The 144,179-nt window shown below is 41.8% G+C and overlaps 1 protein-coding gene across 3 annotated transcripts; it reads left to right on the top strand.

Moving 5' to 3' along the window:
- Positions 1-78,301: 78,301 nt before the first annotated feature.
- Positions 78,302-137,556, top strand: WDR11 (WD repeat domain 11). 3 transcript variants are annotated; one of them, XM_070364021.1, is made up of 29 exons: positions 78,302-78,459; positions 79,457-79,568; positions 84,912-85,065; positions 86,005-86,178; positions 88,557-88,743; positions 91,344-91,509; positions 91,917-92,028; positions 94,458-94,653; positions 94,946-95,046; positions 98,301-98,477; positions 101,458-101,542; positions 110,167-110,273; positions 112,694-112,769; positions 115,589-115,697; positions 118,870-118,994; positions 119,709-119,856; positions 123,801-123,907; positions 124,325-124,439; positions 124,811-124,982; positions 127,599-127,707; positions 129,044-129,106; positions 130,245-130,310; positions 131,064-131,241; positions 131,848-131,943; positions 132,549-132,714; positions 133,472-133,569; positions 134,012-134,157; positions 134,911-134,991; positions 136,613-137,556. In XM_070364021.1, the coding sequence occupies exons 1-29, from the start codon at positions 78,374-78,376 to the stop codon at positions 136,764-136,766; spliced, it is 3,666 nt and encodes a 1,221-aa protein (XP_070220122.1). In that variant the 5' UTR covers positions 78,302-78,373; the 3' UTR covers positions 136,767-137,556. The 3 variants fall into 3 exon arrangements, with proteins under 3 accessions (XP_070220122.1, XP_070220121.1, XP_070220123.1); XM_070364020.1 differs by having other exon boundaries at positions 94,943-95,046; XM_070364022.1 differs by lacking the exons at positions 79,457-79,568; positions 84,912-85,065 and having other exon boundaries at positions 78,303-78,459; positions 94,943-95,046.
- The last annotated feature ends 6,623 nt before the right edge of the window (positions 137,557-144,179 follow it).

Genomic DNA, 144,179 nt, shown 5'->3' with positions numbered 1-144,179 from the left:
AAGCCCACGAACTGGGGGCTGAGAGAGTCTTCCTTTTCTCCTCCCTCCTGACCTCTGTGTCGCTTGGCCTCTTCTTTGATTTCAGAGGTTACTACCTCAGTGTCTTCAAGGAAATCCCACCCTGTACTTTAGCTCATTCAAAGTCAGTTTCTGATATTTGCCACCAAATATCTTAACAAAACTGTGAGAGGCCCAGGAAAATGATAAACACACACTCTCTCCTGATGCTCTTATATGATAGAGTAAGTTAATTAAGTGCTGGTTGATCCCAGGAAATCAGTTTAAAAAACAAATGATCAATTTATGCAGGTACCCATCATAAGCTGAAATGCTTATTAAAAGGTGATCTCTTTTCTTGAGGTAAAGAGTTTGAAAGCTCTTAAATGCAGCTACTAGAAAATATACTTTTTATGCTTTCAAACAATATACATGTGTGTGTATATACATATGTACATTGGACGTGAGTTTGAGCAAACCCTGGGAGATAGTGAAGGACAGGGAAGCCCGGTGTGCTGCAGTCCATGGGGTCACAAAGAGTTGGATACAGCTTAGTAACTGAACAGCAACTGTTGGGACACATACACACAGACCCATTCATTGAATTGTCAATTGTGGAAAAATTGAAGAAATTTTAAAATAAAAGTTTGCATATCAGATCAGATCAGATCAGTCGCTCAGTCGTGTCCGACTCTTTGCGACCCCATGAATCGCAGCACGCCAGGCCTCCCTGTCCATCACCAACTCCTGGAGTTCACCCAGACTCACGTCCATTGAGTCAGTGATGCCATCCAGCCATCTCATCCTCTGTCGTCCCCTTCTCCTCCTGCCCCCAATCCCTCCCAGCATCAGAGTCTTTTCCAATGAGTCAACTCTTCGCGTGAAGTGGCCAAAGTACTGGAGTTTCAGCTTCAGCATCATTCCTTCCAAAGAAATCCCAGGGCTGATCTTCAGAATGGACTGGTTGGATCTCCTTGCAGTCCAAGGGACTCTCAAGAGTCTTCTCCAAAACCGCAGTTCAAAAGCATCAATTCTTCGGCACTCAGCCTTCTTCACAGTCCAACTCTCACATCCATACATGACCACTGAAAAAACCATAGCCTTGACTAGATGAACCTTTGTTGGCAAAGTAATGTCTCTGCTTTTGAATATGCTATCTAGGTTGGACATAACTTTCCTTCCAAGGAGTAAACGTCTTTTAATTTCATGGCTGCAGTCACCATCTGTAGTGATTTTGGAGCCCAGAAAAATACAGTCTGACACTGTTTCCACTGTTTCCCCATCTATTTCCCATGATCTTCATTTTCTGAATGTTGAGCTTTAAGCCAACTTTTTCACTCTCCACTTTCACTTTCATCAAGAGGCCCTTTAGTTCCTCTTCACTTTCTGCCATAAGGGTGGTGTCATCTGCATATATGAGGTTATTGATACTTCTCCCGGCAATCTTGATTCCAGCTTGTGTTTCTTCCAGTCCAGCGTTTCTCATGATGTACTCTGCATATAAGTTAAATAAACAGGGTGACAATATACAACCTTGACAAACTCCTTTTCCTATTTGGAACCAGTCTGTTGTTCCATGTCCAGTTCTAACTGTTGCTTCCTGACCTGCATACAAATTTCTCAAGAGGCAGATCAGGTGTTCTGGTGTTCCCATCTCTTTCAGAATTTTCCACAGTTTATTGCTGTCAATTATGAAATACTATTTAGCAGCCGTAGAACATTTGGAATCGTGTAACAATCATGTGCCAGACATTGTGCCAGAGAATCTTATCTCTTTTTTTTCACATCCTACCCACTCTTTGTAATTATTATTCCTGTTTAAATATGAGAAACTCTGTGTATGTACGTGTGTGTATGTGTGTGCGTGTCCAAACCGTTAAACCCAACCAAAGTTTGCAGTGTGGACTGAGCATAAAAAAATGAGGAAAACTGTAATGGTTACTATAAAGCATTCACAACACTTACAGAGCAAATGCATGCAGGAAAAGGAAAGCTTACTTTGGAGAAATCTATTTAGATTCATGAAGCCAATGTAAACATGAAAAAGATTTTAAACATTTCCGCCATATTTGGCAAAAATGGGTAAAAGAGAGAAAGTCCTTTAATACACTTGCATTATACTTGCTACTCTCTCAGGCAGGCAGGAAGTAACATGGCATCATGGAAAACAAGAATTCTCAGGCAGCTCTGATGTGGATGTGATTTGCATTGTTTGAGGAGGTATGCGCTTGTCAACAACTCCCCAGCTGTGCTGTCAACAGGCAGGTCTTTTGTAAAAATATTAAGTGTGTACTTATCTCCCCTAAGACATGATTAGACACTATGTTTTATATGCCCAAATGGAAATGAGTAGGGACAGGCTAGGGGCTCCCTCAGTTATTAAATTGACATTTCTGAGCCACCTTTTAAAATTAAAATTTTTTTTATTTCACAAGTAATCCATGTTCATTAGAAAAATGTGAATTTATAACTAACAAAAAATGACAACAAAAATCTTCCATTGATATCTGGATGAATTTTCTTCCATACTTTTCTGCATAGCTATATACACAAATTTAAACATTTTACAAAAATGAGGTTACGCTGTTCTCTGACTTCTTCTTCAACAATATATTGTCAGTGTTTTCATCGCTGGGAAATAATTCCCCATGAATCTCTCACGTTCCTGCTCATCTTGGGAACAGGGGCACCTTGCTCTTTTGTCCCAGATAATTTTTTCAAGGACATTTATACATCAAACAACCTTGGAGGACAGAGATAGTGTCTCTCCTCAGAGCAAAGATCAGGTTTGCTTACAACCTTGGAGGATAGAGGTGGTTCCTCTCCCTGGAGCAAAGAGCAGGGGTTTCCTAAGCTCAGAATTGTCCTCGGAAAATGCAGCCCACCGTTGCTGGCAGTGCAGGCATCACCTCTGCTCTTTATGCCACCCTTTGGGAATTAGGGCTCAGGAAGTTGGCAGGAAAGCAAATCCTGATATTCTGGCTATTGATACTGCTATGAGTAATAAAGTCCCTTGTCTCTGACCCAGGGGTATATATCTTCTGCCTACAACCCTTGAAAGATGGAGACTTGTTAATTTACAAGGGGAGAAAAATCTTGGCTCCTCACAGTTCTTGACAGTCATGTTGCTAAGCCAATGCTCAAGATCATCACATTTGATAGTTGCATTTTAATGGAGGCACAGGTTATCTTGGACTTCCCTGGTGGCTCAGTGATAAAGAATATACCTGTCAATGCAGGAGATGTGGGTTTGATCCCTGGTCTGAGAAGATCCCCTGGAGAAGGAAATGGCAACCCACTCCAGTATTCTTGCCAGGGAAATCCCATGGATAGAGGAGCTTGATGGGGGACAGTCTATGGGGTCACAAAAGAGTCGGACACGATGACACGATTTAGCAACTAAACAACAACATGGTGTCTTAACCCAAGGGGCGCTCGTGGTAAAGAACCCACCTTCCAATGCAGAAGGTGTAGGAGACGCAGGTTCGATCCCTGGGTCGGGAAGATCCTTCTCCCCTGGAGAAGGGAATGGCAACCCACTCCAGTATTCTTGCTTGGAGAATCCCATGGACAGAGGAGCCTGGCAGGCTACAGTCAATAGGGTTGCAAAGAGTCAGACATGACTGAAGCAACTTAGTACACACACACATCTTAATCTAGCTCCCTATTTTGCTATTCCTCTTCTACAGAGGGCAGCAGAACTTTTCTCTTATGGTTAAGAGTAACTGTCAGTCCCTAACTTCTCCCCAGAACTGTATAGGGCTCATAGGAGTTGGAGGTAGTGGACAATAAACTGGAAATAAACTTCCCAGGTTTGCTGCTATGATGACCCCTTCTTCTCCCACCCACCGCATCACCCCCTGCCACTAGCTGTGCGGCAGCATACCGCACCTGGGGGCTCTGCAGAGACGACGTGGCATAGAGATCTGGCACTCAGGGCTTTGGGTTTGGGCAGATGTGGTTATGAGTCTCAACTGCTCTTCTGCGGCAGCTTTGGTAACCTTGGGCAAGTGACTTTGCCTGTCAGAGCCCCCACGTTCTCAGGAACAAATGGGGATAATAAGGAGGAGTGTACCATCAGCTGATGAGATGAAATTAATGAAGCAGCATATGTAAAGAGCTTATTAACATGTGGCACGTAGCAGGAAATCATTATAGCCACTCTTATTATTGTTATTAAAGCTGTGATCCACAACTACACACAGCTAATACCAGGCAGGCTGTGCTGACTTCTACGATGGAAGTATAAAAGCAGCTATTATTATTGGGCAGGCTTCTTGCTTGGGGGCCCCAGCTGGTACTCACATCTCCTCCAGCATTTAGAAGGCAATTGCTGTGACAAAGAGCAGTAATCCTGAGAACCTTATTTTCATGCCCCCAAATCCTCTTAAAAATATACAGTTGTCCTATATCTCTGGCAATAAACCTTAAAGATAAATGAGCTAAAGCTATGGACCAAAGAATGAGAACTCTGTCTCCAAGTGTAACCTGTCCAGGGATGATGCCAGACTCCTGGATCTAAGCCCTAAGCTCACACAGAGATGACTAGTTATTAGGTAATGGCCATGGACAGACCCACTGATGATAACATTCCATAAAGCCACAGTCCTGGTACATTCACGAATCATTTTCCTCTGATCTTCAGAAGCCAGTGCTGCTTCAAATTCAGAGATTGTACTCCAGGCATCATATTGATTTTGCTCCCTTCCACCTCACTCACATACCCTAAAACTGTAAGATTAATTGAACTGCTAAGATGAATAGAGTTATATACACCAGCTAATTTTCCAATGGTCAGCATGACCTTTTGTAAAAATGTCTGTTCAGCATTTCAAAGGGTATGTTTTCCAGCCTCTCACAATGAAATACACATCAGGATGCGAAGCTTTACAACGATTTTCTTTTGTGCTGACAAACTGAGAAGTATGAGACGTTCATTTGCCCCAGAGTCAGAAAAAGTACAGCCGATTACGAAGTCTGAAAATATCAGAATTGACTTATAACGGCAAATGGTCATGCCTTTGTAATTCCACTTAACTGGTTACTCAGCTATTTTAAAAAGGCATTATTAACTTGTTAGAGAATCTCAAAGGGAATCTCTTTCATTAAGCAACTAAATAGTTAGGCTTTGGAGTATTTAAAAAGATTACAGGCAGATGAAATACAGTGCTACAGAGGGACCCTGAAATGCATCTAGAACTCAATAGACAGAAATAAAGATTTATAAAATTCCTTTCTCATATTGTATTATTTTTCCTAATTGTTATTATTTTTCCAATGTAAGATAGTCACTTCACAAATATATATATATGTAAAATTTTATCTATATCCATATATATTGATTATATATTTTTATAGATTTTAATAGTCACACACAGACACACACACATTATATATAAAACAGATAAGCTTAAAAAAGAAAATGACCCATTTCAATAAATAACCACTATTAATCTTGCCTTAAACTTTCAGGAGGTTTATATATCTATATAGCCTGGTAGCTAAGAGCATAGGGGTCCAGAGTAAGAGCTCATCACTTACAGATTCTGTGATCTGGAGAATTCACTTAAACTTTGATTCAATTTTCTCACCTATATAATTGGGATTAAAAACAGTATCTTCCTTGCAGTATTCTAGGAAGATCAAATGAGATAACATGAGTAAAATCTTAAATTAGTGCCTGGTACCTTGTAAGTGTTCAGTAAATATTAGCTGTTTACATCCTAAACACAATATACAATTAAAGTGAGACTTTGTTTTATATACTGTTTTATAGCCTGCTTTTTATTTAATAGTGTGTTGTACATATTTTTGTGCATAAATGCGTGCATACCACTTCATCTTACTTAATTGCTGTATAATATTCCATCACTGAGTTTTTGATAAATTATTAGGTAGGACTGAGCGTGGTGGCACTACCTGCCAAGCTCCAGGTGAGTCTGAGTGATGTCTTTCTACATTTCTGTGCATTGATGCAATTAATTGTATTTTAAAATTGTTATACAGAAATTAGTGGAAACAATCTAAATGTCTATTGACAGATGAATGGATAAAGAAGATGTGGTACATACATACAAGAAAAACTACTCAACCATAAAAAAGAAAAAGAATGCCATTTGCAGCACAATGGATGGATCTAGAGATTATCATACTAAGTGAAGTAAGTCAGGCAGAGAAAGACAAGTACCATATGATATCGTTTATATGTGGAATCTACAATGCAACACAAATGAACTTACAGACTAAGCAGAAACAGACTCACAGATATAGAGAAGAGACTTGTGGTTGCCCAGGGAAAGAGGGGTTTGGAGACGGATGGATTGGGAGTTTGGGATTAGAAGGTGCAAACTATTACGTATAGGCTGGATAAACAAGGTCCTACCGTACAGCACAGGGAACCATAGTTGGTATGTTGTGATAAACCCTAATGGAAAAGAATGTGAAAAAGAATATATATATTTATATTTATATATCTTAATCACTTAGCTCTCCAGCAGAAATTAACAAAATATTATAAATCAACCACCTGCCAGGCTCCTCTGTCCATGGAATTCTCCAGGCAAGAATACTGGAGTGGGTTGCCATTTCCTGCTCCAGGGGATCTTCCTGACCCAGGGATTGAACCTGTGTCTCTTGAGTCTCCTGCATTGGCGCGGATTCTTTACCACTAGTGCCACCTGGGAAGCTCTATAAATCAACTAAATCTCAATAAAATAAATTTTTGAAAAAATTAGTAGAAATGAAAAACTAAAGGTCTGATTATTAATGGTAAGAATTATTGATCTTATAAGTGTGTTGCACTTGAGACAAAGAGAAAGCAATATATATATGATTTTGAAAAGCATGTATAAAATGGAAGAAAAATAATTGCCTATATTTTTTCATGCCTGAAGTGCAGGGCTAAGTAGAAATTTCCTACTTTATCTCTCAGCAAAGAGAAGCCTGCTTCCAAAATATATTATTTATTTTCAGGTCTCACTCATTTGACTAATGGCCAAATGGAAAGTCCTGACTGTAAGCATCTCTTGACAGCTTTAGGAAGAAACATGAGTAAGTGCAGATGGCCAGGCTCATAAGAGACAGATGGAAAGTCAAAGCTGTGTGGAATTCTGCAGACTTTCCTGGCCCCCAGATTCTATAGCTCTGAATATTTCAGTGACCCCCAAATCTCTCTTATTAACAAGCACCAAAGGTCTGCTCCCTGAGCACTGACAGACTGGGCACACAGTAGGGGGCTTGGTGTGCAATCAGGGAAGAGATACAGACTGAGTTTGGGAAGAGACCCCTCATGGAGCCAATAACATGGTCTTGGATGGAAATAGTTTTTGCTTTCATTCTGTGGTGGAGTGCAGGGAGGAAGTGTGAAAAAAGCTCTACAGAACAAGACCGAAAAAAAAAAAAAAAAAAACAAGACCGAAACCCCTACTGTGGGTCTAGCATGCCTAGCACTTAGTGAGTGATATTTGAACATTGGGCTGATGAATGAATGGACTCCGTTTTGTCAAGTAAAGGAATCAGAAGAATATCACTTATTGCTTTAATACATCTCTTCTGGTTGTTTAGTTATAAAGTTGCCCTGGCTCTTCTCTATAATCTTTTCACTCAGTCTTTACTCTGATTTAGAAGAAAGGAGATGAAGGCAACTAATATTTGGGGGCAAGGCTGTAGCAAATGGTGATGTGAAAACTGTGTAAGTGACACCCTTGGCATTGCACAGTGTACAACCTGTGCAGCTGTACAGAACGGACCTGGCTGTTCAGTGCCTCCTAGGTTTGCAGTATATAGCATTGTATCATCACGTAATATTATAACAAATCTCCTTAAGATCTCTGTGAGGTGAGAATCACCCCTATTTTGCAATTAAAAAATATTGGTTTAGAAAATTTGGAGAGTGTCCCAAGATGGTGCAATTAGATGGAAAGAGGTCATGGGACAAGAACGGGAATTCTAATCTGAGTTTGACTCAGCTCAGCTCCCCACTGAGCTCTTTCAGTCATCCCAAAGAGTTTGGAGATGAATATATTTGAACACAAACTGACCATCCCCTGCCATTACAAAACATATGCAATACACAAGAGTCCTGCATTTCTGCTTTCAATAATGCTTTTTGTGCCTCATTCGAGTGCCAGAGCTGGGCTCTTCTGGAGTTTAGGACAGAATCATGGCTTGGCAGGAGACTGAGTTCTTAAAAAAAAAAAAAAATTATATCTTTTTGGCTGTGCTGGGTCCTCGCTGCTGCATGCGGGCTTTCTCTAGTTGCCGCGAGCGGGGCTACGCTCTAGTTGCGGTGAATGGGCTTCTCATTGCGGTGGCTTCCCCTCTTGCCTAGCATAGGTTCTAGAGCGTGGGCTCATTAGCTGTGACGCATGCACTCACTTGCCCCACAGCATGTGGGATCTTCCCAGACCAGGGATTCAACTGTGCCTTGCATTGCAAGGTGGATTCTTAACCACTGGACCACCTGGGAAGTCCGAGCCCGAGTTCTTCAATGTGGAATTTGTGCACTAAATCATGCGCCCTTGTTTGAATTTCATTTCCTGGGTTAGCTCCAAAATCTTTTCCTTCCTTGCTGGGTCTCTTCATCTTTCAGTGAGAGGCCTGGGAGTCCCTGTATTACTTGGTGCTCAGTGTCCTACACAGTTGGGGCTGAAATTCTAAAACTGAGCTAGTACAGCTTCAGAACAGAAAAGGAGAGTCTGATCAAAGAACAAGACTCCATGAGAATCTTTAAGACATGGTACAGAGCTGGAAGGAATTGGCAGAGGAGCCAGCTGCCAGCCCACCCTGCTCTCTTGCAGAAAGACATGTTCAGGATTGAGAAGGTTGCTCATGGGTGCCATCTGCAAGGTCCAGGCTGGGGCTGGAGCAATGAAGCACCCTCCTTCCAGCCCTGGGCCTTAGAAACCTGAGCTAGGAGACTCAGACCCAGAGAAAGCTTCTCAAGACAGAGGCACAGGAGTGGGTCGTCATTACTTCCGAGGCCCCCTGTTTGTCTCTTTCAAGAATGCCTTTCCCCTTGGAGAGGCCCCACCTCAAGATGTGGTCCTCTGTCTCCTGCCGATCTGCGTGATGGTTTTGTCCTCAGCACCTTCTCCAGCAGGGTACTCCCAAGCTATTTATAGTCCCTGAGGCTCCAGACTTTCTCTGATGGTGCTTCTAGCATCTCGTCTTGGAGGTTTTATCCTTTCCTGCCTTCTGCATTTCCTGCTCTGGAACTGCTATTCTCCTCGCTGGGGAACCTTCTTACCTCATCTACCGGGAGAAGGCTTAGCACTTAGGGCTGGAGGCCTGGCATGGAATAAGAGGCCGAGCAGTGGAGATGGGAAGCCCTGGGCGGGTGGTGGGAGGCCCCAGGATGCTTTAGACGAGGAGGAAGAGGAGGAGGGAAGGAGGAGGTGTTGTCCTTCTCAGGAACGACAAGAAAATCACAATGATAATAGTAAAACTTGTATTAGTACTGGACGTAAAAGTTGTTCCATTGGATGTAGAGGAGGTCATCTGTGATGTCCAGGGAGTAATTCAGTAAAGTAATTCAGAAATCCAAGACAGAACAAAAGAAGCTGGGGAGTGAGTGAGTAGTGAAAAGGCAGATGCAGCGGGTATAAATCCCTATTTTCAAACGTTGACCACGCTGCTGAGAATTCTAAGATTCTATTCCATCCCCACGGTGTCACTGGTTGCAGCGGGTACTTTCAATTAGTCCCACACTCAGACCTGACACTGGGAAAAAGCTGAAGCTCTTGGACTTTGGCAGTCTGAACAACCCGCAGGTCACTCGGCCTACAGCTGGGATGGATTTTGGAACACCAGCTGGAGCCATTGGAATCACTCTGCTGCACTGTAGTATTTTCAATAAACCTTGGACACCCCCCCCCAAAAAAAACACCTCATTATTCTAAGCTCAGGTGTTTTTGCGTGTGTGCGCGTGTGCATGCTAAGTCGCTTCAGTTGAGTCTGATTCTTTGCGACCCTATGGACTATAGCCCATCAGGCTCCTCTGTCCATGGGATTCTCCAGGCAAGAATACTGGAGTGGGCTGCCATGCCCCCCTCCCAAGGATCCTCCCCACCCCTGGATCGAACCCATGTCTCTTATGTCTCCTGCATTGGCAGGAGGGCCCTTTATCACTAGCACCACCTGAGAAGCTCTCAGGTATGGTTTAAAGGGGCTTATTAGGAGTAAGACTCTCCTCTCACCCTTAACACTCAGGAAATCTAAGAATTTTAGCTCTGTGCCAGGAACTGGGCGCAAAGATCAAATTCTTATCCAAGGAACTAAAACACACTTTTTTGGGGGGGGAGGTCAGAAACCAGGTTGAATTAACATGCTTAAGAGAATATATTCTGTGCATAAATTCTCTCCCTACTGTTGTAAAATGAAATGAGGAAATATATCTATCAATGCAAGAGTTAGAGGAGAAAGACTTGGCACATAGTGCCTCATCCTTAACCTCTATATTTCCTACACACACACATCTTCTTGCACAAACAATAACTGCTAATATACTCTATTCAAGATGGACCACTTTCTACCTTCTTGTACTGTTTCATACTATCCAAGAGTCTTGACTAGACCTTGACTTGTCTCATCCCATAGTTTTCTATTTTCTTTCCAACATATCTTTTCATTGCTCTGTGTTCAGTAAAACTGACTTGTGGTAGAGTTGGAAAAGAGTTACTCTTGGGATGAAGGTGCTCTAATCACCAGTATCCACAGGACATTTTCCTGAGATCCACAAGCGGTGAGACAAAGGCCTGGGGAGGTGAATAGTGTGTGAAGACTCCTGACATGTGTCACTTCATGGAGGTAAAATTGGCTAAGCTGTTAACACTTGGCAGCTTCTCTGTGATCACAGATGTTCTGTGTCCGCCTCTAGAGTCTTCAGCCTAGAAGTCTCTAGAGTCTTCAACCTCTATACACATCCCAACAACTCACTGCTTGCTGCCCTCTTTTTCCTCTTGTTTCAGCCTCCACCCAAGGCTAATTAATAGCCCAGTGTCCTGTTTTAACCTTACTTGTAACAATCATTAGCGAGGTGTGTTCTGTTACTGTCATTACAAACTACTCTTATGCATTGCTATCAATAGTTATACACATCCCCAAATATTTGCCAACCATCTACTGTGTTCCTGGTATTGGGATGGCCACAGGGACAGAGAAATAAATGAGATCAATAGATTATCCCAGCAATCAGAGAACTATTGATTGATTCTGGAAATGAAACTTAACACATAAGAATAGAAAGACTGCTGAATGCTGCATGTGACTTTGGGGGAAGTTCACACAGGGAGCTATGAGGATGTAGAGAAGAGGGAGCCCTCTGAATACAGGCTTGAGGCAGGAGACCAGAAAAGTTAAAACTGCTTCCTTAAGGTCATATGTCAGTGTCCTGGGGTTGCTGTAACAAATCACCACCAACTGCTTGGCTTAATGCAACAAAAATTTATTCTCTGACAGCTGAGGAGGTCAGAAGTCTGAAATCAAGGTGTCAGCAGGGCTGTGCTCCCTCTGAAGCCTCTAGAGAAGGATCCTCCCTGGCCTCTTCATAGCTCTTGGTGATAGCCAGCAATCCTTGGCTTGCATCGCTCCAATCTTTGCCTCCATCATCACATGGCCTTTATCTCTGTGTGTGTCCCTGACTCCAAATCTCCCTCTCCTTATAAGGACACCAGCCTGGATTTAGGGCCAACTTCAATCTTGCATGATCTCATCTTATCTTGATTATATCTGTAAAGACCCTGTTTTCTAATAAATCTGATTCAAAGGTACCAGGGGTTAAGGCATAAACATTATCTTTCCCAGAGGAGGATACAGTTGAACCTGCAAGAGGTCAAAAAGTCAACTAGTGCAGAGCCACAGTTGTTATCAAAGATTTGGGGCTGGACTTGTGGCTCAGACAGTAAGGAATCTGCCTGCAATGCAGGAGACCGGAGTTTGATCCCTGGGTCGGAAAGATTCCCTGGAGAAAGCAATGGCTACCCACTCCAGTATTCTTGCCTGAAGAATTCCATGGACAGAGGAGCCTGGTGGGCACAGTCCATGGGGTCACAAAGAGTTGGACACGACTGAGTGACTAACACTTTCATAGTCAGAGTCTTTCACAAGAACAAAAATGGACCACTACCAACAATGTGACTGTTAAAATATTAATCTTGGGACTTCCCTAGTGATCCACTAGTTAAGACTCTGGATTTCCACTGCAGGGGGTGAGTATTCAAACCCTGGTGGGAGCTAAGATACTGCAGCTGCACGACATGGCATGCAAAAATTAATCCCATCTCCCTTGCCCCTTAGACTATCGCTCTCTTAGTTTAACATTTTGATGGAGTAAAACTTTACTCAACCGAGCACTTGTAACATGCTTAGTTATAATGCTGTTTAGGCTGATGCGAAGAGCCAACTCATTGGAAAAGCCCCTGCTGATGGGAAAGATTGAGGGTGGGAGGAGAAGGGGGCAGCAGAGGATGACGTGGTTGGATGGCATCACTGACTCAATGGATGTGAGTTTGAGCAAACTCTGGTAGAAGGTGAAGGACAGGGAAGCCTGGTGTGTGCAGTCCATGGGGTCGCAGAGAGTCGGACACAACTGGGCGGCTGAACAGCAACCACAAGGGGCTCTAGGCGCATGCGCTGCCCGAGCTGTCACCTTACATCTGGCTAACTAGCCCTCAGTGTCCAATGGGCAGTGCAGTCACCTCAACCTGGCAAGCCCCTGGCCATTCCTTTTCTTTCCAGGCTCTTTCTTTGTCTCACCACGGTGATCACCTACCATCCTTTCTCACCTAGGTGTCCTGGTTGCAAATCCCAGATGTGTAAGTTGAGTTCTCAGGGTCTGAGCATCACCCAAGGCTCCATTCTGCAGAGGAGGTGGCAGGCACTTAGCATTGGGAAGCTTAGACTCCTTTTGATTTTTCAGACCAGAGCTTTTAGAGAACAAAGGAGCCGACCTGGTTAATTCTAATGTGCTTTTATGCGGCCCGCCCCACCTCCACCAAAGCAAGTTTTCCATCTTTTTATTCATCTTGCCAAAGACTCCCAGGCACTCTGTCAGTAGTGACGGAGGTAGGCAGAAACAGGGCAGAGAAGGAAGCTAACCGATCCTGCCACACATTTAAAATTCTTAAGCTTTGGTAGATAATGACCTGGGGCTTCCCAGAAGGTGCAGTGGTAAAGAATCCTTCTGCCAACGCAAGAGATGCAAGAACAAGATTCCCTGGAGAAGGAAATGGCAACCCACTCCAGTCTTCTTGCCTGGAAAATTCCATGGACAGAGGAGCCTGGCGGGGTCCAGGCGGGTTGCAAAGAGTCAGACATGACTGAACACAGCACAGCACAGATAATGAACTAAAGTTATAGAAGTATTTAAACATTCCTCCATCTGAGAGAGAGCTTAAAGAGCCTTCTCTGAACTACGCAGAGGGGGGTGAGGAAAAAGATGTTCTGATTTAATTCTTACATTATAATGATAGCAGTATCCTGTGTGTGTCATTATTTTTCCATTACCTTAATGCCTCAGTTAATGAAGACTTTCAAAGCCCACTCACGCCACTACGGGAGCTGAACAGTTAGATTCCATCTCGGTCCCTGTGGATACAGACGCAGCCTCTCTGCACACGTAGCTGTCTTATGCACACGTAGATGGCCTCATCAGTGCTACCATCCATTGAGCTGCAGAGGCCAGCCTCAGGGTGAAAAGCCACTTCCATTTCACCCACGTGGGCACCTCACCCCCTTTCCTTTCCATTGGTATTATCACTGCAGAGGCAGCCTGTTTGGAAGGTCCCTGCTGTGCTGATGATGGCAGGTTGGCAGCTCCGAGGTACCACAGGCACTCAGGGGCACTGGACAGTTCTTACAGGACACAGACCACGGAGACAATACCTTCCTTTGTGTGAGAGGACACATAAGTTTTAACGTGTGGGGATTTTCAGATTTTATCTTTCTCCTGCCTGCGTGCATGCTCAGCTGCTTCAGTCATGTCTGACTCTGTGACCCCATGGACTGTAGCCTGCCAGGCTCCTCTGTCCCTGGGATTATCCAGGCAGTAATCTAGAGTGGGTTGCCATGCCCTCCTCCAGGGGATCTTCCAGACCCAGGGATCGAATGTGCATCTGCTGTATTGCAGGCAGATTTTTTTTTTTTTTTTCACTGCTGAGCCACAAGGGAAGCTCCATCTTTCTCCAGCCTATAACAATTTCAGAATTGCCCATATGGCTTTGTCTGTCCTCACCCCTCTTGCTGACTTCTAAGAGGAGAAAGGGCAAAATCTATGCAAAGCCTTCTGAGAAAGGAGATCAGACAGGACAGAGCCCTCGGATAGCTTCACGGGAAAGGAAGAGGCGTGACTGGTCAAATGGATCAGGACAGGGGGACAAGCACGTGGACGTACAGACAGGATGGCATGGATGGGGGCAGGGAAAGGGCTCATTGGCGTAGGAGGGTGAGAAAGCCCTGAGCATTCGGGGGTGGCAGAGGTGAGCAGGAAGCAAGAGCAGTTGGAAAAAGGTGTGGACTTCGCCCTTGGAGCCCCAGGAGTGCTTGTTTTTCATTGCGCTGTGCGCATGCTCAGTTGTGTCCGACTCTGCGACCCCATGGACTGTAACCCCCCAGGCTTTTTGTCCATGGGACTTTCCAGGAAAGAATACTGGAGTGGGTTGCCATTTCCTTCTCCAGGGAATCTTCCCAACCCAGGGATCGAACCTGTGTTTCCTGCAAGTCTCCTGCATTGCAGGTGGACTTTTCACCACTGTGCCACTGGGGAAAGGCCTAAACAAACTCAAATCTCTTCTAAGGTTGCAGTATCTTCCTCTGAAACTGGTCCACATGGGCCCCAGTTTTGTGAGCAGAACATCTTGTTTGCCGGGTGTTCGGTGCTCACCTATCATCCCGCACTGGCACTAATTAGAAGGGGTGAGAACATAAAATTACAGGCTTTCAGAGGATGAAGGCCCATTAGAGATAATCTGGTCTAGCCTCCCACTGAGTTCAGGACACCTCCTACTGCCTCCTCACCTCACCTCTGCTGCAAAGATTCCAAGAACGAGGACCTCAGGTCTGGTTGAGAACCCCCCTAACAATTGTAAAGGCTATGCCTCGGGGTCCAAAGACATGGCCCCCGAACATTCATTGAGTGTTCAAGTCTTGCTCCCTGAGTCTCAGGTTCCTCTTCTGGAAAAAGGTCACAGCAGTCCCGGGCTCTGAGAGTCTGTGAAAGGACGGAATGACATGACGGAACTGTGTGTGCTTCAGAAGGAACAACGCAGACTCGAGTCATCAGTGCAGACTTGAGACCCCGTGCGCTTGGATTGAGTCGACATGCTGACCGAGGATCCACTCGGTTCAGTGTAGGGGAAAGAGGCCTAGTGCTGAAACACCAATATGATCAGTGATCCCATAGGGTTTGGGTTTTAAAATGAGTCCTGCTGACATGCTAATACCCAACTATGTTAATTGATTTGGGGAAAGCATTTTCAAAAGTCTATGTATACCAGGTGGAGAGAGAACCTTGGGAACCCAACACAATTCCAATCAAAATCATTCCATTTATAGATAATCAACAAGGGCCTACTGGATAGCGCAGGGAACTCGACTCAATATTCTATAATAAGCTACATGGGAAAAGAATCTGAAACAGAATGGATATATGTATATGTATAACGGAACCACTTTGCTGCACATCTGAAACTAACACAACCTTGTAAATCAACTATACTCCAACATAAAATAAAAATTAAATTTTAAAAGTCATTCCACTTATAGTACCTTTTAGTAGCTTTACATACTTCACATATTCTTTTATTTAATGATCCTGGCATCTAAATAAGAATATATCATAGAAATTAGAGGTCTTGGAAAACCTGACAGTAAAAATAGAAAAAAAAAAAAAAATTACAAGAAAAACATCCCAAATAATTACTAAGAGTGATATAACTAAAGGTGAGTTTATTTTTCTTGTTTCTGCATATTAAAATTTTCCACAGTGAGGTTATAATATATTGGTGATAAACAATTTTGTTTTGAGAATCCTCAGGACAATTTAAGTACTAGATTTGTGTAAGCTTTTATGGTAATTTTTCACCTTCACTGCTTTAGCGTCTTCAGCTTCAAAGCAATGGAATTCAAATATGTGCTATAGAGGACCTTTCTTAGAACAACCCCATTACTCTAGAAAGTGACATTTTCACTTACAAGCCATAGCGTGTCACCCATTCCAAACAGCTTTTACCTTCCCAGCCAGATGACTTTCCATACAAAAATCACATATTTTGTTAACAACTATATGCATCTTGCTTCAGAAATAATAAACAAAAGAGTGACAGCTAGATATTTTGAGTATCGAAAATTTGGGACAAATAGAAGAGCTCTCAAACTGTGACTCTGGCCGTGAGCAGGTGGGTATTATTATCCAGTGCATTTATGCCTGGTCTATGGAGTGAAAATTGGCACCTTTCAGATGAGTTAGCATCCTTTGAGCCCATCCCCTTTCTGGTGGGTAATGACGAGTACTTTTCTGTCCCAAGGTAGCTTTGGTGACTTGAGCCTGACTGAACAGTCCAGTAAGCCATTATGCAGACTGAGATGTAGATTCCATGCCCTGAAATGCCTTGTCATTTGCATACTTCAGAAATATCAAGCATCTCACATGCAAAAATGAAAAAATAAAAATAATGGTGGATGTTACTGGGTCTAATTTTCAAATATAATTTATATAAAATAGAACATTCACTATACACTTCAGAAACTTAAAGAAAATCTCTATTAATTCTTAAGGTGTTGAGTTTTTGTTGGGTTTTCTTTCAAACATCTTCTGACCCGTGTGATATTAACTCTTCTCCACGTTAAGCTGGATTCCTTGCCTAATGGCAAAAGGAACTGGAAAGAGATGCTAGGGTTTCTCATCACTGTGGTTACCAATTTGCCAAAGTATTTAAATTAGTAGCAGATCCCAGGTCCAAATCCTCTGATTCAACAAAAGGATAAAAGTATTTATATTCTACCACTAGCTATGGATGCTATTTTGTTGCTTCCTTGAAACTGAAGCTAATTCTTGTACATATATATAAAGCACATCTGACATGGAATTTTCATACCTGTGCACACAGAGATGTGCTGCATGATTTAATACATATTGTCCCTAATGAGAGGATAGGAGGAAAGATAGGTAAGCATTTGCAAGCACTTTCTTCTTAGACCATATTGAGGCCAAGGGGCAAAAATATGATGCCATCACTCAGACCTCACCAATGACAGTGTCCAGTCCATTGCTGTTTGTCACTTCTACAGACACCACCCCCTACTGTATTTCCTTTCTTGTGGGGGCTGGATCAATGATAAATTGACACTAAATATGTCAGAAAGTCACTTTTAAGCCGCTCTTGATCTGCTGGCAGTCATAGAACCTAATTTGGTCTAGAGACATTCTTGTCGTTGCTGTTCAGTTGCTTAGTCCTCTCTGACTCTTTACCACCCCATGGACTGCAGCATGCCTGCCTTCCCTGTCCGTCACCACCTCCTGGAGCTTGCTCAAACTCATGTCCATTGAGTCAGTGATGCCATCCAACCATCTCATCCTCTGTCTCCCCCTTCTTCTCCTGCCCTCAGTCTTTCTCAGCATCAGGGTCTTTTCCAATGAGTCAGCTCTTCACATCAGGTGGCCAAAGAATTAGAGCTTCAGCTTCAGTCCTTCCAATAAATATTCAGGATTGATTTCCTTTAGGATTGACTGGTTTGATCTCCATGCAGTCTAAGGGACTCTCAAGAGTCTTCTACAACAACAAGGTTCAAAAGCATCAATTTTTTTGGCACTCAGCCTTCTTTTTGGTCCAAATCTCATCCTTGTGGCTCAGCTGGTAAAGAATCCGCCTGCAATGTGGGAGACCTGGGTTTGTTCCCTGGGTTGGGAAGATCCCCTGGAGAAGGTTACCCACTCCATTATTCTGGCCTGGAGAATTCCATGGACTGTATACTCCATGGGGTCGCAATGAATTGGGCATGACTGAGGGACTTTGAGTTTCACTCACATCCATACATGACTACTGGAAAAACCACAGCTTTGACTATATGGACCTTTGCTGGCAAGGTAATGTCTCTACTTTTTAATGTGCTGTCTAGGTTGGACATAGTTTTTCCTCCAAGGAGCAAGTGTCTTTTCATTTCATGGCTGCAGTCACCATCTGCAGGGATTTTGGAGCCCAAGAAGATAAAATCTCTCACTGTTTCCAGTTTCCCCATCTATTTGCCATGAAGTGATGGGATCAGATGGTATCTGCCTTACGGCAGAAAGTGGAGAAGAACTAAAGAACCTCTTGACGAAAGTGAAAGAGGAGAGTGAAAAAGTTGGCTTAAAGTGCAACATTCAGAAAACTAAGATCATGGCGTCCAGTCCCATCACTTCATGGGAAATAGATGGGGAAACAGTGGAAAAAGTGGCTGACTTTATTTTTCTGGGCTCCAAAATCACTGCAGATGGTGATTGCAGCCATGAAATTAAAAGACGCTTGCTCCTTGGAAGGAAAATTATGACCAACCTAGAGAGCATATTAAAAAGCAGAGATATTACTTTGCAAACAAAGGTCCATCTAGTCAAGGCTATGGTTTTTCCAGTGGTCATGTATGGATGTGAGAGTTGGACTATAAAGAAAGCTGAGCGCCAAAGAATTGATGCTTTTGGACTGTGGTGTTGGAGAAGACTCTTGAGAGTCCCTTGGACTGCAAGGAGATCCAACCAGTCCATCCTAAAGGAGATCAGTCCTAGGTGTTCATTGGAGGGAATGATGTTGAAGCTGAAACTCCAATACTTTGGCCACCTGATGCAAAGAGCTGACTCATTTGAAAAGACCCTGATGCTGGGAAATATTGAGGGCAGGAGGAGAAGTGGACGACAGAGGATGAGATGGTTGGATGGCATCACTGACACAATGGACATGGGTTTGGGTGGACTCCAGGAGTTGGTAATGGACAGGGAGGCCTGGCATACTGTGGTTCATGGGGTCGCAAAGAGTCGAACACAATTGAGCGACTGAGCTGAACTGAACTGATGGGATTTGATGCCATGATCTTTGTTTTTTGAAAATTAAGTTTTAAGCCAGCTTTTTCACTCTCCTCTTTCGCCTTCATCAAGAGGCTTTTTAGTTCCTCTTTGCTTTCTGCCATAAGGGTAGTGTCATCTGCATATCTGAGGTTACTGATATTTCCCCCAGCAATCTTGATTGCAGCTTGAGCTTCATCCAGCCTGGCATTTTGTATGATGTACTCTGCATATAAGTTAAATAAGCAGGGTGACAATATACAGCCTTGGCATACTACTTTCCCAATTTTGAACCAGTCTGTTGTTGAACCAGTCCAGAGACTTTAGAGGAAATATACTAAGAGTCTCTTTAGAAAGATTTCCCTCCCTGAGAGATATAGGATGAAGCTTCACCCTACTCTTACTTTTGGACTTAGAAAAGAACAGGGACACCAACTAAGTGTCCAGATACCACTGAGTTGCTGGGCCAGCCTCCCAACTCCCACAAATCAGCTCCTTCTGGATTTCTTATTATGGGAGGAAAAAAACCTTTACTATATAAACTGTGTCTAGTCTGTTTTCAGGAGGTCTATTCCTTGCAATCAAAAGCATCATCCTAGGGACCCTCCCAGCTCCCTCTCTTGCTCTGGTCTTCCTGTTTCTCACCCTCGGTCCTAATGTAATCTCCAGCACACACAAACAGACTGCCAAAAAAAATGATAAAAAGTTGACTTGTTCTCCATCTCCTCAAATTCACTGCTCCCAGTGACCTGTCAAAGTACATGAGGGCCAGAATTCAAATTCCCTTAGGAGCCCCCAGGGGTCGGGTAAGGGGATGAACAGAGAAAGGATGTCTTAACCACATCAGTGAGGCTTCAGGGCAGAGCTAGAAGAACTGGCAGGAAGAGCTGTGTTGACGACTCTGCATTGCTGCCTAGGAGGCTGCACCTGGTCCCTTGAAGGAGCTGTAAGGCTCCAGAGCTGCCCCCGGACCCTCAGCAGGACATGTGTCGTGAGCTGGGAATGCAGCCCCTCTAGCCGCAGAGGTGGCCTCTGCAGAGTATGGCTGAGTTGTCTGAACCCTGAGACTTGGTAGCAGAGAGAAGTGCCAACTGCTGTTCACAGAGGTCTTCCTGGGATGGTGGGGGCCACTGTGGGGAGCGAGCCGCGCAGCGGGGAGAAGGAGGTCTGCAGTCTTTGCTTTGATAAATGATGCCCTGTGGGGCCCCGCTGTAACACTGCACAGGCTCCACGCAGGACCCAGCAAAGAAGAACTGCTGAGTTGCCAGCTGGAGAACCCCATGGCTTTAATGTCCCCAGCTCTCCACACTCCCCTTTCATGATTCGTCCCAACATCGACATCTGTGCATAAGGAAAGGAATGTGTTTCTCTGCTTTATTCACCCCTTACTGTGGAAGCAAAATAGCTTTCTCTCACTGGGGGACCAGGAGAGAGTGAAGCCCTAAAAATCTAGAGCTGGTCCAAATGTAAAGGACCACGATTCCCATCCAGCCTTCAGATTGGCAAGCAGCTCAGGCTGCCCGGGCAAAGCTGTTTCCCCTGCATTGATCAGCGGGTGGACATTGGTCCTGCAAATCACCAACTGGCTTCTATTGCCCAGAAGTAAAACTCTTCAGATCGTGGGCATCAGAGCAGGATGCTTAATTTGTGAATATTGGAAATCATTAAGTTTTCTGAAAGGCTTGGAACAGCTTGTGGACATTAGCGAATTATAGCATCTCTAATTCTTTTTGCTTAAGTGTATCTACCTGGCATGGAATGAAGTGGAAATTTGGCAAGAGATAATCACGTTGATTATCCTCAGTGATAAATGCAAAGAAATAGAGGAAAACAACAGACTGGGAAAGACTAGAGATCTCTTCAAGAAAATTAGAGATACCAAGGGAACATTTCATGCAAAGATGGGCTCGATAAAGGACAGAAATGGTATGGACCTAACAGAAGCAGAAGATATCAAGAAGATGTGGCAAGAATACACAGAAAAACTGTACAAAAAAGATCTTCATGACCCAGATAATCACGATGGTGTGATCACTCACCTAGAGCCAGACATCCTGGAATGTGAAGTCAAGTGGGCCTTAGAAAGCATCACTACGAACAAAGCTAGTGGAGGTGATGGAATTCCAGTGGAGCTATTTCAAATCCTGAAAGATGATGCTATGAAAGTGCTGCACTCAATATGCCAGCAAATTTGGAAAACTCAGCAGTGGCCACAGGACTGGAAAAGGTCCGTTTTCATTCCAATCCCAAAGAAAGGCAATGCCAAAGAATGCTCAAACTACCGCACAATTGCACTCATCTCACACGCTAGTAAAATCATGCTCAAAATTCTCCAAGCCAGGCTTCAGCAATATGTGCATGTGAACTTCCTGATGTTCAAACTGGTTTTAAAAAAGGCAGAGGAACTAGAGATCAAAATGCCAACATCCACTGGATCATGGAAAAAGCAAGAGAGTTCCAGAAAAACATCTATTTCTGCTTTATTGACTATACCAAAGCCTTTGACTGTGTGGATTACAAGAAACTGTGGAAAATTCTGAAAGAGATGGGAATACCAGACCACCTGATCTGCCTCTTGAGAATTCTGTATGCAGGTCAGGAAGCAACAGTTAGAACTGGACATGGAACAAAAGACTGGTTCCAAATAGGAAAAGGAGTATGTCAAGGCTGTATATTGTCACCCTGCTTATTTAACGTATATGCAGAGTACATCATGAGAAACACTGGACTGGAAGAAACATAAGCTGGAATCAAGATTGCCGGGAGAAATCTCAATAACGTCAGATATGCAGATGACACCACCCTTATGGCAGAAAGTGAAGAGGAACTAAAAAGCCTCTTGATGAAAGTGAAAGTGGAGAGTGAAAAAGTTGGCTTAAAGCTCAACACTCAGAAAACCAAGATCATGGCATCTGGTCCCATCAGTTCATGGGAAATAGATGGGGAAACAGTGGAAACAGTGTCAGACTTTATTTTTTCGGGCTCCAAAATCACTGCAGATGGTGACTGCAGCCATAAAATTAAAAGACGCTTACTCCTTGGAAGAAAAGTTATGTCCAACCTAGATAGCATATTCAAAAGCAGAGACATTACTTTGCCAACAAAGATCTGTCTAGTCAAGGCTATGGTTTTTTCTGTGGTCATGTGTGGATGTGAGAGTTGGACTGTGAAGAAGGCTGAGTGCCAAAGAATTGATGCTTTTGAACTGTGGTGTTGGAGAAGACTCTTGAGAGTCCCTTGGACTGCAAGGAGATCCAACCAGTCCATTCTGAAGGAGATCAGGCCTGGGATTTCTTTGGAAGGAATGATGCTAAAGCTGAAACTCCAGTACTTTGGCCACCTCATGTGAAGAGTTGACTCATTGGAAAAGACTCTGATGCTGGGAGGGATTGGGGGCAAGAGGAGAAGGGGACGACAGAGGATGAGGTGGCTGGATGGCATCACTGACTCGATGGACATGAGTCTGGGTGAACTCCGGGAGTTGGTGATGGACAGGGAGGCCTGGCGTGTTGAGATTCATGGGGTCGCAAAGAGTCGGACACGACTGAGCGACTGAACTGAACTGAATCACGTTGATCACAAACTGGTTGATTTCACTGCCTTGTCTATTGATGTTGCTAACATCAAATGATGGCTAAGTTTCCACAGAGCAGTGCCCTTCGAAAGAGCACAGTACTAAAGCCACATCACTGAGTGTACCAGACACTAATATGGTAGCATTTAACCCTCATTACTTCATGCAGCAGATATTTATTATCTGTGTGGCTTTGGATGAGTTTCTTAATCCCTCCAAAGTGGTCCTAGTCCAGAGGCGTGGGTTTGAGATCACCATTCTGTTCTGTTATTCTTGAACCTGCCTTGGGAAACTCTATCTTTCACCTACCCATCCCTACACAATCCCTCCCAAAACATGTGACCTTTATGGAAGTGGCTGATTGATAAACTCATTTTTTTTCCTGGGGACTTGAGAGGACAAGTGCAAACAGATTAAAAGTCAGGAAGTTCATGGAAGCTGGAGATCCTGAAAGGGCACCAGCAAGGATGCAATATCAAAGCATCCACCTAGCTCAGCCCCAGGGCCCAACACCCATACTGTGGTTCCCACCACTCCCCCCGCCTCGCTACTGCAAGTCAGACTGAATTATGTTTGCCAAGAAAGGGAGTTCCTAATTAAATATCCCAACATTTTAGTGTGTGTGTATTCAGTGATGCTATGGCATAAAATAATTTATATAATATAAATGAGAAGAAAGGGAATATCATTACTTTTATGAACACAGCAATTCTTTATGGCTATCCTATTACTGGGCAGATTTATGCTTTAAGGTCTAATCTATACTTTATAACTCAATAAAGTCATGTAAATTAAGCCTATATCACAAAGATGTTTTTGCTGATACCAATTCTCAAGGCTGGCCATAAATCAGATTCTAGTTAATGGGACACTTAAAATCTATGTCAGAGACATTCCCAGAAAGGAAAATTGATAGAAGAATAAAATAATCAATGGTGAATACTTTTCATAGGTAAATCAAAATATCCAAAGACCTAAGGTTCACCATTTGGCCCTCATTGGGGCAACCTTTTCAAGCTACCAAAGAACTTGACAGCATTTTCAAAATAATCTTGGAATCAAATCTCACTTTCTGGGTTTTCTAAGCTCTTAAGAGTGTCTGTGTGTGTGTGTGTGTCTGTGTGTACATGTGTGTTGGTGAAGATAAAGCGAACAGGCTATTATGGCAGAAAATTATTTTTAATGAATTTAATTTTCATTCTTCTGCTGCCTTGAAGAAAATAGTCATGTAAATTAAACATTCTGAAAGCCCAAGTACCTTAAAAACAAAGCAAAGCAAAAAAAAGAAAAAGAAAAAAAACCTCTAAAAGATCCTGCAAGACTAAATTTTGTGTGTGTTAGTTGCTCAGCTGCGTCCGACTCTTTGCGACCCCATGGACTATAGCCCACCAGGCTCCTCTGTCCATGGAATTCTCCAGGCAAGAATACTAAAGTGGGTTGCCGTTCCCTTCTCCAGGGGATCTTCCCGATCCAGGGATCGAACCCGGTCTCCCGCATTGCAAATAGATCCTTTACTGTCTGAGCCACCAGGGAAGGCTAAATTTTAGTAACTCAATAATTTTGCACAGCTCTTCTGCATTTGAACACCACAAGTGAATGATTCATTATAAGATTTCCCAGGTTGTCAGCAATGTAAAAGTTGAAAGAACGTGTTCATAACGCACATGTGCACCCCAAACTTTTTTTTTAAAGGTCACTTTATTCTGCCTTTCTTTTTGGTTGAATATCATCAGAATGATTTTCTTTTATTTAATTTAAGATAAAAGACTTGAAAATTCCATGTACTAAGCAGGGGAATGATCTGCCTTAAATCATTAGTAATTACAAAGAGTACAAATATTTCATTATGCAAGATTGGCTATAAATTCATTTTTTAGCCCATCCATTAATGAGATATATTGGCTGCAGATAATAGCGGCTGTGTTCAACAAATGATTCATATTTAAAAACTCATTTTCGCTTCTCAGAAGCACTTTAGTACTGAGTGGTTTGTTTATGCTGGAAATAGTTGCTGGTTTGTTTCTATGAATGCTTCAGACAGACTCACTAGGCTGAGCAGGCATATTGAACCATGTGTTATGTGCACTTAAAGGAGTCCAGATTTTCCTGCCAAGGCAATAAATTAAAAAAAGTCACTGGAACCTCTTTTTGCTCTGTATCAATAGAAGCAGAATGGAAAACAGAACTCAGTAATTATGAGCTGACTGTATATACCCACCCACCCTCCAATTCATTTGCTGAAGCCCTAACTTCCAGGACCTCAGCACTGTATTGGGAGATAGGGTCCTTAAAGAAGTTATTAAACTAAAATGAGGCCATTACCATGGGCTCTGGTCCAATCCTACTGATGTTTTTATGAGAAGAGATTAGGATATGGACACACACATACACAAGAAAGACCACAGTGAGAAGGCAGCCATACACAAGTCAGAGAGACCTCAGGAGAAATAAACCTGCCAACATCTTGATCTTAAATTTCCAGCCTCCAGAACTATGAGAAAATAAATTTCTGTGGTTTAGGTCACCCAGTTTGTGGTATTTTATTCTTCTTCTTGGCAAACTAAAACATCAAATAGATCTAGAGTTAAGCTGATGACCCTCAAAACATGGCAAAAATGTCAGTGTCAGCTAAGTCCCCATCCCCCTAATGGAGAGCCATCTTCTGTGAGTAATGATTTCACCAAGAACATTCCTTAATGTTTTTGAGAGATGATATGGGACCCATATGTAACTTATTAAACACTTGATGAATAATGATGGCAGTAGTCATCACCAGCCCTTATTGGGAGTTTATTATGGCCCACACTCTGTACTGCACGCCCCATATGCCATCACCACAATCATACTAGGGCTTCCCTGGTGGCTCAGATGGTAAAGAAACCACCTGCACGGATTCATATTGAAATATGGCAAAACCAATACAATATTGTAAAGTTAAAAAAATAAAATAAAATAAAAATAAATATACACTTGAAATTAAAAAAAAAAAAGAAACCACCTGCAATGCAGAAGAGCTGGGTTCAGTTCCTGGGTTGGAAAGATCCCCTGGAGAAGGGCATGTCAACCCACTTCAGTATTCTTGCCTGGAGAATTCCATAGACAGAGAAGCCTGGCAGGCTACACCCCATGGGGTCACAAAGAGTCAGACACGATTACATTAATCAGATTTTGTTGTTATTGTGATTCCAGTTTTATAGACAAAGACTCTGTCTTACTCATGGTTCCACAACCAGAAGCCCAGACTTAGACCTAGGTAGTTCATCTCAGGAGTTTATGTTCTTAGTTTCTAAGTTATAGTCACTGGTAATGTCAGTGACCTTAAAATATAAGAGTCTGAAAATGAAGTGACACCCACATTTTTTCCTCCAAATGAGTTTCTGTAATGATGGGAAAACCCATTCTCTTCTGAGCAGGACCTTACTTCTCCTATCCATACCACCTCTTCCAGGAAGACTTCTAAGCCCACCCCAGCCCTAAGGAATTCATTGTGCTTCATTTCTATATTGTTTATTGTCTATCTCACAATTTTGGTTATATTTTCATGAGCACTTGTCATATTTTACTGACTTTTATTCAAGACACATGTGTGACACATTTTGGCTATTAGGCTATTAGGTAACAGGCACCCACAGTGACCTTTAGTTCTTCCTACAAGACAGTGTGGAGTGACAAGTTCATTTGTCTGAGAATGACCACAGTAGCTCACTTGGAGTTGGCTAGATAAAGAGCCAGAGAAGGCAATGGCACCCCACTCCAGTACTCTTGCCTGGAAAATCCCATGGACAGAGGAGCCTGGTAGGCTGCAGTCCATGGGGTTGCTGAGAGTCAGACATGACTGAGTGACTTCCCTTTCACTTTTCACTTTCATGCATTGGAGAAGGAAATGGCAACCCACTCCAGTGTTCTTGCCTGGAGAATCCCAGGGATGGGGGAGCCTGGTGGGCTGTTGTCTACAGGGTCACACAGAGTCGGACACGACTGAAGCTACTTAGCAGCAGCAGCAGCAGATAAAGAGCCAGCTGGACCCAGAACTTCCTCCCCACTTTTCTGGGGGAAGGATTCTGGGCAGCCTACAAAGAGCTGGTATCTCAAAACAGGGTGCCTGGTCCTCACCCATGAGCTTGTCCTTCACTGGCAAGGCTGCTCTCATATGGTTCTATTCGAAGGGAGCCACCTTGCATGTCAGTTGGGCAAATCACTTATCTTGTGTATGCCAATTAGGTTGGCTGCCTATAGTTTTGCACCAAGAAACTTACAAGCCTAACCTGGAATCTATGGATAAAAAGTATCCAGAATCATATGGAAGCACTTTTTAGGCCTTCATTCCAGATTGATTGAAAAATAACTCTTGGGGGATGAGATGCTGGAATTGTTGTTTTAAAAGCAGCCCAGTGACTCTAACATATAGGCAGGAGACTAGCTGAAGAACAGGAGAGAAACACACCCACTCCCCTCCCCATGGGGGTAACACCTGGGTGAATCCACTGATTCTGTGAATCACTGGGCCTTAGAGTGTTTGTCAACAATGTCAGTTCCCATCCGCCTTCTTTCAACACCCCGCTCAATGCTCTACTAGACTTGAAAGAGGGCTCAGCAAATCATGACATGACACTTGGAACATGTCAGCCCAAGTGAAAGGTAAGGACTCCACCACCAGGGACCAACAGAGGGTCCCCTGGAGTAGACTGGCCAACTTGCCCTAGTTTTAAAACTGAAAGTGAAACCGAATCTGACCTCTGTACCCTGACACAGAAATTAAATCTTGGGTGTAGTAGAAGAGAATAGCTTTATTGCTTTGCCACACAGAGGGGGCCACAGTGGACTAATGCCCCCAAAACCATGTGTCCCAACCTGGAGTGGGTAGTGAAGAGTTTTAAAGAGGGTGTGATCAGCTCAATGACGTTCTTCTCATTGGTGGTGAGATAGGTAAGAGTCAGCATCATCAACCTTCTGGTTCCCTCTGGTCTGGAGAACCAGGCATTGCTTGTGGGCAGCTCACAGTTAACGTCTCCCACCTGTTGGGGGTTTCAGTATCTGTAAATCAGCTCAAAGATATTGTTATGTGTGTCCCTTGAGGGCCAACGAGGACCCTGCCCTGAGGCTGCACTATTGTCTCTTGACTGCTCCTCCCTCGTCTTAGCTCCCTTGGTTCTTCTTCAGTCGCTTGGTCATGTCTGACTCTTTGCAACCCCATGGACTGCAGCATGTCAGTCTTGCCTGTCCTTTGCCACCTCCCAGAGCTTGCTCAAACTCATGTCCATTGAGTCAGTGATGCCATCCAGCCATCTCGTCCTCTGTTGTCCACTTCTCCTCCTGCCTTCAGTCTTTCCCAGCATCAGGGTCTTTCCTAACATCAGAACCTTTTCTAGCATCCCTTCCCTTCCAGAATTAGCAACTGTTTGAACCTGCCCTTTGGATCCCAGGGAAGGTCATGGAGGCTGAATGAAGCCTATTTCCTGTAACTAAGAAATGGGGGGCGAACAGAAAGGCTTTTGTGCCCAGGAGTCCCAAAGGGGCCCGCTTGGTTTTAAAAGTCCCATGTCCATTCAACCTCAGGGACACCAGATGCTGGTCACTCTGCTGGTGGGGTGGTTGTGGTGGGTAGGGTGGACAGACGAGGTTTTGCAGAATCTATACCTGCCTACCTAGAGCACTGAGATTCAATTTGAACTTCTCCCTGCAGGCAGTCAGAGCTGGGAGGGGGCTGTTCCCTTTCTAGTTGACACCTCACTGTGACCTTGAGTGTCCACCAGAGAGGAAGATGCCTCATGCTTCCAGCAGCCGGAGTGGTTAGACATTTCAGCACCAGTTACAACAGGTAACAAGCCCAGGGAAAACCCTACTGAGTTCTGAATACTAAATTTAACTTGTACATGACACTGCCCAATTACAGGTGCATCTCCCATCTGGCCACGAGGTCTGGTTTTGCTGTGTTTCAACGAGCTGCTTTCATCGGGGTCACCCAAGCCTCTTCTGACCTCCCCCTTCATGGGGGCATGCCTCTAAATGCCAGTTTTCAGACAAGATCAGCTGTTTTTTCCCACAGGCAAGAATTTCAAAAGAGAATTTGACCAACTATAGAAAGACATAGCTGGGATAACTTGGGAAATTTGAATATATAGACAGACTATAAGTTGACATTCACTTTGTTAGCTTTGATTATGGTGGTATGGTTAGATAGGAAAGTGTCCTTATTTTTAGAGGTATATACTGAAGTATTTAAGGGTAATACATCATATTGTCTGTAGTGCATTTCACAATAATTCAGCAAAAATTGATAAAGAAAATATAAAGGCAAAAGTATTCCAAATCATAGCAACTGGGGCCTTGTGTATAGAAGAAATGGCCACCTATGAGCTGAGATGATGATTAATAATCTTGGATCATGAAGAAATGGTTCATGTTTGCCCTACTTACTATTGCAGGATAGGAAAGTGTGTGATTTTTAATTTTTCAAATCTTCTGTTCAAAAATGGGCTTAAACATCAAAGATTTTACAATTTTCAAAATCCAAAGATAGAGAAAGCCTGGCATATTGCACAGTATACATTTGAGGGAACAAGCCATCAGGCAGGGAGCTGGGACCCTAACACCACCCTTCACTAGCTGCGTGACCTTGAACAGATCATAGAAACACGTGGAGACTCAGGCTTCTCCTCCACGAAATGGGGCTAATAATGCTTTCCTCACAAGGCTGTGATGGGGAGCATACCCAATACTAGGGATAAAGAGCTTGCCTGGTTCACGTTAGACAATCAACAAATAGTCTCTTATGGGGAAGGAGGAAGGATATTTAATTCATTTTTCAGCATATAAAAAAAAAATCTTAAAAAAGAGTCCCCCAGAGAGATCTGATTACCAAGTTTAGTACTAAACTTTCCTGCCAATGGGTGAATGCACTGATACATTGGACTAATAGTTATGGAAACCCAAAGTCATCCTGGGAACTGTGTCTTAAGAAATAGCCCTAAGACATTATTTTATAAAAGTGATTTTTAAAGGAAAATGGATATAAGCAGGTTTGCATTTTTAGTTAGTCCAACCTGTATTTACATACAAAGGAAATTAACATTGAAATTCATGGTTCTCCCATCCCTAATCCTTAGCTTAATAAAATGGCTCCATTTTTCAAATGGAAACTATGGGCCAAGCATCAGTAGATGTGATTCATTTTCATCTTCAGCACAACCTAATGAAATAGACATTATTGTCAAATTATTTCCCCATGTAACAGAAGTAATGGATGTCAGAGGTGAAGTCTCATGCCAGGAGGTTGTAGCTGGAAAGATAATACAGCCTTGACAAGAGAGTCGGACACGACTGAGCAACTGGACTGAACTGAACTGCAACCTTGCCATGACCTAACTCGAGCACCATCCTGGCTCCATTGCCTACAAGCCATAGAACAGAAAGATGGACTAAGTGCTCCTGGTCCAGTGTCTTCCAGGTAACATGAGCATGATGATGCAGACAAGTCCATCGGATCCTCAGGATTAAATGAGGTAATGTGCAAAGCATTTAGAACAGCTTGGGCACATAATCAATGCTGTGTGACATAGGTTATCTTATGTAATAGGTTCAGGCTGGCCGGCTGGTCTTTTATACCTCCTCACTAGTAGATAAACTCGGCTGGTGTCACCTATCATCGCTCACCTGATGACACTATCAAGAGAGGGTGGAGATGGGCTTCTGGCCCCAAAGACCATTTCTCAGCCCCAGCACACCCTCAGACTGACTTCACTGAAGCCTTCTCTGCATACCAGGTGGTCAAGACCCATTGTGTTCTTTCTGTTGTCCTTTAGAAGTGCTGTCTATGGCTATAAGGATATCAAATCCATAAAGCTGGTCAGGGAAGGCATTCAAAATGGCTGTGTATAACGAGGGAATTTCTGTGGATGAGAATATCTTGAAAGATAGAGTTCTAGTCAGAAACTCCTGAGGAAAAGTTTGGTTTGGTTCCATCGCTCAGTCATGTCTGACTCTTTGCAAACCCATGGACTGCAGCATGTCAGGCCTCCCCGTCCATCATCAACTCCCAGAGCTTACTCAAACTCATGTCCATTGAGTCAGTGATGCCATCCAACCATCTCATCCTCTGTCATCCCCTTCTCCTCCCGCCTTCTATCTTTCCCAACATCAGGGTCTTTTCTAATGAGGATAAAGCAAGTTATAAACCTCTCACATCATAGATGCATAAATAAATATCAATTCCCTCCCACAGACCTTCAAATCTTGCCACGATGGGTGGACTTCAGTTGGTCTAGGGTTGGAGTGTTTTTTAAAAAATGTTTTTGCACTTGTCCCCAGCACAAGGATTTCAGACAGGGTTTGAATGTGGGGTGTGAGGGCGGTTGTGCATTGCAATGTCACAAAACACAGAGGAAATGACTCAAAGAACAACAAAAGAGAATGGTTCCTAAAGTCAAAAAAGCAGTTTCTACAAACCACAAGTGTAAGAACAAAGAGTGTGTTCATTTATTCATTCACTTGTTCACCTGTTCATTCAATAAAGGCTCATGGGCTTCTACATTGCACCAAACTGTGAGCAGGGTTGGAAAGTAGATGGATGAGCAAGATTGGGCCCTTGCCCTTGGGGAAGTGATGGAGTGGACCAGTGATCGTGCTTGCCCTTGAGTGGGTACCACCTCCATTTCCTGGACCTGCTTGCAGTCCCAGGTGGACGGAGGCATCCCACCCACAAGCTGGCAGTTTTATCCTCCTTGGAGTTGGGGAGCCAGTGTGAGACCTTCGTAACTGTAGAGACTGTCACCCCACTTACACCCTCACTCTTGATTCTCTGTAGCACTCCCCCTCGGTTCCTTCTTGATGGAAAGCACTCTGGGGAATTGCAAAGCTGGCCACTCCTAGCAATTATCACTTGTATTTTCTCTCTCCCTCCTTTTCTCCCTCTAAAGAATGAATTATATGTCTATGTGAAAGTGAAGTCGCTCAGTCGTGTCCGACTCTTTGCAACCCTGTGGACTGTAGTGTACCAGGCTCCTCCATCCATGGGATTCTCTAGGCAAGAATAGTGGCTGCTGCTGCTGCTAAGTCGCTGCAGTCATGCCCGACCCTGTGCAACTAGTGGAGTGGGTTACAATTTCCTTCTCCAGGGGATCTTCCTGACCCAGGGATCAAACCCCGATCTCCCGCATTGCAGGCAGACATTTTAACCTCTGAGCCACCAGGGAAACCCCAAATATGTCCATGAAGTGAAGTGAAGTCACTCAGTCGTGTCTGACTCTTTGCGACCCCATGGACTGTAGCCTGCCAGGCTCCTCTGTCCATGGGATTTTCCAGGCAAGAATACTGGAGTGGGTTTCCCTGTCTTCTCCAGGGGATCTTCCCAACCCAGGGATCGAACCCGGGTCTCCCACATTGTAGGCAGATGCTTTTACCGTCTGAGCCACCAGGGAAGTCTCTATATGTCCATCAGTTCAGTTCAGTTCAGTTCAATTCAGTCACTCAGTCGTGTCCTACTCTTTGCGACCCCACGAATCACAGCATGCCAGGCCTCCAGACACACATAATTAAAGAAAGAAAATGAAATCTAATGTATCCTCAACCCATCATGTTCATGCTTATTTACTCTCTGGACTCATCCCTTGCTGTTAATAAATACTCTTATTGATTGTATCTTATACCATGAAGGAGAGGGTAAGAAATACTAGTTGCAATTGGTAAGAGAAAGAGGTACCCTTTTACCGAGCTTGAAATGCAATCACCTGATAAGCATTCATTGTGCACCTGCTGTGTGCCCTGACTTGGTGCTGGAAAAGACCTGGATCAGAGAGAGGAAGTCCTCTTGTCCTGCTGGCCAAGTGTCTGGTCAGCAGCCCCAGAGAAAAGGATGTATTAGCACTGAATCCAAACAAGCCTCCAGCACTCACCCTCTTCATCTTTCCTGAACCGAATCAGCCCCTTGATTCATCCCACCTCCTGCTTTCTAATCAGTCCCTGATCCAAAGCAGAACATCGTGACACAACTGTGTCAACATGGCTGGGTTTTTGTTTGTTTGTTTGTTTTGGGGGAGGGGATGTTTTGAGACACAGTTACATCAGTGATCCTGGCCAAGTGTAAAATCAGCATTTTGCACAGTAAACGTTTCCAAACTTTGTGTCTTCTCCATTCCTCCATCCTCAGCCCCTTTCATTAGGGCATAGTTTATTCTTTCTTTTTTCTCTCCTGAATTGTCTAAACTGGAGCCTGTTACCTTATCTAGGAGTGGTGTTTTCTAAAACTCTATTCTAATGGAATTAGTCTCCATGGATATGTTCCCTGCCTTGGAGAGTCATTATAAAGTAAGTTAATGCTATTAAAAATAATTTATGTATGTTTCTCTGTCCTGATAGGATGGTTGGAAATTTGTTTGAGGTTTCCTTCTGGAATTTGGAGAGTCAGCTCATTTTGAAGACACTGAAGGGTGAGTTGTATGCTGAGATGGAGTGAGGGTCGAGTCTGGCTATTCCTGTCTGGTTGGAGGGGTAGGTCAGGATGATTTTTACTTTAGGAATTCCGAATTTGTAGGAATGGTGGAAATCTCTGGCACTTCCTGAGATGTGGCCCTGTTCAAGTCCTTAGCTTCTCAGTTTTCTTATCTGTAAAACGGTCATGACAGTACCTTCATGAAGATGAAGCCCAAGATTTCTAAACACTAATGAAGGGTCTAAAAAGAAACTGGACTGAACTTAGCTCAGTCTTGCCTCACCTGGGTTATGAGGTATCCCATCAGTGAGATCACATGAGGCGGCACAACTTAGAAACAGAATGTCCCTGGTATAGGGAAATTTCAAGGGTCCCTTGTGCGGGCCAGAGAGTTCATCTGCAGCCCTGCAGGTGGGATCGAGGTTCCCACTGTCAGTCACTTTATGAAGAAGCTGGTCCAAGAAATGAACACTCAGGAGAGGAGACTTAGATACTACTGAAAAAGGGAAATGAAAACCAGCTTTTCCTCTCTGTCAATCCAGGGAGCATCAGGTGTGTCCACGTGGTCGGGGGGCCAGGAAATGCCCTGCAGTAGCAGGCTGGGTGACGAGTCATTCTCTGTGCTACATTTCTCTTTCATGTCCCCCCAGCCTTCAGTGAGGTCTCCTGTCCCGTTTAACGGGAGAGTCTAGTTGTGACGGAGAACAGGAAATAGTTTTCCACAATAACAAAGCTGGAGCAGAATAGAAAAAAGTAAATACAAAGTATAATTATCATCACACAGTCCATTCTGAAGGAGATCAGCCCTGGGATTTCTTTGGAAGGAATGATGCTAAAGTTGAAACTCCAGTACTTTGGCCACCTCATGTGAAGAGTTGACTCATTGGAAAAGACTCTGATGCTGGGAGGGATTGGGGGCAGGAGGAAGAGGGGACGATAGAAGATGAGATGGCTGGATGGCATCACTGACTCGATGGACGTGAGTCTGAGTGAACTCCGGGAGTTGGTGATGGACAGGGAGGCCTGGCGTGCTGAGATTCATGGGGTCGCAAAGAGTCGGACACGACTGAGCGACTGAACTGAACTGGACTGAATGACTATCTAAGAATATTTATATAAAATTAATATATTAATTTTTGTATTTTTCTAATTCTGTGTAGAGAAAAATTTTAATTCAGTGGAGCAGCTTGAAAAATTAGCACACATTGGTGACAGATAAGAATGAGTGCAGGTCCATAAGGTCATTTAACTGTTAACGATTGTTTAATTTCAAGGCACTTATTGTTGAGTGGAATAATTGCTTTGTTCTCCATTCTTTGTCTTTTCGTCTCAATTCTCATGACAAGTGCTTCCATGAGCATCATCAAACTCTGTCGGCAGAGCCTCTGGGATGTTACAAGATGACGGTGTTTGTTCAGAGAGAGCACTAAACAGTTATGATCCTCTTATTTCATTCAAATTATGCCATTATTGCGAGATGGAGCACCAGCAACCCAAACTGTCTCTGCAGTCTCATATTTCCACTGTTTAAGAAACAGCTGTCAAAGGGATATGGGTGAACTGAGCAACTGCCAAATTAGGGGGGAATTATAATTTTAATCAATCATTTGCCTAAATTCATGAAAGCTAATATTTGGCTTATCATTATCCAGACATAATACCAGGGCTTCCCTGGTAGTTCAGCTGGTAAAGAATCTGCCTGCAACACAGGAGAGCTCTCCCCGTTCGATTCCTGGGTCAGGAAGATCTCCTGGAGAAGGGATAGGTACAAAACATTCCAGTATTCTTCGGCTTCCCCCTGCAATGCGGGAGACCTGGGTTTGATCCCTGGGTTGGGAAGATCCTCTGGAGTAGGGAATGGCTACCCACCCCAGTACTCTTGCCTGGAGAATCCCGTGGACAGAGGAGCCTGGTGGGCTACTCCACTGTCTCCCAGAGTATGCTCAAACTCATGCCCATTGAGTTGGTGATGCTATCTAACCATCTCATCCTCTGCCGCCCTCTTCCCCCACTTGCCTTCAATCTTTCCCAACATCAGGGTTTTTTTTTTCCAATGGACTGGTTCATTGAATTGGTTCACCAATGTGTGCATCACGTGGCCAAAGTATTGGGGCTTCAGCTTCAGCATCAGTCCTTCCAATGAATATTTAGTTCTGATTTCCTTTAGGATTGACTGGTTTGGTTTCCTTGCTGTTCAAGGGACTCTCAAGAGTCTTCTCCAGCACCACAGTCCAAAGGCATCAATTCTTCAGCTCTCAGCCTTTTTTATAGTCCAACTCTCACATCCATACATGACTACTAGAAAAACCATAGCTTTGATTATACAGATCTTTGTTGGTGAAGTAATATCTCTGCTTTTTAATACACTGTCTAGGTTTGTCATAGCAAGCGTCTTTTAATTTCATATCTGCAGTCACCATCTGCAGTGATTTGGGAACCCAAGAAAATAAAATCTATCACTCTTTCCGCTTTTTTCCCTTCTATTTGCCATGAAGTGATGGGACTGGATACCATGATCTTCATTTTTTGAATGTTGAGTTTTAAGCCAGCTTTTTCACTCTCCTCTTTCACCTTCATCAAGAGGCTAGTTAGTTCCTCTTCACTTTCTGCTATTATAGTGGTATCATCTACATACCTGTGGTTGTTATTTCTCCCACCAATCTTAAGATGAGTCAAAGTAAATTTCAAGGCAAAGACTGTAAGCAGAGATACAGAGAGCATTTTGTAGTAATAAAAAAGGTCAATTCATCAAGATATATATAACAGTATAAAATGTATATGGTCTTTGAAATCAGCGCAAATATATACGGACTTCAAAATTTATGAGGGTCAAAAAGTAGCAGTGTTAAAGAGAGAAATAGATACAGCTGGAGATTTTAACATCTCTCTTGCAGTAGCTGACAAGGTAGTCCAAAAAATTCAGTGAGGATATGGAAGATTTTACTAACACTATCAACAAACTTGACTTAATTGGCATGTACTGAGCAATGGAGGAATACACATTCGTTTTTCAAGAACACGTGGAACACATACTAAGAGAGACCATATCCTCAGGCACAATGTATGTCTCAATACACTTCAAAATATCAAAGTCTTTAAAAACCACATTTTAAAATCCCAACGAATTAAATTATAAATATCTAGATATCTAGAAAGTCTCCAAATACTTGGAGATTAAACCACACACCTCTAAATGACATATAGGTCAAAGAAGAAGCATAAGCAATAAGAACACATTTGCACTGAAAGTTGATTATAAAAATGCAACGTATCAAAAATTCAACAATTCCACTCAAGTGTTGACTTTAAATGCATAGCTTTTAATCTCAGATCATTGATTTGAAATCTTTCTTATTTCTGAACTTAAGTTTCCAGATGTCCTGGAAACATTTTCCAGGACTAGAAAAATGTGGGTGAATTAAACCCAGATACATAGAAAGGAGGAAAGAAATAAAGATAAGAGCAGAAATTGAAGAAATTTTTAAAAAATAGACAAATGATACAAAAATTAACAAGGAAAATAGTCGATTATTTGGAAAACATTGGTAACATTATCATTTAGTTAAACTTAGTAACATTATCACTGGTCTTATCAGCTGAGGGTTAATCAGAGAATCTGAGCCAATCTTTAATCATATAGAATATGGGATGTAGGAATTTGACCTTATGCAACTGGAAGAACTGGCTAAACCATCCTTGAGGAGCAATGTTTCAGTGACTGAAGACTACAGGGACTTCCATCAGGAATGAAAAGAAGACATGAAGTAAAAGAACCCAGAACTAACAAGGAGGCTCGTCTAGAACGCAGGAGCACCACCTGCATTCGTCTTCACTGTTGCTGAGCATCCAACTTCAGTGTCTCAAGTGACCAACCGCTGCTGCGCTTGCCTTGGAGCTGCGTAAGTACCTGGACCAGGATTCAATGATGCTGAAGTGGAGATGCAGCAGGAGCCGAAGGACCAGTGGGCTGCTGTCCTTACTCCAGGTGAGCTGGCCGAGAAGCAACAAGGAGCAGGAGCTGAGCAGTGCCTGCCTGCCCGTGAACTGGGTGTTTCCTTATGCCTTCCAACTATATGAATTTCTCTTGGGCACAGCCATGACCCAGGAAAAAAAACTGGGAAACATCGTTTTGCCTGAACAGCCTGGCACAGTCCATACCCTCACCGATTGAGAAAACAAAGAGAGAAAACACAAATTGCGGATATCAACACTGAGAGAGGGGACATGTAAATTTTATAGACACTTATAAAAAGAAGCTCAGCCTTATTTGTTGTTTACCCTCAGCGTTTCCTAGTTGTGTGTGCTCCCTGGAGAAAGGTTTACATCAAAAAAGAAAATCACATCAAATTATCTTATTCATTTTCTTGGTGAATAAAACAGTTCAATGCATTAAAGCAAAAACATATACAACAGATGAATGAGAGGATCAGGATTTATTTTGCATAAGAATTCTTCAGGGGGCAGATTATGGACCTGTTTTGTGGAAGATCATTGTTTCATTAACAAGCTCAGGGACAAGAACAATGAAAGTTAAAACCATTAACTGCTGCTTATTAAAGATCTGTGAGAGTGTAGACAGCATTTCTGAAATGAAAACTGATATGTCCTTAATACCTTCAAGAATTGCATGCAGCCTTTGTTGTCGTTTAGTCGCTAAGCTGTGTCCAGCTTTATTGCGACCCCATGGACTCTAGACCACCAGGCTCCTCTGTCCATGGGATTTCCCAAGCAAGAATACTGGAGTGTGTTGCCAGTCCCTTTTCCAGAGAATCTCCCCAACCCAGAGATTAAACCCACGTTTCCTGCATTGGTAGGTGGGTTCTTTACCACCAGGCCACCAGAGAAGTCAGCATACAAACTTAGGATCCATTTATTGCCCCAAAGGATCATCTCTGTACATGCCCCAGCTTCTTTGTTTCCTTATAACACAGGTTGTTTCCCTTTCCTAGTCAGGAATACATTACTTAACATTTTTCACTATGTAGAAGTTTTTGTGAATAGTAATCATGAGAAAGAAGCTCATGATTTAAGTTTCTGCTTTCTCTGTGCATCCCGAGAGAACAAAGGCTACAGAGAATGGCTTTCCCAGAAATATAGTGGGTCATCTTTAGAATATTATTTGTTGTACAACTTAGCATGTGCTGGAAGGTCATAATGAGAAGGGTAACCAAGACTTGGTCAATGACCTGCCACTCAAAACTCCCGTTTGCCTCTATCTCTACAGCCAGAGTGGAAATGTATCTGATCAATTAATTCATGCTGGGTTATGGAGGTGCCTTCTCAGAGTCTTTACCTTTTTCAAAAATTACCTGGAAAAATCAACTGTGATACCAGTTTGGGATGGAAAGATTTCAAGCACTGGGGAGGCTGGGTTGGCAGAGATTTCGGGGCTGTAGGGAGAATTTTCAGACTTGAATCCTTACTGTTTCCCTCCAGACTTCCTTCACCGTTTAGTGAGTCTCTTGAGCGTCAACTCTCTCTCACTGCTGCTGCTGCTGCTAAGTCGCTTTAGTCGTGTCCAACTCTGTGCAATCCCATAGACGGCAGCCCACCAGGCTCCGCTGTCCCTGGGATTCTCCAGGCAAGAACACTGGAGTGGGTTGCCATTTCCTTCTCCAATGCATGAAAGTGAAAAGTGAAAGTGAAGTCGCTCAGTCGTGTCTGACTCTTAGCGACTCCATGGACTGCAGCCTACCAGGCTCCTCCATCCATGGGATTTTCCAGGCAAGAGTGCTGGAGTGGGGTGCCATCGCCTTCTCCGAACTCTCTCATAGGCCAGGGTTAATGTCAGACTTGACTGGAAATTTGATATCATTGGCTCTCTGATTAACTGTTTTTTTTTTTTTTGGGGGGGGGGGCGAAGGGCATAATTTCTAAAAAAACCCTTGTTTCTGACCTCAGGTAGACCTGGAATGCTAGTTACTAGCGTGATGGTGTTGGCTGCCACCTTCCACATCTTCTGGAAGTGGCCAGAAGAACTTAGAATGTGGCTTTGTTCATACAGGAAGTACCCAAAACATCTCCAGAGGAAAGAGCTTCCCTGTAGTCACTGAGGTGTCCAGTCATCATCCAGAGAAGAATGTTTATCACAGATCAGAAGATGCCTGAAAGGACCTTAAAGAAAAATGGTTGCGCAAACACTCTATTGAGTATGCAGCCAGAATGATTTGATGAGATTTCTCTTCCTCCTAGAATTAATTACAATTTTAAAGGCTGGCAGCTGGATTTTATGTTGCAACTTTCTTCAATTAAATCTACATTTTTTTTGGTCTTACTTCATGTCATCCCACTAATTGGTTTCAACATCTACGTGTGCCACCACGATCGTGTCTTTAAAAAAATTAAAAAGCTATTCTGCTAAAAGAAAATTAAAAATGCAAATGGATCTTATTTCATATTGTCTCCTCATTTTCTCTGGAGATGAGTACCAGAAGGGGCGGGGAGGGGGGGCGGGCGGGGGGAATCATTAGTCAGCAAAATCCAGCAATGCCCACAACAGAATTAGATTTTAGCAGTGTGATGGAGAGCATTATCAAGCTGGGATGCTTCCAGTGCCCTGGCTTCCTTTTTATTCAGCCAGTGCATGTTGAGCACCAGACTCTGTTCTAGACACTTCTAAATCTAAGCAGGGTCAGTACAGTGTCCGTAAGAGCAGTTCCCAACTTCCCGAAGATGGAAGAACCACTATTCACATTCAAGACTCTGTACTTCTGCTGACTTTTCCCAGACAGTTAAAATCATGGCAACATCAAGTGAGCAACCATTTACTCTACCACCTTCTTTATGTTTTGAAAATAATAGTAAGTCAGGGAAAAGCATCGGAAGCAACATAAACAAAGCGTGCTCTTACTAAGCATCATTACAAAAAACTCTCTGGGATAAGAACAGACTGGGTTAGGTGGCTCTGAAGACCAAGTTGGCACGGAAGTGCCTTGGATTTCTCTCTTTCTCTTTTTTTTTTTTGCCAATTGCTGATATTATAAAGGCTTATAAGCCCACTGTGTACAGAAGAATGCAGTCAATGGCTTTTAAACAAGAAAGGGATCTGAAATGGCTGAGTCCAGCTGGTTGTCCCTGGTGGCTCAGACAGCAAAGAATCTACCTGTAATGCAAGAGACATGGGTTCGATACCTGAGTCAGGAAACTCCTCTGGAGAAGGGAATGGCTACCCACTCAAGCATCCTTGCCTAGAGAATTTCATGGACAGAGGAGCCTGGAGGGCTACAGTCCACCGGGTCCTGAAGAGTCAGTTACCACTGAATCTCTTACACTTTCACTTCAGAGGCTCGAAGGGGATGCCTCTAGGCCACTAGGGGGAGCAGTGAAGGGTGGTTCCGGAGGTGGAGACACTGCAAAGTACCCGTTCAAACTCCCGCCTCAACCAGTGGGGTCTCCTTTCATTTGTCTTATGGGTCACTCTCCTCTGGGAGATGCTCTACATGGAGAAGATGACCTAACTTTGAAAGTAATTGAAAACCAGCAGCCTGCTGCCTGCTCCAGCATGCTAGAGACTCTTGCCGATGAAGTATTCTCTTTGGGACCAAAATACTTTGAAATAGCAAACATTTTGATGAATGACAAAGTTAAGGCCCAGACTGTGGTCGACACTGTTGGATTGGTTTCTTGTGTTCCAGGTCTGGCATCCTTTCTTAGCTCTGGAGGGTTAGTGCAGAGGCAAAGTTCCCCAGCGGTAGAAGGACAGTCTCTCCTTGCCCGTGGTTCTTCAACCCCCTCTCATGTGAGGAAGCCAAGCTGGCGTAACGCACCCTGAGATGCTTCCAGACACTCAAGTCCACATTTCCACGCAGCTCTGCATAATGTAAGCTAAGCTTAGCTTACTTAAAAATAGACACTCTATGGTTGGATAACATGCTGCTTTTATTACCGCCATAAACCAGGATTCAGTGGATGGAGCGCTTAACTGTTATTCTTCTTGCTCGTTCTTTTTCTCAAACCATGAAACAGTCAAGGCTGCTTTCAGGGAAGTTAATAACAATGTGTATCTAATGGGTATTGCAAAATGTTTGCTTTATGGTGATGGATAAAGCTATTTTGAAACAATTCCTGCATAACCACGATTCTTGGTATCTTCCCGGGTGGAGCCTAGAAGTGAAATGAAGCCACCTAGCCCTCCAACAGAAGCATGAGCTACACAGAAATTAGAAACCAAGCTGCCCTTTATTGACTATCTAGCCTAAGTCAGAACTTCTGTAAATGGCATCTGCTATGCTCATTTTACAGATAGGAAACTGAGGCTCAGTCAAGCTATATACAAGGTGCTGAACGTTCAAATCAAGAATGGCCTGACCTAATCTCTTCCCGAGCTACAGCTCAGTTTGCACACCTCCAGTGATGGGGAACTCACTGCCTTGCCTGCAATGTAGCCCATGTGCTGAACAGAACAGATAAATAAGAAGCACTTTCTGTTGAAATGAACTGCTTTATTCTCCCTTTCCTATTTATGCCTTTTTACCCAGAGACTTCCCTTCATTTTTCCTAATAGTAAGTGACGGTTCCATTTCAAATTATAAAGGAGAATCGGTAGAATGATCAAAGTTGCAGAGCAATCCTATTGATGTGAATCAAACACTTTTATTATGCAACCGAAGTGCCATCCCTAGCTTGTTTTCTCAATTCCTGGTCCTAAGATCTCTAACAGGAACATCACTGGAAGAAAACATGGTCTATAGCTAAGATGGATGAAACTGCAATTTGTATTGATTTTGGTAAGACAACCAGTTAATTACATCTTTAATTACCTGGTCCCAAGGGTTATGCTTGAATTAACTAGATTTTGGGTTTTCTCTCCTCTGAGATACTCTCTCAACTGATTTCTATTGATTTTACAAGGATCAATAGATAAATGTGCATCTATAAGTAAAAAAATGCTTCTTTAGGTTAGAGGATTCAATAATTTAAGAGAATAAGGCATTTTCACTGCCAGTATCATTGACAGCAGTGGTCCTCAACTAAGGATGACTTTGTCCCAGAGAATATTTGGCAATGCCTAGAAACATTTTGGGGGCTTCCCAGGTGGCTCAGTGAATAACAAATATGCCTGCAATGCATGAGACGCAGGAGATGTGGCTTCAACCCCTGGGTCTGGAAAATCAGAGGAGGGCATGGCAGCCCACTCCAATATTCTTTCCTGGAGAATCCCCAAGGACAGAGGAGTCTGGTAGGCTACAGTCCATAGGGTCGCAAAGAATCAGACAAGACTACAGCAACTGAGCACACACACCACAGAGACATTTTTGCTTGTCACAACTTGGGTGGGGGTCGGGGGGCGGTGCTATTGGCATCTCTGGGTAGAGACCAGGGATGCTGTTAAACATCCTACAGTGCTCAGGACAGCCTCCCCCTGTCCCCCACAGGAAGATTTACCTCTACACAGAAACCCCAATCTACAAAAATACCCAAAGAATTCAAATAATAAAGGGGGAAATACAATATTGTAAAGTTTAAAAATAAAATAAAATTTAAAAAAATAAAAATAAAGGGGGAAATGGTTATTGATGCCACAGTAGAGAAAATAACTTAGAATTATAACTTAACTTTGTGTGTGTATGTGTGTGTGTGCTCAGTCATGTCCAACTTTTTGCAAACCCCATGGACTCAAGCCCAGCAGACTCCTCTGTCCATGGAATTCTCCAGGCAAGAATACTGGAGTGGGTTGCTATGTCCTCTTCCAGGGGATCTTCCCGACCCAGGGATCAAACTCCAATCTCCAGCATCTCCTGCATTGGCAGGTGGATTCTTTACCACTGTGCTGCCTGGGAAGCCCATAATTTAACATTGGTGCACACCATAATATCAAGAATCAATTGAAATGAATGATAATGCATCATAATTTAAAGATCGCAACTTGAACAGCATCATTCCTTGCCCTCCTTTTTCAATTTTAGAAATTGTTGAACAACCAATCACACCATATTTCTGGTAGGCAGACAGCTTAATCCTCAGATGTCATGAAGATAAATAGAAAAACAAGTTTAGGGATAAGATGGAGTCTTGGAATTCATACGACAACAATGAAAAGAACCTTGACTTGTAAACCTAAAGACAAGTGAAGGAGCCGCCCACTACCGATGTACTTTGGCAGGTCATTTAAGCCTCAGGCTTCTGTTTCCCCAGCCTGAAAATGAAAATAATGAAAGAACATCGGAAATAAGACATTTAAGTGGTTTTATAAAATAAAACAGGCCAGTCCCTGATAAGTATAAAGTTCTATCTGTGGAAGGTTTTACAAGGAGATTTATTATTACAAGTGAAAACAGACACTTCAAACAATTGAAAGCAATTGCCCAATAATGTTTAAATTCTTAATAACAAGCCCTAAAATAGTTATGTCTCAGTCAATTCAATCCAAGATTTAGTCATTTTTTTCAAATCAAACACAATTATGTGAATTAAATGCTTTTAATAATATCCTAAATTTAGGTTCAGCGTTGCACCTGGAGCTTTCTCTATTACCAACAGAATAGCATTGCCTTGAGAAGCAGAAATGGTTGAATGAGTTCTGAAATGAGACTAGAAAGAATGAAAATAGTCATGAGGGGACTAGAAAAACATAAGAAACAGTCTTTCAATTAAGTAAAACCAAACAGAAGAAAAGAATCATATAGGTCAAAATCTAGGGTAGAGAGTACTCTTTCTTTATGGTTTCCTGACATTAGACATTTTTATGTTTCAAAGGGACAGCAACATGCCTTTACTAGATTGAAGCCTGTATTGAATAATTAGAGTAGACACAGAAGGACAGTTAAAAAATAAAAGACAAGCACAATGTCCTAAAGAATACCTTTGATAAATAATTTGATTTGTTGTTGTTTTTTTTTGAATTGTATGGAAACAAGATCACCTAGAACTTTACATTCCTCTGTAAAACTATGTTAAAAAAAATTATGTGTGTGTGTGTGTATGTTTTAAGAGCAAAGGACCACTATGAATTTGTAAGGGGATTGGCACCCCACTCCAGTACTCTTGCCTGAAAAATCCCATGGACGGAGGAGCCTGGTAGGCTGCAGTCCGTGGGATCGCTAAGAGTGAGACACGACTGAGAGACTTCACTTTCACTTTTCACTTTCATGCATTGGAGAAGGAAATGGCAACCCACTCCAGTGTTCTTGCCTGGAGAATCCCAGGGATAGGGGAGCCTGGTGGGCTGCTGTCTCTGGGGTCGCACAGAGTAGGACATGACTGAAGCGACTTAGCAGCAGCAGCACTTGAAGAATTGAATACAGTGCTGGTCCAAGGTTGATTTTTTTTTTTTTTTTTTTTTATTGAATAAAATGAAATTCAGGGGGAAATGACACCAAAGTAATCTCAAAGCACAAATTAGATTTACTCACTTCCCTCATTACAACAAGCTCAAAAGCCAGCACAGGCTCCCCTCAAAGCAAAAGTCCATCCCTTGCCCACCCCAGCCTAACCCCACTCACTTCCTATTTTCCAATGCTCTAGAGCTGCTCTTATACAAAACTCCTTCACGTGGTCCTGTGATTTTCTCCCTCTTGATGGCTGCCCTATATCTTTCCTCTACATGCCCAGCAAGGCCTGTTGCTGTAAGCATCTCGAAACACCACTTGTTGAAGCCACTGGCTGAACCCCAGGCTGGACAACAGCCAACTGCCCCAGCTGCCAACCTGCCTGAGTCCCCTCTCAGACATGGACTCACTCACAGGGAGCCCAGGCTCTGGGCCACCCACATGCTGCCATGCAGTGTCTTCCACCAAAGCTAAACATAACACTTTACCATATATGTTTGGCCTCCAAACTCTCTCAGAAACAAAACATGTCAGATACAGCTAAATCTCAGCTGCACGGCTCATTCCACAACAGCCCCCTGCCATGATTCCTTAAAGATACCCACCATTCTAAAGCTGATACGGATCATTGCCATTAACAAATTTTACCATTCCTGCAATAGCATATACACATCTATTTTTCATGTTTTTAAGCATTTAGACAAATACTTAGTACAACACTATTCCTTCAGTGCTATTTGCTTTTTTTTTTCATTCAACATCATGTCAGAAATGCGCCCACTTTGATTCCATGTCTTAACAGATCTAGCTCAAGCTTCCATTTAACCAACAGACCTTCTTTATCAGTTCCTCTACCGTTGGGTGGCTTCCACTTATATCCTATGAAATAACAGAGCTGCGGTGACCACCATGTACACATCAGTCGTGTGCACATGTGAGTTTCTCTTGAGGACAATGTATGAGAGGTGCCATATTGTTCTCTGGAGTGGTCACTTCACCAGTCAGCATGCCCACTAGCTTTGGGACAGAGCCCCCATTTCTGCACGCCTTTGCCAACACTTGGTTGGAACAGGCTTATTAATTATCCTAAACTGATGTGTGTCACGGTATCGCCTTGCTGTTTCATGCGTAAATTTGATCACTCATGTGAGAGAGTGAGAATATATTTTTGTATATTTATTGACCATGAAGGTTTCCTCCTTCGGGAAAACTTGTCTTTTCGTGTTATTTTTCCCATATTCCTACTGGGTTTGTCTTTTTAAATAAAAATTCTTTATGTATTCAAAACTGACATTTTATCATTACTTGGATTGCAAAATTCATTCTTATTTTTACATGATTTTTCCTGCCTCTTGGCATGAGAGTTAATTTTTTTAATTAGACAATTTGATCAAACTTTTTCTTTGTGACTTATGCTTTTTCTATCATTAAAAAAATCAGTCCCTTCTCCACTGTCAAAGTGATATTTGGCTGTGCTTTCTTCCCTGATGAAGAATGGTAAAGAATCTGCCTGCAATGTAGGAGACCTTGGTTTGATTCCTGGATTGGGAAGATCCCCTGGAGAAGGGATAAGCTACCCATTCCAGTATTCTTGGGTTTCCTTTGTGGCTCAGCTGGTAAAGAATCCACCTGCAACTTGGGAAATTTGGGTTCCATCCCTGGGTTGGGAAGATCCCCTGGAGAAGGGATAGGCTACCCACTCTAGTATTCTGGCCTGGAGAATTCCATGGACTCTGAGCGACTTTCATTTTCTCCCAAAAGTTTTATAGTTTTGTTTTTGACTTGAATATCTTTTACACAATGGAATTTAACTTTAATATGGTAAGAAATAATGAATTGATGTTATTACTCATGGTGGTTTAGTCGCTAAGTCATGTCCAACTCTTGCAACCCCGTAGGTTGTAGCCTGCCACGCTCCTCTGTCCATGGGACTATCCAGGCAAGAATACTGGAGTGGGTTACCATTTCTTTCTCCAGAGGATCTTCCTGACCCAGAGATCAAACCCAGGTCTCCTGCATTGCACACAGATTCTTTATTGACTTAACTATGATGGAAGCTCAATGTTGTTACTATCTTCTTCCAAAATAAAGACTTCACATTATTCCAGAATCACTGTGTATGGCTCTCAGCATAACCAACACTATCTTGGGCCATTAGAGTTTCTCCTGTCCTTCAACTGACCCTACCCAGGATTTTACTGTGAATTAAATCACTTCTCTATCATCAAGGCTTTGTAGTTAATAGATACTGTTTAATAATCATTGGGACCAGGTTGCCTTTATGCTCTGTTAGTCCCCAAACAATGATGAAAACTTTTGCTGATCTATTCCAGGCAACCATGAGACTAGTTACCATTTATAAATCTTAGGAATGCACTTCCTGTTTCTGAGCCCCTACTACCATAGCCGAGGATAATGGTAAAAATTATCCCAGTGATTCCTCAGCAGTTCAGAGTGCAGCTGTTAGTGATTCCAAACAGCCAACTACCCCATCCCACCCTGTAAGGTGCCCTCTAAAAAACTGACCCATTGACTATGGAGCTGCCTGCCTTGCTTTTCAGTCTCAAGATGCTGTCTCAGTTCAGTGGACGCTTTTCCTCCGTCTGTCGTCCAACACACTAGCTGTTTGGGCTACTCTGTCCCTACCAATTTTAAAGCCACTGTGTCATATACCAGGTCGAACCCATATGCAGTTCTGTTTCCAGGCTGCTCACAGGTTCACTGGTCTTTGTATACACCCCCAGTCCAATGCTGCGCCCTTTTATTCACTGAGCCTGCTTTCCTATCAAATAAGACAAGATATATTCCCCCGACTTTCTTCTTTACCACACACATGGCCACATTCTTCAAATTTGTCTTTAGCACTTTATCAAATTCTGTGAAAATCTATGTTAAGACTTTTAATAGATAAGCAATGAAATAATAAAAGTAATAAGCCTTCTTTATAATATCAAATCTTCCCACCTACAAACTGGATATTTAGATCTTCTATAACTTTCAAGGAAGATTTTTTTGTTTCCTTTTTTCCTTTTATCTGAAAAGTCTTGTTACAAATATGAAGTTTAGACTTTTTAAAAAAACTACATTCTACTTAACAGTTTCTGGGATATGAGGATGGTATTGATTTTTGTATTACTCTTCTGTCTAGCAATCATATAGAACTGACTTATTGGTTCTTGTAGCTTCTCTGCAGCTCCAGAGAAGCTAATAATAATGCAAATGATGGCAATTTTGTTTCTGCCTTCGTAATTCTTACACATTTTGTTTTTCTTATTTTATTATACTGACTTAAAGCTAATGCATAGTAGAATAGTAGCAGTAGTTGAAACAATGAAGGTTTGGGTTTAGAGGGAATATGTATCGTGTTCTCCTCTTTAGGTATAAACTTCCCTGGTGGCTCAGAGTTTAAAGCATCTGCCCACAATGTGGGAGACCTGGGTTCGATCCCTGGGTCGGGAAGATCCCCTGGAGAAGGAAATGGCAATCCACTTCAGTATTCTTGCCTGGAGAATCCCATGGATGGAAGAACCTGGTGGGCTACAGTCCATGGGGTCGCAAAGAGTCGGACACGACTGAGCGATTTCACTTCACTTGTATATTTCAGGTAAACTCTTCATCAAGTAATAATGTTCCCTCTTATTCTGAAATTTTGTTTTTTACAAATTTCAATTTTTTTTTTTACATTTGAGAAGCAGGGCAGTCACATATTAGAGAACAGGCCCTGGAGTCAGTATCGAATATAATAAACATTGGGTGACAAGTTCTTTTCAAGGTCACATGGTTCTCAATCTTGCTGGTGTCAGCATCTCTTTGCACTCTTTTTTAAAAAATATTTATTTATTTTTGGCTATGCTGGGACTTCGTTGTTGCACGGGGTTTTCTCTAGTTGTGGAGAGTTGGGGTGACTCTTCATTGGGTGCACAGACTTCTCACTGCAGTGGCTTCTCTTGTTGCGGAGCATGGGTTCTAGGGCACGAGGGCTTCGGTAGTTGCAACGCATGAGGTCGTAGTTGGGACTCACAGCCTCTAGAGTACAAGCTCAGTAGCTGGGGTGCACAGGCTTAGTCGCTCTGTGGCGTGTGGGATCTTCCCGGATCAGGGATCAAACCTATGTCTCCTTCATTGGCAGGCTGATTCTTTATCACTGAGCCATGAGGGAAGCCTCATGGCTTTGCACTCTTAAAAAGCTTGAAGACTGCAAAGAGCTTTTGTTTTTGTGGGTTATGTATCAATACTTATCATCTTAGGAATTAAAACTAGGCAGTTTTAAAAATCTTCCCTGATTCATTTTAAAACAAGCCCAAGTGAAAGTGAAAGTGTTAGTCACTCAGTCATGTCCGACTTTTTGCAGCCCCACAGACAGCAGCCTTCCAGGTTCCTCTGAATTTTAAAACAACAATAATAAGCCTGATCCATGTTAAGTAATATAATTTTTTATTAAAAAACAACATAGTCTCCAAAATAAAACCAAGGTGAATAGGTGTATGTACTATAATTATTAAACTTATCCCAGTCTATTTTCAAGGACTAGTACAGCTCTGCCTGTCTTCTGTAGAGCCTTGCCTGTGGCATCTCCCAGCCTACGTGCTATTGTAGTCATACATTTCACTTCAACGTATGTTATAAACTGGGCTTTCCTGGTGGCTCAGATGGTAAAGAATCTGCCTGCAGTGCAGGAGACATGTTCGATCCCTGAGTCAGGAAGATCCCCTGGAGAAGGGAACGGTTACCCACTCCAGTATTTTTGCCTGGGAAATCCCATGGACAGAGGAGCCTGGCGGGCTACAGTTCATGGGATTACAAAGAGTTGGACACAACTGAACAACTAACACACGCACAAATGTTATAAGCTACACAATGTATTATTATTTTTGCTGTAAACAGCTCATTTTATTTAAAGAAAAATTGAAAATAACAGCAACAAAAAAGTCTGTTAAATTGACCCACACTTACCCAACCCTGGGATCTGATGACACGCTTTGGTTTCCTAAGCAACTTTTTCAACTGCGTGTGCCTCAGTTCTGATGGCTGCATCGTGCAAGAATCTACACAAAAATAACATGCTAAATGCTGAAAGGTCTGGGAGGATGTCGCGCATTGGACCATACACACTTCATGTTTTAGTTATTCTGATTTAGTGGAAGCAGAGAAGAAAACATCCTGTAGTATTTTCTTAATTTTCTTCCAGTTGCTTCCTTGATCTGCCTTTTGAAATATGGTTAAATAGGGGAAAGAGTTGCCTTGCTTGGGCAGTGGGTCTCAGCCACCACTTCTACAATGGCCACAGGACACCTAGCTCTGCCTGACTTCCTGCTATTACCCAAATTCTCTCCCTACCCCATGTCCTGCACCCCAGGCCTGGCCTAAAATACAAGCAGTTTGATGAAAGGAGAGATGAGACAGTCAGAAGCATCACAGAGGTGCCCTGTCACCACCTTTCCACCATGTCCCTCCCCTGAATGGGGGGCTCTTCCAGAGACCCATGCCTTTCCAGAGTCCTATCCTCAGTCATCAGAACTATCAGTGGATCAGACCTTCTCGGAGGAAACACTATGCTTTGTCTTCATCTTTCCCCTCTCCTCCCTTCCTTCCTCCTTTTATCTCTCTTGTGAACATACATTGAGTGCCGTGGAAGATTGAATAATGGCCCCTGAGATGTCCACGCCCTAATACCAGGAACAGTGACCAAGTGACCTTCCATGACAACAGGGGCCTCTGCAGATGTGATTAAGGGGGACACAGGAAGAGTCATAGTCAGAGAAGAAGGTCATGTGACAACAAAGCAGAGAGATATTGGAAGATGCTGCCCAGCAGGCTGTGAAGGTAGAGAAAGGGGCCAGGAGCCAACAGATGCAAGGAACGCAGCTCTAGAAACTGCAGGAGGCAAGGAAGGGGATTCTCCTCTCAAGCCTCTGGAGAGAGTGAAGCCCTCTCAATGCCTTTCAGTCCAATGGCATGATTTTGAACTTCTGACTCCCGGAACTTTTAGACAATAAATTCTTGTTGCTGTAGACCACCAAGTTTGTGGTTATTTGTTACAGCAAGAGGAAATTAATTCAAGCACCCATCAGTGTATCTGGTGAAACCAAGCTCAGAAGGAGGGACTGGGCTCAGAGGGACCAGTGGTGCAGTCACGGCCACGAGGGATGCTCAAAGCCACAGAAATGGATGGAGTGGATGACAGGGAAGAAGGGTGTGACACACTGATGCCCAGAGCAGAGCTGAACCCCAGACAGCACCATGGGTGCAGGCAGTGGGTACAAAAGAAAGACATGAATCGCTAGCAAAGAGAAGAGTGGGGTGTTGCTACTTTCAGAAGTCCAGAAGAAAGGTCATGAAAAATGGCCTTCCATCTTTTATTGTGGACCTTAATTTTTCCCTTTCTTGGCTGTTAATGGGCAGGTGCCAAGGACCCTGTCAGCAGGACTTTAATAACAAAATGCTCAAATCCATGGAGATAGAAGGTAGGTTGATGGCTGCCAGGGATTGAGGGAAGCTAGTGCAGAGTGACTGCTATTGGGTATGGAGTTTTTCTTTTGGGTGATCAAAGTATTCTGGAATTAGTGGTGGTAGTTGCACGACTCTGTGAATATGCTAAAACCCACTGAATTGTATCCGCCTGCCTGGAAAATCTCATGGACAGAGGAGCCTGGTGAGCTGCAGTCCATGGAGTCGCTAAGAGTCAGACACGACTGAGTGACTTCACTTTCACTTTCCACTTTCATGCACTGGAAGGAAATGACAACCCACTCCAGTGTTCTTGCCTGGAGAATCCCAGGGATGGGGGAGCCTGGTGGGTTGCTTTCTATGGGGTCACACAGAGTCGGACACGACTGAAGCGACTTAGCAGCAGTAATGCAGGAGACCTGGGTTCGATCCCTGGGTTGGGAAGATCTCCTGAGAAGGGAAAGGCTATCCACTCCAGTACTCTGGCCTGGAGAATTCTATGGTGTCGCAAAGAGTCAGACACAACTCAGCAACTTTCACTTTCACAGCTCAATAAAAATAGATGAGAGATAGACAGACGAAAGACAAATATATAAAACCCAGTGCCCAAGTGCCCTTCATTTGATGCGGCAAAAGCCAAGAGAAATCTGACGCCTCTAAGCTGCACATGTACCTTCCCACAGGGCAGCTCTTGGTCGTCCCTATTCCTCACCTTCCTCAGGGTTCCCCCCTGTGATCCTTTCCTGCATGGAGGAGAGACAAGGGAAGGGTAGGCAGGGTGAGACTGTTGCCTGGAGAACTCTTCCCATGCTGGAGGTGTTTCTGTCAGGCCAGGTGACAGATTGCCACAGAACAGCAGCCAGAGCCTTTGGGTTGACTTCCAACAGCAGGTGGTGGTTGCTAATCAGAAAGGGGAGCGTGCTGCGCTGACCCCAAAACTAATGAACAGATGGCATGGGGTGAACCCCTCTAAAACCAAGATCCACAGACACTGTCCAGTCAGACACCCCTCCCAACATCAGTGGGGTGTAGAGTCCCCAGAACTCAGAGGCTCAGTTTAGAGATGACTCTGTTTCTGTCGATTTTCTAGTCATATTTGTATACGGCACAATGTACCTCAGTGTTTCCATCTGTAAAATAGGTTTCTGGGTTGCCCCAGATCAATTTTGAAGATATTTTCATTAAACCAGGGAGACTGTCTTTTAGGACTGAGTCATTAATAATGTGGATAGTGGCACAAATTTCTGATAATGTAGGGAAACTCTATTCCAGGCCAAATATTTGAAATCCTTAAAATTTTTGCTCTGTACCTAATAGTTGCTTGATTATAGTAGTATTGATTGGCTATAAATAAGGATATATCCTTCTCTAATCAACTGTGTGTCTCTTGAGCTGTGACTTATTTTTGGCCTTACAAAAGGAGAATGATTATCTAACAAGAGCAGTTGCTGACTTGTCAAAATCATACCTTTTTCTGAAATTATGTGCTCAGGACACTTTTGCATATCCATGATAGTGGTTTTTACAAAAGAGAGTTTATTTTGATTTCTCTATAAGCTGGATCAGTAATCAGAAAACTTATTTTGTGGGGATTATTTCAATATCACGTCAAATAACACATAGATCCTTTGGGAGGCATTTGCATAAACTTCCTAAAACCTAACTTGTAAACAGCAGCAACAGCCGACCACTGCGGGAGCAGGCTGGGGGCAGGGGATCCTCCTTTTACCACGATGCAGTTTCTGCTCTTCTAAAGTGGGTTTCCTGGGGGACTTCCCTGGTGGTCCAGTGGTTAAAAATCTGCCTGTCAATGTGGGGGATGCAGATGTGGTCCCTGGTTGGAGAACAATGATCCCACCTACCATGGGGCAACTGCTTGATGCCACAAGCGAAGCCCACGTACCACAGCTAGAGAAGGGCTGTGCAATGCAATGTAGACCCAATGCAGCCAAAATAAATAAATAAAAATTTAAAAATAAGATGGATTTCCTCCTCAAAGCTGAATTCTCCTTCTTCTCTGTAATCAGTCCTGGATGGTTCCTTGCAAACCATATATGTGTTCTAAGCATGACCAGAACCTTCTAAGAGGTGACCCTCATCACCTTCAATTTATGGGAGAATTAAAGAGTTGCCCCCACTCCTCTGCAGCAACTAGGAAACATGGCGGAGATTAGAGCCACTGGATACTGGGCTTCCTTGGCACGATGGCTCACTCTCAACAAGGTGAGGAGGGGGGCTCAGGTGCACACGCCCCACAGGCCCTCCTCTCTGCACCCTAGCATCTCAAACGGACACCTCAACTATCCAGTCTCTTCTTCTACAAGAATACTCTCCCCACCATCCTTCAGCTTCCACCCACTCCTTGTTCACACTCATTTGGCCATTGGCCCAGCTCTCTCTGCACCTCTCCTTCATGTTTCATCAACACTTAGTCAATATCTGCTATATTTCAAGAGTTAAAGAAGTGACAGTCATCCAGGGAATCTAGGACTATCCAAATTTATCTGCTACTAGCTGGTCTTTGCTTTGCAGCTCCCAAGAAATAGATTCCAGGCAATGATCAAATGTTGGACACTTTTTGTTACTAATTTGGCATTGTCCCTAAATAAGGGGACCAGATCTTCTGATTTGCCTGGGACTGAGGAAGTTCCCAGGACTGGGAACTGTATTCTTTTTTTATAATTTATTTCTTGATTTTATTTTTGGTCTCACTGGGTCTTCATTGCTGTGCACAGGCTTTCTCTAGTTGAGGAGACTGGGGGCTGGCTACTCTCTAGTTGCCGTGTGTGGGTTTCTCATGCTGTGGCTTCTCTTGTTGCGGAGCGCAGGCTCTAGGGTACCTGGGCTCATGAGTTGTAATGCACGGGCTTAGTTGCTCCATGGCATGTGATATTCCCAGACCAGGGATTGGACCCCTGTCTCCTCCACTGGTCGGCAGATTCTTATTCACTGTACCACCAGAGAAGTCCAGCTTGGAGCTTTAAAAGCAGGGCAATCTCAGGAAAACTGAGGCAAACTAGTCACTCTTATGGGTTCACTTCTGTACCCCCAAAATTCATATGTTAAAACACTAATTCCCTGTATCTAAGAACGTGACCTTTTAAGAAATAGGGTCATTGCAGTTGTAATTAGTTAATAGTAATTAGAAAAATTCATCCTTGAGTAGTGCCCCTAATCCAATATGGCTAGTGTTGTTATAAAAGGGGGAAATTTGGAGACAAGGAAGCACACAGAGAACCATGTGAAGATGAAGGCTGAGAAGGCTGGCATCAGCAGGTGTCAAGACAGTCAAAGCTAGCTAGTTACCCATTGAATGCTGGGAGAGGGGCCTGGAGCAGATTCTCTATTCCAGCCCTCAGAAGAAATCAAACCTGATGGCAACTTAGTCTTTGGCCAAAGTCTGGGCTCATGTTGCAGTCATGGTAGATGGTTGGAGACAAGGGAAGGGATGGGGTAGAATTTGAGGACTCAGAATGGTGAAGACACAGAGAGGGAACAAGATCACTTAGAGCTTCCTTAGGCTCTGAGAGGAGGTGGGGCTTTGGAGGACTGAATGGGCAGTTGGAGCCTGAGTTCTGTTCCCATATAGCACATTGGTATTGGGATTGTGGGTGGGGCTTAGGCAGGACGTCCCATGGGAATGAAAAAAGAAATGAGCTTCCTGGTCCCAGCAACGTTCTCTGCGCTAAGCTCCACAAGGAAGCACTGTCTTCAAGGCACCTCAGTGCACCCCTTAAATAAGGAATGTAATTCAAAGGCCAAAGACACCTCCAATGAATGTTCTGGACTCTGCCATGTCTTCCGAGCCTGGGTACAACTCAGAGGAGGGAAGTGAGGACCCCTGTCCCATGACCAAGACTGAATTTCCTGCCAATGGTTGACAGGAGCTCAGAGCCAATTAAAGTTGATTTAGGAGAACACACTGTAACATTTCTTATGTGCATGGATATAGCTACTACTACTACTACTAAGTCACTTCAGTCATGTCCGACTCTGTGGGACCCACAGACAGCGGCCCACCAGGCTCCCCCGTCCCTGGGATTCTCCAGGCAAGAACACTGGAGTGGGTTGCCATTTCCTTCTCCAGGGCATGAAAGGGAAAAGTGAAAGTGAAGTTGCTCAGTCGTGTCCGACTCTTAGTGACCTCATGGACTGCAGCCCACGGGGCTCCTCCGTCCATGGGATTTTTCCAGGCAAGAGTACTGGAGTGGTTGCCATTGCCTTCTCCTGCATGGATATAGGGTAACATTCAAACCCACTGCTCATTCACCGATGCAAACAAGTTGTGCTTTCAGCTCTTGCACATGGAGGTCCAACAAGCTGAAGTTCCCAGGCCCATTCTTCTCCCAGCTACCTTGCCTCTGCTGACTCTGCAGGTTCTCTGGAAAGACACACTTCTTCCCATAAACCCCAAAAAGAAGTTAATTTAGGTGATTCTTGAAGTGCTACAGCTCTGCTCTGAATCACTGGGACAGAATAGCCTGGGGAGGGCAGACGGAAGATGAAAAAGAAGCCCCCCCAAAATGGAAGACAAGAAGAAGAAAGCTGATTTGCCAAGCCACCCTCCAGTCTCCAGGGCCTCTCTAGCACTCCAGGAGGCCATCTCAACTCCATGGTCTGTTCCCGCCCTATTTCTGGCTTCCCCTCACAGACCTGGGTGCCTGTCAGACTGGATGATGGCCCACAGCTCACTGCACTGTCACATTTGCCATCTGTAAACAGAAGGGACTGTATTTCAGCTGGGGACAGGGAGAACTCAGGATGTGTGGCAAGGAAAAATGGAATGCAGTGGAGGAGAAAACTCCATTACGACCTCTCCAAGGAGCTGGGGTCATCCATCTTCCTCTTCTGGTTGTCAGTGGGCATCTCTGCCCCCAGCTTCCATCGTGTCTCTGAAGGAGAAAGAAACACAGCACACATATTTCCCTCTTTTAATTGCAGAATTAAAAGGATGTGTGATAAAGCCCTACATGAATCTCACAACCTAATTTTTTTACCTCATCAATATCACGTCCTCTCCATTGGGGTGGGGGAGTCCACTTCTTTTCACAAGACCTCACCTCGAATTGTAGCTTCTTTACCTTTCATGGCTGTGTTCTATCCATTAAGAGTCTTAACACAGACACTTTATGCCTCAAATTATCTACTGTTATCTTCCCCCTAAACCCACAAGCTTTAACCAGGGGATTTGATCTTGGATTCAAAAGAGAAATCGAGATGAAATGGTTCTAAGATAAGAACTCAACTAATGACAGCATTTTACTTTATTGCTTACTTCTTAAAATCACTTCCCCAGAGATGGAGCGCAGTGGAAGAGAGGCCCAAGCTGGAGCACAGAGCTCAGTGTGCCAGTGAGGCATGGCTGACTGTGAGATGGGTCACAGGCAATTCCTGTGACAAATTAAAGCTTGTAACTATATCTTTTTTCTAACAAACAGAATGCAGTCAAGGTTATCCTTCCAAAGAAATTGCTTTCACTCGCATTTCTGATATGTGCTCCTGAGTGGAAGGGAAAAGAGTCAAGGGCCCTTCCATCATCTCCGCTCTTCCTTGGCTCAAGATATGCCTTTACTGACACCTGTCAACAAAGATGGTAGTTAGATAGGGTTGTCATAAAAAAGCTATTTAGGTTTTTCTTGGAATCCAGGTAAACCCAGAGGGGTGCATTTAGAATATGATGCCATCTGTCTCCTGTCTTATGACAGAGTTACTGGACTGGGACTTGCTTTGCTCCCCAGAGCCACCAACCTCTCTGTGTCTCACTTTACACTTCTTAAAGGTGACCATATCACATGACCTCCCTCACAGGATGCTCGCTAAAAGAAAATAACCTGTAGAAGATACACAATTGCCAAAGTTCAGGTGATGGGCTTTCTAAACTAGCAAGAAAACTGGCTGCAGAGCAAAAGCTTTTGAGTGGTGTCTGAAAAAACAATGGATGGTGCTGAATGCCACTTGTATGGGTGACAGAGGGCCACAGAATGGCCTCTGGGTGTCTAAAGGATTCTGGAGATCTTGGAGGAAAATGCATCTTTAAGTTGGGAGGCAAAGGTTTGAAGTTATTGCCAAGACATATGAGGCAGCATTTCATCTTTACTGCTGCACTGACTTCTGCCACAAGCATGTTTTAACAGTGAACTCAATAGTAAGGGAGCCATTTGTCCAGGTATACACCTGATATCATGGAGTAACTGTAAATAGGATCTTCTTTCATAGTCAGTGTCCTGATTAGCAGGATAACATATCTGGTCATCCTATCCAGTGGGACGCTTGAAAAACCATCCATTTAAGAGTCATATCTGACGGATGCTTTGAAGACTGTACTTTGCACTCTTGGCAAATGACACACTGTATTAAGAGGGACAAAATAGGACGATTTGTGTATTTTAGAGTCAAGTGCTACTTTATGTAGAAGCGCGGGAGTTCTCAGCCTCAGCACTGTTGACATTTGGAGCTGGATAAAAATTCTTTGCTGTGGGGTCTGTCTTGTGCACTGTAGATATTAAGCTGCATCCCTGGCCTCTTCTTGTTAGATATCAGTACCACTCTCCTCCCCTGCTCCATTTGTGACAGCCAAGAATATCTCCAGACATTGTCAAAGCCACCGGGGAGCTAAAGTCACCCCCATTTGAAAACCATTGACGTGAAGATTCTTACAAGATTTCATGTACAAATGTGAGTAGATTCAAGCCTCAGATAGTCATGACTATCTGAAATAGCACCTGACTTTAGGGGATGAAGGGACTGACTTCAGAGGGGCTTCCCAGGTGGCGCTAGTGGTAAAGAATCCACCTGCCACTGCAGGAGATGCAAGAAACTCAGGTTTGATCCCTGGGTCAGGAAGATACCATAGAGAAGGAAATGGCAACCCACTCCAGTATTCTTGCCTGGGAAATCTCATGGACAGAAGAGCCTGGCAGGCTACAGTCCATGGGGCCACAAGGGTTGGACACCACCTAGCACACAAACAGGGGATGAGAAACACTTACCTTTAGGGTTTAGAAGAATCTTGAGCTCAAGATTCAGAATCAGACAGAGTTGGATTTGATGTGACTCGTGTAAATTACTTGTGTAAATTTAATTTTACAATCTCACAATCTTAATTTTACAATCTTTCTCCAGGCAAGAATACGGGAGTGGGTTGCCATTCCCTTCTCCAGGGGATCTTTCCAACCTAGTGATCAAACCCAGGTCTCCTGCATTGCAGGCAGATTCTTTACTGTCTGAGCCACAAGGGAAGATCTCCTTAGCAAGTTTTAATTTCTCTTAAAGTCAAAACTTAAAAAAAAATACAATACAACTAAAATTACATTTTTCTTATGCCAATGTAGTTATAAATATCTGTGCTCAGTCATGTCGTGCTCCTTGCAACCCTTGGGACTGTAGCCTTCTAGGCCCTTCTGTCCACAGATTTCTCCAGGCAAGAACACTGGAGTGAGCTGCTGTTTCTTTCTCCAGGGGATCTTTCTGACCCAGGGAGTGAACTTGCATCTCCTGTGTCTCTTGCATTGCAGGCAGATTCTTTGCCTCTGGGCAATCAGGAAAATCCCAGTCATAAATATAATTACACATATACAAATATATATAAATACAAATATATATGAAGATAGATAAATGAATGAGGTGACACATGAAAGTAAAAGTGCTGAGGGCCCACTGAAGTCATGTCCCTGCCTCACAGCTCAGCGTTCAGTTGGTCTCAGGAAGACTTATGATTGGCTTGAGGGCTTGATGTTTATTTGGGAGTTATTTGTGGGGCCCCAAAATCACTTTCCTTATTTCTCTCTCAATGTATCCTAAAGTTGATTCTACCAGTAAATTTTGTGCAAGTGGAGCTTAAGTGAAAAACAAACTGAACAAGAGCCAAGTTCCAGCTTGGCACAAGTGATGCCAAGTCAGCAACACAGTCTAAAAGGAGGATCCGGCACCAGGGTGGCAGCCTGGAGACCCTGCACCATCAGCGACTCAAGGTAATGGTTGGAAGGCTCTAAATTGGGGGATTCAGTGACTGTCTTATCCAAACAACAAGGGGTGGCGTGGTCCTACCCAGCATCAGAGTCACATGTCACAAACACCCTATCCCCCTTCTTCTCTGCTTGTCACCTTCACAGTGGATTCTCTACTTCCTAATGTGTTTATGTATAACAGAGAAGGCATCCCTGGTGTGAATTATCCCCAGCAGACATCCTCAATGATCCTCATGAAGACCAACGCTCTCCTTGGGCTGGGACGGAAGCCAGAGAGAGGAAGCCCTGAAGCCCAAGTGAGCAATGGTTCTAATCTGCAAACTGCATGAGAACTGGAGCAGATTCATGACTGCAAAAGGCTGCTGGGGGTGGGTGGGCAGTGACCGCTAAAGAGTTTCTTTTAGGACTGATGAAACTTTTGGAGTTAGATAGTGATGATGGTTGCACAATGTTGCAAATATTAAAAAAAAAAAAACTCTCTGAATTAAAAAAAAAAAAAAAGGAAAGGTGGGACAAGCCCAGTGCAGACTCTAGAAATGGCAGGATGTGTGGGGCCTCCACAGTATCCGTAAGCCCCATCACTTTCCTTCTGTAGGTCTGCTCTGCTTTGGGTGGGTGGTTCCACACTTAGAAAGATGGCCTCTCACTGGGCGGGGGGTCAGGGTGGGGAGGGGTGCAGTGCAATTCCTGCAGCCCCAGGCTTACACATCCTCCCTGCTCTGTGCTCTGCCTCAAGCTCGAAGATGGGTTCTCTTAACATTGCAGAGAAGTTTTCAGGGCTTAACTGTTTCCATGGCTCTCTTCCCTGAATCAGACATTGTGCCTGGAACTAGAATTTGCTGATTGCCTGAGTCACATACCCACCCATCCCACTCACTGCGGGGTGGGGAGGGGAGGGCGAGACTGGGAGTGGGCAGAGGGAGTCAACCTCAAGCAAACCACAGGCAGTGAGAGTAGGGGATGGGTGGGTGGCTCCTCAAGGGTAAATGGAGTATTGTTACCAAAAGCAGCAATGGAGATTAACTAAGCAAAAACAGAAGAAATTGAATAAGCAGCTGGGTGACCCTGAATTAGTCTCTATGCCTTAGTTTCCCCATACCTGCCCCCTGCAGGAAGTGATAAGGATCACACTAGTTAAATGATAGAGCATAGTAAGCACAGTGCTGTGTTATTATCATCCGCACATATCATCTGTTCTTAAATTTCTATAATGAGTGCCAGCTACTTACTTCCTCACCAGAGTGGATCTTTCCTTAGTTGTCAGCAACTTTTGAATGCTTTTTAGCAAGAGCCCGTCCCCTCTTGATTTTTGGCATAAAATGATTACAAAGCATGTTGCCAATTTCTACATGAGACTGAAGTGACCACCACAGCCTCAATAACTGCTGTAAGAGTAATAATTGCTAGGATGGAGCTATATTCCTGGCCAGCCTTTCTCCTAGGTTGAAATTCCAGGCATTCCTGGGACTTCACCACCCGGTGGTTCAGGGGTTGAGAAGATACCTTGCAAGATTTGCAAGCTACCTTGCAGGGTTTGATTCCTGATGGGGGAAATAAGGTCCCACTTTTCTAGGCTACTCTTGCAGGCCCCTGGAGGTTCACTGTTTCTCCAAGGAAAAAGCGGCCTTTTGTGATTCTCACTGATACTAGGGCCTTTCTTCCCCCCACTGGCGGATCAAGCCAGAGCGGGAAAAAAAGAGGCAGAACTCTGGGTCTATACACATCACATTGCATTAGTGCTTATTTCTAGAGACAAATGGCTCCATTAAACACTGGGAAAGCCTTCTCATACCTGGACAGCCAGCTGAAAATATTTAAATTGAATTTCACTCTCACAGCAGAAATCCATCTCTATAATACAGTCCCCAAAACTACTGCAAAGGGTTTTGTGTGCACAGTTTCTGAGATTCGATGATAAGAAATGATTGCTTTTGGGAGGGGGGCAGTGGAGAAGATTATTTCGTTAGCTTTGTCGGCCTTGGCATGAGGTGACATTATGAAAGGAATTAGCAGCCCCGTGGACTATTCAGGGTATAAATAAATATTTTAATATAATTTGGAAGACACTGCAATAAGGTCCAGCTTGGATAATCTGCTCCTTTCATTAAGATGTGCTTATGGTTGAAATTCAAATCTCTGAAAAATCAATGAAATAGTCCTACTCATTTTAAGAGAGAAAATATACATGACAATTTCCAAACAAGGATTTATACAGGTGCAGCTGACCTCAAGGCCCAGGCAGTGTGGGGGGCTGTGTTAGAGCCCTCTCAGGCAGATTCTGGGGCCTGGTGCTAGAGGTGGCTTCTAGTTACCCGGACAACAAAGTGGGAAGCAGGAGCATTTATGTTCCATCCAGACCTGACCCAGTGGGCGAGGGAAGATAGGGGGCAAGTAATCCCTAAGCTCTAAAAATCCCCCAGAAATTCATTGAGAATCCTTTGCAGGGCTTCCTTGGGAGCTCAGTGGTAAAGAATCCACCTGCCAATGCAGGAGACACAGGTTCGATCCCTGGTCCAGGAAGATCCCACATATTGTGGAGTAGCTAAGTCCATGTACCACAAATACTGAGCCTGAGCTCTCAAACCCGGGAGCCACAACCACTGAAGCCCCGCCATGCTCTGCAACAAAGAGTACTTACTCCCTGCTCACTGCAACTAGAGAAAAGCTCCAGCAGCAATGAAGACCCAGCACAGCCAAAATAAAAAAATCCTAATAACTACCTAACTAAATAAAAAAGTTTAAAGACTGTATACAAGTTATTAAAAAATTTTTTTTAATGTTTTTATTTTTTTTAAACACCAAAACCATTTTGTATTGGGGTATAGCCAATTAACAAGGTTGTGATAGTCTTAGCCACAGCAGACAAAGTATTATTAAAAAAAAAAAAAAAGAAGAATCCTTTGTGAGCATGGATGAAAGAAGTATATTTTCACCATAACAGGGCTGAGCAGATTCTAAGCCAGCTACCACCATCCTCATCCCTTCTCCCCAGGGTGATCCATGGAGAGTGTCTCTAACCTGCTTCCTGCCAGCAAATTCCATCCCTTTCTTACTAGGAGATCTTAGGTAAGTTCTCTTGTTCCATTGAGCCTCAGTTTCCTCGTCTGTAAAATGCGGATGCTTCCTCAGGATGTGCTCTGAGGATTGAACGAAATGAGGAACGTGAAGCACTGAATACAGCAACGCAGCGTCTGGCTCCTGCAGGTTGTCCCCACCCCTTTCCTCTTTTCTAACACAGAGGAAGGAAAGGATTCTTAATTCCTCTTTAAATAGCAAAACAGGTTACACATTCCTGTTTGTTGTAGGGTTCTAAGAAGCTGAGAAGTATGATCTTCCCAGGAGAATTAGACTCAATTTTTTTTCTTACCTTTCATTTTCTGTGTGATCCTTGATAAGCCCCTGGGGCAAGCTGGTTCCTGGTTACTCGGACCAGCTGGTCCCCAGACTGCCTCCCAGCTCTTTCATTTGCTGCCTTCATAGCCGAGGCTCTGTAGAGTGAAACTTCCAGGGATCATTTGCATGAAACTTCTCCTTTTTTCCAGAAACATCTCCCCCACGCACACAACTATATGGGGTCCCTTACATTATTACACAGCCTGGCTTCCCCTGGCCAGTGGGGATTCTTCCAAGTACCTGACCCAAACAGGTGAATCAAAGTCCATCTCCAATCAAAACAAAAGAAAAAAGAAAAAGCAAAACAAAGTTCATCTCCATCAGCTGTTCTGGAATTGAAAAAGAGCCTCAGGAAGAAATGAAACTTAGTTCAAAGCTGCTGACAGCCATCTTGCCAGCAATCTGGTAGGAAAAGGGGCTGCAGCGAGAGAAAGAAAAAAGCTAACAGAGAGAGAAACAGAGAGCAAAGGTGCAGGGAGGGTGCTGAGTCTAGCCAGTACTTGACTTTCTAATTCAGTTCCACCAGATGCCTGCCTGCATCACTCTCCTTATAGTTTGGGTATTTCCTTCCTTTGGGTTTTATGAGTCAAAGAATTTTCTTTTGGCCAAAGTTAGTTTGAGTTGAATTTCTGTCCCTTGCAACCAAAATTCCTGATTTGGAGCACCATTTTTATTTGATCTAAACATCCCTTGTGTTTATTTGGGATGGCATGGGGTTGTTTCTTTGTATGGGTTTTCATGTTTACATTTTATTTTATTATGATAAGGACTTTTAAAATAATATATAACTCTTAACAAATGTCTAAGTATACAACATGGGTTTCCCTGGTGGCTAAGTGGTTAAAAAAAAAAAAAAAAACTCGCCTATCAATGTAGGAGATGAGAGTTCAATCCCTGGGTCGGGAAGATCCCCTGGAGGAGGAAATGGCAACCTGCTCCAGTATTCTTCTCTGGAGAATTCCATGGACAGAGGAGCCTGTACCTGGGGTGGCAAAGAGTTAGCAATCAATGCAAAGAAATAGAGGAAAACAACAGACTGGGAAAGACTAGAGATATCTTCAAGAAAATTAGCGATACCAAGGGAACATTTCATGCAAAGATGGGCTCGATAAAGGACAGAAATGGTATGGACCTAACAGAAGCAGAAGATATTAAGAAGAGGTGGCAAGAATACACTGAACAACTGTACAAAAAAGAGCTTCATGACCTAGATAATCCCGATGGTGTGATCACTCACCTAGAGCCAGACATCCTGGAATGTGAAGTCAAGTGGGCCTTAGAAAGCATCACTACGAACAAAGCTAGTGGAGGTGATGGAATTCCAGTTGAGCTATTTCAAATCCTGAAAGATGATGCTGTGAAAGTGCTGTACTCAATATGCCAGCAAATTTGGAAAACTCAGCAGTGGCCACAGGACTGGAAAAGGTCAGTTTTCATTCCAATCCCAAAGAAAGGCAATGCCAAAGAATGCTCAAACTACTGCACAATTGCACTCATCTCACATGCTAATAAAGTAATGCTCAAAATTCTCCAAGCCAGGCTTCAGCAGTATGTGAACTGTGAACTTCCAGATGTTCAAGCTGGTTTTAGAAAAGGCAGAGGAACCAGAGATCAAATTGCCAATATCCACTGGATCATGGAAAAAGCAAGAGAATTCCAGAAAAACATCTATTTCTGCTTTATTGACTATGCCAAAGCCTTTGACTGTGTGGATCACAAGAAACTGTGGAAAATTCTGAAATAGATGGGAATACCAGACCACCTGACCTGCCTTTTGAGAAACCTATATGCAGGTCAGGAAGCAACAATTAGAACTGGACGTGGAACAACAGACCAGTTCCAAATAGGAAAGGGAGCACGTCAAGGCTGTATATTGTCACCCTGTTTATTTAACTTATATGCAGAGTACATCATGAGAAATGCTGGGCTGGAAGAAGCACAAGCTGGAATCAAGACTGCAGGGAGAAATATCAATAACCTCAGATATGCAGATGACACCACCCTTATGGCAGAAAGTGAAGAGGAACTAAAAAGCCTCTTGACGAAAGTGAAAGAGGAGAGTGAAAAAGTTGGCTTAAAGCTCAACTTTCAGAAAACGAAGATCATGGCATCTGGTCCCATCACTTCATGGGAAATAGATGGGGAAACAGTGGAAACAGTGTCAGACTTTATTTTTTGGGGCTCCAAAATCACTGCAGATGGTGACTGCAGCCATGAAATTAAAAGACGCTTACTCCTTGGAAGGAAAATTATGACCAACCAACACAGCATATTGAAAAGAAGAGATATTACTTTGCCAACAAAGGTCCGTCTAGTCAAGGCTATGGTTTTGCCAATGGTCATGTCTGGATGTGAGAGTTGGACTGTGAAGAAAGCTGAGCGCTGAAGAATTGAGGCTTTTGAACTGTGGTGTTGGAGAAGTCTCTTGAAAGTCCCTTGGACTGCAAGGAGATCCAATCAGTCCATCCTAAAGGAGATCAGTCCTGGTTGTTCATTGGAAGGACTGATGCTGAAGCTGAAACTCCAATACTTTGGCCACCTCATGCGAAGAATTGACTCATTGGAAAAGACCCTGACACTGGGAGGGATTGGGGGCAGGAGGAGAAGGGGACGACAGAGGGTGAGATAGCTGGATGGCATCACCAACTCAATGGACATGAGTTTGAGTAAACTCTGGGAACTGGTGATGGACAGGGAGGCCTGGTGTGCTGTGATTCATGGGGTCGCAGAGAGTTGGACACAACTGAGCAACTGAAATGAAGTGAACTGAACTGAAGTGACTAACAATTTCACTTTCACAATGTATTATCAACTGATCTTTGAAAGGAGTGTCAAGAATACACAATGGAGAAAGGATAGTCTCTTCAATAAATAATTTTGGGAATACTGTATATCCCTTTGCAAAATAATGAAATTGAACCTTATATCTTATTCCATCAAAAAAAATAGAATTCAAAATGAATAAAGACTTAAAGATAAGACCTGAAATTGTGAAACTCCTAGAAGAAAACAGGGGAAAACCTTCTTGACATTGATCTGGATACTAGTTTCTTGGATACGACATCAAAAACACAGATAACAAAAGCAAAAATATAGTGGAACTATATCAAACTAAAAAGATTCTACACAGCAAAGGGAACAGTCAATAGAGTGGAAAAGGTCACCTTTGGAATGGAATAAAATAGTTGCAAACCGTATATCTGATAAGGACTTCATCTCTAAAATATATAAGGAACATCTATAACTCAAGAAAAAAAAAAAACCTTATTAAATTGATTTTAAAAATGGACAAAAGAGTTGAATAGACATTTCTCCAAAAAAAGACATACACATAGCCAAGTATATGGGGAATTCCCTGGCGGTCCAGGGGTTGACTCCGCCTTGCAGTGGATGGGTGTTTGATCCCTGGTTTTGCAACTGAGATCTCACTTGCCATGGAGCAACTAAGCCCATGCACCACACAGGGAGGCTGGCGCTGAAACAAATGATCTGCATGACATAATGAAGATCCTGCGTGCGGCAACTAAGACCTGATGCAGGTTTTTATTTATAAATAAATATGTAAAATTTTTAAATGGCCAAATACATGAAAAGATGCTTAATGTCACTAATATTCATTATCAGGGAGCTGCACATCAAAACCACAGTGAGATATCATCTCACACTTACTAGGATTAGTTCAATGCAGTTCAGTCACTCAGTCATGTCTGACTCTTTGTGGCCCCATGGACTGCAGCATGCCAGGCTTCCCTGTCCATCACCAACTCCTGGAACTTGCTCAAACTCATGTCCATCGAGTCAATGATGCCATCCAACCATGTCATCCTCTGTCATCCCCTTCTCCTCCTGCCTTCAATCTTTCCCAGCAACAGGGTCTTTTCCAATAAATTAGTTCTTTGCATCAGGTTGCCAAAGTGTTGGAGTTTCAGTTTCAGCATCAGTCCTTCCAATGAATATTCAGGACTGATTTGCTTTAGGATTCACTGGTTTGATCTCTTTACAGTCCATGGGACTCTCAAGAGTCTTCTCCAACACCACAGCTCAAAAGCATCAATTTTTCAGCACTCAGCTTTCTTTATGGTCCAACTCTCACATCTCACAGCTCTTACTAGGATGGCTATTGATTTAAAAAAAAAAAAAAGACAGCAAATGTTGGCAATAATGTGGAGAAATTGGAACCCTAGTACACCTTGGTGGGATGGCATGGTTTTTAATATTTTGTTAAATCTGCTAGCATGCTACCCGTGAATTTCAGCTTCTGTTGCAACATGCTATTTCCTCCAGGGAAAACTGGGAATTCCTCAGGGGTGTATAATACTCCATCCCCAGGGCTAAAAGCTATCTTCACCATGAGTGTCTGACAAAGAACTCGCCACCACCAGCCTAGCAGGTAGAATACAGATCAGTATGGAGTGGCTCTGAATGTGTTATCTTCAGTTATGCCTGTAGGATGTGAACTTTATTACAGAGTAGATTTAATTTTCTGAGTAGGAAGTACAAAGTGCTCCTCCAGGAGATTTGAACATATTTTGTTGTTATTGTTCAGTTGCTAAGTCATGTGTGACTCTTTGAAACCACATGAACTGCAGCATGCCAGGCTTCCCTGTCCTTCACTATCTCCCTGAGTTTGCTCAAACTCATGTCCATTGAGTCAGTGATCGCACATTTAGGCAGAGTAAAAAGTCAACCATGACTTCAGGCTCTGGAGTTCTTCATTCTAAAATGGATCGGCAGGGTTACCTTGGTGGCTCAGCTCTTAGAGGAAGTTGAGTATTTCGTGAAGCATCAAGGACCCCACGTTTCTCAAAAAATTCGAGGAAGAATCTTGTTTCCCAGGCAACAGCATTTTTATTGCTGACTCTCGGCTGGCTCCCCACAAATTAATCATGAATATAAATGAAAATGCTTCTCTGGGTAAGTGATTGCTGCCCTCCTGGGCCTGTTAGGTTAGTAGTGGAGAAATGGAGAGCTGAAAGCGGTCTTAAGAAAATCAATGGCACAACTCAAGGCTAAGTGTCCAGATAATAGCGGAGGGGCTGAAATGTTGGTCAAAACAGGGTCTGCCAGACTCAGATGCTACAGAGCAGGAATTGCTTTCACAGGAGCTTGATGTTTCCTGATAGGAGGCCGTGTGTACCTTCTGCATTTAATGACATCCCTGATGGGGAGTGTGGACTGCTCATCGGCCCTTGGCAAAGAATGCTTTCAGACACCGCTTGCACCAATATTTTATTGCTATGATTTAAGTTTTAGAGTATATATTATTTCCAGTGTCAAAAGATGTCATCCTTTAGGTATTTTAGGCTTCAGTAACAGAAAACCAACTCACTCTGAATTCAACTGAAAATCCACTTACACAAGAGAAAGTCTGAAGATAGGGTGAGCCTTAGGGTACCTGACATCGGGCTCAGGATATAACTGGACCCAAAGCTCTTTCCATGACTCTCCGCTGATGTCCAGAGTCAATTGCATCCTAAATTGGGTTTTCCTCCTGCTCATAGGGTGGCTTTAGCAATAACTAGGACTAATTCTCCCTTGTTCATATCCAAGAGGAGAAATGGTGAGTTGTTTCTCAAAGTCTCTCAGAGGACCAAGGAAGAATGTTCTCAGAAATCTCCAGCAAAACACTTCTCATATTTTACTGGCCAGAAGTGTACATGTGTGTGTGTGCTCAGTTGTTCAGTCATGTTTGACTCTTTGTGATCCCATAGACTGTAGCCTGCCAGGCTCCTCTATCCATGGAATTTTCCAGGCAAGAATACTAGAGTGGCTTACCATTTCCTCCTCTAGGGGATCTTTCTGACCCAGGGATCAAACCTGCATATCTTGTGTCTCCTGCATTGGCAAGCACGTTTTTTACCACTGAGTCACCTGGAAAGCCCAGGCAGAAGCATATTTCATGTCAATTCCTGAAACATCCACTGATAAAGAGGAAGAGGACTCACTTGAACCGATCAGGCCCAAGCTTACAGCCAAGGGTAGTGAAACCAGTGTCTCCTGGGGTTTATGGATTATTTGGGAAGGGGTACACAGGCTTCCCTTGTAGCTCAGTCGGTAAAGAATATGTCTTGCAGTGCAGGAATCCTGGGTTCAATCCCTGGGTCGGGAAGATCCTCTGGAGAAGGAAATGGCAACCCACTCCCGTATTCTTGCCTGGGAAATCTCGTGGACAGAAGAGCCTGGTGGGCTGCAGTCCATGGGGTAGCAAAGAGTTGGGCACGACTAGGTGACTAACACTTACTTACACTAACACAGCTGAATCAGGTCTGAGTCCTGTTAGATGGGACTCAAAGGAATTACATGACAGGCAGCCGTGTATTTAGCTAGTGCTAACTAGCTAAAAGTTTGAACAGCCCCCTTTCCTTTCCAGGCCTCACTGTCAACACAAATACTCTTTCTAGTTTAATTCTTACTTCCACTTCTCTGTTATGGATGGAATGCTTGTATCCACTCGAAGTTCATATGTAGAAATCTTCACTCCCAATGTGATGGGGCCTGTGGAAGGGACCCCTAGTCATTTTGGCTGCCCAGGTTGGGCCTCATATAGGAGCAGGAGAGGAAGGGCAGCAGTTAGGGGAGAGCATGGTTTCCCAAGAGGATAGATCTGATTCATGGGGGCCACTGGGAAGGCTTGTGCAGTTTTCAGAGCATAAAGGAAATTTTTACTGCACTCGACACACTCCATTTTAGAGGAATAGGTACTGTTCAGGGATGGACAATTTCCCCTTAATTTAAAAACTGATGTGTTATTATTGCTTCCTTGAATCACTTAAGTTCATATTAAAGTACTTCCTACCTCCTGTTGTAGATTAATGAGCCCTAATGCAAATCCTGCAGTATAGCCCTGATGTGAATATATTACCATAGAAAGACTCTTCTTATGAGCTGAATAAAGCAGAGAGTCAATGGATTCCTCAATCACAGACACCATAAATGTCTTCAATAATGGCTGCTCTATTGGCCCTTTCTGTTTTGGCCTCAGGAGTAACTCACATCTTCTGCTTCCCAAGCCCACAGAGAGTGCTCAGCTAGGACAGGCAAGACTCAGTAGGAGAACATTTTAATATCACGGCCATTTTACTACATTCTTTCCTGGTAGCTCAGATGGTACAGAACCTGCCTGCAATGTGGGAGACCTGGGTTCGATCTCTGGGTCAAGAAGATTCCCCTGGAGAAAGGAATGGCAACCCACTCCAGTATTCTTGCCTGGAGAATTCCATGGACACAGAAGCCTGGTGGGCTACAGTCCATGGGGTCACAAAGAGTCAGACATGACTGAGCAACTAACACTTACCCTCTGGTGGCTCAGGCTGTAAAAAATCTGCCTGCAATGCCAGAGACCAGGGTTCAATCCCTGGGTCAGGAAAGTTCCTCAGAGAAGGGAATGGCAACCCACTCCAATATTCTTGCCAGGAGAACTCTATGGATGGACAAGCCAGGTGAGCTACAGTCCATGGGGTCACAAAGAGTTGGACACTACTGAGTAACTTTGAGAGAATATTTGTATTTGTAACTATGTACATATACCTAGTAAGAAATACAAATTTTTAGTGTACTGCTTCTCAATAAACAGCATTGTTACTCAGTTCATCAAGATTTATAAAATGCCCCTTTGTACAATTATGCAAGAATCCTAGTGGTTTTCCCTTTTAAATACCTTAAATGAAATTTAAACCTCTATCCTACAGAGAATTAACTTTCATGACCACTGCATTCTGCCACGAAGAAGATTTATGACTTTTCCTTCTCTTTATTGAAATCCTTTGTGCAAACGAGACAGACATGAGAGACATAGCCCACAAAAAAGTCAGGTGTCACTTTCCTAGTGAATTTGCCTGGAAACCCCTAGATATTAACTTCACCCTCAAAACAGCATCCTTCAAAGGAAGGCGCTGAATTCTCAATAATCAGCTTGTTTGGTGACCACCTGGTGGGTCTGTCTTGAGGCAGACTCATGGGTCTCACTGCTGCCTCCTGCCATCTGGACCAGACTCCCAGGTGTTGAGCTCAGTGACACCCAAGGGACCAGCAAAGACCAGAAAAGACAGGGAATCCCAGGCTCCCCATGGGAACTATGTAGATAGTGAGTGCAGACTCTGGGAGACAGCTCCTGCTGCACCAGTGTCCCCATGGGAAAAACAGCAGGCCAGTGAGAGGAGCAGGATAAGCAGGAAGGAGGAACGACACCGCCAGTCCTGGCACCTGGCTCCGCTCCAGACTTGGAAGCACCTGGGGACTTCAGAAAGGGCTCCTCGTCTTCAGTTTCCTTGATCGACACCAGGCCTAGAGTCGGGTGTGTCATGACAAACACAGAACACTGCACTGTCAAATGGTAGTCTGGTGGTTAAGCAATGAAAGACCTGCTTTTGTTGTATGAAAAGGGCATACAATGGGCGATGCACTTGATTACAGTAGAAGATGTTAAATTTCTGTATTTCCCCAAATTCACCAAATAAAGGGCAAATTAAATTAGGGAAATATTTGCAAATGACTATATCTCAGTACTGAGTGGAAAAGAGAGTAAAATTAGTTCTTAGACGATGACCTGAATTTTATTAAAAAATATGCATTTTTAAAGGAAGAAATATTTAGCCATTTCCTTCTCCAATGCATGAAAGTGAAAAGTGAAAGTGAAGTCACTCAGTCGTGTCCAATCCTCAGCGACCCCATGGACTGCAGCCTTCCAGGCTCCTCCATCCATGGGATTTTCCAAGCAAGAGTACTGGAGTGGGGTGCCATTGCCTTCTCCGTAGTCACTTAAAAGAAGCCTTAAAAGAATATTACCAGTAATCATATAATAATATTTTTTATATTTATGCTCTTCTGGAACTCCCATATTTTCTACAATAAGCACTTATTTATTTTGTAATTTAGAAAATTTTTTATACTAAAATAAAAGACAATTATACTCATTCCTGTGGATTATTTTAGGGAAATAACAGAATTAAAACCAACTCTAAGCATGAAGATCTTCACTGTAGCTTTATCTTTTTTATTAAAATGGAAATAATTTAAATATCAGCAGATAGTGAAATAGCTAAATAGATCATTGTTTATCTATTCTATGAAATACTGTGAATTAATTTGAATAATAATTATGATGACTATATAAGTATTATAAGTATACTTATGATGTGAAAGTGTTAGTTGCTCAGCATGTCTGACTCCTTGTGACCGAAAGGGTTGTAGCACAACAGGCTCCTCTGTCCATTGAATTCTCCAGGCAAGTGTACTGGAGTGGGTTGCCATTTCCTTCTCTAGGAAATATTTCTGACTCAGGGATCAACCTGGGTCTTCCACATTGCAGGCACATTCTTTATGGTCTGACCCACTAGGGAACCCCATACTTATGACAGAAGGGTCAAAAAAAGATTAATAAAACGTATGTGCATTATGAAAGTATGAAATATATCTTTATTTGAACAGGATTGCAAGAAAAATGTAAAATAAATGCAAAAAGGCAAAATGGTTGTCTGAAGAGTCCTTACAAATAGATGAGAAAAGGAGAGAAGCTAAGGGCAAAGGAGAAAAGGAAAGATATACCCATTTGAATGCAGAGTTCCAAAGAATAGCAAGGAGAGATAAGAAAGCCTTTCTCAGCAATCAATGCAAAGAAATAGAGGAAAACAATAGAATGGGAAAGACTAGAGATATCTTCAAGAAAATTAGCGATACCAAGGGAACATTTCAGGCAGAGATGGGTGCAATAAAGGACAGAAAAGGTATGGACCTAACAGAAGCTGAAGAGATTAAGAAGAGGTGGCAAGAATACACAGAAGAACTATACAAAAAAGATCTTCATGACCCAGATAACCACGATGGTGTGATCACTCACCTAGAGCCAGACATCCTGGAATGTGAAGTCAAGTGGGCCTTAGGAAGCATCACTATGAACAAAGCTAGAGGAGGTGATGGAATTCCAGCTGAGCTATTTCAAGTCCTAAAAGATGATGCTGTGAAAGTGCTGCACTCAATATGCCAGCAAATTTGGAAAACTCAGCAGTGGCCACAGGACTGGAAAAGGTCAGTTTTCATTCCAATCCCAAAGAAAGGCAATGCCAAAGAACGTCAAAACTACTGCACAATTGCACTCATGTCACACGCTGGCAAAGTAAAGCTCAAAATTCTCCAAGTGAGGCTTCAACGGTATGTGAACCGAGAACTTCCAGCTGTTCAAGCTGGATTTAGAAAAAGGCAGAGGAACTAGAGATCAAATTGCCCACATCCATTGGATCATAGAAAAAGCAAGAGAATTCCACAAAAACATCTACTTCTGCTTCCTTGACTATTCCAACGTCTTTGACTGTGTGGATCACAACAAACTGTGGAAAATTCTGAAAGAGACAGGAATACCAGACCACTTGACCTGCCTCCTGAGAAATCTGTATGCGGGCCAAGAAGAAACAATTAGAACCAGACATGAAACAACAGACTGGTTCCAAATAGGAAAAGGAGCACGTCAAGGCTGTATATTGTCACCTTGCTTATTTAACTTATGTGCAGAGTACATCATGAGAAATGCTGGGCTGGAAGAAGCACAAGCTGGAATCAAGATTGCAGGGAGAAATATCAATAACCTCAGATATGCAGATGACACCACCCTTATGGCAGAAAGTGAAGAGGAACTGAAGAGCATCTTGATGAAAGTGAAAGAGGAGAGTGAAAAAGGTGGCTTAAAACAACTTTCAAAAAACAAAGATCATGGCATCTGGTCCCATCACTTCATGGTAAATAGATGGGGAAACAATGGAAACAGTGACAGACTTTATTTTCTTGGACTCCAAAATCACTGCAGATGGTGACTGCAGCCATGAAATTAAAAGTTGCTTGCTCCTTGGAAGAAAAGCTATGACCAACCTAGACAGCGTATTAAAAAGCAGAGATAATACTTTGCTGACAAGGGTCTGTCTTGTCAAAGCTATGGTTTTTCTAGTAGTCATGTATGGATGTGAGAAATGGATCATAAAGAAAGCTGAGCGCTGAAGAATTGATGTTTCTGAACTGTGGTGTTGGATAAGACTCTTGAGAGTCCCTTGGACTGCAAGGAGATCCAGCCAGTCCATCCTAAAGGAAATCAGTCCTGAATATTCATTGGATGGACTGATGCTGAAGCTGAAACTTCAATACTTTGGTCACCTGATGGGAAGAACTGACTCATTGGAAAAGACCCTGATACTGGGAAAGACTGAAGGCAGGAGGAGAAGGGGATAATAGAGGATGAGATGGTTGGATGGCATCACTGACTCAATGGATTTTAGTTTGAGTAAACTCTGGGAGTTGGTGATGGATGGGGAGGCCTGGCGTGCTGCAGTCCAGGGGGTCGCAAAGAGTTGGACATGACTGAGTGACTGAACTGAACTGAATATAAAATTCACATTAGCAAGTAAAGATTATGGACACATTTTTCTCTTTTTAAAAACTGTGATATTGTTCTTAATATTTCAAGAGAGTAAAACTAGATGCTCTTAAATAAACACTTTCAGGAAATGTCAGGGGGCTTACAAGTTCACTTTTTTATCGTATGCTGGCTTCTAGGACTCCGGATTTAGTCTGTCTACACTCAAAACTAGGGCAGACTTTGAATTACAAGCCAGCCATATACCCTGGGTAGGAACACAAATATGACACTTAGAAGTGTCAAAATGGCATTTGTTTTTAGTTGCAACAACTGGAAGATTCTGTGAAAGACCAGAAACCCTTAAGCCTGTTAGAGTGTCTCACAGTCTATTTCTACCCAGATTCAAGCTTGTTAAGAATGCGTAATCAATAGAATTACTTCTTCTCAAGAAAGCATGCTTGTGCACCAGCTACAAGTTTGTAAAGTTAATCTAATTTATGAAATGCTATTCCATGAGCTCAATATTAAGATATTGTTTATTTGGACTAATAAAAGTCTGATGAATGAATCAAATAAGGATGTCCTCTAGCTTATTCTTCCATTAAAAACAGCCAGTAACTGGATAAACACACACTGACAGAGCCCCAGTGATCCTGCTGCTGCTGCGACCCCATAGACAGCAGCCCACCAGGCTCCCCCGTCCCTGGGATTCTCCAGGCAAGAACACTGGAGTGGGTTGCCATTTCCTTCTCCAATGCATGAAAGTAAAAAGTGAAAGTGAAGTCACTCAGTCATGTCCGACTCTTAGCGACCCCATGGACTACAGCCTACCAGGCTCCTCCGTCCATGGGATTTTCCAGGCAAGAGTACTGGAGTGGGGTGCCATCGCTTTCTCCACCAGTGATCCCAGGAATTAGTTTTGCCTGCAGGTCAATTATGTGGACCAGCTGGAAAGAGAGAGGGGGCCCGAATGGGTGCACACCTGGCTCCTTGCCCTTAATAGCCAGGACAACCATCACACTGGAGAATCTTGCATACCATATTTCAAACCCTAAATTTGCCCTAAGTCACAGAGCTAGGAGGTGGCCGGACCAGAACAGGATTCCCACCTGTCTGTCTGTCTGTCTAACCACAAAGCTCTTGCCCTTTCCAGCAACACCTGACTGCCTCTCCTTGTGCTCAGGATGTAAGAAAAACACGTCCCTCACACAGCTTCCTCAGGAGAAATCCATTTCACCATGAGTGCTTTTCTGAGAAACCTCCTTCAGTCTAATAAACCTCAATTGCCAAGTCATAAAGTGCAGTGACTGATCCATTATACTGTAATAATTACCTATAATATGTGCAGACACAAAAAGAGATCAATAATAAGAGTAGTCAGACAATAAATCGGACTGATGATCATCCACAAGGAAGTAAAGGGTGGGTGGAAGGTATTTAAGGAAAAACCCAAGAAAGATAAATAGATGCCAATCTAGGCTGTCAGTCTAGTACCCCCTCCTGTTCATCCAGTCCCCCCCCTTAGCTGCCGACTGTGCCTCCCATGTTCCTGGGTGCCTTTCCTTTAAAATGCATTGACTGCACAAAGTGCGGACACTTGGCCCCAGTTTCATCCCTGGCGACAATGCACAACCATACCTAAACCTCATATGAGAGCAGTTCTGTATCCTGGACTGAGCCCTGAGTGTATGGAAGTTCACCTCTTTCACTGACCAGAAATGTGATCTTGGGTAAATCCCCCCTCCTTTCGGAGGCTGAGTTTCTTTATCTAGAACTTGAGTTGGAAATACCTACCACTGATGAAACAGGGTTGGTTTGCAGTTCAAATGCTTTCATTTAAAATAAGACAGGATTGACCAATTTAAAATAGCAGTGTTATAAGAAAAATAATCTAACTAATGTAGTAAATGTCATGGCCCATATTGATGCTAGAGGCAGTGGGAAGCTAAGTGACCAACTGTCAGCAAAGGGGTTTGAGTAAAGACACAGCCTGAGAAGGGAAGGAGATCCAAGTCTGGAAAAGAAGGGGACATCGTTATCCTGAAAGATATACAAGTTGTAGTCTTTTAAAGCTAATTCCTGAGGCTACAGACTTGAGCTCCAGACTGCATCGTAAGCACGATATGACTGCAAGGTGGTCAGAGGAACACCAGTTAGGGCTTGCCTGGCAGCTCAAACAGCCTATGTCTTTGGCTATGAGTATGGACAGCCTGGCTTTTTAGAAAGAGCTGAGTTAGCCCCTTCAGAGCCAAGGTCATGGTCCATCCAGAACTGCGATTCCCCAAACCCTGTCTGATACATTCACTGTTGTGATCCCTTAAAGCCCTGGTCTTAAAGCAAATCACTGTGGTTTTGGTATCCCCATGAGTGACTTAGCAAATCCAACTCCACTTTTAGCCAAATTCTCATTACTTCTTCTCTTGCAGGATACACCTTAGAGAGGGAAGATCTTTCTACAAATTTAAGGGAGCTTAGAGGGACTTGGGCACCCCATGAGTGGCGCCAAGGAATGGGTCTCCAAGACTCTAAGAGTCTTGGAGAAGACTCTTGAGGGTCCCTGGGACTGCAAGGAGATAAAACAAGTCTATCCTAAAGGAAATCAGTTCTGAATATTCATTGGAAGGACTGATGCTGAAACTAAAACTCCACTACTTTGGTCACCTGATGTGAAAGAGTAAACTCATTGGAAAAGACCTTGATGCTGGGAAAGATGGAAGGCAGGAGGAGAAGGGGACAAAAGAGGATGATATAGTTGGATGGCATCATGGACTCGATGAACACGAGTTAGAAAGCTTCAGGACTTGGTGATGGACAGGGAAGCCTGGTGTGCTGTAGTCCATGGGGTCACAAAGGGCTGGACACGACTGAGTGACTGAACAGACTGAGCTTAGTTGTGGGTGGGGACTTCCCTGGTAGCTTAGCTGGTAAAGAATTCACCTGCAATGAAGGAGACTCCTGTTCGATTCCTGGGTTGGATCCCTTGGAGGGGGGCATGGCAACCCCCTCCAGTATTCTTGCCTGGAGAATCCCCATGGACAGAGGGCCAGGAGCCCAGCAGGCTACAGTCCTCAGGGTGGAAAAGTGTTGGACACGACTGAGTGACTAAACACAGCACAGCTTAGAGGGCCAGTGCTATCCCACCCCCTACCCCTAAAAAAGGACCTTTATTTATATTCCAGCTCTGTCAGTAAGTTATAAGGCACTTAGGAATATAAGTGCTGTGTTAGGTTCTTTAATATATTATCTAACATTATGCTTTTAATGATCTAAGGATAATTAACCCCTCCCTCTAATAATAGAAGAAAAGGAGGCTTAATGAATTCAAATGATCTGCCCAAAGTCACAATAAATGCCCTTCTATTACTGACACTAACCTTTCAAGACACCTAGGACCAAAAGAAGGAAATCCGGTGTGAGGATCAAAGAAAAGGCTTAGCTAACTGGGAGAAGGCAATGGCACCCCACTCCAGTACTCCTGCCTGGAGAATCCCATGGATGGAGGAGCCTGGAAGGCTGCAGTCCATGGGGTCGCTGAGGGTCGGACACGACTGAGTGACTTCACTTTCACTTTTCACTTTCATGCATTGGAGAAGGAAATGGCAACCCACTCCAGTGTTGTTGCCTGGAGAATCCCAGGGATGGGGGAGCCTAGTGGGCTTCGGTCTATGGGGTCACACAGAGTCGGACATGACTGAAGTGACTTAGCAGCAGCAGCAACATGGAAAGTCCTTAGTTTACTGCCTAGCATGTGGTAATTCCCAATAAATGATATCTGGTATTAGTAATAGCAGTTCATTACAGGAACCATTAACGGATCACATACAGTGCATGGTTGCCATTGAAAAATTTTCGAATTCTGGCTATTCATCTCATTCACTCTCTCCATTCATCCAGTAAATCCTATACATTCTCTTACTCTTTTTTTGCAGATCATGGAAACTTATTCTTAAATCCACAATCTCATTTATTCTATAAACTCCATAGGGCAGAGACTTTGTATCCTCTTCCTCACTATATCCCCAACACCTACAACAGTGCCTGGCATTGGTTCGGTTCAGTTCAGTTCAGTTCAGTTGCTCAGTCGTGTCCAGCTCTTTGCGTTCAATCGTGTCTGACTCTTTGCGACTCCATGGACTGCAGCACGCCAGGCCTCCCTGTCCATCACCAACTTCCAGAGCTTACTCAAACTCATGTCCATTGTGTCCATGATACCATCCAACCATCTCATCCTCTGTTGTCCCCTTTTCCTCCTGCCTTCAGTCTTTTCCAGCATCAAGGTCGTTTCAGATGAGTCAGCTCTTCACATCAGGTGGCCCAAGTATTGAAGTTTCAGCTTCAACATCAGTCCTTCCAATGAACATTCAGGACTGGCTGGATCTCCTTGCAGTCCAAGGGACTCTCAAGAGCCTTCTCCAACACCACAGTTCAAAAGCATCAATTCTTCGGCGCTCAGCTTTCTTTACAGTCCAACTCTCTCATCCGTACATGACTACTGGAAAAACCACAGCCTTGACTAGACATTGGTAGTTTTTCTAAGTTAACTGATTGAAGGCAAAAGGCTAATTGGGACTTTTAGCTCTTGCTTTTCACTATTGTCATCAGGACACATAGGCTTACATTTTCATCAGGGCACATAGGCTTACGCAGTCCCAGTCTTAAGAAAACAGATGTGACCCCAGGCAACACCTTTTCCTTCAAGGCACAACCAGATACTATACAGAGCCTCGGAACCCCAAGGTGGCGGAACCCTGAAGCAGGCGGAACATAGGAGTGACGGAAACTGAAGGCAACGGAATCGGAAGCTGTGGAACCTCGGATTTAGCGGAACCAAAGCGCGGCGCCCAAGGAGTCACCCGGACTCTGTTTGGAACGGAAGCCCAGTGGCCGGCAGCTTCCTGGTTGCGCGGCGGCTCTGAGGGCCCAGTTTAGCCGTGGCGATGTTGCCCTACACCGTGAATTTTAAGGTGTCGGCGCGCACCCTCACCGGGGCTCTCAATGCCCACAACAAGGCGGCGGTGGACTGGTGAGGGCGCCGGGTTCCGAGGCCGCCAGGCTCGGCCAGGAGTCTCTGAGGGGAAGGGGGAAAGAACAAGCGGTTTCATCCGCCTGCTTAGTTTCTCTTCAAGACTGGACGCTGCCTTCACACTTTAGAGATTTTCATTTTTAAATGCCGGCTTTCTGTTGTTACTATAAAAGCTGTAAAAACTCCCATATGGGAACTTACCCTGGGTGGATATACTTGCCCTCGTTCTCTCATCTCTTGTTTCTCTTCGCTCGTTCCCCTCACCTTCCTCACCGTCCCCATTCCCCACTCTTACCCTCTCCTCCCAAGTCTCCGGGCTTCTCGCCCCCATGTCAATTCCGTTCTTCCCCAGTTCTGTCTTCTTTTTCTCTCATCCCCGTTTCTTAACCTGTATCCATTCAACAGTGTGCTGGACGCTGTGCCAGGACCCTGGGCTCTCGCCAACTCTTCATTTCACCTTTATCTTTTTACTATAAAATGACAACGATAATTAATAACCAGGCAAATATAAAGCAGACTGCTTGTAGCTGTGGCTCCTGGGAAGGTTGGCAAGAGTACAGAAACTTCCTGTTGAGTGTTCATCTTTTTATCTGGTTGGAGGGACCAGGGCTCATCACAGAGCGTGGAGTGTGATCCCACGCACTCTGTGGATGCTTGGCATTCAGAGTTGAGTAAGACGAGGGATAAGCTCTCGAAGACAAATAGACGACCCGAGTCGCTTTATATGTCTTTACACCTCTACAGGCATATCTCTCAGAACTTAATTTTTTTATCCGGGAAAAAAAAAAAAAATTTCAACAAGTTTTGTTTTTTAAAGCTTAGCTAGACCTTTTCTATTTAAATGGTAAAATGTAATGTGCTAGCCTTTGGGCTTACATAATAATTTTATTAATGGCGGTGCCTATTGGTTAGATTTATCTGTTGTTTAGGATGCCTTTTGGCAAGAGAGAAGTTGTTTTGCTTTGCTCTTAACTTAAATGTTAACACTTTTTGTTAGGGGCTGGCAAGGTTTAATTGCTTATGGATGTCATTCGCTTGTGGTAGTGATTGATTCCAATACTGCTCAAACGCTTCAAGTTTTAGAAAAGCATAAAGCTGATGTTGTCAAGGTAAGTCAGATCCTACTTCCACCCTATCATAAATTGTCTGTTCTAAAGTTTTAAATATCGCTGGAATCTCATTAAAGTCATATGTAGAAATGTTGAGTAGGTTTTACATGTGATACTCTTACTTGGGGTAGCCTAATATTTCCATATCGGGTTTTCCGAATGGCTCAGTGGTAAAGAACCCACCTGCCAATGCAGGAGTCTCAGGTTTGATCCCTGGGTCAGGAAGATCCCCTGGAAGAGGAAGTGGAACCCACTCCAGTATTCTTGCCTAAAGAAATCCATGGACTGAGGAGCCTGGCCCGCCACAGTCCATGGGGTCACAAAGAGTTGAACAAGACTGATCACACATGCGCATGCAGTATTTCCATGTATAATGTCGCATCAGTATTGAACTATTAAATGCTAGTTCTTAGGTCATTTTAATGCTAGTGGAAAACACTAATTTTGTCCTGTACTGCACCACTCATTTCACTCATTAGTTTTGAGCATCTAGTATGTGCTAAGAGTATAGAGATGAGAAAGCCCTCAAGCAATTCATTGTCTAGCGAGGAAGAGTGAGAAGAAAACTTACAAATACAGTGTGGTAAGTGAGACCTGTTTCATATGCTATGGGAAGACGAAGGGACTACAGGTCACCTGGTTGTAGGGATCAGAGGAGGGCTCAGAATTCTTTTCATTTTAGGGACTAGTAAACAGTAGCTGGCTGAGTGAAAAATTAGGAAGTGCACTGCAGGAGAAAAGGAGAATAGACTCAAAAGGAAGCAGTGTGTGTAAAGGATGGCCAAAAGATGGAATACACATGTAATCAGTAGGAGTGATGAAAGAAGGCAGCCGGAGAAAGTCCCCTACCCTGAAAGGTTTATAAGATTATGATGGACTTTGGATTTTTAAGCAGGAGATTGACTTGATCATATTTTCGTTTTAGAAAAACTCACTCTGGCAGTAGTGGAAGATCTGTTGGGAAAGGCAAGACAATGCAATGGGATCATTTAGGAGAGTTGCAGTCATTTTGGCAGGAAATCCTTAGGGCCTAAAATAAAGAGGAGACATAAAGGAGTCAGATTTAGGAGCTCTCTAAGAGGTGAACTTGATAATGCTTATAGTAAACAGTCTTAATCAACAGAATGACCCCAAAGCAGGAACCCCCGGTTTGATGCCTGGGTCAGGAAGATCCACTGCAGAAGGGATAGGCTACCCACTCCAGTATTTCTGGGCTTCCCTGGTGGTTCAGAAGGTAAAGAATCCTCCTGTAGTGTGGGAGACCTGGGTTCATCCCTGGGTTGGGAAGATTCCCCTGGAGAAGGGAATAGCTACCCATTCCAGTATTCTGGTCTGGTGAATTCCATGGACAGAGAAGCCTGGCAGACAACAGTTCATAGGTTCTCAGAGTTGGACGTGACTGAGCAACTTTGACTTTAGAGGTGAACTTTACAGTGAACAGTCTTAAGGGAGAATCAGAATGACTCGAGGTTTCTGTATGAGTAGCTGAATGGTAGTATTGTTTTGATGACGTGACTGTGTGAAGTCAGTGTTTAAGGTGCAAAGTCTGAGACGCCTGGGGCAATTCAATTATACTGATCTGAAATTTAGGAAAGATGTTATTATTGGAGATGGAGATCTGGGGTCTTTTATTGGTTGTTAACTGTTTTATTGAGATACTCATACCATAAAATTCATGCATTTAAAGCATACAGTTCCATGGTTTTCAGTATATCCAGAGTTGTGTAGCCATCACCACTATCAATTTCATAACCCTGCAAAGAAACCATGTATGCCTTAGCAGTTGCCACCTACCCCCTTTCCCTTCATCCCTGGGCAGCCACTAATCTGCTTTCTGTTCTGTAGATTTGTCTGTTCTAGACATTTGAAATGAATGAGATGGTGCAGTGTGTGCTTGGCATCTTTCGCCTAGCATAACGTTTTTCAAGATTCATCCATGTCACATGGCTTGTGTCAGAACTCTGTTCCTTTTTATCGCTAAATAATATTCCACTGATACAACATTTATTTATTGATGGATATTTGGCATATCTCACTTTTTAGGTATTAGGAACAATGCTGCCATGAACATTTGTGTACAGTTTGTTTGTGTGAACCCGTGTTTTCATTTCTCTTGAGTATATAGCCTCAAAGTAGAATAGCTGACTCACATGGTAACTTTATATTTAACTTTTGAGGAACTGCCAGACTGTTTTTTCTCAAAGAGACTTCAATATTTTACATGCCCATAGCAGTGTATGAGGGCTCTAATTTCTCCTCAAACTCAACATCTGTCCTTTTGATTATGGCAAAATGAAGTATGAAGTGGTTCTCATTGTGGTTTTGGTTTGTGTTTCCTTAATGGCTAATAGTGTTTAGCATCTTTTCATGTGCTTAGTGGCCATTTGTAGATATTCTTTGAAAAATGTCTATTCATTCCTTTGCCCATTTTAAAATTGTATTTTTTAAAACTTTGGAGTTGAAAGAATTCTTTATGGTTCTAGATACAAGTCCCTTATCAGATATATGCCTTGGCAAATATTTTCTCTCATTCTGTGATAGTGCCCTCTGAAGCACAAAAGTTTTAAATTTTGATGTAGGTTGTAACAAAGAACCATTGCTTTTCCCAGTGTCAAGAAGATTTATATCTTTGTTTTTGTCTAAGGATAGTATGATTTTAGCTCTTATATTTGGGTTTTAGATCCATTTTGAGTTAATTTTTGTATGTAATGTGCAAAAGGGAAATATACAGGGGATTTTTTTTTTTAATATCTACATGTATCCTATGATCTTGCTGAACTCATTAGATTTAGTAACTTGAGTGTTATTGTTTTGTTTTTCTTACGTAGACAGTAATGTTATCTGCAGATAATGACAGCTTGGATTTTTCACTAGTAATCTGGTGTCTTTTCTTTCTTTTCCTTGTCCTCTTGTGTTGATTGGGACCTCTACTACAGTGCTTAGGGCTGAGGGAGAATGCCTTTGTCTTACCCTGAACCTAGGAAAAAAGCATTCAGTCTTTCACCATCAAGTCTAATGTTGAATATAGGTTTTGTTTTTTAATTTTTTTGTTTTTGGGGAAAAAATATTATATCTCCCCCCATTTCTGTCTTTTTTGCAGTTCTGGAGTTTTCATTTCTTAGTATAGATGTGTGTTTCAGTCTGGTGTCATATTCCTTTTGGCTAAAGAATTTCCTTCAAGTCCTTGAGGCATGTATCTGGTATTGGTTGATCCTTTCTGATTTTATTTGTCTGAGAAACTGTTTCACCAGTACTTTTTTTTTTTCCTTGTAGTGCTTTAAAGATCACTCAATTATCTCCCAGAGTAATTTTTGTTGGGAAATTTTTGTCTTTGTTTCTCTGTATGCAGTGTATCTTTTCTCAGCTCCTTATCTTGATTTTCAGCAGTTTGATTATGATGTGTTTAGGTGATTTTTAAAAAATATATATACAGAGATGGAATTCAAGTACTACACACATACACACACACACACACACACACCCTACAATAATCTTATCTGTGGTAGTTTTATTCTGTAAAGTTGTTGGAAACACTGAATTAGCAAATACTGAAACACTGATTGCTCCTGGGGGAAATAATGCAATTTGGTTCCTAGTGAGCCTCTAGTTGCAATATTTTCATCAACTGATTGATATATAACCTTGTTTTATATGTGTTTCTGTTAAAAGACATCTTATTTATTATATACTGTTGATTTATTATCATTGAACTCATGGCCGACAGCACCATAACTCATGCCTGGACAGAGCTTATTTCGTGTGTTTTTTCTGTAATGCATGGCACAGCTTCTTGTGCTTAGGAGCTCTAGACAGCACTTGAGCACTGCGCCGGGGACCGTTTTAAACAGTGAAGTCACAACCGGAAGCCCAGAAATGCAAAACACAGTAGTAAGTAGGCCTCAGAACAGACAGTGGTTACACCCTGAGAACTGCCGCAAGAGCGCCTTGTCAACCGCAGCTGGGGTGCTCTTGGGTGTTGAGTGACTCAGGTTTGTTACCGCTCTGCTTGTGTCTGTTAATGACGGTGAAAGCACTGCAGATACTGATTTTACAAATAAAATTACAAATGCGTTCTAGCGAGTAGGCAAATTCACAAATACAGTTTCTGTAAATAACGAGGAGGGAGAGTATACATACCTTCACACGTGTATAAAGTAAACATATACATATATACACATTCAAACATATATACATGCATATGTGCAGACACACATTCTCATTTAAAAAAAATTCTTGCCTGAGGAAAAGATGTGTCTCGTTAACACTGAAGTTCGGAACACTTTTGGCCATCTTTTTCATGAATGCTATTGGAATTGATTAGCATGCCTCCCTACCTAAGCATTTTCTCTGAGTGTGTTTACTTTTATGTGTACATACATGTGTGTGTCTGTGTACATAGGTATATCCCTATATATTCAAATACAGGTATATATTTGAAGAGTCTGTGGTGTTCAGTTTGTTGACTAAACACATACTTGAATGTCAGCTGCAGGCACTGTGTTAGGGTCTGGGAATAGAAATGTGAGCAAGGCCCCCATGATCCTGCCATGTGGAGCAGGACTGGTGATAGGTCAAAACAAAGTAAAGAAAATAACTCCAGAGTATTATGTGGGAAATGATCCAAAGTAAACAAGTAGGAGCTAAAGAAGGCAGGTTGTAGCCAGGGAAGACCTTGGCTCAGAGGAAGGACTGTTTTATTCCTTATTCTGTCAGTGCTCAGTACTCAGGAATTAACCTGATTTGTGCTGGGATTCTTGTATTTTTTATTTAAAAAACTATTAATGTTATTATAAAAGTATGATGCATAAATTTATTTTTTTAGAGAAAAAACTGCTGCAATTTTTTTCCGATTTATGAGTGTTTACCCAGATTTTTTGTTTGCTTTTGTGTTTTCCTTTTGCAAGATTTTGGTAGCTCAAAGTTGTCTCCTTTGAATTAGAAGAATAGAGTGCAAGAGAAGATTCTTCTTATCAGTTTAGGATTTTACGTGTTCTGTCAGAATTAGATTTTATGGTCTTTACTGTGATTAGATGATATACCAGTGATCATACCATTTTAAGAGATAGTGTTCTGGAATTTTTGCCTGAATTCTCTAGATTATTAAGCCTGTGTCTCATTTCTGATATTTTAAAGGCAAGAAAGTTGTGATGTTTTCAAAACTATTTTAGTTGCGGCTTTAAAAAAATCATAATAAAAATGTCTGACTTTTGAGGAAGCTAATTTCCTATTTTTGTAATATAAGTGTAGAATGTAGCTTGAGTTCTGGTCAGTGTTTTATGAAAATTATGTATGGTTTACATCCAGTGCACATATTTACTTGATTTGGTTTCTTCTTGATACTAGGTTAAATGGGCCAGGGAAAATTATCATCATAACATTGGCTCGCCATATTCCTTGCGCTTAGCTTCTGCTGATGTCAATGGAAAGATCATCGTTTGGGATGTAGCAGCAGGAGTAGCACAGTGTGAGATCCAAGAGCATGCCAAGCCTATTCAGGGTGAGGAAAGTCCTTGCTCCACCGAGCGTCTGTGTTAATACACTTACTGTTAGAGCGGTTGGTTTTTGTCCCTTTCATTTACTTTCATCACTTCTCAGTTAACTCTTGATTGTGTGTAGCCAGTTCTGTGGATCCGAATCTAGCTTTCTTTTCCCTATCAATATGCTCCTGGGCTTATTTCCTCAGATCTCAGTTGATTTGTGCTTTGGTAAAATGCATTAATTTCAGTTGAGCATGATGAGAAAACTTAAGCTCCTTATAAATGGTCTTGTAGATCTAAGCTATAAATAAACTCCCCAGAACTGCACCTTTGAATTAGCTCTCAATGCTTACTTTCTGCTAATAGAGATAAAATGCTATTCTCATTTTCATATATCAGTAGATCATTTGCTTGCTTATGTTACTGACCTAATCAATACAGCATTCCTGGCTTTGACTGTGTGGCTCTCTTGACTGGGTGAATCTTTTAAATGACTGTTAAAAAAACTTATTGAGTACTTACTGTACCTACTGAACTAGATCTTTATCTTCTTTATTGTCTTGAAAAAACGTGCAATTCTGTAAAGTCCCATTAAGTAACTCCACAAAAACATTAGGAGAGTCTGACATTGATCCTGGCTAGGACAAGTCTTTGACATAAAGTTTTAACTACTGAATAGTGTAAATTGCCTTGTATTTTCTTTGAAGCAATATTTCAGATTACTTGGAAATGTTGACCTCTAGATTCTAATGTTCAGGCAGCTCATTTTTATGTAAAATTAGTTTTCCCTGTCAATCTTGACACATAAACTTAGATGCAACATTGAAGAGGAGGGGGGAAGTTAAGATTTTAAGGATTATGAAAACACATACACACAACTAGATATAAAGGATGCATTAACCAAGTGTTTTAAAGTGGGTGATTTCTGAATTTTGTCTTTATTTATCTGGTCTTTGCAGATGTTCAGTGGTTATGGAATCAAGATGCTTCCCGGGATTTATTGCTTGCTATCCATCCGCCGAATTACATTGTGCTCTGGAATGCAGATACTGGCACCAAACTCTGGAAGAAGAGCTATGCTGATAACATTCTTTCTTTTTCTTTTGATCCTTTTGATCCCTCACATTTAACTTGTGAGTACTAGTTTTCTTGTGGAAAATGAATTGAGGTATTTGTAATATATATGGTTAACGCTATATACATAAGATACACATACACGTACACCCATCATACATCTTAAAATCAGACGCACATCTAGTTCCTATCTTTTCAGTTCCTAGTAAAGATACTAAATCATAACCCATATTTTTTTCAAGTATTCTGATGATTAGAAATTTAAATCAGCAAGCTAGACCTTCAGTGTATGGAATTTGTGATCAGAATTAGATTAGTCAGAGAACGAGAGAGTTGCTGTGTTATTCTAATTCAGACTTAATTAAATTTTTTTTCTAGGAACATAAAAAGAACCTGAGTCAAGGGTTTCATTTAGTCTGTGGCCAAATTCATTTCTTCCTTTTCAAAATATTGTTCTAATTCATTCCAAGCCTTTTGAGTGCCATAAACAGATGCATGTCAGGAACAGACTAAGCCCAAGGGAGTTTTTTCTTGTAGAGACTGTTTTTGCCAATATACTTTAATGTTTTACTGAGCCAGTGATCTAAAAATTAGATTCTAGACAGATATTTTTGTGACTAAATATTTTTTATTCAGTTATCCAACAAATATTTCTTGAGCTTTTACTTGCTATATGCACGGAGTGTTCTGGGAGCCTGGAATATATCAGTGAATCAAGACAAGGATTCTTGCCTTCATAAAGTTTGCATTCTAGTGAGGAAGAATTAGGTGGTAACCTATGAGCATAATGAATTAGTACACTACAATGTATTATGAGTGGTATAAAAAATAAAACAAGATAAAGGGAGTGGGAGTGGGCTTGTTGTAATAGATAAAGTGGTCAAGGTAGACTTCATTTTGATATTTGATGAACAACTTCAAAGAGATGAGGAAATCTACTATGGTAAAGAATGTTTTCCCTGGATTTGAATGACTCAACATTCCAATTTGTATCCTCCAATATTTATTGAGGGGTATATGAGTTGATGGAGGAACAGAAGGTCAGACAAGTAGAAATCAAAATGGGAAACATAGCTGTATAAATAACTGCAATACGGTGTGTTTAGGGTTTGTGTGTGTAAATGTGTATATGTGAACGTATGTGTGCACTCACTAGGTTGCTGTGGAGGGCAATGCTGTGGGAGCCCTAAGGAGAGCAGGCTTAGCTGACAGAGTCAGGGAGTGAGGACATCACAAAAGGAGGGGACAGACTTTGACCTTGAAGGATGCCTTCTATAATCTGAAATGGAGACAAAGCTTCAGGTTAATTTACTGCATCTCTGTAATTTAGTTGATGAAAGCACGAGATTTCAAAGCATCAGTTGACCTAACATCTTTGATTTGCTCATTGAATGTGCTGGGGTTGTCATAATTCTTGAATGCTTTGTTCCCTGCCTTTAAAACAGCCTCACTCATTGCCAGGAGCCAGGGTAGATAAGATTTTTATGATCAGATAGATGTTAGTCCAGAGAAGACGATGACACCCCACTCCAGTACTCTTGCCTGGTAAATCCCATGGATGGAGGAGCCTGGTAGGCTGCAGTCCATGGGGTTGCTAGGAGTTGGACACAACTGAGCGACTTCACTTTCACTTTTCACTTTCATGCATTGGAGAAGGAAATGGAAACCCACTCCAGTGTTCTTGCCTGGAGAATCCCAGGGACGGGGGAGCCTGGTGGGCTGCCGTCTATGGGGTCGCACAGAGTCAGACACGACTGAAGCGACTTAGCAGCAGCAGCAGGTGTTAGTCGGCCCCAGTTGTGAGGGGGATTATTTTTTCCATCATAAAAAGGCATAAAATATTTCTGTTTCCTGTACACTTAGCCACTGTTGGCACTTTTACTCTAGATATTAAGTGAAACACTCTTTGCATATCCCAAGCTTCAGTTTGACACTCAAGAAGAAAAAGGAAGTAAATTTAGACAGAGCAACTCATGATAATGATAAAAAATTAGTATCAACAAGTTAAATATTTGAATTTGCCAAATGTGGTATGCAGAACCTCATATATAGGTTTTTTTTCCTCTTCTGTGAATTTTATATTCTGAAAGTCTTTAGATTTTGAAGTTATGAGATATAATGAGGAAAGGTTTCTAATGAAAGTCCGTACACTGAATTTATTTGGAAGAACAAGCATTTGCTTTTTCTGCCAGTAACCTTCTGGTATCTTTTTAATTTAAGATATTAATTTAGAGTGCTGAACTTGGAGGCCTCTGATGAATTGTAATGGACCACCTGTTTCTGTTTAACTTGGAGAACATTCCCATTATGTCTGCATAACACTGCCAGTTCCTTATTATTAAAATTATCATTACCTTGCTCTTAAAAATGTATTGGAATAAAACTCTGTGCTAAACTTGATTAAACTTTAATCAGAGTTTCACTTCTCTCAGTACAGTACTCACCAGCGAGGGCATTGTATTCATCTCAGATTTCTCTCCATCCAAGCCTCCCTCAGGACCTGGGAAAAAAGTTTACATATCCAGTCCACACTCCAGCCCAGCTCACAACAAGCTGGCTGCAGCCACAGGGGCCAAGAAGGCTCTTAATAAAGTGAAAATCTTAATCACTCAAGAGAAACCTAGGTAAGTTGCAAGTATAAAACTAGCAGCAACATTCATGTAACTCAGTGTTTATCTGTTTATTGAAAATATCATTTTTGGAGATGTATTAAGATTGATTTTCTTCTTTGTGTTACCCTTTCTTATTTCTAATTTTGAATTTATAAAAGGAAAAATATTTTTTGTTTCCTCCTCTAAGAAGAGATTAGCACTTAGCATGGTTCCTTTGTTTCCAGTAATGCAGTAAACAACCCCCACTAATTTTCAGTGAACATCTTTGACTTCTGAAAATGAGAGAGAAAGATTGTAAGATGGGGGCCACTGAACACATTACAAATTGGGGGGCAAAAACTGGATTATGATTTTAAATACATTTTCCTGACTTAAATACTGTGTAATGTCATTAGCCAGTAAAATATGAATGTTTTTCTTCTGCATGTAAAGGTGGTTTCCCATAGTGGTTAAGGGCCAAGATTCTAGGGGAACTGTAGCTCTGTGACTTGGAGTATACTTTAGTCTTTCTCAGATTTCACTCTTGCAATATCCAAGATATGGTGTTTTAAAGGGTTTCATAGGCCTGTTACAAAGATTAATAGATACAGAAACTTAAGTCCTTATCATAGTATCTGATACTTAATAAGCATTCTTTTGGTAAATGCTATATTTTTGTTTATTTCAGAAATTTCAACTGAATAAAATTTTATTTTGAAGAACTAATTTTATGCATTAAAAATAGATTTCTGTTTTTTTCCTAGTGCTGTGGTTCTTATATTTTTATTGCTTTGGTAGTTTTTTGGCATTCATTTTAAAAATGCTTTTATTTTTAATATACTAAGATTATTCTATCTAGACTTTGTGGGTAATTACCTGAAAAACGTGGTAAAATACAAATTGCTCTACAAGTTCTGAATTGATATGTAAATATCAGTTTTATATATTAAACCATAGGCTGGTTAAATTTATCCCTAGTTTATCCCCCACCCTATGCTGAAATGATTGAAGATTACTCCTTAAGTATCTTGAGAACTTATTTCTTTTGCAGTAATTCTGTATCATAAATAATTATTTTTAACCTGCATAGTTTTATAACTTATGACCTACATACTGTATTTTCTCTCATGTGAATCATATGTTCATCTGTGTGAGGAAATTGAGTCTTACATTGTTTTAAATTTGTTATTTAAGCTTGCCCAACTGGGAAGTGCACAGCCAGAATTTTAATGCAGTCCACATCCCTCTCCATGGTCCTCTGATCTAACTTTACTTTAAATTTCAAAACCTTAATAAAATTATTATGTAAAAAGAAGATGGTACATAATTATATGCCCATTCCTATTGAAATAAATATGTAAATTTATTATAAATACAAAGTTGTGATTAAGTATATACAACAATCACAAATTACTGAAATGATTTTTGAGACTCTTCAACAATCTTTACAATCCTCATATTGTTTCATCTCTTTTATTTACACAGAAGAAAATTCTGTGGCAAGTGAATAAAATACCCAACTTTGTTCCAAAAAATCTTTAAAACAGCTGAAGAGTGAAGGAAGGCAGAGTAGAGGGAGTGACTTGCTCAAGGCCAAACAGATAGTCCACTGACTCCTGATCCAGTTCTCTAGCCCTAATTACTCTAAATGTTGTGTTTTAATCCCACGGCTTCTTTTCAGCCCTCCATCTAGTACTTCTGACTACAAAATAAGAATGACAGTACTGCCTTATGAGTGCTGGGTAGTATTGTCACTTACCATCTCATATCATAGACTTACTGGTGTACTTTAAACTTGCAATGATTTGGAAACATCTCTCCAGCCTGTCTAGTGTTATTGTCATAATTTGGATTTTGGCACAAAGGAGAGATCTAATATTTAGATGCTAGCTCATGTTGGTTATTTCGGGAGACAGTTGTACATTCTCATTGATGGTTATTATATGGAAAGTACAAAATTCAATCCTTTTTTAGCTTTTTCTGATATGAATAAAGTCTGATTCATCTTTTAAAAATTGAAGTATAGTTGATTTACAATGCTGTGTTAGTTCCTGATATACAGCAAAATGATTCACTTATGCATATTATATTATATGGAGCCTCCCTAGTGGCTCAGACAGTAAAGAATCTGCCTGCAATGTAAGAGACGTGGGTTCTATCCCTGGGTTGGGAAGATCCCCTGAGAAGGGAATGGCAACCCACTCTAGTATTCTTGCCTGGAGAACCCCATGAACTGTAGCCTGCCAGGCTCCTCTGTCCATGGGACTGCAAAGAGTCAGACACGACTGAGTGAGTGACGCAGTGCGTGTGCGCACACATGCACACACACACACAGCAAAGTGCTTCAGTTATACATATTACTGTTCTTTTTCATATTCTTTTCCATTGTAGTTTACTATAGGATATTGAATCTAGTTCCTTGTGCCATATAGTAGGACCTTGTTTATTTTATATAGAGTAGTTTGTATCTGCTAATCCCATACTCTTAATTTATCCCTCCCTCGTGGCCACCCCACCTTTGGTACCCATAAGTTTGTTTTCTTGTCTGTGGATCCATATCTGTTTTGTACATACGTTCATGTGTGAGTCTGACTCATTTCTTGATGCCTGAAGTAAATGTTTACTTTTTCCAGTGCAGAATTCATAACTCTCAATGATTGCCTTCAGTTGGCATACCTGCCTTCCAAAAGGAATCACATGTTGCTGCTCTATCCTCGTGAGATTTTAATCCTTGATCTTGAGGTGAATCAGACAGTGGGTGTGATTGCAATAGAGCGAACAGGAGTTCCTTTTCTGCAGGTATCTACAGCTTACAAATTACATCAGCAAAAGTTGATTATGAATTATATAGAGAAAAATAATCTATACCTTTGCATAGTCTTGCAAAAGTCCTTAGTTTCCCGTTTTTTCTATTTATTTAAAGATTGACAATGTTATTTTACATTCCTTATTTTTCTGGACTTCTGATTGGTTTGATTTAACCCTAGAAATTATTCTGACAGATCTGGAGATGGATACTGAACTATTTAAGTTACACGAATAAAGACAAATTTTTTAGGATTGATGGATTAGGGGATTATATGTGTGCTTTTGTGTTTTTGTTTTACTTTTTGCCCGTATTCTGTAAATATGAGTTTATGAGTCTCACTGTATATATAATTTTAAAATCTGTGGTTTTGAAAAATAAATATATCATCTATTTAAAGGTAATTCCCTGCTTTCAACGTGATGGTTTATTTTGCCTACATGAAAATGGTTGTATAACCTTACGTGTTCGAAGATCTTACAGTAGTATTTTCACTTCAAATGAGGAACCGGGTAAGTTTATATCTCACAATAATGTTCACTTATTTTTTTTTTTTCAGAATTATTTTTTAAAGCTTTATGTGGCAAATACTAGCCAAAGCATGGAGTTAATGATAATCCCTGCCTTAAAATAATAGAATATGGTTATAGTATGAGACATAAGAAAGCACAGACCCAAGATAATCTCTGGGTATTATAACAGTGCACCTCCTGGATGCAGCAACAATAGTAGTATTTTGTAATCCCTTTTTGACTGTATCCATGAGCCAAGCACATGTTATCTTTTGTGACCATTTCTTTTACACAATCCAACCTTGTGTATACCTTTATTATTACACCCCTTTGACTTTTCTTCTGCTTTAGCAAGGAATGTCTTAAGCCTGTGTCGCTTCCATGGTAAAGTGACATAGGTTAGGAAGTCTTCAGGGCATTCAGTTGTCTTTTCCAGTCTCATCCTGGAGAATAAAACTGATGTCTTTATGGAATGATGTGCTATGTAAAGGTGAAAGTGACTTTCACATCTTTCGTAAAATACAATTATTTTCAGGCTTACTCTTCAGTTTGGTCACTCAGTCATGTCTGACTCTGCAGCCCCATGGATTGCAGCGTGCCAGGCTTCCCTGTCCATCACCAACTCCTGGAGCTTGCTCAGACTCATGTCCATAGAGTCGGTGATGCCATCCAGCCATCTCATCCTCTGTTGTCCTCTTCTCCTCCCGCCTTCAATCTTTCCCAGCATCAGGGTCTTCTCCAGTGAGTCAGTACTTTGCATCAGGCGGCCGAAGTATTGGAGCTTTGGTGTCAGCATCAGTCCTTCCAATGACTATTCAGTACTGATTTCCCTTAGCATTGACTGGTTTGATCTCCCTGCTGTCCAAAGGACTCTCAAGAGTCTTCTCCAACACTACAGTTCAAAAACATCAATTCTTCAGCGTTAAGCCTTCTTTATGGTCCAACTCTCATATCCATATGTGACTACTGGAAAAACCATAGCTTTGACTAGATGGACCTTTTCGGTAAAGTAATGTCTCTGCTTTTTAATACGCTGTCTAGGTTGGTCATAACTTTCCTTCCAAGGAGTAAGCATCTTTTAATTTCATGGCTGCAGTTACCATCTGCAGTGATTGTGGAGCCCGAGAAAATAAAGTCTGTCAGTGTTTCCATTGTTTCCCCATCTATTTGCCATGAAGCGATGGGACTAGGTGCCATGATCTTCATTTTTTAGATGTTGAGTTTTAAGCCATCTTTTTCACTCTCCTCTTTCACTTTTATCAAGAGACTCTTTAATTCCTCTTCGCTTTCTGCCATAAGGATGGTGTCATTTGCATATCTGAGGTTATTGATACTTCTCCTGCCAGTCTTGATTCCAGCTTATGCTTCATCCAGCCCAACATTTCACATGATGTACTCTGTGTATAAGTTAAATAAGCAGGGTGACAATATACAGCCTTGACGTATTCCTTTCCCAATTTGGGACCAGTCTCTTGTTTCATGTCTGGTTCTAACTGTTGCTTCTTGGCCTGCATACAGATTTCTTAGGAGGCAGGTAAGGTGGTCAGGTATTCCCATCTCTAAGACTTTTCCACAATTTGTTGTAATCCACACAGTCAAAGGCTTTGGCATAGTCAGTGAGGTAGAAGTTTGTGTTTTTCTGGAACTCTCTTGCTTTTTCTATGATTCAGTGGATGTTGGCAATTTGATCTCTGGTTACTCTGCCTTTTCTAAATCCAGCTTGAACATCTGGAAGTTCTCGGTTCACATACTATTGAAGCCTGGCCTGGGGAGTTTTGAGCATTACTTTGCTAGTGTGTGAGATGAGTACAATTGTGTGGTAGTTTGAACATTCTTTGGTGTTGCCTTTCTTTGGGATTGGAATGAAAACTGATCTTTTCCAGTCCTGTGGCCACTGCTTTTTCCAAATTTGCTGGCATATTGAGTGCAGCACTTTCACAGCATCATCTTTTAGAATTTGAAATAGCTCAGCTGAAATTCTATCACCTCCACTAGATATGTTCATAGCGATCCTTCCTAAGGCCCACTTGACTTTGCATTCTAGGATGTCTGGCTCTAGGTGAGTGATCACACCATCGTGATGTAGAGCAAGTAAATTATGATGGGCTACAGGTGTACTGTTCATTATTTAATCATATATCTGTTGATCTTTTTTTGAAAGATTGTCTTCGTTTAAAAAATATTAAATAAGCTATTTTGATAATTGCTCTTTGGACATTAAACTTGGTGTGGACAGTCACTAAGCTAATTGTCTTATATCCTGAAGAAATTAGTAATTGTAAACACAGGGAAACCATTTTTGACAAACTTTGCTTTAGTTGAAGGGATGATGTTCTATTTGGTTGAGGTATTATTTACATTGAAACAAGTAGCAGTGACATTAATATGGTTGCTTTCTAATATTTAAAGAAAACAATACTCTTGTTAAGATCCAGATCCTGTCCAGGAGCTTACCTATGACCTACGAAGCCAGTGTGATGCAATCAGGGTGACAAAAACTGTCCGTCCCTTCAGTATGGTGTGTTGTCCTGTCAATGAGAATGCAGCTGCCCTCATAGTGAGTGATGGCAGGGTCATGATATGGGAACTGAAGTCTGCTGTTTGTAATCGGAATTCACGGAGCAGGTAAATGAACCAATAGGATCTCTTTTTTGTTTTGCTTTGCTTCCCCCCCTTTTTTAAGACTGCCAGAATCATATAAAAATAGCAAGGCCTTTTTCTGTAAAAAATATATAGACATTAGATTATAAGGGGATTATGTAAACCTGCTAGAGATATTTCACCTGTGGTTTAGATTAATGACTAGTGTAAAAACTGGATGGAGTACTATGATCTAAAGTTAGTAATTTGAGTCACTAACATATGATGCAGACTTTAAATATGTAAGAACTGTCTAATTATTATATCTTTGCAGTAGTTCTGGCGTGTCACCTTTATATTCACCAGTGTCTTTCTGTGGAATTCCTGTAGGAGTCCTACAGAATAAACTCCCAGACCTCTCCTTAGATAATATGATTGGTAAGCCACTTTTTTTTTCCCTTCTGACTTTCATGTTAGGTATACTTTTTGAAGGGCAAAATTAATAGTCAGTGATTGTTGTTACTATTAAATCAAAGTTAATACTTCAGAAAACTAAAATGTAGATTTGTTCTTTTCTGAATAAACCAGAGGGGTATAAAATAAGTAAAATTTATGTGGTCCCTAATACTTATCTGCCGATTGTCATTGTGATTTTACTTGTCTGTTTCTTCCCGTAGGTTATACGCACCACAAGGGTGGGACAGAGCTTAATTCAGCCTTGCATCCCCAGCACTCAGCACAGGGTGTAGCCCATTCTAGATGTACAATAAATAGTTATTGAAGAAATAATTAACTGAGCAATATTAGAAAAAAATCATCTTCTTGACTTACATTTTCTTATTTTTATGTTGGGAATTCTTACTTTCACCAAATATTTATTTGCAAATAAAATATTATTTCAAACTTATCTAGTTATTATAGAGCCAGAATATAGTCAAGGAAGAATGAGGGTTGGTGATTTCAAATATTATACAGCTAGGAATTATAAATATGCCAAGCAGAGTTAACGTGTAATTCACTTAAAATTGTGGCCAGTGGTTTATAAAGGATTTTCTTTACCATTATTTGTTATTCTATAATGTAATTAAACATGGACATTATTTACTAGGTTTCTTTTTGTTTGTTTAAATGCTATAAAAATAAATGATATACTAGAAAGAAGAGCATTAGCTTATTGATGTTAATCAGAGATAACATTTATTGAGGGCTTAGTACTATATTAAATGCTGTGCCAAATTCTCTACTTAATACCTTGACAACCCTGTGGACTAGGTACTATTATTATTATTTCCATTTTATATATGTGGGAACTAAGACCTGGAGAGATTAAAACACTTGCCCCAAAGTACACAGCCAGTTAGTGGAAATGTGGTCATAGTCATCCCAGTCTGGAGTCTGCTTCTTGGCCATGGCCTGTAGTCCTGGCTGCTTCGCTGTGACCAAAGCAAGGCTTGACCTCTCCATACCCTGGTATTCTCATATTTCCTGCCAGTTTTGGACTCTTTGTGCTCATTGATGCTAACTTACATACTTCAAATTTTTTCTTTTCATCTTTCACACATAAATCCCTATGAAGAAGTTCAGACACATAATTGTTTTGCAAAATTTATTTTATCAGTAACATAATTTTCTGAGTTAATTGACCCTGTCTGCACTTAATAAAACTATTAAAGTGAAAAGAATTATGAACACACATGTACAGAACTAATCAGTAATATGAAGCCCATAGGAGTTTGAAATTTTATGCTGTTTAGGTATCTAAGTGATATAAATTACATTTTTGGGGGGACAAAATGATACAGATTGTATAGCAGTTCTTGACAATGTTGTTGATTTGACAGTATTAATTAAATCTTTGTTACTTGAAAACATTTTAATTAAAACTTCTAATTAAACTTTTAATTTGAAATTCAGTATGTACTTAGTGATAATTGAAAGCAATTCAGTTAAGTACAGAGGTCTGATTTATATTCATTGAGTAAAGGCTGTTGCTTATTAAGGCCTAATCTGCCCTACTTTGTGAATCACTTCACATGGAAAATGCTGGAAGAGAAATATGCAGTTTCCTGGAATCAACTCCAAGCTGGCAAAAGTTGGTAAACATGGCACCTACTTGTTGCCATTGCTTTAGACCCCATCTTTGTTACTAAAAATGAGTATCAGTTGTATGGCTTATCCTAAGGGATCATTTATTCAGATTGATCCTTTTTTTGTGTGTATATCTTACTGATTTTATAATAACATTTTACTAAAACGACTTGAGTTTAAGAGGTTTATTTAGAATCCCATCACCCACTCTGAGTAATTATTTACATTTTTCCCTTTCACAAGATGTGTATATGTGTGAGCACCTAGGGTGTTCACACGTGCACTAATGTGTGCTTGTGCTCATTCGTGTCCAGCTCTTTGTCACTGTATGGACTGTAGCCAGCCAGGCTCTTCTGCCCATGGAATTTTCAAGGCAAGAATACTGGAGTGGGATGCCATTTGCTACTCCAGGGAATCTTTCTGACCCAGGGGATTGAACCTGCATCTCTTGTGTCTTCTGCATGGACAGGTGGATTGTTTACCAGTAGCACCACCTGTGATAAACACACAAGCATATAGACTCACACATATTCTTGTGTGATAACTTTATCCCAGGCTTTGGTGGTGCTGGTGGTAAAGAACCTGTCTGCAGGAGACATAAGGGACACAGGTTCGATCCCTGGGTGGGAAGATCCCCTGGAGAAGGATATGGCAACCCACTGCAGTGTTCTTGCCTGGAGAATCCCATGGACAGAGGAGCCTGGTGGGCTATAGTCCATAGCGTCAGAAAGAGTTGGACATGACTGAAGCAACTTAACACACACAAAGGAAGAAAAATTTTAAACCCTTATTAGTAAGCTAAAGTTTCAACTTTGCTGCAATCTTTGTAGTGCAACATTTTGTTATTGTTGTTGTTGTTCAGTTGCAAAGTCGTGTCCGACTCTTTGTGACCCCATGGACTGCAAAAAGCCAGGCTTCCCTGTCCTTCACTATCTCCCTGAGTTTACTCAAACTCATGTCCATTGAGTTGGTGATTCCATCCAGGCTTCTCATCCTCTGTCGTCCCCTTCTCCTCCTGCCCTCAATCTTACCCAGCATCAGGGTCTTTTCCAATGAGTCAACTCTTTGCAACGGGTAGCCAGCGTTTTGGAGCTTAAGCTTCAGCATCAGTCTTTGCAGTGAATATTCAGAGTTGATTTCCTTCCGGTTTGACTGGTTTGAGCTCTTTGAACCTATTTGTGATTACCAATTTTATGTGCACTTTAAAGTGCATCAGATCAAAACATAACACTTAAGGAAGGCAGTGAGACAGGAATATGCTATAATCTGTCATGTACAGAAACTGTTCTCTAACCCTAGTCCTTCTCGATTTGCCTTTGTTACCCTGAAGCCAGCAACTTTGGCTAAAACAGTGTTTCTTAGAAGACAAAGCCCCCCGAATTATGGATAGCAATACTCTGGAGTAATCTAACCTTTGAGATATTAGATGATGCAAATTAAGTCCCGTAGCTAAATAAGACCCAGTGTATAGCTAAGCCCCCAGAGTGCTACGTGACACCTTCTAGATCTGAAGAGTACTTCCACTGTAAAGTTCCTTTAGAGTTTTAAGATCAGCATATGTTGCAATTAATGTATTTTTGTTTGTTTGTTTTATTACAAACCAGGGCAAAGTGCAGTTGCTGGGGAGGAACATCCCAAAGGCTCCATTCTGCAGGAAGTGCAACTCAAGTTCCTGCTAACAGGTCTGCTTTCAGGACTGCCCTCCCCACAGTTCGCTATCCGTATGTGCCCCCCGTTGACCACAAAAAACATCAAGATGTATCAGCCATTGCTTGCTGTTGGTGAGTTCTTGTTTTAACTCTTAATGTCTATTTTACATTTTTAAGACATTAAAGTTTCCTGATTATTAGAAAATCCTTTATTCTCCTTTAGAATGCTTTAAGAGGAGGAAGAGGCTCCATGAAATTGTATAAATACTTATCTTGAAATGCTTTTTCCCCTCTCCTGTTAATCTTTTTAAATCACAACAATAACTCACTCACCAATGGCAGATGACAGAGATTCCAACACCATGGATGTGTTTCTGAAAGGTCAGGCGGGTAGTCCTGTGTGATGCCGAAACCAGACTGCTTGTCTTTTCGTGGACCATCTCAAGCTCTCCTGTACATGTCATTTTGTTTTGAGTTTTTGTTAACAATGTGGTCAAAGTTAATATTTAGTAACAGCAAGAATCTATATTTGCTAAGAATTGTATGTTAAACCTGGTTTTATTTTATTCAAAGTGGCTCTTGTCTTTGTAAACTAAAGATTTGCCTTCTGGGTTGAAATTGCAATTTTTATGTTTTAGATTAAAAAAAAAATTGGTCTGGGTTTCAGCTTGCTGTCACAGTAATTTCATGGTAATGTGTTTAACCTGGTTTCTTTTACAGATAAAACAGAATTTTAATTTGCTTTTAAGTATATAAGGTTAAAAATTCATTTCTCTAAAAATTTGAAAAATAGAATATTTGTTTGAAATTGTCATTTTCTTAAGATGCTATTGGTTTGACTTCTGGTTTTTTCCCAGTTCTCTAAACATGTGATTCGTGATTCTTTTTTTTTCCTAAAAATAAAATCTCATCACATGTATCTTGTAGCCCTTGTGTCTTAGCTCAGTGGCTGGCTTGTGATTCCTAGTGGCTCATTTGAGTATTACTGTTTGGTGGTACTGTTATTTCCCCATTTTTTTCCATTATCATCTTTTGAAAGTGATTTGAATTTTAAGATTCAGTGATCTGTGCTTATAGGTTTCCAGATTTATATAAATACAGATAGATGTTTAATTTTTGCTCTAGAAACTATTGATTCATATTAAATCTCTTATTGAAATTTCAGTTGGAATTTGTCAATGTACATAGAATGTATGTCTCTGAATGTCAGTATATCTAATTTGTCAATTAGGATTTTATTAATTTCTTGGTGAAAATTATGTCTTGAGATAGTTAGATAATAAGAGTTGATCAGAATCTGAGGTTTCCATTGTAGAATAAGCTATATTATAGTGGCATATAGTGAATAGCAAGTCATTTATTAAATTTAGTATAATAGCAAAGTAAAAGCAAAAAATATATGTGCCTGAAGTCTTGCAGAGTCATTAGGAAACACAAGCAGAGCTCAGCTGGTGGATTCACTTCTCCTTCTAGGGCCTGTAGATCATAGTTTCAACATCAAAATGTGCAGAATATAGAAATCTTACAATAATTTTGAACATTTGCTAATTGAAAAGTTTGAGTAATTTAGATATTTTCTCAGTACTAGAACTAGAATATATTGTGGCATAGGTAATAAATATAAAGTTATAATACCATATTTCTCTAGAATAGTTTTGCAAGAAATTTCTGAAGCTTTATTCAGCAAGTTAGCCAAGATTGGAATTTGCCTAGAATTTTTGTTTTTACTATTATTATATGATCCCTGGGTTGGGAAGATCCCCTGGAGAAGGGAAAGGCTACCCACTCCAGTATTCTGGCCTGGAGAATTCCATGGACTATATAGTCCATGGGGTCGCAAAGAGTCAGACACGACTGAGTGACTTTCTCTTTCTGAGTGACTTTCACATTATTATATTATTATTTCTACAGTCTGTTGCTTCATATGAATCCATTAATTCTTTCAGTCATGTGTAATGAGAAAGTGATTGTGCAACCGTTAACATTGTTCACTTTTCTTGCTTCACTTATAAAAACATATTAAGGGCTGAAACATTAATTTCTGAAGAAAGTATTACTTTCTCAAATGGCCATGTCCCTTCTAATTAAATTTTAGACTGATTACCTGAGACTGTGAAAAGCTTTAGGTATAATAATCACTACAAATCATAATACAGTGATAACAGTAATAATAATCATCACATCCTTACATGGTGCTGAGTGTTGTACTAAGTGTCTTACACACATGTTTCTCATTTAATCTCCAATGAATAAATAGATTTTCAATGCAAGCAAGAAAACTGCAAGAGTATAGGGCAGAGCCAGGGCTTAAACTTAGGCTTCTTTAACTGTAAAATCCACAGTTAGCCACTGTACTTTACCATCTCTTTATGATGTATTTAATGTTAAAGACAGAGCAAAAAATCTTTGTAAAGAAAACCAGAAAAATCTGGTTAATGAGTTCTGCTAGGCTGTGTTTTTGAGTACCAGTTATAATAATAAACATTCAAAAAGCTTAAGAAAGTGCATCGTCAAATTTTGTGTGTATTGAATTAGATTTTGAAGTCTTTCTTTGAAAATCTGTTTCTGGGTTTAGGTAAGATTACAGAGTCCATGGAACTTCCCTGGTAGCTCAGCTGGTAAAGAATCTGCCTGCAGTGCAGGAGACCCTGGTTCGATTCCTAGGTTCAGAAGATACCCTGGAAAAGAGATAGGCCACCTACTTCAGTATTCTTGGGGTTCCCTGGTGGCTCAGATGGTAAAGAATCCGCCTGCAATGTGGGAGACCTGGGTTTGATCCGTTGGATGAGAAGACTCTCTGGAGGAGGGCTTGGCAACTCACTCCAGTATTCTTGCCTGGAAAATCCCATGGAAGAAGAGCCTAGAGAGCTCTAGTCCATGGGGTCGCAAGGAGTTGGACACGACTGAGTGACTAAGCACAACACAGCCCAGAGTCCGTGAGATTAGACCCATTTTTGAAAAGAGGGAAGGCAGAGAAATATACTCTTCCTTCACACCTAGCTTAGGTTCCTTTTATTAAAGATAGATGTTTTAAAATGAAATCTTGAGAGAAGACTTGTTAGATATGAAACTTCTACTAGATTAAATCTCCTCTATCATGTCATTTTGATAGGTACAAGCAATGGTTCCGTCCTGGTGTACCATCTCACCAGTGGGCTGCTGCACAAGGAGTTAAGCATCCATTCATGTGAAGTCAAGTGAGTCTGTCATTGGGATATTGAGCTCATAAACATATGTAATATCAAAAAAGCTCTTTTGGACTTTTCTACATGGAATACTCTGCAGTGATTATTTGACTGAAAGCTTTGAATAATAGATATTCTTGTCCAACTAGTAGCTGTGTTCATCAAGGATAAGTACTAATTGTTTACTTCGTGGAGGACGTTAATTCAGTGAAGAATTTTTTCTCACTTTATTTCTGCATCTTATTTATTTCTTCTAAGGTCTAGGATATTTTCTTATTGGATATAACTCTCTTTCCTTATTCCAGTTTATATAGTTTTTTTCCATTTCTGCAAAGATCTTATAGTAGGACTTGTGATGAAAAATTTGAGTATAGTCACTTTAATTTTTAATCTCATTTATTCTTTCATTTGACATATGACCTGTTTCATGAGTTCTTTGAATGTAGAGGTATCTGAGGGAAGGCTAACAGGACAGAAGGAAGCCTCTTGCTTAATGTTTTAAAGTATTATATACCACTCCAGTAAAAATAAAAAGTATATACCTACCTGCTCCGTAGCATTATTTTTCTGATCACATGACTATATTATTTTCTTTGCCCTGGTAATGACAGATTATAAAGTTACACGTGTAAAATATAAATATATTAATCTTTGGTTATTTTTGGATGATTTTGGAACAGATGTATCAGGCTATTTTCTTACTTCTGTACATTATATAAATTATAGGCCTCATGTATATGTTAAAATTCTTAGTGAACCCTTAGCGTACACATTATTCTGAATAAATGCATTTTCTAAATGGGAAGGGTCAGTGCTTGAAGTATCACAACTTCTGATTGTGATGGAAGTTTCTGAGAGTTCAGTTCAGTTCAGTCATTCAGTCGTGTCCCACTGTTTGCGACCCCATGAATCGTAGCACACCAGACCTCCCTGTCCATCACCAACTCCCGGAGTTTACCCAAACTGATGTGCATCGAGTGGGTGATGTCATCCAGCCATCTCATCCTCTGTCGTCCCCTTTTCCTCCTGCCCCAATCCCTCCCAGCATCAGGGTCTTTTCCAATGAGTCAACTCTTCGCATGAGATGGCCAAAGTATTGGAGTTTCAGCCTCAGCATCAGTCCTTCCAGTGAACACCCAAGACTAGTCTCCTTTAGGATGGACTGGTTGGATCTCCTTGCAGTCCAAGGGACTCTCAAGAGTCTTCTCCAACACCACAGTTCAAAAGCATCAATTCTTCAGCGCTCAGCTTTCTTCACAGTGCAACTCTCACATCCATACGTGACCACAGGAAAAACCATAGCCTTGACTAGACGGACCTTTGTTGGCAAAGTAATACCTCTGCTTTTGAATATGCTGTCTAGTTTGGTCATAATTTTCCTTCCAAGGAGTAAGCGTTTTTTAATTTCATGGCTGCAGTCACCATCTGCAGTGATTTTGGAGCCCAGAAAAATAAAGTCTGACACTGTTTCCACTGTTTCCCCATCTATTTCCCATGAAGTGATGGGACCAGATGCCATGATCTTCGTTTTCTGAATGTTGAGCTTTAAGCCAACTTTTTCACTCTCCTCTTTCACTTTCATCAAGAGGATTTTTAGTTCCTCTTCACTTTCTGAGAGTTAATGTTGCCTTAATCTTTTAAATTCATGGTCTTTTGGTACAGCCTAAGTGACTGTTTATCGCCACTTTATGCTATTTCCCCACCGCCCCCCAGTATCTCCCTAAATACACCTACATGGAAGAATAATGTCTTCAAAAGCATTAGGTATCTGTTTGGATCCTTTCAGACTGTTGGTCATCTTTTTCTCTCCTTTCAGTAGTCCCTGCTGCCACTGATACCTTCTCTCTCCCTTTCTTTCCCATGTGTATTGACATTTCCTCTCTCCCTTGGATTTTGTGTGCAGTGTTCCCTTTTATGGCAAACAGCAATGAGTCAGAACTCATCATTTAATCAATACTTGTTCTGAGGATTATGTTAAATATTAATACTTTGCTTTCATTGTTTCATTGATTGCTCACTACAATTCTATGCAGTAGGCACTATTATTATTCCCAATTTACAGAAGAAGAAACAGAGTATTGTGGAGTCATCTGTGAAAAGGTATATGGAATTCAGTCTAGGGCTTTTAAAAGGCTTCAGAACTGAGCTCGTAGCATCCTTGTGCTGGGTCTTCAGATAAAAAAGTTCACATAGATTAATTGGAAACAGTTTGGCAGTAAGATAAAAATGTTGACTAAGCCAAGATTAATAGCAAGAATTTGGCACATGCTTCTGGGAAATCAAGCACATTTTCATCTTTTTCTGAACACTGAAATCTTATTTATTTATTTATATTGAGGTGCAGTAATATATATTAGCTTCAGATGTACAGTGTAATAATACTTGTATGTGTGGTGAAATGATCACCACAATATGAAGCCTCTAATAAAGACACAGTAGCTAGTTAATCAGTGAGCTATTTGCTATAAGTAAGATGTTATTCTGGATTGCTCAGGTCATAGATGTCACTAAGAACATGATTTACACATTATGATAGTATTTGTTATTGACACAAAAGCTATAAAGTGTTGCTTGGGGTACCAGATAACTCTCAAGTGTATGCTACTCAGTCAGGCTAGTATTGTGAATGATCTCGTAAATATGCCCATTTTTTAAATATAAATTTTCCCTCTTAATTGCTATTTTAAAGATAATTCACATTTTACATCCAGAGATGGTGCTCAAGAGGATGCTAAAATACTGCTGTCTTTGTGTTTCAATTAATGCAATTATAGTATTATAATTAAAAACCATTATGAAAATTTCACAGATGTGTTATAAAAATTGCTGAACTTATTAGCAGTAAACCCAGTTCATTCTAGATACTCATATGCAAATTAAAGGCCAACTTTTATTTATTTTTTAATTTAATTTAATTTTTTAACTTTACAATATTGCATTGGTTTTGCCATATATCAACATGCATCCGCCACAGGTATACACGTGTTCCCCATCCTGAACCCTCCTCCCTCCTCCCTCCTCGTACCATCCCTCTGGGTCTCACCAGTGCACCAGCCCCAAGCATCCAGTATCATGCATCAAACCTGGACTGGTGACTCGTTTCATATATGATATTATACATGTTTCAATGCCGTTCTCCCAGCTCATCCCACCCTCTCCCTCTCCCACAGAGTCCAAAAGACTGTTCTATACATCAGTGTCTCTTTTGCTATCTCGTATACTGGGTTATTATTACCATCTTTCTAAATTCCATATATATGCGTTAGTATACTGTATTGGTGTTTTTCTTTCTGGCTTACTTCACTCTGTATAATAGGCTCCAGTTTCATCCACCTCATTAGAACTGATTCAAATGTATTTTTTAATGGCTGAGTAATACTCCATTGTGTATATATACCACAGCTTTCTTATCCATTCATCTGCTGATGGACATCTAGGTTGCTGTTTATAATAGCCAGGACATGGAAAGGCCAACTTTTAAAAGGTGGTTTTTCTACCTTGTACTAAAAGTGTTTTTTAAAACCACTTAATCTTAAGTACTTCAGTCTTATCATACACATGGCCTGGGACTACCTAACTATAGATAGTTTATATCTGTGTGTTTTTCAAAACCATGATGTTTTAACCAGTTACACTTTATAAATATGAAATATATATTGAACCTCTTCTCTATGCCTGTAAACAGACAAAATCTTGGAGGCTTATGATCCAGTGGAAGATACCTAGAAGTAAACAATGTGGAGTGGTACAGACAGGTTTTCTTAGATTATTAGAGTTCTTATATTATTACTTGGTATCTTTGTCCTATAGACTGAAATTACAATAATATAGCCCAATACCATGTTCATTGTCAAAAATTGTTAAAATGTATATGGGTATCAGAACACTGATGGATTCAGTATTGCTTTGAGTACATTGAATTATTTGTGGAAAGTAAAATGATCTCCATTTTGTTCATCTGTAAATTTGCAGACATTAGTTTCATATCATGGTAGAACTTCAAGGCTTTTCAGAAAGCATGTGTTCCCCGCGGACTACCTGGTCTTGAGAGGTAGCCAGTGTCGCATCCCCAGTGCACGCGAACAAGGAAGACTTGGGCATCTGTAGGAGTCAGAGCCGCAACACCTGTTGGTAGATTTTAAGGTTACAGTTGTTCAATAGTGAGGAATGCTACAAAACCAACTTAGATTATCTGAGTCAGAACATGAGCTACAGTTCTTACAAGTTTTTTTTTTAATAGAGCTCAGTGTATGGTTAAACCTAGATGGATAGTGGTTTTCTAATCCAGGGAGCAGTGTTGTGCTCAGTTTAACAAGAGTTTTCATTCTTTTCTTTTGAGAAATAATCTCCTTATCTCATACACTTTGAAGTCCAATGTGATTTTTATTTTTTTTCAGTCAATCAGTAGGAGTCAGATACACAAGCTGCTGCTGGAATCTGTTCACAAACAATATACTTATGGTGCTCAATTATAAATAAGCAGCCACCCATGTTTTGTTATATCCTCAACACTGGGGCTGGATGGTATCACTGACTCAATAGACGTGAGTCTGAGTGAACTCCGGGAGTTGGTGATGGACAGGGAGGCCTGGCGTGCTGCGATTCATGGGGTCGCAAAGAGTCGGACACGACTGAGCGACTGAACTGAACTGAACAACACTGGGGCAGCCTGTAAACAGTGGGGAAAGCCCTTCTCTGGATATGAACAGCACTTAGAAACATAAGGAGGCGTGGTAGGCTTTTTTGGACATCATTCTTTTAATCTAACAGAATTTGCTGAGAAATTGTCATGTGTTTGGATTGCCAGGGCAGGTACCTCCCTCCTAAGAGAGTGCAATCTAGGGCAGTGCTTCTCCATCAATTGTACTGTTTCCTCAGCTTTTCAGGCTCTCAGGCAAAACCCTATTTGCCCTTTGTCTCAGCTTTAATGTTTCTCCAGGAAGCCCTACATGGCCCGTGACACCACATTTCTTTGTGACTCGTGCAAACTCCTGTCGAACTTGGCGGTGCTCCCTTTTGTGATAGATAACTCCAGATGCACTTGTACAATGTCTCTTTCCTGCTAGATCACAGGGCTCTTGAAGGATAGCAGTTAAGTCCGCCTCATTTGCAGCTGTATTCCTTAGCCTGGCAAGTTGCTCACATGTCCTGGGTACTTAATAGCACTGGCAACAGCATTTATGGGGTACTTAACAGATGTATCCTTAAAGTAATAATTGAACAGTGAGAGGACTGAAATTTTTCCTATCTAAAGATAGCAGCATTACTATACCAGAGTATCAGATTTCCATCAACAAGACTTGAAAAGTATATCTTAAGGTTTCTGTGGGTAAACAGATGTGATTGTAGCTACCAGACTTACGTAGAGAGCAGAAGTCCAAAATGCTGCTTCTCTCATTGTACTCACTCTAAATAGAAAAATTAATGAGTACTCCATGTTAGGGGAAAGAAAGAGAAACAAGAGACAAAGGGACTCTTCCAGTGAATAATTAACCAACTTATAGTGTAGTCACTATGGCTGTGGTTTGAGTGTAGTTCATGGAGAGGCTTAATGAAAAAAACACAGCTTGAGTTAGAGATCTCGAAATAAAGAGTAATTGATGGTGATGATGTGTCCGTACAGTGCAGACTCTGTGCGAGGCCTTCTTTATGTGCCCAGTGTTGTGACCCCTGCACCGCAGAGGAGGGAGTTGAGGTATAGAGGAGCAGGGAGCCAGTAAGTGCTGGAGCTGGGACTTGAACTAGGTAGTGGTCAAGGAGAGGAGGAGAAGCGGCCACTCCAGGCATGAAAATTCTGAAGAATACTCAGTTTTCAGCAATCTAATCTGATTGTTTCAACACAAGTTTACATTTCAGTTCAGTTCAGTCTCTCAGTCATGTCCGACTCTTTGCGACCCCATGAATTGCAGCACGCCAGACCTCTCTGTCCATCACCAACTCCCGGAGTTCATTCAAACTCATGTCCATCGAGTCGGTGATGCCATCCAGCCATCTCATCCTCTGTCGTCCCCTTCTCCTCCTGCCCCCAATCCCTCCCAGCATCAGGGTCTTTTCCAGTGAGTCAGCTCTTCGCATGAGGTGGCCAAAGTACTGGAGTTTCAGCTTTAGCATCATTCCTTCCAATGAACACCCAGGATTAATCTTTAGAACGGTTGGATCTCCTTTCAGTCCAAGGGACTCTCAAGAGTCTTCTCCAACACCATAGTTCAAAAGCATCAATTCTTCAGCGCTCAGCTTTCTTCACAGTCCAACTCTCACATCCTTACATGACTACTGGAAAAACCGTAGCCTTGACTAGATGGGCCTTTGTTGGCAAAGTAATGTCTCTGCTTTTGAGTATGCTATCTGGTTTGGTCATAACTTTCCTTCCAAGGAGTAAGCGTTTTTTAATTTCATGGCTGCAGTCACCGTCTGCAGTGATCTTGGAGCCCAGAAAAATAAAGTCTGACACTGTTACCACTGTTTCCCCATCTATTTCCCATGAAGTGATGGGACCAGATGCCATGATCTTCGTTTTCTTAATGTTGAGCTTTAAGCCAACTTTTTCACTCTCCTCTTTCATTTTCATCAAGAGGCTCTTTAGTTCCTCTTCACTTTCTGCCATAAGGGTGGTGTCATCTGCATATCTGAGGTTATTGATATTTCTCCCTGCAATCTTGATTCCAGCCTGTGCTTCTTCCAGCCCAGCATTTCTCATGATGTACTCTGCATATAAGTTAAATAAGCAGGGTGACAATATACAGACTTGACCTTCTCCTTTTCCTATTTGCAACCAGTCCGTTGTTCCATGTCCAGTTCTAACTGTTGCTTCCTGACCTGCAAATAGGTTTCTCAAGAGGCAGGTCAGGTGGTCTGGTATTCCCATCTCTTTCAGGATTTTCCACAGTTTATTGTGATCCACACAGTCAAAGGCAGTTTACATTTAAAGAGGTATAAATTGATAACAACAGGTATTCCCAGCTCTTGCAAATGTTATTTTCAGTTCTCTTGGGATTATCTTTGCTCCTCTGAGAAAAGACAAGTAGACAGATACACAAGGGGTCAGTAAGGAAAAGTTACTCTTATTGAAATAGCAGACAGGTTCAGATGATTGAGAGGTACCTGTGTTGCTGGGTAGCTTTGACCGTCACAGAGAGCAGCATGGATGTGATGCAGGAGCCATCACACCTTTGCTTGGGCAGGTGAGAGAGGTGGTCAGAGCAGTCACGCTCACTTGAGCAATAGCATTCAGATTAGAATAGGCATGGAAAAATTAGATCAGTCAGCAGGCATTTCCCATAAAGGACAGAAGGCAAATATTTTAAGCTTTGTAGGCCATAAACTGAGAAGGCAATGGCACCCCACTCCAGTACTCTTGCCTGGAAAATCCCATGGACAGAGGAGCCTGGTGGGCTGCAGTCTGTGGGGTCGCTAACAGTCGGACACAACTGAGCGACTTCACTTTCACTTTTCACTTTCATGCATTGGAGAAGGAAATGGCACCCCACTCCAGTGTTCTTGCCTGGAGAATCCCAGGGACGGGGGAGCCTGGTGGGCTGCTGTCTATGGGGTCGCACAGAGTCGGACACAACTGAAGCGACTTAGTAGTAGTAGTAGTAGTAGTAGTAGGCCATAAAATTTCTGGCACTTACTCAGCCCTGCCATTGTATTGTGAAAGCAGCCATTGATATTATATTGTTGTCTTGTAAGTGCTGATGAGCAATTGCATATAGAACAGAGGTTTAGACTTGTCGCCCAGCCAGCTCTGTTACCTTGTGTAGTAGAGACTCTTTGTGACCCCATGAACTGTAGCCTGCCAGGCCCCTCTGTCCATGGAATTTCCCAGGTAAGAGTATTAGAATGAGTTGTCATTTCCTTCTCCGGGGGTTCATCCCAAGGCAGGGATCAAACCTGCGTCTCCTGTATTAGCAGGCGGGTTCCTTACCGCTGAGCCACCAGGGGAACCCATTACCTTGTAAGCAGTGCAGGGTAGTAATAGTGTTTCTCATTTCTTTTTGTGACTACTGTGATGAATTCACATGTCCTGAGTCCCCTCATTTTCCATTGATGGTTAAGCCAGTTATGTCAGTGGGAAAAACATGGACTCACCCGTTGCCAGTCCCAAGGAAATGGGACTCACAGGGCATTAGGTTGATAGGTTAGTGTCTTGTCATACAGGTTTATTTTTTTCTTTTGTGCTGTTATTTAATTGATACACTATTTGGTGCTTTCATCTACTTCCAATCTAACAGTTCAGTCTGTATTTCTTCAGGAATTTTGGCTTCCTAACCAGCTAGGAATGTTGATAAAATTTGATAAAGTTCCTTTATGTACTCAACTTTAAGCAGTCGGCTCAGAATATTTCTGTACCACTTGTTTCAAACAGTGGAGTTCTTGGCAATGATTCGGTGCTCTGCTTTGCCAGATTTTAATAGTCATTTTAATGCCATGACTTCTGATAACTGAGCTGTCTTTGGAAATAAAGTTTTAATTAAAAATAATTTTTTATATGTTGGAAATATATAATTTATTCTCAAATGTTGTATTAATATTATTCTTTAACTTGTATAATAAAATTTAGGACATAGAAAAAACTTAATTTTCAAATAAATTTTTCAAACAAAGAATTTTAATCTTTGTTTAATTTCTCTGTATAGGGGTATTGAATGGACAAGTTTAACTGGTTTTCTTTCTTTCGCTACCTCAACACCAAACAACATGGGATTAGTGAGAAATGAACTTCAACTGGTTGATCTTCCAACAGGTTTGTGTTTTTAGACTATTAAAATATTTAAAATGGTACCATCATGTTAATCAAAGATGCCGCTATTTAGAAGATGTGTTCAAAGTTCTTTCACCTTGGAATTTTATTTATGTATTCATTTTTATATGTTTATGTATTCATTTTTTGGTTGCTCTATAATAATTGCCCTAGAAAAGACTCATCATTGTTTGTATGCAAATTGTGTTAGCACAAGTCCATGGAGTACCATTAGCCCAAATGGACAGATTCATAAATGGGATATCAGTTCTACTTCCAAGTACATTGTTCCAGATAACCGAGGTACAGTTTTGAAATAAATCTTTGTAGTTACACTTTTTTAGAATCTTTTAAAAAAATTTTGGCCTTTTCAGGAAGCTCTTAAAAATCTTACAAGGATTGTTGTAAAATGCTCAGCTTTGAAACTTTTGATATTTTCTGACTGACTAGTAGGAAAACTTAATTTAGGAGTTTAAAGGCATTACAATAGGAAATATTCCAGTAAAGTAACTTGTTCACAATTGTTAAAAACCTGCAACCCTTTCAAAATAAGAACTTAAAAGCAGAGTAAGGTGAAGGTTTTTTATTATTTTTTATATAGCACATGGAATGATTTCAAGTATTTTTTTTTAACAAAATTATGAGGAGTTTTTTTTAATGGCTTAGCAATATAAATGTATGTAGTTTCAACCAATAAGTTATATATGTGTGTAGTAAATCATGTTTATGGTTGCTTCCTTGTATTGTCAATACATATTTCCAGTTTATAGTTCTTACTTATCAGATTGTGTTACTAAGCCTCAAAGAATTAGCTCCTATTAGTCCAGTGTTGCTCTAGTTTAATTGGAAATGACCTGCCTGGTGACCCATATCCCTGCATTCCTGATTTGTCGGTAAACTGACACTGATCACTGTAGTCACATGATAGCCCAGGGATGAAATGCTGTCCTGTAGTATCATTCACTAAAAACATGCCTGTGCATTTGTCCCATCAGCTCAGGTTCAGAACTCTTCACTTCAGTTCAGTTGCTCAGTCATGTCCGACTCTGTGACCCCATGAATCACAGCACGCCAGGCCTCCCTGTCCATCACTAACTCCTGGAGTTTACCCAAACTCATGTCCATCGAGTCAGTGATGCCATCCAGCCATCTCATCCCCTGTCATCCCCTTCTCCTCCTGCCCCCAATCCCTCCCAGCATCAGGGTCTTTTCCAGTGAGTCAGCTCTTTGCATCAGGTGGCCAAAGTATTGGAGTTTCAGCTTCAGCATCAGTCCTTCCAATGAACAACCAGGACTGATCTCCTTTAGGATGGACTGGTTGGATCTCCTTGCAGTCCAAGGGACTCTCAAGAGTCTTCTCCAACAAACATCACAGTTCAAAAGCATCAATTCTTCGGCGTTCAGCTTTCTTCACAGTCCAACTCTCACATCCAGACATGACCATTGGCAAAACCATAGCCTTGACTAGACGGACCTTTGTTGGCAAAGTATCAGAACTCTTAGATAACTCAAAATCTGTCTTTCACATATTTCTTTTTGAAGAACAGATTTCTAAGTAAAAGATACTGACTTTTTTTGGATAGGACATTTAGGTTCATAAAATTATAGATTTTTACAGCCTTGTCTTCTAAGGAGACCAGCAGACTAGCAGAGCCAGGAAAGGGTGTAGGGTATTTGGCGAATAATAATAGTGAAATTCAATGTGATGGCCTTGAAGAGCAGGGAGACATGTAGGTATCCATTTGTCTTTGAATTGAGTCTCTTCTCCCTTTTGTTTAATGTAAATAGAAATCTAGGAGATGCTATTAAAATATTTTTTCAAACATAAGGTAGAATTTTTTTTTTTTTTTTTTTAGTTATAGAAAACTGTTTAACTTCTTTGGATGTTAACTCATTCTTAATATTCCTCAATTTCAGTTTATAGAGACTTTTGGAGGAACATGTCAAAATATTGTAGTTGAGTATTTTGCACATGGGACAAGAAATCTTAAATACCTATTCAAAGAGTGTTTTCCCCATTAGTTAATATTTGTAAACATGGAAATGTTTATAATACTTTGAATGTACCAGTAGTTTTTATAGTAGATAATTGCTTTACTATAGATGCATTAAAACTTTAGAAATTGATGTTTCTAAATTTCTAAAATTGAATTATTTGAAAGGTACCATAGAAGGGCGTTAAGAAATTCTATAAAAAATGAAAATATCTTTTTATAGATATTTGAATGTAAGTAATACAGTGTTGGTCTTATACTACTTTTGATTTAGTTTTGAATTTAGATGATTAGAAACAGCTTAAAGCAAATGGAAGAGTGAGAAGGAGACTAGAAGGTACCACTGATCAAATTACACTGGTACAGCTTTTAGTTTCTTACGCGTTTCATGTGTTGTTTTTACATTTTGTTTAATATTTACAATTAAAGGCAGGAGCATTGCTTTCCGTGGTGAACGAGGTAATGATGAGTCGCCCATCGAAATGATTAAAGTATCTCATTTGAAGTAAGTGTCAACCTAAAAAAAAATCTGGTGTTATCACTAGGGAATCTCAAGCATTTTTTTTTTTTTTTTATCTTTAAGGAAATGAGAACATGCATGCATGTGCATAGAATTTCTTAGTGGTAGGAAATTGTGATGTGCAGCTGTATCACAGAAAATAGATTAATTGCAAAACTAAGTTGCTGTTACTTTTAATTCTCCATTCAGATAAGTCACCATAAGACAAGGTAACTTATCTGAATCTTAACATTTCATCAGATTGGTAAAATGGGTGACCCCATTTTGTTCAACTATAGCTATATTGATAGAAGTACCTGTTACTCACTAAGAAATGTTAGTTATTTGTTGAAGTTCTTTGTTCAGCTTTTACCTCAGTATGTGCTTATTGAATGAAAGAATTCATTTTCCTTATTTATAACTTAGATCTAATTGTAGTAAGTTTTTTGTTCCAAGGAAAAATATATGTAAAGCAGAATCATTGACAACAGAGATTGACTGAAAACTAATCAAAAGAACAAAGAAAGAAGGAGTAAGCACGATGAAATTGTTTTTGACATTCCTTTAGCTTTTTGAGGATCTCTGCATTTCCATATAAATTTTAAAATCAACTTAACCAGTTTTATGATAAAAGGTTACTGGGATTTTGATTGTGATTACATTGAATCCGTGGATCAACATGGGGAAGAACTGACATCTTACCAAGTTTTGTGATTCATGAGCATGGTATATCTCTCTGCTTACTTAGTTTTTCTTTAATTTCTTTCGATAATATTGTGTAGTTTCCAGTACACAGGTCCTGTGCATCATTTGTGATTTATTTTTTGCTTTTTCTTTGATGCTTTTATAAATTATATTTTTTCTTCTGTTAATTTCAGTTTTCAATTATTCATATACTGAAATAGTTTGACATAATATTTATTTATAACATTATATAAGCTTGAGTGTACAACACTATGTTTCTACTTCTGTTGTATATACTTCACAACATGCTCACCAGCCAGATTTTATTTTGTCACCAGACAGTTGGTCTCCTTTACGCATTTTACCCTCTCCCCTGCGTCTTTCCCAGCGGTAATCACTACTTTGTTCTCTGTATATCAGTAAATTATGTCAATCTTATTAATTGTTTCAAAGAAAATCCTTTGGACTTCTTCCATTTTTCTTTGTGGTTTTCTATTTTCTGTTCCACTGACTGCCATGCTTATATCTTGTTGAGTTACTGACTTCTTTATCACTGAAATTACCTGTTTGTCTTTTCTCAGAAGTTTAAATCTGATTTGTCTGATGAGTATAGACACTCTAGCTTTCTTTTGATTAGTATTTGCATGGTATATCTTTTTCCTTCTCCCTATTTGTAACTTATCTCTGTCTTTGTATATAAAGGTGATTTCTGAAAGAGAGCATATAATGGGACTTATTTTACTATTTGATCTGATAATCTCTGCTTCTAATTGCAGTGTTTAAGTTATTCATATTTAATGCAGTTATCAACATGGTTTATGTTTTCACCTGCCATTTTGGTAGTTATTTTCTCTTTTCTCATTTTAAGTAAATTAATATAGTTTATAATTATGTTACATTTAATTTCTCCTAGGCAAACTATCAGTAAAACCTACATAAACAAAAGTTCTTTGGGGGAGATCCTCAGTAATTTTTTCAAATGTAAGGGAGTCCTTCCACGAAAAAGTCCAATAATTGCTCAAAATATTTGGAAGCCAGATTTTTCTATTTCTTGTCAGTCTTGACTCTATACAAGCCTACTAAATTAATACATCTTAAACCTCTGGTCACATTATGACCACTGCCTCAAAACTCAAGGATCCCCTGTTCTCTACAGAATGAATCTCTATTCATGATAGCACTGCATTTTAGGATATCTTAGGGCTTTTAATGTGAATCCAAATTCACATGTTAATCTTCTTTCTCACGATGATTGTTCTCATCTCACATACTCTGCATTTCAAGTAGCATATCTCCCCCACACAGCCTGTCTCCTTTTCTGTCTTTTGCCATTTATCACACTTGTAACTCTGCCTAGAATGCCATTTCCCTATTGTCAAAGTTAATATCAGCTTTCATAGTGAATCTTTATAGCATTTACCAGGTTCTCTTTTATTTATATTAGTTATTTACATACATGTCTCTACTTGTTTTTATATTAGATATAATAAAAGTGTAACATGTTTCATTTACATAATCCATTGTGATTTGTAAAATCTGTTCATGTGTGCTGTCCCTTTTTCTTTATCCATGTAGTATTTAGTGAGGTTGATGAGGCAGGTATTATTAACTCCATTTTAAAGCTAAGTAGACTAAAACTCAAAAGGTCACATGCTTTTAGGTCATATAACTATCACGTGGGAGAATCTTAAGTCCTGTGATACACTGAGCTACAAGTCACATTTCCTACTCTTTGTCACAGTTCCTCACAGTCGGCATGATAGAAACTTTACTTACTTTTTCATTTAGTTTTTCCCATAACCTGCATACCAATCAGCCCATTGATGCAAGTAGTGGTATTTTCATGTCTCAATGAGAAAATTGAGTCTCAGGAAGGTTATTTTAAGATTTGGATGTGAACTCATGCATTTTCTGATTCTTCGTTCTGAGCTAGGCTCCTTGCCCGGATGGTGTGTGTGACTCTCACAGGTCATCTTAGAGCTTTACCTTCTTAGGACTACTACTAATCAGGAGGGCTAAAAGTTAGTTTAAATTCTCTTCGTTTAAAATGTGTCATCTGAGCTTTATGAACTTTTTATTTGTACTACTTATGGTGAAAATACTGCAAAAAGAGCTTCATTTAGTAATTTTGTTTATTTTAGGCAGTATTTGGCAGTTGTATTCAAAGATAAACCCCTGGAGTTATGGGATGTTAGGACTTGTACCATTCTTAGAGAAATGTCCAAAAACTTCCCTGCAATAACTGCTTTGGTAAGTTATAATTTTAAAGAAGTAAACAGTTTATTTGGGTATGTATATACATGGTGAATATTTTTCTTTAGCTCAAATTAAAATCATTACTGCTGTATGTTTTATTGCAAAAAATGTATATTCAGAGAAGATGATCTAAACAAATGGAGATAATTCTTATTTTCTTGGATGGGTTAAGCTAATATTATGTTAAAGTCCAATTAAAATTTAATTTAGATATTTTGAGGAGCATGATAAACATATTCTAAAATATTTATGGAAAAATAAAAGTCCTAGTAGCTAAGTTAACCTTGGAAAAAAGAGAGTAATATAGGTGGTATGGGTGGAGGTAGGCCCCATCCTGCTCTATACAGGACATATAAAACCATAGAAATAAAGTAATGTTCAAGCTGGTTTTAGAAAAGGCAAAGGAACCAGAGATCAAATTGCCAACATCCGCTGGATCATGGAAAAAGCAAGAGAGCTCCAGAAAAACATCTATTTCTGCTTTACTGACTATGCCAAAGCCTTTGACTGTGTGGATCACAATAAACTGGAAAATTCTGAAAGAGATGGGAATACCAGACCACCTGGTCTGCCTCTTGAGAAATTTGTATGCAGGTCAGGAAGCAACAGTTAGAACTGGACATGGAACAACACACTGGTTCCAAATAGGAAAAGGAGTACGTCAAGGCTGTATGTTGTCACCCTGCTTATTTAACTCATATGCAGAATACATCATGAGAAATGCTGGACTGGACGAAGGACAAGCTGGAATCAAGATTGTAGGGAGAAATATCAATAACCTCAGATATGCAGATGACACCAGCCTTATGGCAGAAAGTGAAGAGGAACTCAAAAGCCTCTTGATGAAAGTGGAGAGTGAAAAAGTTGGCTTAAAGCTCAACATTCAGAAAACGAAGATCATGGCATCCGGTCCCACCACTTCATGGGAAATAGATGGGGAAGCAGTGGAAACAATGTCAGACTTTATTTTTCTGGGCTCCAAAATCACTGCAGATGGTGACTGCAGCCATGAAATTAAAAGACACTTACTCCTTGGAAGGAAAGTTATGACCAACCTAGATAGTGTATTCAAAAGCAGAGACATTACTTTGCCAACAGAGGTTTGTCTAGTCAAGGCTATGGTTTTTCCTGTGGTCATGTATGGATGTGAGAGTTGGACTGTGAAGAAGGCTGAGCGCCGAAGAATTGATGCTTTTGAACTGTGGTGTTGGAGAAGACTCTTGAGAGTCCCTTGGACTGCAAGGAGATCCATCCAGTCCATTCTAAAGGAGATCAGCCCTGGGATTTCTTTGGAAGGAATGATGCCAAAGCTGAAACTCCAGTACTTCGGTCACCTCATGCCAAGAGTTGACTCATTGGAAAAGACTCTGATCCTGGGAGGGATTGAGGGCAGGAGGAAAAGAGGACGACAGAGGATGAGATGGCTGGATGGCATCACTGACTTGATGGACGTGAGTCTGAGTGAACTCCGGGAGTTGGTGATGGACAGGGAGGCCTGGTGTGCTGTGATTTCATGGGGTCGCAAAGAGTCGGACATGACTGAACAACTGAATTGAACTGAACTGAATGTCATATTGGCCCAAGTAAGAGAAATGGATCAGTATAATAAAGAGCTCATTAATAGGCCCATAAATATTTGGTAACTTAATGTGCAGCAAAGTAACTTACAAACCCAAGGGGAGGAACAGCCTGTTTAGTAAAAAGTATTGGGGAACCTCTCACTTAATAGAGAGGAATACTGGATTTATGCATAATAACCATATTCAGAGGTGGGCTCCACAGGATTAATGACCTAAATGTGAAAATAACTACAGCTATAAAATTAATATAATCAAATATAGAAGAATATTTTTCTGTTCTGGGGCAAAAGAGGATATCAGAAGCTCAAACCAAAAGGCAGAAAGGTAATTAATGAATTTGATTACATCAAGATTGGTGCTTTCTATTCAACGAATCATACCACTGTCAAAGTTAAATACGGAAGACAACTTTAAAAAAAATTGTCCAGTGTCTTAAGATGGACAGAGGACTAACTAATCCTCTAAGGGGTTAATACTGTGGAAACTCCTGCAATGAAGCAGTGGTAGCCCCAGTGGAAAGATGTGACTAGTTAATGAATGTCAGAGAGACCTAAAAGGCCAACAAGCATGTGAAAAAACTCAGAATCCTGGGTTTTGAGATGTGCAAAGTAAAATGACCATGATAAACCTTTTAGACAAACAAAAACTGGAATGCCAGTAGCATCCCATGTGGGTGAGGTATGGGCTGTAAGAATTCTTAGGCACTGCTGGTAGGGATGTAGACCAGTGAAGCCATTCTGCAGAGCAGGCTGGCAGCACTTAGTCGAACACAGACATCCTCTTTGCCCCAGCTGGTCAGCTTCTGGTCATACAGGAACTTCTGTGTGGACATTGAAATTTCAGTGCAGTGTAATTTCCCATGATGAGAGTATAGAGACAATCTGGGTGTCCTTTCCTGGGAAAACTAAACTAAAAACTAGACTAAAAATTGGCAGATGTACCCATGAAGTACTATGTAACATACAGAAACAACAGAGGTGGGACTTGAATACATTGTGCCGAGTAAAAAGAGCAGTGGGATGAGATACATGATCTACTACTGTTCATGCAGACCACAAATACCTTCATGTAAAATAACTACATGTTTAGAATTTATACATATGAGAGGGTATTAGATTAAATGCTTTAGAATAAACAGGAGTAAATAAATAAAAGGAGAGGTTTGGGGTGGGCCTATAGGTGATAATGGGCAATGACTGGAGGAGTGTGTGATCAGTTCATCTAAGGGGGAGGTGGGGACGTAAGGAGTGGGAGGTACCATAACTAAATGTATTATTTTGATTTCAAAAAATGGAAGGCATCAAAAGTTAAAGCCTTTTGGAGTTTGCCATTAAACTCTTTTCCCTTAAGTTCTAATTGAAGATTCAAGGTAGAAGGAAATAGAGATGGATTATTGAAACCTTCTATCATAAGCTTTAATAAAAATGCATGCCTTCAGCCTTTCTAAAAATTAAAGTAAAACCTAAGAACAAATTGTGAGTTCATGTGTAGTAATAAGAAGTGATGCTGGGCAGTGGTGAGTATGACCTGCTCTTCTGGAAGAAAGAGGGACTGAGCACTTGTGGGTATCTGTCTTTGATTCACAGGAATGGTCACCTTCTCACAACTTGAAGAGCTTGAGGAAGAAACAGCTGGCCACCCGAGAGGCCATGGCCCGCCAGACCGTGGTCTCAGATACAGAGCTGAGTGTTGTTGAGTCATCTGTGATCAGGTGCCCTGCTTCTCCCGCTGTCATTTGTAATAACCTGGTTATTACAGATAACCAGGAATTTATTATTTCCTGGTTGGGAAATTTGTTAAGTCCTCGTTGGGAATTTGACGGGTGGCATCCTAAGGCATCTCTAGTCCGCTTTGGAACAGACTTTGATGGCTGTGTACACGCTCACATGACTAAAGAGTTAGTTAGTAATTGCATTGCTCAGAGCAGCGTGCAGTTTACATGTCCGCGCCTGTTAGTGAGCATGATTGATTCTCAGTGCCCTTCGGCTCCATAGACTTCAGCTTCTGATTCAAATGAACGTAGCGTGAACACCCAGGTGGACCCTATTGTCATCTGTGTTCACCACAGAAAATGTATTAGGAATTCAAACTTTTGTACTGCCCCGTCCCCACCAGATTTACAAATAAAAAACTTGAGAGAATGATGCGCCAAGGTAAGGCCTCTGTTTTGCAGCAGAAACAGCAGAGAGTCTTCTTTCCCATGTGAAGTCTAGATCACTCCATTCTTCTGTACAGGGTAAACATTCAGTCATGGTATGAAGAGTAATTTGTGTTTTCCTCTTATTGCCGGGCAAAGATTGGTTTCAGCCTTTTATTTTTAAATGATTTGACCTCCTGTTAATCCATCTGTATTTTGAGTGAGTTAATTCATTATGTCACTCTAGGGGAAAAAAAAATCTTCATCTTCTTTTCCTCTATCCCAAAGCTTGTTGCAGGAGGCTGAAAGTAAATCTGAACTCAGTCAGAACATCTCTGCCCGGGAACATTTTGTGTTCACTGATAATGACGGCCAAGTTTATCATCTCACTGTTGAAGGAAACTCAGTGAAAGACAGTGCTCGGATCCCACCAGACGTGAGTCCAAACTGTGGTTAAACCTGCATGAAGATTTCTTACCATAGACCTCATAAGTTCTATAGCCAGTGAAGCCACAGTTAAGGTGGAAAACTTTCAGAAAAGTTTAATCCAAATAAGCTTTATTAAGGAGATATTACCACTGATTAAATTTGTCCCATACTTTTGGAGAATAGCATTGTAACTATTTTGATGACATACCATGTGCTGCTCATTTTTGTCATTATAATAATTCATGAGGAACTATTTCCATTTTATCTGTGATAGGATTGAGGGAGAATGAGTAACTTTCCCCAGGTTGCCCGGCCTCGTGACATGCCAGAGCAGCGTTTACACCCAGGTCTATGTGTCTGAGTCTAGTCTCTCCTCTTTCCATTTCAAGTATTACCCTGAAGGATTTTATTTAAAATCTAGTATTATTTTTAGGTAACAGTAATCAGGTTGTAGGTGTAAAGGTATTAATCTTTACAAACATATATATCCCCCATGGCCTTGTGGAATTCTCTAAGGATTTATAGTTAATTATTTGTGTCAGCATATATCTCATGGGTTTTTTTTACTGAGTGGATGAAGAAAATGTTTTTGCTAATATTACTATAATTGTTAAGTAGAGGATGAGATTATATATATATATGTGTGTGTGTGTGTGTGTGTGTATATAACTTACATATAACCAGCATGTGAACGGAGAAGGCAATGGCACCCTACTCCAGTACTTTTGCCTGGAAAATCCCATGGACGGAGGAGCCTGGTGAGCTGCAGTCCATGGGGTCGCTAGAGTCGGACACGACTGAGCGACTTCCCTTTCACTTTTCACTTTCATGCATTGGAGAAGGCAGTGGCAACCCACTCCAGTGTTCTTGCCTGGAGAATCTCAGGGACGGGGGAGCCTGGTGGGCTGCCATCTATGGGGTCGCACAGAGTTGGACACGACTGAAGCGACTTAGCAGCAGCAGCAGCATGTGAAAGTGCTTTTCAAGCTGTAATTCCAGTTTTACTGTTACATAGAATGAGTCATATCTGAGATTTAGTGATGTCTGTCTTAAACTCTTAATAGTGCCAAAAGTTTTCACTAGTTTGAAAGGATAAAAATAATGCAAATGTGAAAGATTGATACTTGGCATTATAATAGGAGCAGTAACCTAAATTTAAGTGCATAGAAAGAAAAACTGCAGTTCAAGAACATGGCCTTTAAGAGTTGCAGTGTAAAGAGCTCTATTCCAGAAAATCAGTTTCCTTTCAGAGCTCCTCCTTTAGACCTCAGAGAAGGCCCCACCTTAGCTTCTCTAGTGCCACTTGCAAATAGCTCATTCTCTTTTGTTTTTTGATTACATCACCTTTGAGATTAGAATAGAAATAATCCAATAATTTCTGAGATTCTAGGTTCCTCCACTCTAAAAAAAGTTGAAAACTTTTGAACACTAGACACATGAATTTTCCTTTTAGTAAGGAAGACAGGGAGAAAGAAAAGTCCTGCTGCTTTCAGGATTTTTGCACAACACAGCTTTTAAGATTCTGCCTCTTCTTATGGAGGTCTGGTCAGGATATAGCAAGTCTTAATTCTGCCTGCCAGATCCTTTTATTCCACAGCTGGAAGCAGTTTCTTCGAAGAATGACCAGCCTAATAAGGATCCAGCCTCCAGTGAAATTAGTGCATATTTTAGAGCAGATTATTTTAGGAAAAGAGAGTTATGTATCTACTGTATAAAACATGAATGACTGATTTGGGTTCATTATTTTTATTTTCAGCAATCAAAATATTTTTCAATGACCAGTGTGTAGAATTGAGGCAGAGGTTTTGTTTATTTTAATCTAATATTTTTCTTTACCTTCCTTCCAAATATAAAGTACTAAGCCACTAAGCCATTTATTTTGAGTTGGAACTTTACCTTTAAATTTTGGCCCCATAACTATAGAGCATATAAAAATGGTAAAAAGAAGAAGCCTGATATATTTTAAATTACATTCCCATGGAGAGTTTATAGTTGACTGACTGCCTTTATTCAGAAAACTGTGGGAGAGAATGATTATCCGTTTGCTGCCAGCTTTACTTCGATCCTTTGAACATCGTGTTTTACATGTAGGAAACATATCAGTGCCAACTAATAATACTCTACTGAGTTTTAAATCTTTCATTGGTTCTCTTGGGATTATTTGGAGTCAGAAAGCGAGTTTGTCCCACTTTTCTCCAAAAGCACCTTAGAATCTTCATATGGCTTGTATTCCATCAACAAGCTCTTAGGTAGAAAGTTCTAATACATCACTTGTAATTCTAAGCTGGTGATAGATTTCTGGACTGAAGTTTTAATATTCTAATTTTTAGAAGTTAGAAAGTAATGTAAAAATGTTAAACAAAAATTCTCAGGACTAAAAAAGTTAAATTTAAAGGCAAACTCTTAAATATTCTATTATGTTAATATGGTCAGAAGAATAGAAATAAGATCTTGGACTATTGCTTTATACTGTACTGAATTCTATTTATTTAACATAGATTTCTAAGTTTTTTACTAATAGAATCACTAACATAATTATTTTTAATCCAGTTGTATCTTTGTTTCTTGACTGCCACTAGGATTTATGCAGTATTTGGTGTATGTGCAAGTCTATTAACAGCCAGTTTAGCAAAACTCTGGAGCATTCCTACTTCTTACTAGCAATACTGTGAGAACCAAACATGAATTTTTAATATTGTTCTATAAATGATGAAACAAGATTTCTTTGAATATAAGAATATAAGTAGAAAAGTAATTGAGCAATATTATTGAATAGCTAGCATTATATTGACTCTGTGGCAAACATCGTCATAAGGCCTTTACCTATAAAAATTTATTAACACTAATAGGAACTCCTCAAATTTTATGAGCTTGCCCTACTTTATTGACGATAAATCCAGACATATAAAAATTAAGTAAGCATGCCCCACATCATACAGCACATTCAATGATGCAGCTGGGATTCAGGTCCACACGGCTTTTCTGAGAGCCCCAACTCCACGTCTCTCCATCACAGTACCTCTGTGCTTGTATTAGAGCTGCATGCTCCTTCCAGCCCACTTTGATTTATTACAGAAGTGTCTCATTCTTGTATTTGTGTTTCCCTGTGTAACTTCTCTGCAGAACCTTCTGTGAATTCAGATTTTACAGATGCCTTCAGTGTATAGTATCTCTTCTCCTTCATTATTCATGAAGGTACCGGCAAAGCTATGAATCTTTTTTCTTTTTTAATTGAAATATAGTCGATATACAGAATCATGTTACTTTCAGGTGTACTGCATAGTGATGGATCCTCAGTAGAAGAACTGCTGAACAGTTAGTTGTGAGATAGCTCTGAGTTCCCCCAGAATAAATGTGTTCATCCTTTAGCAGTGAGGGATAACTTGGAGACAGGAGTGCCTGAAAGGATGTCCTTTCCTTCTCTTTTTTCTTCTTTTAATTTTCTTTTTTCTGAAGTAGGTCTTCCTCAAAAGAACTTCTCTATAAATCTAGTTCAGATAATAATGTCCATTGAATTGAAATCTTCTGTTTCTTCTTAGTTGAAATTGAAATGCTAGGTAGCCCTCTTAGTGACTAAACTCTGTTAGTGTTTGATGATGTTCATACTATAATTAGGTTTTATTAAGATATCTTTGGGGCTTCCCTGGCGGCTCAGTCTGTAGAAAATCTGCCTGCAATGCAGGAGACCCAAGTTCGATCCCTGGGTTGGGAAGATCCCCTGGAGAAGGAGATAACACCCACTGCAATATTCTTGCTTGGGAGATCCCATGGACAGAGGAGACTGGTGGACTACAGTCTATGGGGTTGTAAAGAGTCGGGCACAACTTAGCAACTAAACCACCAGCAAGATATCTTTATTATTTTATCACAGTTGTTAAATAAAAGTATTTCTCTGTTGTGACTGCTTATAAGTGGTGAAATTGATGTGTGTTTGTTGCTGTTCTTTTCTAGGGGAGCATGGGTAGCATTACTTGCATTGCTTGGAAAGGTGATACGTTAGTTCTTGGAGATATGGATGGAAATTTAAATTTTTGGGATTTGAAAGGCAGAGTATCCAGGTATGTTTCAAGAACTCAAGTGTATTATTTGGCTGAAACAAAAAATCTCGATATAGTTCCATTGGAGGCCTGTCACTTGGCAATAGTGTCATTAAATATAGTCATGTGCAGGTTGGACCCTTGGGTCTCTTGTTGTAGAACTTGGGAGGAACTGCCTTGAGCTAAACTCTGGGATATTCATAAATGACCCTTACCTGCAGGTGGCCCACACGAAGTGCTGGGGCACTATTCCAACTGTTGTTAAAGAGCAGACCACGTCTGTCATATGCGATCCCTGTCCCAGAAAGCAGAGTGGTTGTCCTGTCATGTCACTAGACCTTATCAAAAGCAGAAATAGAAAGAGACATTGGACATCTCTCTCAATGACGAGAGACTACTCTACTTCATATTGGTGTTTTGGTTTCTGTTTGTCCTCAGAGGAATACCTACACACCGAAGTTGGGTGAAGAAGATTCGTTTCGCCCCTGGTAAAGGAAACCAAAAATTAATAGCAATGTACAATGATGGAGCTGAAGTATGGGATTCTAAAGAGGTAAGCCCAGCTGCACGCGGGCTCACCGCAAATGCAGCTGCTGGTCACAGGAACTATGTACTTCTTTTCCTTCCTTCTGATTTATAAATGGGTTTGTCAAGCTTCTTAGAGCAGTTTTCTTCCTTTAAAAATTTTTTCTTTTGTAGTATTTCTGTTCTAAAGGTGACAGCTCAACAGATTGTTAATGTTACCACCATCTCTGGGACCTTCAAAATGCAGTCTGCATGTGGAAGATAGATTGCCCACGACTGCTCAGTTTTAAACATGAACTGGACCTTCGCCACAGGCACTGCCGTTCTTGCTCGTTTAGTCTGGAATGATAAACATCTTCCTTTTCTTTCTGAAAGTGACAATCAAATTCACTCTTGAAGGTTCAGATGGTGAGCAGTTTAAGAAGTGGAAGAAATGTAACCTTTCGGATATTGGATGTGGACTGGTGCACTTCGGATAAAGTGATCCTGGCTTCCGATGACGGGTGTATCAGGGTCCTGGAGATGTCCATGAAGTCCACATGCTTTAGGATGGACGAGCAGGAGCTGACTGGTACGGAGTTCTAAGGGAAGGATGCTTGGAAGTGTCTTTATTTTGCACCAGCTGTTCTTTTCATGGGAGAGAGCTGCTTCTGTTCCATTTCATTCTTTCTAGGAATCTGTGTTTAAGAATGCATATTAACTTAAAGCTTGAGTGTTGATACTACTGAGATGCTAGACTCTGTAATTAGATGTCAGTCATTCCCCAGTGCTGGTTTACTCAGCGCCCTTTCCTTGACCCCTTTCTGAGTGCTCTGTCAAAAGATGAAAGATGTTTACATGAATAAAAATGACTTCCTCAGACTTTAGGAGAGGTCATCAGAGGACACGAATCTAGTGGTAAAGTACTGCTGGTTTTTTAATAGTGAGTCTTGTGTCTTTTGCAACCATATATCATGGAAAAGTAACTTTGGAAAGTATCATGAATTGTGATGCCTGTCTTATGACTCGTTAAAGGGCCAGTCAAAACAGAATTAGATGATTGCACTACCTTTCCCTTTTTTGTATGGTGGTTTTGAGATTTTTTTCTGAGAATGAAAGCTATTTTAGTAAAAAGTAGCTATGAATGAGAAGTTTGTGAGTGCACTCATCAATTTGAAAATGAGATGTCCCTACATTAAATTTTCTCCAGGCATAACTTTGGTGTATACACTGGGCTATCTAATATGTAAAAAAATATAAGAGAATTGTTTAGTCATTTACAGAGTTTCATCATAGAAACTGTTGGCTCTGGGAATTGTCTGTGCCTTCAGAGTCAGTCTTTGGCATATTCAGAGACAGTAGGGTTTTAAAACATGACCCTTCATTGTTATGTTTGTGCTTGAGGCACTACCGAGTTGCTGTGTATGCTGACTGGGCTGCCTTTAACTTGGATTAAATGTGCTTTTGTTTGTGACACTGCCCCACCCCTGCCACTGTGTTTGGGAACCATAACTTCTTACTCTGTAACTGTGACTGTCCTCTGGTGAGCTGCAGTTGAGCACTGCATTGCCACATCTGTCCTCAAGATCCCTGCCAGCTCTGCAGAAGTAGCAGGACCTCCTTCTAGGGAAGGACAAGCATAGATACTAACTTGAAACATAAAGTTATTGAAGAAATTAAGGGAATTTCAAGAATGATTTTTTTCTTTTAACTTAGTCATTAGTTCTAGGTAAAAGGTAAGATAAGTCACTTCAGTCATGTCCGACTCTGTGCAACCCCATAGATGGCAGCCCACCAGGCTCCCCCGTCCCTGGGATTCTCCAGGCAAGAACACTGGAGTGGGTTGCCATTTCTTTCTCCAGTGCATGAAAGTGAAAAGTGAAAGTGAAGTTGCTCAGTCGTGTCTGACTCTTAGTGACCCCATGGACTGCAGCCCACCAGGCTCCTCCATCCATGGGATTTTCCAGGCAAGAGTACTGGAGTGGGATGCCATTGCCTTCTCCAATTCTAGGTAAAGAAGTATGCAAATATAATCTAGATGTTTGAGAAGCTATTCTTTGACCTTTATCTTAAAATTTGAGTCTGCTGCTGAGTCACTTCAGTCATGTCCGACTCTGTGTGACCCCATAGACAGCAGCCAAAGCCAAGGTACTTGTTTTTAAATTAATCTGTTTATATAATTAATGAGAACCCATTGTTAGCTTAATGGGCTACCATGTTTAATACCATGACTGTTTAATACCATGAATGAACAGGTGACTCTCAACCAGATTTTAGGTTACATTTTCCTTTTAAAATTTTCCTAAAAAAATGCTATTGATTCTCTAATGGTGCAACCTCAGCCAAAAAGGGCAAGTTTTAAAATAATAATGGGGAAAGTCAATGAAATTATGCATATATTCCCCTAAATTGAGCTTTAAACTCAGAACAACACTCAGTAAATGTTAAAGAATAAAGACTGGTGAGAGTATAAACATGGAGTTTGGAAAAAGATTTCTGTGTGTTTGCTGCCAGATATGTGCTGATTTGAGCTTGGAAAAATATGTTTGATGTAATATATTTCTATTCTGAGGAATTAGAAATGTATTTTGGACCTTATTGATATAAGATAATAAAATCATTTGAGGTCATATGCATTGATATAATATTTAGTATATTTGCTTCATTTCTCCTTTATGACAAATAGAGAAGATCGTAATATGTTGATTCAAATTTGTTTTCTTAGGATAGCTTGGTCTTCTTCCTCCACCCCCGCCCCTTATTTACATTTTTCTGACACTGCTTCTTCTCCCGGTAAAAGGGGAAGTCAGACAAATGTAGAAAATTGGAATCCCTGTTTTTAAGTTGGAGAATCCTTCTTATCTGCTGCCTAGATCAGGGGCATAAAATGGCATAAAACAATATTATTTTTAGCAGTGTCTAAAAGGAATCCAGAACTATAAGACTTGTTTAGTAACATTTTGTATGATGCTGTTTCCAAGAACTTTCAGTACTATCTCTGTGGGGTCAGAGACTCTTCAGTCTAACTTTCTGCCCGACACTGAGCCCCTGTGTCTTAAGCAGTGATTACACTAATACACTCTCTGAGTTGCCACCACCAGACTTATACATTGTTCTCTGCTGACTTCTCTGTGAACTGTCTACAGCAGAAGCTTTATAGTTGTATATGATTCTACTTGTTAAAAGCGAAATCTGTGTTTTTGTCTAGAGCCTGTGTGGTGCCCATATCTCCTTGTTCCCAGGGCTGCTCTCGCCTTGAAAGCTTTCTTATTACATCAGCCTTGGAATGGACAGTATTCTTTGGACATTTCTCATGTGTAAGTTTTTTTGCATTATTGTTTTTCTTTCTTAATTGATTTAAGATTGAAGGACATCCCATAAAAATTAGCAGTGGCTGGTCTCCAGGGCTTACAGGCATTGGAACCTTAAAACTGAGTTAAGGCAGTGATGGCAGAGACCCTGAAAGAGTCACTGATCTGCCTCTTGTCTTTCCCACTCTGGGGACCTGGGCACAGCTGTGAATACACGTGGGTGTCTCAGGTGGCTGTGTGCTCGGTCATCTTACAGTCTGAACCTGGGTATGGCTTACTGAGTGTGAAGAGGGCCAGTTGAGGCCAAGAGGAATTTGGGGACAAGATTCAGTTCAGTTTAGTCACTCCAGCCATGTCTGACTCTTTGCGACCCCATGAGATTGCAGCACACCAGGCCTCCCTGTCCTTCACCAACTCCCGGAGCTTAATCAAACTCATGTCCATTGAGTTAGTGATGCCATCCAACCATCTCATCCTCTGTCATCCCCTTCTCCTCCTGCCTTCAAGCTTTCCCAGCATCAGGGTCAGGGGACAAGATTAAATCTTTTTAAAAGCAGCATAAAGGAATCTACTTCAGAAGTGTTTTCTGTTTTATAGCCTGCCTCCTTGCAAAAAACAGTCACAGAAACCATTATTGGCGGTGGTTAGTTAAACTACCACAAGCGCTACGGGACCTTTGCTGTGTGGATGCACAGATGGGCGTGGGCTGTGTGTGCTCAGTCATAGTCGTGTCTGGCTCTTTGTGACCCCCGTGGACTGTAGCCCCTACGCTCCTCTGTCTGTGGAATTTTCTAGGCAAGAATACTGAAGTGGGTTGCCATTTCCTTCTCCAGTGGATCTTCCCGACCCAGGGATCAAACCCACATCTCCTGCATTGGCAGGGGGATTCTTTACCACTGAGCCACCAGTGAAGCCCTGGGTTAGGAGAATTAAAAAAATAAATGTGATGAGATGTTCTTTCTCCAAGAAGTATCTACTCAGAGAAATGAATGTTAATTTTGCAGAGCAGAACTAGCAGATTCGTGTAGTCCTTGCTAAGTTCCTTATTAACGTGACTCTAAACCTGATAGTTTTAGAGCTCACTAATAAATTTTCAGGTTTCTTGAAAGCCAGGGAAACTTTCTGTGCTCATTTCTGTTTTGACTCAATAAGATAAAAGCAGGCGTTAAAGGTGATTGGTAGGTTCCTGAGTAGGCTGTTGCTTTTCGGTCTACACGCAGGTTTTTAACCAAGGACTACAAAGAAGTTATTTCTGTATTAACACACCTTTTTTCCTGGTGAAGAAATAAATGGTGGTAAATAAAGAGAAAACTAACTCATTTAAAATCTTTTCTTGGTACAGTGATTATCCAGAAAATGAAGAAATAAAGAATCTCCTTCAAGAGCAGTTGAACTCATTGTCTAAGTAAGCACTCTGACTGTGTTTTATTAGAGAATAAGACTATGAAAAAGAAAAACATAATGATTTATACTTTTTAAAATTAAAATAAGCTTTGTTTTGGAAAATATTAGTGGCCCACGGAGAGACCCCTCTCTTCACCTCGGTTTGTTTCCCTTTAGAGTCTTTGTTTTGTGGAAGTAAGTTTCAGATTGCTGTGGTCTCATGTCAGGGCAGGAGAAGAAGCAGTGGGGTAAGCCGCCTTGTAGCTAACCTGCCTCCAGCACAGATGCCCTGCAGAGCCTCACGTTAGAGGATGGGTGTACACAGGGCAATTCTTGTGTGTCAGCTTCTCTCTGCTAAGATAAGTTCTCTGTGTCAGGTTCTGTGTTTGTACAATTCTGTCTAAGAAATTAATATGCTCCCTAGAGTCAAGAACATTTACAAATAGGTACTGTGTATAACACTGGAAAGGAAGAAGGAAAATTTGACTCCACAAGGAGTTCTTGGGAAAACATATCTTGGCAATCTAAAATCCATAACATATATTTTAATACTTAATAAATTAATGCTAAAGGAATATTATATTGATATCGAATTCAAAGTAATTACTTTTTTCTCTTCTGTGTCCCAAGGTTAGCATTTATGTTTAAATGGAAAAGAATAGATTTAAAGACTATCTCCCCTCCTTCCTTATTTATAAATAGTCTATAATGGGCTATTGTAGAAATATCAATTTATGAAACACTTATATATTTTAATTTTTGAGTACTTTGAAGAATAAATTCTGAATGCATCTTCTCTGAAGTATAGAGTATTCCTGATGATCATTTAGTAAAATCATTTTATCAACAATGACCTTCTTATTCCTGTAGTTAGGTAGCTGTTCATATTTTTTAGAATGGGAGTTGAGCTGCTTCAAGAAGGTAAATCAGCATTAGAGCCTTAAGCTGTGGTGGTTGATGGGTTCCACTTCTCCAAGCCTAGATACTGTCTAAGCCCTGTAAGCTCTTGCAGTTTCAGGGCCGTGGCAAAGTGACTTCTTTTGTAGGTTCTTATCGTATCTTTTGGGTAGAATTTTCCATTTTAAGAGTGTATTGATTTATCTCCTTTATTGTTGGATTCAAAAATTTTGTCTTGCCTTTGTCTGGATTCCTGCCTGCAGTGACATAAAGAAACTCTTGCTCGATCCGGAGTTTACTCTCCTGCAGAGATGCCTGCTTGTTTCAAGGTAACACTATTTGAAGTGTTCTGGGTAAGAGACAGGGAATTTCAGGTTAACTCACTCCTTTCATCAAGAGTTGTTAGTTAAAACCAAACTCTTTGGAATTTTAGAAAATATATCAGTTCATCCTTTATAGTTGGCTTACAGATCGTTTTGAAAGTAGTATTACAAATAGGAAAAAGAAAAAGACATGAGATCTAGGCCTTCTCTATTGAAAAGACTCCATTCTACAGATAGCTTTTTAAAATATCAGCTACAAGGGGCATGTCCTAAGTATACCCATAAGTTATATTTAGATTATATTTAGAATAACCTATATATTCTTACTTAGAGTAGAGCCATCCCTTATAAGAAAGACATTTCCCTCCACTCCCCAGAGAATAAAGAGTATATTATTTCCACACCTTATCTAGTCAGTGATCCCAGAGGAACTTCTTCCTTAACTGGTACAGATTGAAAGATGTGCTGATGGCAAACCAGGTAAATAATAGCACAGGGTACAGCACCTCGGTGTTGCTCTTAACATAGATCAAAGGGAGGCTTGGGTCGGAAGGGGCCCCATGCAGTCAGGGTCCTGTGCTGTTTGAGACCCAGTAACAGGGCTGGAGACTTGAAGCTTCAGCTCTTCACCAGCCAGCATGTTGGTCTTTCATGGGCCAGCACCATGCTCCCAGCACTTCAGGCTGCCGTGGGGAGACCCTGTCCAGGCCCCACGCTGCTGCCTGAGGTCAGTGGAGACTGTGATCTCACCCTGGCCAGGCTTTATGGTGATGAATCGGAGCTGCACTTCTGGACTGTCGCCGCCCACTATCTGCACAGCCTGTCCCAGGAAAAGGCCGCGAGCACACCAGTGGCTAAAGAAGCTGCTCCTCAGGACAGAGTGAACAACCCGCTAGATATATGTTACGACATCCTCTGTGAAAATGCCTATTTTCAGGTATTATGTTTCATATATTAAAAACCTTTAAAGCTACGTCTTTCTTTGTAAGTATCTTAAAGTTGGGAAACTTTGTACTAAGTAAAGGTCCACATAACAGAAATGAGTCCCTTGGCACAGTCACATTAAAAAGGCCTGATTCAGGACTTGAAAAGCTCATAAACGCTTACTGAGTTTTTAGTAGACATTAAAATTTTATTATTAACAGCCTTTTAATTTTGGGGGGCCTTAAAAATTTTTAACTTGGTTCATTTTAATTTTCTCATGTTATTAATTTCCTATAAATAACAAATACTTAATTTACTTGGTTTGAATTTGCTGTTCTATATATATAAAGGTAGTTTCATAATTTGTTTAACCTCCAGTAGAGTACTGAATTACACATAGGGATTTTTCTTCCAGCTCTGCTAAAGTGCCAGTTTCTGTAAGCAGGCAGACTTACGCACAGATTATAGTACGTTTCAACATTTTTTTCTTCTCAAATTCTTATTAAATTGTTGGACTTCTTCTTTGACTCAGAAGTCTAAGTAATGTTTACTAATAGTTAAATAAAAGTTTTAAAATCCAGGCTCAATTTTCTCTGTTTTTTTTTTTTTTCTGCTCTAGAAATTTCAGTTGGAAAGGGTTAATCTCCAGGAAGTAAAACGGTCAACTTATGATCATACAAGGAAATGTACAGACCAGCTGCTTCTCTTGGGTCAAGTATGTCAGTTTTTATAACTCTTTTCATGTTTCAGGGAGTTGCTAGTTGATTGGTATTTTACGGCATCATTTATATCACACACAAACACCGTGCACACACACTATAGCATTTCCCTGAAAGTATAAGTGTAAATATACGCTTTCTCTCAAAATAGGACCAACAGACATTCTGAGAAAGCAAAAATGTATGGTAAACCAACTTGTAGTTTTGGCTTCCATAATGTCACATGACAGATAGGGAGGCCTGGCGTGCTGTGATTCATGGGGTCGCAAAGAGTCGGACACGACTGAGCGACTGAACTGAGGTGAACTGAATGCCACATGAGGCCTGCCTAGTTTTGTTTTGTTTTGGTTTTGTCTCTGACTAGTACAGAGCTTAAATAAGTACCTGTAAACCTGTGTACCTGTGGTTTTACATTTGTCCTAAAGAAGCAGTGTTGCACTTTTGTTCAACTTGTATACATGTAAGCAACGTGTTTATGGATAATTTTTGACAATGAAAATCTTCTTTAAACTGAAAACTTCAGTGTTCCAAATTATGAATCTTGAAAGGTTATGTTGGAGGAAAATGGCCTCATAACTAGAAGAACCGTTTCCCTTATTAGACAGACAGAGCCGTGCAGTTGCTTTTGGAAACCAGCGCAGACAACCAGCATTATTACTGTGATTCACTGAAAGCCTGTCTGGTCACCACCGTCACCTCGTCAGGCCCCTCCCAGAGCACCATCAAGCTCGTGGCAACTAATATGATCGCCAACGGAAAACTGGCAGGTGAGGCATGCTTTAGGGGTATATTTGTCAGTACTCTGAAAAATCGTGTATATTTGTCAGTACTCTGAAAAATCAGACCCATTCCTAGGAAAGTATTTGGTTATTAGGAATATTTCTTTTTGATATACCCTGGAGAAAAATAAATTATTGCTAGCAGTTTATATTATGAAAGTGTTAGTCGCACAATTGTGTCCAGTTCTTCGTTACCCCATGGACTGTAGCCTGCCAGGCTCCTCTGTCCATGGAATTGTCCAGGCAAGGATACTGGAGTGGGTTGCCATTCCCTTCTCCAGGGGATCTTCCTGATCCAGGGATTGAACCTGGATCCCCTGCATTGCAGGCAGATTCTTTACCATCTGAGCCACCAGGGAAGCCCTCATATTAAAAGATGACCATATAATTTAGTCATCTAGACCAGTGCATTTTTAAAGAGTAAAAGGGGTGTTATTAATAATGGCCGAAATAATAGACATAAATTGGACAAACGTGGACACCTTAAACGTTAAAACCAGTGAGTGAGATAGTCTTGACTTGTTTGTTTTCTGGACTGTATTTGTACTGCCAACCCAAGTTACTTGAGTGATAACATTGTAAAACTCTATTTTAATGCTTCATTTTAAAATTTAAGTCAGTCGTGTCTCCAATAGGTATAAAATGTCCAAGACCAGGTGAAGTCAAATGGTGGTTTTTACCCTTCAGTGACTCGCCAGAGAGACAGCTCCAGCGTCACTCACGGGGCTGTTGTCTTGTCTTCCAGAGGGCGTCCAGCTGCTCTGCCTGATAGACAAAGCTGCGGACGCCTGCCGCTACCTGCAGACCTATGGCGAGTGGAACCGGGCAGCGTGGCTTGCCAAAGTAGGTGATTCTAGTAGGTGCCTGGAACTTCGGGCGAGAAAGTTCAGTCTTGAATTTTTGACTCATGATTTGGAGGTGTTTTTGGGGGCTGCAAGGCGGCTTTACAAATATTTTCTTAGCAGCTTTCATCTTCTTTGCATATAAGTTACATTTCTTCTTACTGCAAAGTGGAGGTTGCATTGGTAGCAGTTAAGTGAAGGCAGCTGCCTCCTGTCCCTTCTGGGGTGTGGGCCCAGACTACACCCAGCCCAGAGGTGTCCCAGGCCCGCTGATCCTGAGCTGTGGATCCCTGTCGCCTCTGGTCACGGCGCTGCAGCAGCAGGGGCTGTGTGGTAAAGCAGAGATGAGCTCTGTTTCATGGTAATAGATCCCATTTCATCTAAATTCTTTTTTCCTTGTGTATAGTGCAGGGTGTCCTTTTTAACGTGGGCATCTTCCTCAGGTCCGCTTAAATTCTGAAGAGTGCGCTGACGTTTTGAAACGGTGGGTCGACCACCTTTGCTCCCCTCAAGTGAACCAGAAGTCCAAGGCCCTCCTGGTTCTCCTTTCCCTGGGCTGCTTTTCCAGCGTGGCCGAGACGCTTCACAGGTACACCCACTGTCAGTGGCTGGTCAGAACCACCCAGGATTTACCACTGCTCATGAGGCTCTGCCAGGAGGCTGGTAGTCCTTGATGTTGGGAGTGAAGGGAGAAGCATATACTTCAGGTTTATTTTTTAGAAAAAACCTAAAGGGAGTGGAGCAATCCATGCTTATTCATTCTTCTTTTGGTCTAGGAACTTTGCTACTTCTCTGCCAATGTTAGTTAAACCTAATAGTTACCTGTTTAAAAAGAAGTTTTAAAAAGAATTGAGGTCAATTTAGCTTTGAGTAGAACAACTGAGACAAAGGCAGAAAAGCAGGAGGAAGGGGGAAGAAAGTGTGGCAATTTGGAGGTGTCCCCTCTGAGAACCTTGAAGGGTAATTAATGCTTATCACTTACCATAGGACATTTTATTTATTTAAAACTAAGGGAAGTAGGTTGAGGCAGATATGACAGAAAGTTACTTGTGAAATCTGGACCTGGGTATGTGGATTTTTGTCCTGTCTCTGTAGATTTCTTGTCCTGTCTCTATTTCAGTGATTTCACAAAATTTTTATAAGAGTTAATAGAAAAGAGCAAAGGGTTGGGGCCTGAGAATTCCCCTTTCCTCTAAGCTGGGGCAGAGAACAGTACTGGTGTGCCTCATGCAGCCCTCGGGCTTCTGTGGAGAGTCCTTGTATGGAAACACTCCCTGGGATGGTCCTACCCCCAAATGATGAAAGTTACAGCTCCTGATGTGCTTTGTGTTCTGTTGAGCAGCATGAGGTACTTCGACAGAGCGGCCTTGTTTGTAGAAGCTTGTCTCAAGTACGGAGCCATCGAAGTCAGCGAGGACACAGATATCCTTTGCTGGGATGTGTTTGCTGATGGGGAACCAGATGCCGTGAGTGGGTTTTAAGCATCCCCATTGGCTGTGCTGCCTGGGAGGAAACTATTGTATGGAGAAAGATCTGTGTTCTGACTGCCCAGAGCCAGGAAAAGGATAAACTGGAGGGGACAAATCAGAAAGAAGGTTGTTGCCCCACCAGCATCAGCGTGAGATCAATGGAGAGCCTAGAAGGGCTGTGAAGTGGAGGGAGCCCAGATTTTGTAATGTTTTGTTTGAATTTGCAAAGAAAATAGAAGATCTAGTATAGGAAACGGAGGAGGCAATGGCACCCCACTCCAGTACTCTTGCCTGGAAAATCCCATGGACGGAGGAGCCTGGTAGGCTGCAGTCCAGGGGGTCGCTAAGAGTCTGACACGACTGAGCAACTTCACTTTCACTTTTCACTTTCATGCATTGGAGAAGGAAATGGCAACCCACTCCAGTGTTCTTGCCTGGAGAATCCCAGGGACGGGGGAGCCTGGTGGGCTGCCATCTCTGGGGTCGCGCAGAGTCGGATATGACTGAAGCGATTTAGCAGCAGCAGCAGTATAGGAAAGGTATAGGAGGCTCTGCTGGAATAAATGCGTACCAGAATGGATTAAAAAGAACGACTGGCTGTTACCCACAGGGACGGGCTAACGTGGAACAAGACACAGTGGCACTTCAGAGAGACGTGTCATGTAGGCAGGTCATGTGTGACCGGGAGCATTTCAGTTCTGCCACCCGTCACTTGAGTGACATGTTTCTCTTTGAAAAGAAGGAGCTTGAGAATCCTACTCTCAGGTCTTTGTGTTTGCAGAGGCTTTGTTGTTCTCATTGCACTCTTTCTTGAATTGTTACATTGTGGCCTCATATCTACATGTCATGTTTTTTATTTTTCTGTATATATTTTTTAACAGAAAATTGAACTCAGTGTCATATACCTTGGCACTGGTTAAGCTGGCTCTGATTCAGTGGCGCTGTTTTGGATATCAGAACACAGTGGAACAGGGCTGTCTAACATTCCCAAAGCGAAAGTGAAAGTCACTCGGTCGTGTCTGACTCTTTGCGACCCCATGGACTGTAGCCTGCCAGGCTCCTCTGTCCATGGAATTCTCCAGGCAGATACTGGAGTGGGTTGCTATGCCCTCCTCTAGGGGATCTTCCCAACCCAGGGATCAAACCCAGGTCTTCCGCATGACAGGTGGATTCTTTACCGTCTGAGCCACTCAGTGAGGCTGGATCTGCCCCTTAAACGCCAACCTCTCAGATTTGCAAACAGCTCAAGGGTTTGCGCATGTATTTCTCTTCTGTCATCCTTCTCTCTCCACTCCTTAAGTGCATTTAGACCTTGAAGCATCTGAGGGGATGTTAGTTGGGTCTTGTAGGAGTTGGGCTTTGGGCTCAGCTGGTGCCAGTGCAGGGACACTGCACACTGAAACCTCGCCTTCCCGCCCCCACTCAACCCCAGCAGGTGCCCTCCCTGAGAAGAGCCCCCTGTGCTCCTCCTGTGCTACCCTCCCCTGGACATTCTCCAGAGCTGGTCCTTGTTTCTGGCCTGTGGGAACCTGCTGGAGCCCTGTCTGCCCTTCTCTTCCTTAACTGCAGTTTACAGAAGCTCATCTCTGCTATATATGCAGATTATGCCCGAAGTTTAAAGAACCTTGGTTTTAAACAGGGAGCGGTTCTTTTTGCTTCAAAGGCTGGAGCAGCTGGCAGAGATTTATTGAATGAACTGGAATCCCCCAAGCAAGAACTGACTGACTGAAGAGTGACCAGTCTCCGTGCCCCAGGGCACCCGGCCTCAAGAGCAGCGGCCGGGGTGTTGGTCTGGCTGTGGACAGTCACAGCCCAGACCCACGAGGGTGCCATCCTCTCCAGGGCGCTCGTAAGCTGTTTCGCCATGAATGCCCAACACTGTGTGAGCATTTACGCTGTGAGAAGCCAGTCCTAGGACCCGTATTCATCTCAGAGAAAGACAGGAACACTTCAGATATTGAAAGTATAACATTTTATACTTTGGAGACAGCTTTAAGAGTCCCTAGAAATGCTTTTCATTTTTTTAAAACTTAAGATCCAAGCAATTGAATTGCTTTTCTCATGGACTAGATTTAAATCTGTAGTAAAAGCAGTCTGTGAGAGCTGTACTGAAATATGTGCTGTGCCTGTGTGTATATACAGTCATTCCACGTATAAACAGAGCAGAAACATTTAAACAGTAAAGGTGACTTACCACAGCATTCCTTGTTTTCTTACCTTGAAAACAGAGCTGTTCATTTCTTGGTTTAGGCAGTTGCTGAATTTTGTAATTTCAAGTGCATAGGCTCTTAGAGAAATTGTAAGCTTTAGGTTTTGTCTGTGGAGTCTTGGATATTTGAGATTTTAGCTCCTGCTGTGATGTGTTACAGTAACCTCCTCTTTGAAGGCTCAGTGCTCTCATTTCTGTCTTTGTGTTCTTCCAATGACTGAACTATATGAAATGTGACTTATAAATTATTGCTAAAAATTTAAATGTGTATAACGTACAGAAACGATAAATAAAAAGGGAATTCATCCCAGCCAGGCCTTTGTGTCCTCTGAGCTGCTGCGCACCACGTCGGGTGCTGTGCTGGCGCCTCAGGAGTTGGTCCAGCTACCCACCCTCCAGCACTGCTTTGCTGAATCCGGAACCTGGCTGCAGGAACTCGGGGCTGCAGCACAGAACAGGGTGGAACACCTGCCGCCGGGGTTCCTGCGTGGGCAGGGCTCAGCTTGTGGCTCTGAGAGGTGAGGAAATGGCCTTCCTGTCTTTCCCCTGGACATCCATGGTGGCATATGTACTAACACCCACTGAGAGGTGTTTTTAGATGGAATCGTAGTCTCTGCCCTTAGATATCAACCCCCCTCGAACAAGGAACTGAGGTCCATGGAGAGGAAGGGCCTGTCCCAGGAATGCTTGTTCCCAGCCCAGTGCTTTTGCTACGTGTCCTAAAAGAAACCCAGAATCCGTTCATTGGTCCTGTAACTGGTCACCTCCTTGCCCTTTCTTTGCCTGGGTAGGTTCCACCAAATTTTTAAAGGCCACAGGCAAACCCAGCTCTCTTTATATTGTTTAGTAGTTAAATGATTGTCAGGATGGACTTTATTAATCTAGCCATCAACTAGCTAAGGGAGAAAAGAATGCTGGCTTTAGTAAGCAAAGAGAAAGAAGTAGAAATTCCAGCAGAGGGCATTTGAAAGTTCCGTGTGCTCGGGATTGGAGGCCAACAGATAGTCGGTGATCCTTTGCTGGATTGTGGGAGTGCGGAGAGGACCAGGCAGAGCAGCTCACCAGGGAGTCGCTCACTACCTTTCCCTGTTCTGTTGCTGATTGTTTTGCAGATGGTGACCAGCCCTGGGCCCTGCACTCTGGCTTTAGGTCTTTACATCGCTTTGAAAGTGGGAGCAGGACATTCTGTTCTCCCAAAACCAATAATGGAGCGATGTCAATACCAGCCTCATGTCCCGCCCAGATGCGCCGGATCAGGAGTTCTCTACGGAGTAGCCCTCACCTCAATAGAACGGTGCCTCTCTCGGCTCTTGGTTGCCTGGAGATTCCGTCTTGCCTGAGGACAGTCTTAGGTGTCTATGATTCCTGAGCTTGTGATCACCCAAAGTGTTTCATTCTCCTCAGCAGCACTTTGCGATTTAAGTAAAGTATTCAGGTACACACTGGAAGTTATTCCATCTAGAATAAAAGAGTTCTGCAAGGCAGAAATAAATGACAGACAAGTGAAAATATTCTCTGAGCCAATAGGGCTTTATTTCTTTGGGATCTTGCTTACAATTGATATGACTGACTCAAAATGACTCATTCTCATTTTGTGAATGAAAGAAGTCCCTCAATTAAAACATAAAGGCATTTTAAAGGCTCTGCTGCTGCTGCTGCTAAGTCGCTTCAGTCATGTCCGACTCTGTGCGACCCCATAGACAGCAGCCCACCAGGCTCCCCCGTCCCTGGGATTCTCCAGGCAAGAACACTGGAGTGGGGTGCCATTTCCTTCTCCAATGCATGAAAGTGAAAAGTGAAAGTGCAGTCGCGTCCAACTCTTTGCAACCCCATGGACTGCAGCCTACCAGTCGTCCGTGGGATTTTCCAGTACTGGAGTGGGGTGCCATTGCCTTCTCCGTTAAATTGGCTCTATCAGTACTTGAATGTGCTGGTGTTTTTAAAAGAGGAAAAGCAAAGGAGCTAGGCTTTAGGAATGCAGTTCTCCTGAGAACTGCTGGAATCCAATTAGATGGGCAGGTCCAGTGGGCACTTGGATGAGCATATTGCCCCGCTGTCTTTCCTGTCCTTAAAGGCTCCTTGTGTTTGCTCCATCAGCCATGTTAAGACCCACACAAAATAACACCATGAAAGTCCCACCTCTCTCCCACTGAGATTTTGTGTGCCTGTGGCTCTCAGATGAGTCTCTGCGGGCATCTTACTTCAATATTTGGCTCTTTTACCTAAAAAGGCCGACTAACACTACTGACCCTCCTGATTCTTTTTCCGGGACACTGAGAAACATGACTTAGTCAAGGTGAAAGTAACTGTTCCAAGTACAAGAGAAGGAAAGATATTCTAGGTTCCATAGGTGATTGGGGTTTTAGCAAAGCCAAGTGCAGTTAGGCAAGAAGGCTGTTAAAAACCCTGTGATGTAGAGCTTCAAAAGGACTGAACAAATAGTTACGAATTTAAGATCAGATAAAAGAACATTCTCCAGTCACTGCCTTAAAAACGTAGCTTGGACCAGTTTTCCCTTGTGTTTATGGCCTTTTTGAAACTGAAGTAGGGTGGGCTGGTGTGGGCGGATGGTGGGGGGCTGCACAGGAAGAGACCTCTCATCAAGACCCACAAGGTGAAGAACTGCAAAATGCAACCTGCAGAGCTGAGCCCACTCCTTGCCTGTTTCGTAAATAAAAGTTTTACTGGAAAAACCACGCCCATTTGTTCCTTGTCCGAGGCTGCTTTCCTTTGACAGATTTGAGTACTTGGGACAGAGACTGTGTGTCCTAAAAAGCCTAAAATATTGTACTGTCTGGCCTCTTATAGGAAAAATTCACCCACTGCTACTCTGGGTCCATAATGCCAACTTGAGATGGAGCTTCAGCAGCACCCAGTTGTCCTTGGGGGTGCAGACCAGTGGTCCTCCTCTGACGAGGTGTGAAAGTGTTAGTCACTCAGTCGTGTCCAGCTCTTTGCGATCTCACTGACTATAGCCTCTGTCCACAGAATTCTCCAGGCAAGAATACTGGAGTGGGTAGCTATTCCCTTCTCCAGGGGATCTTCCCAACCCAGGGATTGAACCTAGGTCTCCCACACTGCAAGCAGATTCTTTATAGACTGAGCCACCAGGGAAGCCCTGATGCACTATAACTTAGCTTTTTTCAGGAAGATGTTATTAGCATCATCCCAGAGCTTCCCTGATAACTCAGTTGGTTAAGAATCCACCTACAATGCAGGAGATCCTGGTTTGATTCCTGGGTCGGAAAGATCCCCCGGAGAAAGGATTGGCTACCCACTCCAATATGCTTGGGCTTCCCTTGTGGTTCAGCTGGTAAAGAGTCTGCCTGCAATGCAGGAGACCTGGGTTCAGTCCCTGGGTTGGGAAAATCCCCTGGAGAAGGGAAAGGATATCCACTCCAGTATTCTGGACTGGAGAATTCCGTTAACTGTGTAGTCCTTGGAGTTGCAAAGAGCCAGACACAACTGAGTGACTTTCACTTTCATCTGACTCATGGACCCCAGTTCCCATGGCAGTGGGTCTGGGAAACTACATAGAACATGCATCACTCATGCTGACCTAGTCTTATTTTTGACAGTTCTGGGCAAACAGATGGTAGCTGATGATAGCTGACATCAACAGGTGATAGAAAATTTTAAATCCAAGAGCGGTTTCATTATCAGCATTTTAAAATAAATCTGTTATACTCCAGGCACCTCCTAATGTGTTCTGCTATAGTAAGAGCTCACTTTATTCCAATATTTTGACGTTCTACCATCTAGAGCCTTAGTGCTTCAGGCAGGGTGAAAGTGAGTGTTAGTTACCCAATCATGTCCGACTCTTTGTGAGCCCAGGGACTGTAGCCCTCCAGGCTCCTCTGTCATGGGATTCTCCAGACAAGGATACTGGAGTGGGTTGCCATTTCCTTCTCTAGGAGATCTTCCTGACCCAGGAATTGAAGCCAGGTCTCCTGATTTGGAGGGAAATCACTCAGATTGTTTTCTTAAAGAACCAGCTGTCCAAGGACAAAATATAGTTCTACAGATTAAGTTCACTGCCCCGTGGTCTAGAGCTCACATCAGCTGGGAATGTAATTGAACAATAGGCCCTTGCTAAAGTTGCTAATGTTTGGCAAGAATAGGCCAAGGAAAATAGACTGTGTCCCATGAAGCAGCTTGACAGCTGTCCTGGAGGATAGCATTCTAGCAAAAGTGTAATGGTAGTTAATTCAGGATTTTTTTTTTTAATTTTATTTTATTTAACTTTACAATATTGTATTGGTTTTGCCATATATCAAAATGAATCTACCACAGGTATGCGTGTGTTCCCCATCCTGAACCCTCCTCCCTCCTCATACCATCCCTCTGGGTCGTCCCAGTGCACCAGCCCCAAGCATCCAGTATCGTGCATTGAACCTGGACTGGCGACTCATTTCATATATGATATTATACATATTTCAATGCCATTCTCCCAAATCATCCCACCCTCTCCCTCTCCCACAGAGTCCAAAGACTCTGATCTGTTTGTGTTCTTGGAAATGCCGTGGCACATTGCAGAGGGCCGACTGGAGCCACCCGCTGGCCAGCAGAGTAACTGTCAGTCAAGCCCTGGGTTTTGCTTTTTGTCTGTGCAAGCTTGCTCAACCGTGCTTCTGAACACCAGTGCCCACAGTGTGGAACAAAGAGGAAAGCGTGGCCTGGGGAGGGCGTGTCCCTGCCATCTAAATGACTGACCTTGACCTTGACAAGCTGTCAACTGAGCCTCGTTTGTAAGAGGGGGATGATACTGCCTGCCTCCAAGATGGTTGAGCGAAGATGACAGGTGACAGATGAGAGGGCTCACCAGTCTAGAGGCTGCTCAAGTCTTTAGAAGTCCTTCAGGAACGTGTGTGGTCTGCCCGCGTCACTGTTTGTGAGAAGACGGATGACACTGTCAGCTTGCAGTCAGGACTGAGAGTCGTTGCTTGTGTGACACAGACCAGGAGCAGAAATCAGAATGGGACAGGGAGGAAGGGAGAGAGAAAAGAAGGGAAGTGACTCTGGGCATCCCTAACATCACCCACTGGCATTGTGGAAAACTTGTTTGGAGCAGAAAGGACTTGGTCTGGAGCCAGGGTGGACCTCCTTCTCTCCGTGAGGCATCTCCAGAGACCTGCTCCATCTGCTTCCAGCGGTTCCTCTCTGACCGTCTCCTGGACACTCAGCGAGCCTCCTCCTGCCTGAGACTCACCTCCCCTTCCTGCACCCCAGCCCTTTGATGCCTCCCCATCCCTACCCATGGGAACCACCAAATTCCAAGTACCCACTGAGCCACCACCTTCTGCCAGCGACTCGACACACCTGGTCAGGGGATGGGGGCACTTCCCTCAAATTGGGGGAGGCTGGGATGGAGCAGGGAGGTGAAGAGCAACCCCAGGCCCAAGAGGGAAGGACACACCCAATCAGAGAAGGACAGGACAGAGTCCACTGGGAGTGGCCTTGAAAGGACACAGCAAACAGTGGACACCAGAGCTGGGGAGGCCTACAGCAGCTGCACTGGGGTTCAGAGAGGATGGGGAGCGGGTGACTCCCTGGGGGCTCTCAGGGAGGGGTGTCAGCATGGCCTTGACAGATGAGCACGGATGAGCCCAGGGCCTCCAGGCAGATAAGCGCAAGGAAAGATGTGGTCAGGACAGCAGGCTTACAACCAACACAAGCAAATGGTTCCATTTTTCAGGAATGTGGGACTTCTCCCCCAGGGCTGGGTGGGAGGAATGTGTGGACCAGCTGCTTGGACGCCCATGAGGGCCCAGCTGGGGGCCAGCTCACCAGAGAGCCGGGCAGCTGCTTCCACCAGCTGCTCCAGGTGGCAGCTGACATCTGCTGCTCTGACAGAGGGGTGAAAGAGCAGAAGCTCCTGACCTGCTGGCCAGTGAGCCTGCAGGTCTGGCCACTGGCGAGGCCAGCCTATTGCCCCTGAGAGGGGAGCTCAGAACTGGTAGAGAGAACAGCAGCTTAGCCATCTCCCTGCTTCCATGTTAGTCTGGGAGTCTAGTCACAGAGCGTGTGTGCGTGCGTGCTAAGTCGCTTCAGTCATGTCCAACTCTTTGTGACCCTATGGACTGTAGCCTGCCAGGCTCCTCTGTCCATGGGGTTCTCCAGGCAAAAATATTGGAGTGGGTTGTCTTTCTCCAGGGGATCTTCCCAACCTAGGAATTGAGCCTGTGTCTCTTATGTCTCCTGCACTGGCAGGAAGGTTCTTTACCACTGGTGCCACCCAGGAAGCCCTGAGAGCAGCCAGAGTGATATTTGGACACAAGATTCTCATCAAATGCTGCCCTGGCCACATCTCTCCAGTGGCTCCCACCACACGCTTGTCTGTAAGGGAGGCCCTGCATTATCTAAGGGCTTCCCCGGTGGTGCAAAGGTCAAGAATCCGCCTGCCAATGTAGGAGACAAGAGATGCATGTTTGATCCCTGGGTCAGGAAGATGCCCTGGAAGAGGGCACAGCAACCCACTCCAGTATTCTTGCCTGAAGAGTCCCATGGACAGAGGAGCCTGGTGGGGTATAGCCCATAGGGTCACAAACGAGTCAGGACATAACTGAGTGACTGAGCAGTAGCAACAGCTGTGTTGTCTAGCCCTGCCCACTTACCTCTGACCTTGAATGTAATCCATTCCGCTTCAGCACCTTTGCACTCGCTGTGCCCTTTGCCCGGAGCTCTCTTCCCCTGCCGCTCACTCACGGGGCTCACTATTACCTCCCCAAGACCTCGGCTCAGATGTCACCTCACCCTCAGCTGGGCCGCTCTGCTCTCTTGCAATCAGGGTCCCAAACTCCACTAGCCCTGATCCTGCTTGCCTTTTTCCAGAACCCCTGGCTTCCTCATGAGATTGTAGGCTCCACGAGGGCAGGTCTATCTTGTGCTTTCCTGAGCCCTCAGATCCCAGCAGAGGGTCGAGCACACAGAAAG

Source organism: Bos mutus, chromosome 26, assembly GCF_027580195.1.
Source record: "Bos mutus isolate GX-2022 chromosome 26, NWIPB_WYAK_1.1, whole genome shotgun sequence".
Lineage (NCBI taxonomy): Eukaryota > Metazoa > Chordata > Mammalia > Artiodactyla > Bovidae > Bos > Bos mutus.
The sequence above is the reverse complement of the archived record's forward strand: the minus strand, read 5'-3'. Positions and strand labels throughout refer to the sequence as shown.

What these genes read in the sequence shown, in the direction of transcription:
- WDR11 (XM_070364020.1), top strand. Translation starts at nt 78,374, where the DNA reads ATGTTGCCCTACACCGTGAATTTTAAGGTGTCGGCGCGCACCCTCACC. An exon ending in CACTTCAAATGAGGAACCGG is followed by an intron (nt 92,029 to 94,457) that starts GTAAGTTTATAT and finishes ACTCTTGTTAAG; the next exon opens with ATCCAGATCCTGTCCAGGAG. An exon ending in GGACGAGCAGGAGCTGACTG is followed by an intron (nt 124,983 to 127,598) that starts GTACGGAGTTCT and finishes GTTTTTGTCTAG; the next exon opens with AGCCTGTGTGGTGCCCATAT.